Source organism: Sciurus carolinensis, chromosome 5, assembly GCF_902686445.1.
Source record: "Sciurus carolinensis chromosome 5, mSciCar1.2, whole genome shotgun sequence".
NCBI classification, from domain to species: Eukaryota; Metazoa; Chordata; class Mammalia; order Rodentia; family Sciuridae; genus Sciurus; species Sciurus carolinensis.
The window spans coordinates 90,164,694-90,305,491 of record NC_062217.1 but is presented as its reverse complement, the minus strand read 5'-3'; the positions used below and the strand labels follow the sequence as shown (position 1 = coordinate 90,305,491).

Genomic DNA, 140,798 nt, shown 5'->3' with positions numbered 1-140,798 from the left:
AGTATAGTGAACATAATGATGGGATTTGTTACATTTTTGTACATGCACACAATGTAACAATATAATTAGGCTAATATCACTCCCCAGCACTTTCCTCCTCCCTCCCTGTATCCTTTTCCTTGATCCCTTTCAAGGGATCTGTAGATCTCCCTTTCATTTTCATGCAGTTCGCCCCTACCTTTCTTTTCCTTTTTGTCCTCTAGCTTCCACATGAAAGAAAACATATAATCCTTGCCCTTCTGAGTTTGACTTATTTTGCCTAATATAATGGTCTCTAGTTCCATTCATTTTCCTGAAAATGACATAATTTCATTTTTCTTTTTGATGGAATAAAATTCCATTGTTAACTATATAGTACATTTTCTTTATCTTAATCTATTAATAGACACCTAAAGTAGTTTGACTATTGTGAATTGTGCTGCTGTAAACATTGGTATGCATGTATCACTGTAGTATGAGGACTTTAATTCTTCAGGATAAATACTGAGGAGTGGTATAACTGGGTCATATGGTGGATCCATGTGTAGTCTTTTCAGGAACCTCCTTACTGATTTCCATAGTGGTTGTACTAAATTAACCTTTCCACCAACACTATAAAAATGTTCCTTTTCTCCACATTCTCTCCAGCTTTTATTATTATTTGTATTCTTTTTCCATATTTTATTGGTGCTTTATCATTTTACATACTGATAGAGTTTGTTGTTACATGTTTGTACATGCACATCATACATAATATAACAATATAATTTGACCAATATCACTCTTCTTGAAGACTGCCATTCTGACTGGTGTGAGATGATATCTCAGTGTAGTTTTTATTTGCATTTCCCTAATTGCTAATGATGTTGAACATTTTTTTCATATATTTTTTAGCCATTTGTATTTCTTCTTTTGAGAAGTATCTATTTAATTCATTTCCCCATTTATTAATTGGGTTATTTGATTTTTCAGTGTAAAGCTTTTTGAATTCTTTATATATTTTAGATATTAATCCTTTGTCAGAAGAGTAGTTAACAAGGAATTTTTCCCATTCTGTAGGTTCTGTCTTCACATTCCTAATTGTTGCCATTGCTGTGCAGAAGCTTTTTAATTTGATGTCATCCCATTTATTAACTCTTGGCATTATTTCCTGAGCTTTAGGAGTCTGATTGAGAAAGTCTTTGCCTGTGCTTATAAGCTTGAGTGTTGACCCTAAGTTTTCTTCTAGGAGTCGCATGATTTCTGGTCTAATTCTGATGTCTTTGATCTATTTTGAGTTGATTTTTGTGCAGGGTGAACATCTCTCATCCAAATAAGGGCCTAGTTTTATTCTTCTCCATATGGATAACCAGTTGTCCCAGCATCATTTGTTAAAAAGACTGTCTTCTCTTCGATATATGTTTTTGGCACTTTGTCAAGGATCAGATAACTGTGGTTTATCTCTGTGTCTTCTATTCTGTACCATTGATTTATGTGTCTGTTTTTATTGCCAATACCATGCAGTTTTTGTTACTTGGTAGTATAATTTGAAATCAGGTATTGTAATGCCTCCAGCATTGAAATTTTTTGACTTAGAATTGTTTCGGATTTTCTGGGTCTTTTATTCTTCCAAATGAATTTTAAGGTTGTTTCCTCCTAGTTCTGTGAAGAATGTCATTGATATTTTGACGAGGATTGCATGAATCTGTATATTGCTTTTGGCAGTATGACCATTTTAACAATATTAATTCTAAAATTCCATAAACATGGAATATCTTTCCATCTTCTGATGTCTTTTTCAACTTCTTTCCTTAGTATTCTGTAGTTTTCACTGTAGAGGGATTTCACCTCTACAGATTTATTTCTAGGTATTTTGTTTTGAGGTATAGTGAATGAAATTGTTTTCCTCATTTCTTTCTCAACAGATTCACTGTTGGTATATAGGAAAGCTATTGATTTTTGTATGTTTATTTTCTAACCTGACACTTTACCAAATTTGTTTATTTGCACCAGCAGACTTTTGGTGGAGTGTTTTTGATCATCTTGGTGTAGGATCATAACATCTTCAGTGATAATTTGATTTCTTCCTTTCCTAGTTTTTTGATAAATCCAATTCTATTCCATGCTACATCAATGCAATGAAACATGACTGATGAGAAACAAAACCATGCCTGCCATCCTCATTTTAATAATTCTGTTATTACATGGTCTATTCAATCTCCCATCCTTTCAAATGAATATTTAACACCTCCTCCTCTCTCTTCACTTCTTCCTTCCACCTCTACCTTCCTTGCTTCTTGCTTTGATAAGAAAACAAAAGTGATCAAAAGAGGGCACCAGATTTCCTCCACCACATTCACTCACTTGCCTCTGCTGCCCACCTCTTACTGTCACTGAACCACTGCTATGAAGAAATCTTGCGATGAAATGCTGGATCCCATTATCTCTTAATGCTCCAGAGTGTCACTCCAGTCAGTCTGTTATTCTCTCTCCAACATCATCAATTTTTCCATTCCTGCTTGACTATTCCATCATCATATACCATGCAGCATTTCTCTTATCTTCAAACCAAACTCCTCTTGACCATGTTCCCTTTCCTAATGACTATATATTTTCTTTGCTCCCAATTGCACCAAAATTTCACAAAAGAATTTCCAGTATATTCTCTGGTTCTACTGATGAATTTTTAAGGAGATGTAACTGTTCTGTATTGTACTAACCCACACAGTATACATCAGGAAGAATGAAGTTTAACATATGCAAAATTTAAAAATCAACCAGGATATCTGAGTATCTCAGGATGGAATACAGACTGACACATTTGACACATTTGTCTACTCAAATTCTAAATGTATGGCATAATTCCATAGAAGGGGTCAAGGAAAAAGGAATTTTGTAACTTCAAAAAATATTTTGGCTAAAAACTGAAAGGCAAAAGGAACTTTACAAAAACACCATATTCTCATTGATACATATGTTTATCAAAAGAGTGCATCCTAACATGCACTTCATGCATTTCAAAAATGACTACTTTTATACCAAGGTTAAGTAAATGGATAGTGTTTGATGAGAGCCAGAACTCTCACTGTTGAAGAAAGAAGTCATAAGTAATTAAGAAGGCAAGACTGGAATGTAGGAATGAACACCATGCTGATGGCTTAAGTTGAGGTGTGGGGTGTGTTATGGCCTAGCTTTGTTCACCTAGAGGACCTGGAAGCAATAATACCTCACAGTAATGAGTTCATCCAGCTCCTAGATCTTGATTTCTAATACCATTCTCCAAAAAAGGGAAACAGGGCTCCTTAGAAAAATGACTGACTCTAGGACTGGGGCAGGAAATATATGAGAAACCTGGAGCATCTTGTAGTGCCAAAAAATAAGAAAGTGATAAAAAATAAAGGCTAGTATGATGGTTAATTTTGGGTGTCAACTTGATTGGAGAATTCCTAGAGAAATAGTAAAGCATTCAGGATGTGTCTATATGGGTGTTTCCAGAAAACATTGGCATGTAAGGCAGTGATCCCAGTGAGGAAGACTCAACCTGAATATGAGCAGCACCATCCAATCAACTGAGGTCCTAGATGGAACAGGAAAGCAGAAGAAAGGGGAACACTTCTCTCTGTTACTCTTTCTGGATTGGGCATGTTTTGTTATCCTGCTGCCTTTGAACATCAGATTCCAGGTTCTTTGGCTGTTGAACTCTGGGACTTGCACCAGTGGCCCTCAAGATGGTCTTACTGATGTCAACCAGAAATGTTTCAAAGATTGCTAGGGTATCCTTAGAGAAAGTGGTCTTAACTTAGAGTTACAAATTTGCAGAATTTTATGCATGTTCATAAAAATGTACTTTTATGCCCTTACACAAAATCAACTCAATTCCACACATTTTTGGACACATAAAAACCTACCCTGACCTATATTATGTACTTTTTTTTCTAGAGTATTCTGAAACCTTCAGGAAATTCCTGTAGGGAGAGGAGACAGTGTCCAAAAAGGCAGAGCTTTCTCCACATTTCTTGTTTTCCAGGCAAGGGCTGGTGTTCCTGGTTTATAGGAGCAGCCATTGGAAAATGTGGGGGAGGTTTAACAGTGGCATCAGTGAACCTATTGTCATATGTCAACTTCAAGTAAGGTTGTTCAACTGCAACAGAAGCCACAGAGTAGGCAGCAACTTTTCTAAGATGATATCCGAACCAGTTTTGATCAGTATAATCACCGTGAGGCAAGTTTATTGTGATGATCAGGGGTGCCTGGGACGGTATACCAGATTGTGTGACCAACAACTCAACTTTTACAGGTGCATATACTGTGCATGAAGAGTAGGAGTGCCCCCACAACCTGGGTCTTCAATGTGCAGGAAAAGGACTTGTGCTACTCACCTGGGGTGGTAAGAAGACAGGGTAGGACAAACCACAACATAAATTCAGGACAAGTCTCCTATGAACAGGCTGGAGGGATATATAGAGAAGTGGGAATAGAGGGACTAATGGGCCCAGTGAGTCAGAGGATGGTGTTTCTCAAACTCTGATGAGAGTTAATGAACTGAAGGTTCATGACAACATAGATTGTCAGCTCCACCCACATTTCCCATTCAGCAGTGCTTGGGTCAGTGCTGGGAATACTCATTTGAACATGTTACTGGTAAGACTCATGTTACAGATTCTGGGACCTCACATCAATAGTCAATATGGCATGTATGCAGTTTCGGGTTTCCAGAGTTTCAATCCTTTTGAACATGGTACCCATCTGGTTCTTCTTGGAGACTAAGGTCTTGCCAATAATTGCAGTTTGACAAATCCTTCTGTCTGGCACAAATCATGACCCGGAGTCAGTAAAGTCTATTCTTTGGACATATCAGAAAGCAGCAATGTTGCTTGCAGGAGAGTTCCCTGGGTGACCTTGGACAAACCCAGTTCTCCCCATCTTTTCACTTGTAGTTCCCAAGAATAGCTATAGAATGTCCCAAGAATAGCTATAGAATGCAACATCCTGAAATAAAAAGGAACTGGCCAGAATAACCCTGTTCTCTCTAGAAACAGGATGTCCTTTAGTGCCTTAACCCAGTGAGTGAATCACTTTTACCTGGGCTACAAAATCAAGGACCAACCACTTTCGAGGGTGTCTCAGTTGTGGTGCAAGTGGGTCACACACAGATGAGACTCCATCTATTCTGGGCAGTTTTTCTGAGTCTTGGGGAACTGGCTGGTTCTGAATCCCTGTCTTCTACTGTTTCTTGCTGCCTACCTTTAAATAATAAACTCACTTTATATAACTTTATATACTATGTTAAAGACAGGATACATTCAGAGAAATGCATTGGTAGGAGATTTTGTCCCTGTGTGAATATTACAGCATACTTACACAGACTTAGATGTCATTATCTACTATACACCTAGGTTATATGTTACGTCTGTATGGTACAGTCTCTTGCTCCTGGGTCCATGATGAGCTAAAACAACAACAACAACAAAACAAACCCTGAGATTAAATGAAGCACAGGGGAAAGGGATGCAATCAAGAATTAAGAATTAACACTGGATGTAATTCTTGTAATGCTGCCAGTGTAACACAGCAATCCTGATTTACAGTATAAATTTTTTTTATAAATCAAAAGCAGTACACCTTTAAAATAATGATGTATAGTATAGTAAACCCACAAAATAGTAATATGGCCATTTATTATTACTACCAAGTGTTATGTACTGTTCATAATTGTATGTGCTATGCTTTTATACCACTGGTAGTACAGTAGGTTTATTTACACCAGCATCAACACAAACAAGTGAGTACAACATTTTACTATTAAAGGGAATTTTTCAGCTAAAATGGTCTTATGGGACCACTATCTTATATGCAGTCTATCATTAACTAAAACATTGTTAGGTGGTACATTCCAATAGGAAATGGACTAAAGTGATAATCTGAACAACATTTTTCACACTGCTACCTATACAGTCTGTCTTTCAGTGGCCTCCTCTCTTTTGAAGGTACCAATGATGGAATTTAGATTTGGTCTTGTTCTTCAGGGTCAGACTTGTCATGCCATACACAACCCTGACAAAATAAATTCTGAAGATGGAAAGATCACCCATGCTCATGCATAGGCAGAATTAATATTGTAAAAATGGCCATACTATCAAAAGCATTATACAGATTTAATGCAATTCCTATTAAAATGGTGCAATGTGGACTCAGAGTGACTGCTCCTGAACACCAGGGGGCTGCCTGGAGGAGGAGGAGGAGCGCCACGGGTCGCTTGGGCTTGGAGTGACTACACCAGGGCTACAGGCGGCTGTCAGGAGGAGGAGGTGCGCAGTGAGTTGCTTGGACTCGCGGTGACCATACCGGAACTCTGCCTGGAGGAGGAGGAGGAGCGCCACGGGTCGCTTGGGCTTGGAGTGACTACACCAGGGCTACAGGCGGCTGTCAGGAGGAGGAGGTGCGCGGCAGGTCACTTGGACTTGGAGCGACCGCACGGAACACCAGACGCTGCCCGGAGGAAGAGGCATGCAGTGGGTCGCTGGGACTCAGAGCGACTGTATGGGGCTCCAGGTGGCTGCTCAGAGGAGGGGCTGCATAGCTAGGCGATTAGGTGCAGAGTAGGGTCCCAGGACCTAGGTGGCTTCTTGGTGGAAGAGCCACACAGAGACAAGTTGAGGGGTGGAGAGAAGGTTCCAGAACTGCAGGCAGCTTCTCTGAGGAGGGGCAGCCTAAGGAGACTTGTCTGCGAAGGGCGAGGCGACCAGGCCAAGGAGGTAGGTCCGGGCCCCTGGGAACGTTGCCTGGGAAGGTTGCCTTGCCCAGGCAGTAGTTGTGGATTGAGGGGAACCTCTAGGAGGGGAACTGACCAGCAAGACGTCCCCACTGGGTGAGTCTTCTCCGCCGGGTGAGGTTTTCCCACAAGGACGGTAAAACAAGAGACACAGGCCCAAATGGGCCTTGCCTCAGCCTGCAGCCTAGTTCCCCTTTGGATGACCATTGGTCAACAAGTGGAGGCACCTCTGCCCACTAGCAGGGAATATACCCCACCTGAAGGCCACCACCCCTAGAGAGGAAGCTTCCTTGGGGAGCACCGCATTATCAACTTCCTCCAAGACTTCAGGGTACTGAAGGATAAGAGGGGATATACTAGAAATCCTCAGGGACATTTTAAGTCAATAGAGGAAATCTGCAATATCTCAGTGGTCCACTGATACCTGAACAATATGAGAAAACAAGGGAAGAAAATGCCCCTAACAAATCTAGATGTTACATTAATAAAATCCAATGAGAGCATGGCAGAAGAAATGACAGAAAGGGAGTTCAGAATGTACATAATTAAAATGATCAGGGAATCAAACAATGAGATGAAAGAGTAAATGCAGGCATTGAATGATGAGATGAAAGAGCAAATGCAGGCATTGAATGATTGCACCAATCGACAGTTAAAAGAGCAAATACAGGAAGCAAAAGATCATTTCAATAGAGTTAGAGATATTGAAAAAAAAATGAAACAGAAATCCTTGAAATGAAGGAAACAATAAACCAAATTAAGAACTCCATAGAAAGCATAACCAATATGATAGAACACCTGGAAGACAGAACCTCAGACAAAGGAGACAAAATTTTTAACCTTGAAAACAAAGTTGAACAAACAGAGAAGATGGTAAGAAATCATGAACAGAATCTCCAAGAACTATGGGATATCATGAAAAGGCCAAATTTAAGAATTATTGGGATTGAGGAAGGCTTAGAGAAACAAACCAAAGGAATGAACAATCTATTCAATGAAATAATATCAGAAAATTTCCCAAATCTGAAGAATGAAATGGAAAATCAAGTACAAGAGGCTTATAGGACTCCAAATACACAAAATTACATCAGACCCACACCAAGGCACATTATAATGAAAATACCTAACATACAAAATAAAGACAGAATTTTAAAGGCTGTGAGAGAAAAGAACCAAATTACATTCAGGGGGAAGCCAATATGGATATCAGCAGATTTTTCAATCCAGACCCTAAAAGCTAGAAGGGCCTGGAACAACATTTTTCAAGCCCTGAAAGAAAATGGATGCCAACCAAGAATCTTATACTTAGCAAAACTTACCTTCAAATTTGACGATGAAATAAAATCTTTCCATGATAAACAAAAGCTAAAAGAATTTACAAAAAGAAAGCCAGCATTACAGAACATTCTCAACAAAATATTCCATGAGGAAGAGATGAAAAACAAAGAAGCAAATCAGCAAAGAGAGGAACTATCCTAAAGGAATTGTCAAATAAAGGAGAAACCAAGTCGTGTCAAAAAAAATAAATAATAATAAAAAAAATGAGTCACATGACCAGGAATACAAATCATAATAATAATAATAATAATAACCCTGAATATTAATGGCCTGAACTCATCAATCAAAAGACACAGACTAGCAGATTGGATTAAAAAGAAAGATCCAACAATATGTTGCCTGCAAGAGACTCACCTCATAGAAAGAGATACCCATATGCTAAAGGTGAAAGGATGGGGAAAAACATACCATGCACATGGTCTCAGCAAAAAAGCTGGGGTATCCATCCTCATTTCAGATAATGTGGACTTCAAGCCAAAGTTAGTCAGAAGGGATAAAGAAGAACATTTCATACTGCTTAAGGGAAGCATAAATCAGCAAGACATAACAATCATAAACATCTATACCCCAAACAGTGGCTTGTCCATGTATGTCAAACAAATCCTTCTCAATTTCAGAAATCAAATAGACCATAACACAATAATACTAGGTGATTTTAACACGCCTCTGTCACCACTGAACAGATCTTCCAAACAAAAATTGGACAAAGAAACCATAGATCTCAATAACACAATCAATAATTTAGACTTAATGGACATTTATAGAATATACCATCCAACCAAGAGCGAATACACTTTCTTCTCAGCAGCACATGGATCCTTCTCTAAAACAGACCATATATTATGCCACAAAGCTAATGTCAGCAAATACAAGAAGATAGAGACACTACCTTGTATTCTATCAGATCATAATGGATTGAAGTTACAAATTAATGAAAGAGTAAAAAACAGAAACTACTCCAACACCTGGAGATTAAACAATATGCTACTATATGATGAATGGATAACAGAAGATATTAGGAAGGAAATTAAAAAATTCTTAGAGGTAAATGAGAACAAAGAAACATCATATCAAAATCTCTGGAATACTATGAAAGCAGTACTTAGAGGAAAATTTATTTCATGGAGCGCATTCAATAAAAGAAGTAGAAATCAACAAATAAACGACTTAACACTACAGCTCAAAGCCCTAGAAAAAGAACAGACCAACACCAAAAGTAGTAGAAGACAGGAAATAGTTAAACTCAGAGCTGAAATCAACGAAGTTGAAACAAAAGAAACAACAATTCAAAAAATTGACAAAATAAATAGTTGGTTCTTTGAAAAAATAAACAAAATTGATAAACCCTTGGCCACACTAACAAAGAGAAGACGAGAGAAAATCCAAATCACTAAAATTCGGAATGAACAAGGAAACATCACAACAGACACGAGTGAAATACAAAACATAATTAGAAGCTATTTTGAAAATATATACTCCAACAAAATAGAAAATTTCAAAGACATCAACAGGTTTCTAGAGACATATGAATTGCCTAAACCGAACGAGGAGGACATACACAATTTAAATAGACCAATTTCAAGTAATGAAATAGAAGAAGTCATCAAAAGCCTACCAACAAAGAAAAGTCCAGGACCAATGGATTCTCAGCCGAGTTCTACAAAACCTTTAAAGAAGAGCTCATTCCAATACTTCTCAAAGTATTCCATGAAATAGAAGAGGAGGGAACCCTCCCAAACTCATTCTATGAAGCCAATATTACCCTAATACCTAAACCAGACAGAGACACATCGAGGAAAGAAAATTTCAGACCAATATCCTTAATGAACATCAACGTAAAAATTCTCAACAAAATTTTAGCAAATCGCATACAAAAACATATTAAAAAGATAGTGCACCATGATCAAGTGGGTTTCATCCCAGGGATGCAAGGTTGGTTCAACATCAGGAAATCAATAAATGTAATTCACCATATCAATAGACTTAAAGTCAAGAATCATATGATTATTTCAATAGATGCAGAAAAAACATTTGATAAAACACAGCACCCCTTCATGCTCAAAATACTAGAAAAAATAGGGATAGTGGGAACACTCCTTAACATTTTAAAGGCCATCTATGCTAAGCCCATGGCTAATATCATTCTAAATGGTGAAAAACTGAAAGCATTCCCCCTAAAATCTGGAACAAGGCAGGGATGCCCCCTTTCACCACTTCTATTCAATCTCGTCCTTGATACTCTAGTCAGAGCAATTAGACAGACCAAAGAAATTAAAGGGATACAAATAGGAAAAGAAGAACTCAAACTATCCCTATTTGCTGATGACATGATTATATACTTAGAGGAACCAGGAAATTCCACCAGAAAACTTTTAGAACTCATAAGTGAATTCAGTAAAGTAGCAGGATATAAGATCAATGCTCATAAATCTAATGCATTTATATACATAAGTGATGAATCTTCAGAAAGAGAAGTTAGGAAAACTACCCCATTCACAATAGCTTTGAAAAAAATAAAATACTTGGGAATCAATCTCACAAAAGAGGTGAAAGTCCTCTACAATGAGAACTACAGAACACTAAAGAAAGAAATTAAAGAAAATCTTAGAAGATGGAAAGATCTCCCATGTTCTTGGATAGGCAGAATTAATATTGTCAAAATGGCTATACTACCTAAAGTGCTATACAGATTCAATGCAATTCCAATTAAAATCCCAATGATGTACCTTACAGAAATAGAGCAAGCAATCATGAAATTCATCTGGAAGAATAAGAAACCCAGAATAGCTAAAGCAATACTTCACAGGAAAAATGAAGCTGGGAGTATTGCAATACCAGAACTTCAACTATACTACAAAGCAATAGTAACAAAAATGGCATGGTATTGGCACCAAAATAGATAGGTAGATCAATGGTACATAATAGAGGACACAGATACAAACCCAAATAAATACAATTTTCTCATACTCGACAAAGGGGACAAAAATATGCAATGGAGAAAAGATAGCCTCTTCAACAAATGGTGCTGGGAAAACTGGAAATCCTTATGCAACAGAATGAAACTAAACCCATATCTCTCACCGTGCATGAAACTAAACTCAAAATGGATTAAGGACCTCGGAATCAGACCAGAGACCCTGCATCTTATAGAAGAAAAAGTAGGTCCAGATCTTCAACATGTCGGCTTAGGACCAGACTTCCTCAACAGGACTCCCATAGCACAAGAAATAAAAGCAAGAATCAATAACTGGGATAGATTCAAACTAAAAAGCTTTCTCTCAGCAAAGGAAACTATCAGCAATGGGAAGAAACAGCCTACAGAGTGGAAGAAAATCTTTGCCAATCATACTTCAGATAGAGCACTAATCTCTAGAATCTATAAAGAACTCAAAAAACTCTACACAAAGAATACAAATAACCCAATTGACAAATGGGTTAAGGAAATGAATAGACACTTCACAGAAGAAGATCTACAAGCAATCAACAAACATATGAAAAAATGCTCAACACTCTAATAATAAGAGAAATGCAAATCAAAACCACCCTAAGATTCCATCTCACCCCAATTAGAATGGCGATTATCAAGAATACAAGGAACAACAGGTGTTGGTGAGGATGTGGGGAGAAAGGTACACTCATACATTGCTGGTGGGGCTGCAAATTAGTGCAGCCACTCTGGAAAGCAGTGTGGAGATTCCTTAGAAAACTTGGAATGGACCCACCATTTGACCCAGCTATCCCACTCCTTGGTCTATACCCAAAGGACTTAAAATCAGCATACTACAAAGATACAGCCACATCAATGTTCATAGCTGCTCAATTCACAATAGCCAGGTGGTGGAACCAACCTAGATGCCCTTCAATTGATGAATGGATAAAGAAACTGTGGTATATATATACAATGGAATATTACTCAGCCATAAAGAATGATAAATTTATGGCATTTGCAGGCAAATGGATGAAATTGGAGAATATCATGCTAAGTGAGATAAGCCAATCTCAAAAAACCAAAGGACGAATGATCTCACTGATAAGTGAATGATGACGCATAATTGGGGGTGAGGGGTTAGTGTTAGGGTTAGAGTTAGGGTTAGGGAGGGGGGCAAGAATGGAGGAAAGAAGGACTGTATAGAGGGAAAAGAGGGGTGGGAGGGGTGGGGGAAGGGAAAAAATAAGAGAATGAATCAAACAACATTACCCTATGTAAATTTAAGATTACACAAATGGTATGCCTTTACTCCATGTACAAACAGAGAAACAACATGTATCCCATTTGTTTACAGTAAAAAAATACCGCAAAAAAATGGTGCAATGCTACTTTGTGTACAACCAGAGAAACAACAGTTGTATCCCATTTATGCACAATTAATCAAAATTTTAAAAATCCCAATGACATTCTTCATAGCATTAGAAAAAGTAATCACAAAATTCATTTGGGAAAATAAGAGACCCAGAATAACCAAAGCAATCTTTAGCAAGAGTGAAACAGGAGGCATCACAATACCAGACCCTAAACTATACTACAGAGCCATAGTAACAAAAATGGCATGGTATTGTCCCCCAAAAGGCAGGTAGATCAATGGTACAGAATAGAAGACACAGAGACAAACACATGTAAATACAGTCATCTCATACTAGACAAAGGTGCCCAAAACATACAATGGAGAAGAGATAGCATCCTCAACAAATGGTGCTGGGAAAATTGGAAGTACATATGTAGCAAAGTGAAAGTAAATCCCTATCTCTCACAAAATACTCAACTCAGTGTGGATCAAAGATTTAGGCACTAGAACAGAGACCCTGTCCCTAGCAGAAGAAAAACTAAGCCCAAATCTTTACCATGTTGGCATAGGAACTGACTTTGTTAACCAGACTACTAAAGCACAAGAAGTAAAATCAAGAATCAATAAATGATGTCTGTCTCATTCCACCATTTTTCATAACCCAATCCCTCTCATTTCCTTCTATGTAATCTAAAATTCCTCCATTCTTCTCTCACTCCCCACCCCATACCCCTATTATATATCGTTATCCACTTATCAGGAAAAAATTCCATCTGTGGTTTTTTGGGATTGGTTTATTTCACTTAGCATGATATTCTACAATTCCATCCATTTATTTGCAAATGCCATAATATTATTATTCTTTATGGCTGAATAATATTCCATTATTTATACATACCACAGTTTCTTCATATTATTATAGAGAAATATTTGTGCATGATACAAAATTGCTAAATATAAAGAAAAAATACTGATAAACTGGACTATGCTCTAATTAAAAGTTCTCTACAAAAAGACTCATAAGAGAGCAAAAAGGCTATCAGAAGTTAGAATAAGTTCTTTGCAATTTATATATGTACAAAAATTAAGATTCACAATATATAAAGAAATTTAAAAATCAAAGATGGGCAAATGTCATAAATAAGAATCTTACAAAATACCTAAAATCTTCTGAATGTAAGAAATTACTTCAAACTTATTAATTAAAGAAATGTAAATTAAAAACAATGAGATTATTTAATACCTATTTGAGAGCAAATATTAAATTGGTAAAATTTAAACATAAAAAAATCAATAAATGGGATGTATTCAAACTAAAAAGCTTCTTTGTAGCAAAGGAAAAAATAATGTGAAGAGAGAGTCTACAGAATGGGAGAAAATCTTTACCACATGCACCTCAGACAGAGCATTAATCTCCAGGATGTATAAAGAAAATCAAAAGAGTTAACACCAAAATTACAAATAACCCAATCAATAAATGGGCTAAGAAAATGAGCAGACACTTCAAAGAACAAGATGTATAGTCGATCAACAAATACTTAAAAAAGTGTTCAACATCTCTACCAATTATAACAGTGCAAATCAAAACTAAGATTTCATCTCACTCCAGTCAAAATGGCAATTATCAAGTATATAATGAACAATATATATTGGCAAGGATGTAGGAAAACGTATACTCAAACATTGCTGGTGGGACTGCAATTCCCACCACTCTGGAAAGCAGTATGGAGATTCTTCAGAAAACTTGGATTGGAACCACCATTTGACCCAGCTATTCCACTCCTCAGTTTATACCCAAAGGACTTAAAATCAGCATACTACAGTGATGCAGTCACATCACAATAGCAAGATTGTGGAACCAACCTAGATGCCCTTCAACAGATGAATGGATAAATAAAATGTGGTATATACACCTAATTAAATTTTACTTGGCCATAAAGAAGAATGAAATTATGGCATTTGCTGGTAAATGAATGGAGCTAGAGAATATCATGCAAAATAAGTTAATCCCAAAGGACCATAGGCCAAATGTTTTATCTGATATGTGGATGCTAATTCACAATAAGGGAGTCGGGGCTAGGGAAGAATAGATTCCCTAGCACTTTGGATTAAGCAGAGGGGGGTGAAGGGAGGGGAGGAGTTATGGGGGTAGGAAGGATAGTAGAATAAATCAGATATTAATACCCTATGTACATACATGATTACATGACCAGTGTGATTCTACATCATGTACAGCCAGAAGAGTGAGAAATTATGTTACATTTATGAATGATGTGTCAGAATGCTTTCTACTGTCATGTATAACTAATCGGAACTTAAATTAAAAAAAAATTCTGAAGTATTACTGAATGGACTAGTGATGCAATAATAATGAAAATGATGATAAAAATGGTACCTGCCATATGAATTTTTGTGTCCTTTTTTTTTCTTTTTTACTATTTGTTTTAAGGGTTGAGGGCATAACTTAGTAATAGAATACTTGCCTAGCATATGCAAATCCCTGAATTCAATACCTAGTACCAACAAAACAAAACAAACAAAAAACCCAACTCTGTTTTAACAGGGTCACTGGATTTTTGATGAAACTAGCATTATTAAATCTGTAGTCACTTTAGATAGTATGAAACTTTAACCAATATTAAGCTTATAATCCATGAAGTTGAGTTTTCTATCTGCTTGCTCGTGACTTTTTAAATTTATTTCATCGGTGTTTTGTAATTTTGAGTGTATAAGTCTTTCAACAACTCAGTAAAGTTTATTTGTAACTATTTCATTCTTTTTATTCCATTGTAAACGGAATTATTTTCTTAATTTGCTCTTATTCCTGCTCTTAAAGGAAATGCTTTCACTTTTTTTTTACTGATGAGGAAGCTGTTAGTAGTGTGCTTGTCATAAATTACCTTTTTTATGTTGAGTTACATTTTTCCTAAACCTAGTTTGGTGATGGTATTTATTGTGAACCAGTGTTGAATTTTGTCAAATGACTTTTCTTCATCTATGAAGGTGATCCTGTGATTGTTAACCTTCATTCTGTTAGTGTGGTGCAATATACTTATTGATTTGCATATGTTGAACCAAACTTGCATTTCAGGGATGAACCTCACTTGATCATGACACAATAACCAAAGTAATCTTGAGAAAGAACAAACCTGGGGGAGGCATTACACTTCCTGATTTTAATATATTTTATAAAATTGTAGCAATCAAAACAAAATGATAGTACCACAAAGACAGACATATTGAACAATGAAACAGAGTATATATCCCAGAAATAAAACCATGCATATATATTCAACTGGTCTTTGACAAGGATGCCAAGAATACACAGAGGGAAAACAGCAGTTTCCTGAACAAATGGTGTTGTGAAACCTGGATATACACATGCAAAAGAATGAAGTCAGGGCTGGGGATATAGCTCAGTTGGTAGAGTGCTTGCCTTGCAAGCACAAGGCCCTGGGTTCAAATCCCTGGCACCACAAAAAAAAAAAAAAAAAAATGAAGTTGGAAGCCCTGCACAGATCTCCAGTGTCAGCCCAGACCTGCACCATGGGGCAGACAACTGCACCCTAGGTGGACACAGCTGCTGGGGTTTCCCCATCTACCAACGCATTGAGATGCCTCTGCCACCATCTTGGATTATTCCTGATGCTGCTGCCACCATCTTTAGTTGGGACAGCTTCCATCCTGGGACACTTGCCAGAGAATAGAAGCTCATAATAACGGTACCTACAGGTTAGCCACTGCTGCTGTCACCAACTTGGGACAAGGTCACTTACATCCAGGGATAATAGCCAGGACCTGAAAGATCATCACCAAGGGCCCTGTAGGCTTGGTTGCATCTAAGGTATCCCTGCTACATGTGCTAATAGCCACCATATTGCTGTAGAGGGAGGAGAAAGCCTTGCAAGGAGTTGGTAGGTGAGAAAAGGGTGTGAGGGCATCTTGATCCCAGCTCATCCAGCCAACCAGCTTGGCACCCACCTGGATCTCAAAGACAACTCAGGAGCACTTGTTGGGACCTGACATTAGCCTGGTCCTTGACTCCAGTGAGCACCTGGTCCCACTGATTTGGCAACCAACAGGGCCTTCTAGCTCCTCAATCCCCATCTCCCAACCATCCCCTGGCCACCATCAGCCCAGTGCATGCAGATATGTGACTGTCACACAGCTTTCAAGGCCTGGTCGTGATTTTCCCAACTTAGAACAACTTTCCCAGATAGTAGCACAGGTCCTGGTGCTCCACCCTCAGGACCTCCAGGGAGAGAGGCTCCTGATTGGAAAGTTGAAAGGGCAGGGATAGGACAGATACAATTAAGAGACTAAATTAGAGACCAGGAATTTTAGGGTCCAAAAGTGAGGGAAGGGACTAAGATCAGGCTCGTGTGTCACACAAGTGGACCCCAAAGGAGAGTCTAGGGTGCAGTCTTCCAGACAGGTTGGCAATTGGTATACCCTGCCTCCAGGAGTCCCACCTCCAAGTCTAAGCCTCCACCTTAGTAACTGTCATCATCCTGAGGGCGGAGTTACCAGCAAACTCCAGTCAACCCCACCTATCAGAAGAGAAGGGAGGCAGAGAAGATATTGAACTCCAACAGAAAAAAAATTGTTCAGTTTTCCTTCAAGACTCTTTTTTTTTTCTTTTCTCCATTTTTTAATTTTTCCCTTTTTCATTTCCTGCTCTCACGTCCCCATCATCTTTGAAATCAAGTACCTTTCATACATCAAGCTATTGAAGACTGGGAGGGTTTGAATAGCATATTATAGCTTTGTTGTAAATTTTTTTATTTAATTTTAATTCTAATTATTTATCTTTTTAATTTTTCTCACTCTCTTTTCCTCTTATTTATCTGCTTCCTTGGAGCCTCTTTCTCCCTTTTCTCATGCTAACAACCAACTTCTTTTGAGTCCACTTTCATTCTTCCTATGATCTAGTAACTCTCTATTCTCACTTCTTACCTCATTAACATTACATCCTAAACCCCTCCCTGATCCTCTTTGTCCACCATTAGAAAATGTAGACCTTATTGCAAACCTATTGTTTATGCTGTAGATAATAATTGAACTCATCATCTCTGTTTGTTATGATAATACAGTTGACATTTTAATAGGGACTATTTGGTGTAAGGTTGCAAATTGTATTGGGACTATTAATATTGATATCCTCCTTAAATGTGAGGTATTGGAAACCTACAGGGACACTATAAATCTATAAGGAGGAAGAAATACCTTGGATCCGTGCTGCTAGAGGGGAAGATACACAAATGACATTTAAAAAAAGGGGAAGAAAGTGTTCCCCCCAAACCAAGATGGTATATTAATAGAATCCATTCATAGCACAGTAGAATAAATATCACAGAAAGAGTTCAGAATGTACATAATTAAAATTATCCATGAAGTAAAGGATGATATAAGAAAGCAAGGCAGGCAATGAATGATCACTTCAATAAATAGTTAAAAGAGCAAATGCAGGAAGCAAAAGATTATCTCAATAAAGAGATAAAAATTCTGAAAAAATACAAACAAATCAAAAACTCAATGGAAAGCATCACCAACAGACTAGATCACGTGGAAGACAGAACCTCAGACAATGAAGACAAATCCTTAATCTTGAAAATTAAGTTGACCACACAGAGAAGATGGTAACAAATCATGAACAGAACCTCCAGGAATTATGGGATAACATGAAAGATCAAATTTAAGAATTATTGGGACAGAGAAAGGCACAGCAATACAGACCAAAGGAATGAACAATCTGTTCAGTGAAATAATATCAGAAAATTTCTCAAACTTGAAGAATGAAATGGAAAATCAAATGTAAGAGGCTTACAGGACATCAAATGTACAAAATTATAAGAGAGCCACACCAAGTCATATTGTAATGAGAATGACTAACATACAAAACAAAGATAGAATTTTAATGGCCATGAGAGAAAAGTATCAGGTTACATTTAAGGGAAAACCAATATGGATATCAGCAGATTTCTCAGCCCAAACCTTAAAAGCTAGGAAGGCCTGGAACAACATGTTTCAAGTTCTGAAAGAAAAGGATGACAACCAAGAATCTTGTTGTACCCAGTAAAACTAACCTTCAGATTTGATGACAAAATAAAATCCTTCCATGATAAACAAAAGTTAAAAGAATTTACAAATAGAAAGCCTACACTACAGAACATTCTCAGCAAAATATTCTATGAAGAGGAAATGAAAAACAACAACAAAAGTCAGCAAAGGAAGGAAATACACTAAAGGAAAAGTCAATCGAAGGAGAAACCAAGTCAAGTTATAAATCTAAAATAAGCCAAAGGACCAGGAATACAAATCATATCTCAATAATAACCTTGAGTGTTAATGGTCTAAACTCATTAATCAAAAGACATAGACTGGCAGTTTGGATTTAAAAATAAGCCCCAACAATATGCTGCCTTCAAGAGACTTACCTAATAGGAAAAGACATCCCCAGACCAAAGGTGAAAGGATGGGAAAAAACATACCATACACATGGACTCAGTAAGAAAGCAGGGGTTTCCATCCTTATATCAGGTAAAGTGGACCTCAAGTTAAAGTTAGTCAGAAGGGATAAGGAAGGACATTTCATACTGCTTAAGGGAACCATAAATCAACAAGACTTAACAATCATATATATTTATGCTCCAAACAATGGAGCATCCATGTATGTAAAACAAATCCTTCTTGATTTCAGGAATCAAATAGACCACAACACAATAATACTGTATGACTTTAACACACCTCTCTAACCATTGGACAGATCTTCCAAACAAAATTGAATACAGAAATCATAAAACTCAATAACACCATCAATAATTTAGACTTAACAGACATATATAGAATATTCCATCCATCAACGAATGAATACACATTGTTCTCAGCAGCACATGGATCCTTCTCTAAAACAGACCACATGCTATGCCACAAAGGTACTCTTAGCAAATACAAAAAAACAGAGATACTACCTTGTATTCTATCAGATCTTAATGGAATGAAATTAGAAATCAATGATAAAATTAAAAATAGAAACTACTCCAACACCTGGATACTAAACAATGCGTTATTGAATAATGCATGGATAACAGAAGACATTAGGGAGTAGATAAAAAAATTCTTAGAGGAAAAGGAGAACAATGATACAACATATTAAAATCTCTGGGATGCTACAGAAGCAAAAACTAAGAGGAAAATTCATTGCATGGAGCACATTCAATAAAAGAAGAAAAAGTCAACAAATACATGACCTAACATTATAGCTCAAAGACCTAGAAAAAGAAGAACAGATCAACACCAAAAGTAGTAGAAGACAGGAAATAACTAAAATCAGATATGAAATTGAAACAAAAGAAACAATTTAAAAAATTGACAAAACAAAAAGTTGGTTCTTTGAAAAAAATAAACAAAATTGATAAACCCTTAGGCACACTAATGAAGAGAAAAATAGAGAAAACTCAAATTACTAAAATTTGTGATGAAAAAGGAAATATCACAACAGACACTATTGAAATACAGAACATAATTAGAAGCTATTTTGAAAATCTATATGCCAACAAAATAGAAAATCCTGAAGACATTGACAAATTTCTAGAGACTTATGGCCTACCCAAACTGATGCAGGAGGATGTACACAATATAAACACATCAATTTTGTGCAGTGAAATAGAAGTCATTCAAAACTTACCAACAAAGAAAATCCCAGGACCAGATGAAGTCTCAGTTAAGTTCTACAATACCTTTAAAGAAGAACTAATTACAACACTTCTCAAATTATTCCATGAAATAGAAAATGAGGGAACCCTTCCAAACTAATTCAATGAAGTTAGTATCACCATGAATCCAAAACCAGACAAAGACACATCGAGGAAAGCAAACTCAGACCAATATCTCTGATGAACATAGATGCAAAAATTCTGGCAAATCACATACAAAAACATTAAAAAGATAGCGCACCATGATCAAGTGGGATTCATCCCAGGGATGCAAGTTTGGTTCAATATCTGGAAATCAATAAATGTAATTCATCACATCAAGAATCATTTGATCATTTCAATAGATGCAGAAAAAGCATTTGATAAAATATAGCACCCCTTCATGCTCAAAACATATGAAAAAATAGGGATAGTAGGAACATACCTCAACATTGTAAAAGCTATCTGTGCTAAACACAAGGTCAACATTTTTCTAAATGGAGAAAAACTGAAAGCATTCCCTCTAAAAACTGGAACAAGACAGGGATGCCCTCTTTCACCACTTCTATCAACATTGTTCTTAAATCTCTAGTGAGAGTAATTAGACAGACCAAAGAAATTAAAGGAATATGAATAAGAAAAGAAGAACTCAAACTATCAGTATTTGCCACAAACATGATTCTATATTTAGAGGATCAAAAATTCCACCAGAAAACTTCTAGAACTAATAAATGAATTCCACAAATTAGCAGGATATAAAATCAACACTCATAAATCTAATGCATTTCTATTCATAAGTGATGAATCCTCTGAAAGAGAAATTAGGAAAACTACCCCATTCACAATAAATTCAATAAAAAATAAAATACTTGAGAATCAATCTAAAAAAAAGAGATAATAGGCCTCTAAAATGAGAACTACAGAACACTAAAGAGAAAGAAATTAAAGAAAACTTTAGAAGATGGAAAGATCTCCCATGTTCTTGGATAGGCAGAATTAATATTGTCAAAATGGCCATACTACCAAAAGCACTATTCAGATTCAGTGCAATTCCAATTAAAACCCCAATGACATTCCTCATAGAAATAGAGAAAACAATCATAAAATTCATTTGGAAGAATAAGAAATGCAGAATAACTAAGGTGATCCTTAGCAGGAAGAGTGAAGCTGGTGGCATCACAATACTAGACCTTCAACTATACTACAGAGCAATAGTAGCATGGTATTAGCATCAAAATAGACAGGTAGATCAATGGTGCAGAATAGAGGACACAGAGACAAACCCACATAAATACAATTTTCTCATACTATACAAAGGTGCCAAAAACATACAATGTAGAAAAGATAACCTCTTCAACAAATGGTGCTGGGAAAACTGGAAATCCATATGCAGCAAAATGAAAATAAACCCCTATCTCTCACCCTGCACAAAACTCAACTCAAAATGGATCAAGGACATAGGAATTAGACCAGAGACTGCACTAAATAGAAGAAAAAGTAGGCCCAAGTCTTCATCATGTTGGCTTAGGACTAGACTTCCTTAACAAGACCTCCATAGTGCCAAAAATAAAAGCAAGAATCAATAAATGGGATGAATTCAAACTAAAAAGATTTTTCTCAGCAAAGAAAACAATCACCAGTGTGAAGAGAGAGCCTACAGAGTGGAAGAAAATCTTTACCACACACACACTTCAGATAGAGCACTAATCTCCGGAATTTATAAAGAACTCAAAAAACTAAACACCAAAAATACAAATAACCCAATCAATAAATGGGCTAAGGAACTGTGTGACACTTCACAGAAGATATATAATTGAGTAACAAATAAATGAAAAAATGTTCAAAATCTCTAGTAATAAGAGAAATGCAAATCAAAACTGCCCTAAGACTTCATCTCGCTCCCATTAGAATGACTATAATCCAGAATACAAGCAACGATAGTTGTTGGCAAGGATGTGGGGAAAGAGGTACGCTTGAACATTGGTGGGGGGAGGGTGCTGCAAATTGGTGCAGCCACTCTGGAAAGCAGTGTGGAGACTCCTTAGAAAACTTGGAATGGAACCACCATTTGACCCAGCTATTCCACTCCTTGGTCTATACCCAAAGGACTTAAAATCAGCATACTACAGTGATGCAGCCACATCAATGTTTATAGCAGTTCAATTCAGAATAGCTAGATTGTGGAACCCATCTAGATGCCCTTTGATAGATGAATGGATAAAGAAACTGGAGTACATGTATACAATGGAATATTACTCAGCCATAAAGAAGAATATAATTATGGCATTTGCAGGTAGATGGAAGGAGTTGAAAAATATGCTGAGTGAAGTAAGTCAATCCAAAATCCAAAGGCCAAATGTTCTCTCTTATAAGTGGATACTGATACATAAGTGGGGTGGGAGAAGGAGGTAAAGAATGGAACAATGTTGGATTGTGTACAGGGAAATGAGGGGAGGGGAGGGTGTGGGGGAAGGAAAGATGGTAGAATGAGACAAACATCATTACCCTATGTACATGTATGATTACATGAATGGTGCGACTCTCCATCGTGTACAACCAAAGAAATCAAAAGTTTTACTCCATTTGTGTACAACGAATCAAAAAAAGAGAGAGAGAATGAATTCAGACCCTTGAATTATGTAAAACCCAAAAATCAACTCTAAATGGATCAAAGACTTAAATGTAAGACATAAAACTACTAAAAGAGGCCAGAGTTGGTGCACATACCTATAATCCCAGCCACTCAGGAGGCTGAGGCAGGAGGATGGTAGCCTCAGCAAACTCAGTGAGATCCTGTCTCAAAACAAAAAGGACTGGGGACATAACTCAGTGGTAAAGCACCCCTGGAATTAATCCACAGTACCAAAACCAAAACACACAACCAACCAAACAAACAAAAAAAACTACTAGACAAAAACATGGAGGAAAGTGCCTTGACATTGATGATCTTTTGAAAATTTTATTTACTTATTTAATTTGTTCTTTTTAGTTACATGTAAGAGTAGAGTCTATTTTGACATATTTATACAAACATGGAGTATATATCATTCTAGTTAGGATCCCAGTCTTGTGGATGTAAACAATGGTGAGTTTCATTGTGGTGTATTCACATATGTACGTAAGAAAATTATGTCAGATTCATTACATTGCATTTCCTATTCCTATCTTCTCTTCCTTGCCTTCATTCCCCTTTGTCTAATCCACTGAACTTCCCCTCCCCATGTTGTGTGTTAGCTTCCACATATCAGAGAAACCATTTGACCTTTGGTTTTTTGGGATTGTCTTATTTCACTTAGCATGATAGTCTCCAAATTCTTCCATTTGTTGGAAAATTGACATTGATCTTGGCAGTGATTTTCTGAATTGGGTAACAAAATCACAGACAGCAAAATTCAAAAGACAAGTGGGACAACAACAAATTATAAATATTTTGCACAGCAAAGGAAACCATCAATAGTATTAAAAAGTAAATCCATAAATGAGAAAATATTTGTAATTTGTATATCTGATAAGTGCATAATATCCAAAAAGTTTAAAAAGTTCATATAATTCAATAGCATGAAACAGGAAACAAATAACTCAATTTAAAACATGGACAAAGGACTTGAAAAACATTTCTTTAAGGAAGACATGCAAATATACATATATTAAAAAATGTTCAGCATCACTGATCATCAGGGAAATGCAAATCAAAATCCCAAAGGGATATCAACTTACACTTGATAGAAAGACTAATATCAAAAAAATTAAAGATAATAGATGTTGTCAAGTTTGTGGAGTAAAGGGAACCCTTCTATATTGATGGTGGGAGTATAAATTAGTTCAGTCATTATGAAAAATAGTGTGGAAATTCTTGACAAAATTAAAAATATAAACTACATATGATCCAATAATCCTACTTCTGGATACATATCCAGAGGAATTAAATTCAGGGTCTCAAATAGATATCTGCACTCATGTGTTTATTGCAGAATTATTTACAATTGCCAAGAAATGAAAACAACCAACAAAGTGTCCACTATTGAATGGCTGAATAAAGAAAATGTAGTATACATATACAGGGGAATATTATTCAGTTTTTTAAACAATATTTTTATTAGTGCATTATAGTTATACATAATATTGGGTTTCATTTTGTCCTAATCATATATACATGGAATATAATTTGCTTCATTGCAGTCCCTAGTACTTCCTCTTTTCCTCCTGTTCTTCCTCCTCCTCCATTCCCCTTTCTGTACTCTACTCCTATTTACTTCTTATTTTTAATCAGTGCTTTATAGATACACATAATGTGAAATTTATATTCATATATGTACATGGCATAATTTGGTTTATTTTGTTCTGCAGTTGCTCCATTTTTCCAATCCTTTCCCCTCTCCTCCTATCCCCTTACTCTACTCCACTGATCCCCCTTCTATTTTCATAGGACTCATTTTTTCCCTCTTTATTTTGCTCTAACTTCTACATATGAGAGAAAACATTTGACTCTTGACTATTTAAGTCTGACTTATTTTACTTAGCATGATGTTCCTTAGTTCCATTCATTTCATTCTTCTTTATGACTGAATAAAACTCCATTGTGTATAGATACCACATTTTTTTAATCCACTCATCTACTGATGGGCACCTGGGCTGGTTCCATAACTTGACTATTGTGAGTTGTGCTGCTTTAACATTGGTATCCCTATGTCACTATAGTATGTTGATTTTAGTTCTTCTGGATAAATACCAAGGAGTGGGATAGCTGAGTCATATGGTGGTTCCATTCCTAGTTTTTTGAGGAATCTTCAGACAGCTTTCCAAAGTGGTTGTACTAATTTGCAGTCCCACCAACTATGTACATCGCCTCCCATATCCTCACCAAAATTTATTATTATTTGTATAAATATTCTTGATTTCTGGCATTATAACTAGAGTGAGATAAAATCTCAGTATAGTTTTGATTTGCATTTCCTGATTGCTAGCGATGCTGAACATTTTTTTTCATGTATTTGTTGGCCATTTGTATTTCTTCTTTTGAGATGTGTCTGTTCAGTTCATTTGCCCATTTATTAACTGAGTTATTTGGGTTTTTATTGGGGTTTTGTTTTTTGAGTTCTTTATATAGTCTGGATATTAATCCCCTGTGAGAATAGTGGCTAGCAAGTACTTTCTCCCATTCTGCAGGTTCTTTCTTCACACTCGTTTCCCTTGCTGTGCAGCTTTTTAATTTGATGCCATACCATTTATTAATACTTGGCATTATTTCTTGAACTTTTGGGGTTTTTATTGAGTCATTGCCTGTGTCTATATGTTGGAGTGTTGACTCTAGGTCCTGCACAGTGTAGTCAAAGAAGTAGTCAGTTCCATTTAACTCACTGAGTCTTTTCCATAGGATTTTTTATATGCAGGCCAGACAAAGAAGGCACAGTGTTAACAGATTACATATGTGGGTGCATGCTCATAAGCACATGTTTATAACCTTGAGTACATACACTGAATCGGAATGTTTCTGATCTTAACTACACACTAACAATAACCTAGCCAATTCATGGCCTTGGCTACATACTAAAACCGTACCATAGCCTGCCAGAAGTTCCACTGAGGGAGCCCAACTACAGCTATTGTGGGCCTGCCCCAACCCATAGTTTCTGATCTGATTCCTAGGTCTTCAATCCATTTTGTAAGTCAAAATATTTTAAAGTTTTTATTCTTTGATGCATGGTTATTTAAAAGTATGTTGTTTAATCTCCAAGTGCTTGAGGGACTTTCTATTTGTCTTTCCACTGCTGATTACTAGTTTAGTTTCATTCTGGTCTGAGAACATGCTTTGTATGACTTGTATTCTTTTTAATTTACTAAAGTTCATTTTATTGCTTGAATAGAATCTATCTAAGTAAATGCTCCATGTGAGCGTGAAAAGAATGTATATCCTGTTGTTAGAAGAGGTATTCTATAAATGTCAATTATATACAATTGAGTGATGGTACTGTTCAGTTCCACTACACCCTCACTGATTCTGTCTCTGGGTTGATCAATTACCATGGAAGAGTGTTGGAGTCCCATTTTTAATAATGGGTTTGTTTATTTCCTCTTGTAGTCTATCAGTTTCTGCCTTGTATATTTTGACATTCTGCTGTTATGTGAACAAAGATGAAGGATTGCTATGCCCTTTTGGAGAATTGACTCATTTGTCATTATATAATGTTCCTCTTTGTCACTGATTCTTTTCCTTGCTTTAAAGTCAGGTTTGCCTAAACTTAACATAGATACTCTAGAATTTTTAAAATTTTAGCAAGGTATGTAATTCTTCCTCTGTACTTTTTAAATGTGGAAAAACATACAAAGCATAAAATTTACCATTTTAAGTCTATGCTTAAGCACCTTAAGTACATTTACATTATTGTACAATCATCACCTCCACCTATATTCAGAACTTTATCTTCCAGAACTGAAATTCCAAATCTATTAAACAATTACTCTCCATTCTCTTCTCCACTCAGACCTTATGTAACCACTAGTCTATTTTATCTGTACTAATTTGACTATCTTAGTACCACATGTAAGTAGAACCATAATATATTTGCCTCTTTGTATCTGGATTATTTCACTGAGCATAATGACTTCAAAATATATATCCATGTTGTAGTATGTGTCAGAATTTTACTCTTTTAAAAGGCTGAATGTTGTTACATTGTGTACATATACACCATAATGTGTTTACCCTTAGTATGCAATAGGTTGTTTTCACCTTTTGGATAATGTGAATAATGCTTCCATGAACATTGTTGTAAAAATATCTTGAGTCTCCATTTTCAATTCTTTTGGGTATATACACAGAAGTGGAACTGCTTTTTCATATAGTAATTTTATGTGTAGGCTTTGCTGTTGCTGTTGTTTGAGGAACTGCCATACTGTTTTTAATAGCAATGCACCATTTTATATTTCCACCAGCAATGTACAGAGATCCAATTTTTCCATATCTTTGCCAAGATTTTTTTTTGAGTTTTTAAAAAGGGCAACCGCCATCCTAATGCATATGTAGAGTGGTATCTCATTGTTATTTTGAATGAATTTCCCTGATTAGTGATGATGAGTTCCTTTATATGTCCTCATTAGCCATTTGTATTTCTTCCTTGAAGAAATGTCTACTCATTCCTACATTTTTAGTTGTGTTGTTTGCCTTTTAATTGGTGAATTGTAGTTCTTTATGTATTTTGGACATTAACCCTTATCAGTCTGTGGGTTTTATTGTGCCTTTAGTGTTCTTTGGTGCACATTTTTTAAAAAAAATTATGAAATCATTTGGGGAGTATTGACAATTTAACCATATTGATTCTTACAGCCTATCATTTTACATATAATCTTCTTTTCTTTAGGTCTTGAATTTTTCTCACCAATATTTTACAGTTTATAGTGTCAATACTTTTTCTAAGATTCATCCCTAAGTATTTCCCATGCTTTGGTACTTAATGATATTGTATTTTCATATTAAAATTTTGATTATTCATGGCACTACATAAAAAAGGTGCTCTACATTATGGAAAAGCAAGTGAAAACCAGTGTAACATCACTTCACATCATAGGAATGGCTATAATTTCAAAAATGGAAAATAAATATTCATACATATATGAAGAAATTTTGATTTTTAAAATTTTTGTACATTGATCTTATAGCCTGCAACCGGGTACAATGTACATTAGTTATAGCAGAACTTTTTGCTGGATTTTATTAGAAATCATCAGAACAATGATGATCCTGTTTCTATGAATGAAGATAATTTTATTTCTTTCTATGAATGAAGATAATTTTATTTCTTTCTTTTCAATGTGAATGCTTTCTGTTTTAGTCTATGGTGCTACAATAAAATATTTGGGATGAGGTATTTTATAAAGAATAAAGACTATTTCATAGTTTTGGAGGCTGGCAAGTCTAAGATCAAGGTGCCAGAAGGTTCAGTTGTCTGTTGAGTTCTATTCTTTGCTTTCAAAATGGTATCTTATTAACTGAATTCTCCAGAGGACAGAGACACTGTGTCCTCAAATAGCAGAAGGTAGAAGGGCAAGCAAGCCAATACTGTATGAAGCCTCTTTTATAAAGGCCTTAATCTTATTTCTGTTTGAATACATCTCCTCCAAAATTTAGGAATTGCCAATGTGATAGTATTAAGAGATGGGGACTTTAACAGGGCTGCTCTATCATTAATGGGGGTAAGGCCCTTTTAAAGGTGGTTTCACACAGCATTAACTAGCTTACAGTTCCACTGTGTTCATGCTCTTTGCCCTTCTGCCTTCCACCATGTGAGGATGCAGGTAGAAATCCCTCACCAGGTGCCAGTGCCTTGATGGTGGCCTTCTCAGTCTTTGGAACTGTGGAAAATAAATTTATTTTCTTTATAAGTTACCCAGTCTCAGTTATTACTTTAAGGAAGCATAAAATGAACTAAGACAACAAGAAAACAGCCCCCATGGGCTAATCACCTTTTAAGTTTCATTTGTTATTACTATCATATTGTCAATACCTAAATTTCAGAAGGAACACACCAAAAAACATAGCACTTTCAGTTCTTTTCCTTGTATTATTGAATTAACTAAAACCTCCAGTACAATGTTGAATGAAAGTGGTGAGAGTGAACTTCTTTGTCTATAATAACCTGTGGAGGAATGCATTCAGTCTGTCACAATTTGATAACTGTATGTCTTTCATAGGTGCTTTTTTTTTTTTAAGCACTGGGCATTGAATTTGGGGTGCTTAACCACTAAGCCACATCCCCAGCCCTTTTTATATTTTATTTGGTGACAAAATCTTGCTAAGTTGCTTAGGGCTTCACTAACTTGCTGGGGCTGATTTTGAATTTGCAATCCTCCTGCCTCAGCCTCCCAAGCCACTGGGATTACAGGCATGCACCACTGTGTCTAGCACATAGGTGCCATTTACCAGGTTGGAGAAGTTCTTCTCCTTAATCTTCTTGGTACTGGGAATTGAACTCAGGGGCATTCTATCACTGAGCTAAATCCCCATCACTTTTTATTTTTTGTTTTGAGACAGGGTCTTGCTAAGTTTTCCAGGCTGGCCTTAAACTTGTGATCCTCTTGCCTCAGCCTGCCAAGTTCATAGGATCACAGGTATGCACTACCATTCCCAGAAGAAGAAGCTGCCTTCTATTTAGTCTTTGGGACCTTTTGTCAGTCTATATCCCTTGTCTCACCCCTTTCTATACCTTAAAAAGTAGCAGTATTATGTTACTTTAATCATTCTTCTAGAGTTACATTTCCCTCAGACTCAGACTCTGATTTTTCTTTTCTGCTTTCCTCTTCTACTTGCAAAGAATTTTGTGATTATATTGGGCCCACCCAGATAATTCAGGATAATATATTGTAATGTCATCTGATTATCAACCTGCATTCCATCTGCAGTTTAATTCTCTGTAGCCATGAAACCCAGTATATTCAAATATTCCAGGGACTGGACATGAATATCCTTGGAAGATCTTTATTTTGCTTACCACACATGTTACTGTCACATTTTGTGCAGCTATAATGAACACCACAGACTAGGCAAAAAAAAAAAAAAATGCATTTCTCAAAGTTCTGGAGACAGAGAAGTTCAAGATCAAGACACTGGTATATTTAGTGTCTAGTGAGGGTCCAGGCTATGCTCTAAGGTGGCACTTTGAATGCTGCTTCCTCCAGAAGGGAGAAAGTTTTTCTTCACATAGAAGAGCCAAGAGTGAGTAAAGTTCTGAAAGTCCTTTTATTAAGACATTAATAGAATGACCTAACCACTTCTTAAAGGTCCATCTCATCATATCATTACATTGACAATTAAAATTCAACATGACTTTTGGAGAAGATAGTCAAACTATAGCACGTGTGTTTTTTAAAGTGCATTGTTTAGTTTCCAAAGATATTGACATCCTTTACTAATACCATTGTGGTCAGAGCATGTACTTTTCATGACTTCACTTTTTAAAAATTCATTGAAGCTAATCTTATGACAAAGAATCTTATGACCTAAACATAGGTGTCCCCAGAAGCTCATGTGTGAGACAATGCAAGAAGGTTTAGAGGTGAAAAGATTGGGTTATGAGAGCCTTAATCCAATCAGTGGATTAATCCCCTGATAGGAATTAACTGAGTGTTAACTATAGGCAGATAGGGTGAGCTGAAGGAGGGGTCCTGGGGAGGGGGACGTGCCTTTGGGGTGTATATTTTGTCCTTATTGAGCAGAGCTGTCTCTCTGCTTCCTGGTGCCATGTTTCCAGCTGCTTTCCTCTACCACACCCTTCACTATGTTGTTCTGCCTCATCTCAGGCTCCAAGGAATGGGTTGACCATAAGCCCCAGAATAAACTTTTCCTCCTCTAAAGTTGTTCCATCAGGCCTTTAGGTCGCAGTAGTGAAAAAAACTAATAAAACATAACCTATTTCAATAAATGCTTCATGAATATTTTAACAAAATATGTATTAAGCTGTTGTTGGGTGGAGTGTTCTACTAATGTCATTAGGACAATTTGATAGATATCATTGTTCAAATCTTCTATTTTCTTACTGATTGACTAATTGTCCTATGAATTGGAAATGGGTATTAAAATCTCTGAGTGGACTCAGTTATTTCTTCAAACAATTTTATCAGTTGTTGCTTAATGTACTCTGAAGTTCTGTTATTTCATGCATAATTGTTTCAGACTTATTTCCTTTTGATGAGATTCATAATGATTTGAAATGCCCTTACCTATCCCTAGTAATAGTCTTTCTCCTTAAATTTACTGTTCAATACTTTAGCTACTTCAGGCTGTATATCTTTTATAAAATTCTTTAAATTTTAACCTATTTGTGTCCTTAATGTTTATTTGTTTTAGGCAGCATGGAATTGCATCCTACTTTTTTAAATATCCAATTTGACATTTTATGAGTTTTAATTCGAGGTTTAGTATCATGTATTTATTAATTCACTCATTTATTTTTGAGATGAGGGTAGTCATTGCTTAGGCTAGTCTCAAATTCCTGGACTGAAGTAATCTTCCACTCAGCCTCCTGAGTAGCTGAAATTTTTAGACAATTCACATTTAATGTGATTGTTGATGTGATCATAATTGCCTATCATCATTTTGGTTTCTTTCTCTTATTTATTTTTTTCCCTTTTTTCTGCCTCTTTGGATTCTTTATGATTCCATTGTATCTCACATCTTAGTTTATTATCTGGAACTCTTATGTTAATTGGAGTTTATAGTATACCCCTATAATTCATCTGCTGCTTACTGAAGGAAGAAAGTCTTTGGATCTCTTGTGTTGTCTCTGTGTAAGTCCTACAGTACACTTCACTGTGAACTTTCACTATCTTCATCTCCCTGTACTCTCAGCTCAATTTTCTCAAGTCAGGGATCTTTCACTGTTCTGTGATCTGGAAACTCTCAAGGCAGAAAGTTGCAATAATATTAGGACTTATTTAGTGTCCATGTCTCAGGGATCACTGCCCTCCATTGCCTAGTGTCCAGTGTCATGAAAACAATTGATTCACATATTTTATCTTTCTGTTGCTATTTCAGGTGGGACAGTAAATCTGATCCATATTATTCCATCTTTCAGATAATTTGTTTTCAAATAATATTTTTTTTAGTTCTAGAATTTCTATCTGGTTCTTCTATAATTCATATTTTTATGCTGGGATTTCTCATTTGCTCATTCTTTATGAACAAATTTCCTTTTATATCCTTGAGCAGAGTTTTAGAAATGACTTTAATTTACCTGTAAAAATCTTGGTCATCTCAGAATTGGCCTCTACTCTCTTTTCTTGTGAAAGTGGTTTCTGTTCTTCTTCACGTGCTTAGTGATTTGGGACATTGTGAATATACACTAGAGACCTCGAGCTCTATTTTGTTCCTCTGAACCTTACTCATTTTTGTCTTAGTAGTTCATTCACTTACCTGGATTCAAATTCAAAACTCTGCCTTCTAGGTTGTGGGCAGCATTTGAAACCCTTGTTTAACCTAAGTGACCTGGTTGGAATGTATAATTCAAGTGTCATTTAGATGTATCAGCTGATTTTTATGTGCAGAGTTTGGAGCTCCCTCTCTGTGAATCTGTTTTCTTGGATTTACTCTCTTGTTTTATAGTTGCTGTGGAAACCTAAACATTTGTCCTCTGGTTCAGCCAGAAAGATTGTTACTACCTGAGCTGCAGGTGCCCCACGTGGTGGTAACTGAGATCTACAGGTGAAAAAGTTGTAAAAGTAGGAAATTCACACATTGCTGTTCATTTCTTCTATTTGTTCACTCTTCTTCAGTCTTTACTTGCTTCAGTTCCCTATGTATTGGTTTTAGTTTTGTAATACTTTCCCCAGAGTTTATAGATTGGTGCAATAGGTTCTACTTCACCGTTAGAAGTATAACATTGTCTTAGACCACTTGGATGCTATAACAAAATTCTACAAACTAACTTGTAAAAAGAAAATTCTCAGTTATGGATGCTGAGAAATTCAAGATCAAAGCACTGAAAGATTTAATGTCTGGGTCATAGGTGACACCTTCTTGCTATATCCTCACATAGGAGGGACTACCAGCTTTCTGAGGGTTTACTGCATATTGCTAGCCCAGGAGAAGAGGAAAATTCAAATTTGAGCTGGGAATTATAGCACATGCCTGCAATCCCAGCTATTCAGGAGACTGAGGCTGGAATATTGAAAATTCAAGGCCAGTCTTGACAACTTAGTGGTATCCTGTCTCAAAATAAAATAAAAAGGGCTGGAGATGTAATTCCATGGTAGAGAACTTGTCTAAGTCCTGGGTTCAGTCACTGGTAACACACACAACACACACACACACACACACACACACACACACACACACACACAGAAATTCAGATGAAGTATGGTTTCGACTAAATGTATATAACTTTCACACCATCAGAAATTCAAAGCAAGAGTCAAACCACTGTAAGTCAGAGACCATCTGTATTGTCGAGGGGCATTGGTAAGTCTCTAGAGATATCACATAAAGCATATAATACTTGAAATATTTATATTAGTATTTTATTTATTTATTTTTGGTACTAGGGATTGAACCCAGTAGCACTTAACAACTGAGTCACATTCCCAGCCCTTCCTTTTTATTTTTTATTTTAAGACAGGGTCTCGCTAAGTTGCTTAGAGCCTCACTAAATTGCTGAGACTGGCCTTGAAGTTGTGATCCTACTGTCTCAGCCTCCTGGGTCTTTGGGATTACAGGCCTGTGCCACCCATGCCTGGATTATATTGGTATTTTATCTACACAAACTTAACCCGGGTCAGATGATCTCTTCTGATTTGGCAATTCTTCTCTTGAAACTCTTAACAATAGTAACACAATAAACAGCCAAATTCTTTCTAGCATTTCTCCTTTTACAATTTAAAAGAACAAATCTTTGTGACCCTTTTCTGTTGGAAAATCTCAAAGATAGTTTGGGTGTAAAAGCTATCTTGCCCACACAAAGATACATTGTTCTTACTTATCTTTAAGCAGAAAGAAACCTGGTATCTTGTCCTTTGCCTCTCAGTTCACAAGAAAGGGCCTGGTGCACACCATGGAGAGAATATTCCATTATTCTGTGTCCAGAGAGATCACCAGGCAAGGAAGGATCCTTGGAAGCCATCTACAGAAGCTTCTCATAGATGCTGAGTATTTACCATAGCAACTGCTGTGTCCACATTTGATCATGGAATCTGAAATGAAGCTCTGATCCTCAATTGTAACTCTCAAAGCTGACTCTCAGGGCAAATTGGAGAAGCAGTGAAATGGTATTCTGGTGTAGCTCAGAACACCTGAGAATTTCCTTGGAGTCTTCTGAGCTATGGTTCTTGGATTATTGGTTAGTATGACCCTTGAAAAAGGAGAAGAGTCATCAAAACACCATGTCCCTGAGATGCTCCTTTTCATTTCCAAGACTCTAGACAAGTCCTGGGAACAATGAAAGTGGGACTGAGCTCAGAATATCCAGATAAGTATTATCTGAAGGCACACTGACTTTCTCACGTACATGGAAACTGGCAAGCAAGTGTTATCTGTAAGAAGTATTCTTTTCTGCATGTATGTCAAAGGCAGCTGTTCCTTGGAATACTTAATACATATAAAGCAAACTGACCATGTTAGTGTTTCCATAGCTTGAGCTATATAGCATTCCCTACATAGTGACAGGGTATGGAACGCTACTCATTCGGCTGGCTATCACTGGACTCTCTCCGTTAGTAAGTTTAATAAACCCTATGTCTCTCATGCCATTTCTGGGTATTTTCTTCAGTCTCTTGACAACCTATCCCACTTCCTTAGTACAGGTAGGCTGTGGACAGGACAACTATTCTGAAAATATGGTGAAAGGTACTGGCATACTCTCCAGAAAGATGCAGTTCATGTATAAACAAGAAGTTTATTTAGAAGTGTTTATAGAGTGCTAGGTGCTTAGTTAATAAAGAATGTGTTTCTTCTCCATTTTTTGTTATGAAACTCTTGAATGTGTTTCAGAAGGGAAAAGGGGGTGGGGGCTCCAGAATCCTAAAGGATGGGGAGAGAAATTATAAGCTCATTATTCATCCTGGTAAAATTGCTTACATCCACTCATCTATATTAGATACCTGGTTAGATAAATAGCAGCTAAAAAGCTATTGGCTAGTTAATGAGGCAGTAAGGATCTAATTCATAAATATTAGTAAGGTGAGAAGGTATACGTTGCAGTGGTTAGAATGATGCTCAGATAGGCAAATAGCAAGTTAATGTTAGAACCCAAAGAGAAAGCTCGTTGTTGCCTCCACATTCAGAGTACAAACATCTGATCTACATAGGATTTTACATACCCTCAAATTGTGGCAGCCCAAGGACATTTCTAAGCAAGCAGAAAGAAAATCTGGAGATACCTTAGCCTCTTCATGAGGCATCTATTTGCTAGAAATAGAGACTTGTTGTAAAAACACACACACACACACACACACACACACACACACACAACAAAAAAACAACAAAACAAAACAACAACAACAAAAAAACACCAGGCAGAGAGGAGGCAAAACCAGGGCTCAAGGAGCTATCCCCATGAGGATGGTGGGGCAGTACCAAAGGCCAGTCCAGAAGAGGGAAAAAACAGTTGAAGACTTAGCTGACCTGATCTAGGAAAGGTTCAGGTCACTAGAGAAAAATGCTTTACCTTGGGGGTACCTGAGACTTAAAGCAAATCCAATCAGAATGAGAAACTGTTTTATGTGAGGGGGCGGGGGAACAAACAAGTAGAATGTAAATTATATATTTAACAACAAAAACACACAGAGGGAAAAATTTCGATAAATATAACATGATTGCTGTATATTAAAAGCATAAAGTCACAGTAATAACTAATATTCCCTTTGGCATGAGGATAAACAAAGACCCAGTGAAACAAAAGCCAGACAGATTATTAAAATGAAAACACATAAACACAATGGTGCAGGTCCTTTGGGATATCTAACAAAGGTATCAATATTACCTGTTCTTGTACAACACTGAGACCCCATCTATCTCTCAAATGTTTCCATGTGGTATCTTTGTTTTTTTTTGTTTTTTTTTTTTTTTTTTTTTTTTTTTAATGCAGTCACATTTTCTCAATAGGGTTACTGGCAATTCTACAGTCATGAACCCACAGAACATGATAATTTTCTATTACAAAAACCCCAAATAGGGCTTTTATTGGCCCATCTTGGATTTAACGTCCTTCCCTGGAATCAATGTGGAGACAACAAGATATGGAATCTCTGGGGTACTCACCAGCCCTTATGTTATGAGGGCACAGTTGGTTACTAAGAGAATAAAGGGATGGAGTGCTGAGCTGAAATCGTCACTACAAATGATAGTTTAGCATCTGATAAAGATGGTACTTCAAATGGGTGGAAAAGGAGTGAATTGATCAGATGGCATAGAAAGAACTGGCTTTTCATTTAGGAAAACAAAGTTAGATCCTTACCTCTCTGCAACTCAGAAACAGATCAACGAACAATTAAGTTTAACTTAATATTTCACATTTTAAATGTAGGACATATATAAAGTAATTGTAATTTTCAAGTGATTTTCTTATGCTGATACAATGAAGTCTCAATGAAGTAGACATCTGTTTCATACAATGGAAGAATGGATAACCTTATAATGTCAGGTTTGCTATATGGAGATTTGCAGAGTTGAAATACAGCAACCCCTGAATCAACTTCTCATATAAACATATCCTCTCCTGAGACTGTTGAATGTTAAGATTTCTGAACTAATAATTTAAGAAGGTATACCTGAGTTGCTTAAGCCATTGTCAGTTCTAAGAAATAGGAAATTTCACCTCAGTTGATGGATGCTACAGTTTTGACTTGGTCTGACCCCCAAGGATCCATGTGTTAGAGGCTTGGTCCTGAGGGTGGCAGTATTGGACTCCCAAGGTGGTAGAGCTTTTAGAGGTGGGGTCTAGTGGGAAGTCTTGGGACTTGAGGGTGTTGGGGGGGGGCGTGGAGAGCTGCCTTCAAAAAGGTTTAAAGCAACTCTCCCAGAGAGTTGTTATAAAAGCCTTAGCCTAGTCTTACCCAGCTCTCTGCCTCCTAGTTCAAGATGTGATGCTTTCTCCCACACGTATTCATCCATTCATCCATTGTGAGGTTCCTAGTCAGAGCCTGCACTGTTTTTGGACTTTTAGACTCCAAAACTCTGAGCTAAATAAAGCTCTTTATAAGTAAGCCTGTCTCAGGTATTTTGTCATAACTAAAAGTTTATCAACACAATTGGTAAAATGAAGGGAAAAAACTCATATAAAGAAGCTCCAACAAAATGTGATGGTGACCAGTGACTTGGGAGACAGAGGCAGGAGAATCACAAGTTTGAAGACAACCTGGGCAACTTAGTGAGACCCTGTCTCAAAATAAAAAATAAAAAGGGCTGGGGATGTAATTCAGTGATAAAGCACACCAGGGTTCAATCTCTAGAAACAAAAAAGAAAAGACACTTCAGGGTTGGCTAATTCACCTGATTAAAATCCATCGCTCACTTTTTCCAGCTTTATTCTATTATCCTCAGATACTGCCTCAAGACTGAAAGATACAATCAGGTGCCACATTCAGATATAAGAATATTCATCAAAATTAACCATCTGTTACCATTGGGGAATCTTTCCCCAGCTAATATCACTGTATATTCTTCAGTTTTTCATTGGTCAGAGCTGGGTTACATACTTATTTCAAATCACTGACCAGGAAAAAATTTTAAAAATTAAGTTAGACCAATTATTGTTAGTTGACTTTTCATTGTTTGTGAAATGCCTGAGAAAAACAATTTAAAGGAGGAAATATTTATACTGGTTCAGAGTTTCAAAACATGGCAGGAAGGCTGTATTGCTTTGGACATGACGTAAGGCTGAACAACATGGCAGAAGATACATGGCAGAGGGAAGCTGTTTGCTTCATGGCAGTCAGAGAGGAGGGAGAAGCCTGGGACAAAAATATATCTTTCCAGGGCACATCCCAGTGACCTATTTTCTCCAACTAGATTTCCATCACCTCCCAATAATCCACTCATATTATTAATCCATAAAGTGGATTAATCCAGTGATATTAGAACCTTCATGATCTAATCGTTTCCTAAAAGCCCCTTGTCAGAACATTGCTGCATTCAGAAACAAGCCTTCAATACTTGTGTCTTTCAGGGACACTTCACATCCAAACCATAATTACTTACCCCTGAATCATATGGAAGAAATGTGGATGATTAAAAAACAAGGTTCTGCTGACATGGGATAAGTGGAGAAGAGGTACTGAATAGCAAACCAAAAGCTGGTATATATTCCTAAAAATCTGTTGCAAGGAAGTAATGCTTCCTGTAGAAGGACTAACATTTGTAACCTTCTATACATCAGTCTAAGTACTTTACATTTACTAACTTGCCTACTTCTTATTAGAAGACCATGAGGTAGGTCTTACTATAATTTTCATTGTGAAAAAACTGAAGAATTGATGTTAAGGGATTTGTCACTGGTGACACAGTTAATATGTAAAAGAACCAGAATTTGGGCCCAGGAAGTGTGGTTCACAGGTCTCTGATCTTAACTTCTATATTAGGTCTGCAAACTAAAGCCCTCAGGTCAAAGACAGTCAATACTTCAGTTTTCAATGGTCCTTGAGGGATGGGGATATGGCTCAATGGTTGAGTGCTTGCCAAGCATATGCTGTGCCCTGGATTCAATCCTCAATTCTGCAGTCCTTGTGCTGAGGACAATTTTTATGTGTTTAGAGGATTGTTTTATTTTTTAAAAAATAAAGAGATGACAGAAACTATTATGTGTACTGGAAGGTTAAAATATTTACTACATGGCCTTCTATTGAAAATGTTTGCCAATTCCTGTACTATATCATGGTTTCCAGAACTAGGAAATCAAAGCAAGAACAATATAAGGTATGCCATATTCAAATAGTTTCTGGGTTATGTGCGAGTTAGCACATTCACACCTACTTGGGTTCATTTAGACATTTCAGGATATTGAAAGATGGGGCTGTTTTCTTACTAAGTACATTTTATGGCAAAGAACAATGAACATTACTGTTCCCAGCTGCTTTCTTAAATTAATTCAGGTTCATGCTAAATGAAAAGTTGGGACTTTGACCATGGCATTTTTATGTAAATAATTGTTTTACAGAAACATGTGAGTGATAATACACTGTTTGGCTCCTTAATTGAAAAAGTACCTTGGTAACAATGACCATACTCATTATTATATACTGAGAAATGATAAAGGAAAAAGTATGTAGTATATTCTTTAAATGTGTCAAATATTATTTCACATAAAATATATATTGTATTAAAATATAAAAATATTACAGGACTTTGATTTTCAAGTTCAATGAAAAGTTAAACATGAAAATTACCTATGTAATAGACTCCCATAAAAAATTCCCCCACAACTCAAGGACTCGTCACAACTATGTTTAATTCTGTGTACCTGATGTATTTGGAATATGTGGGGTATTTTATTACAATACATGTTCTACAGTGGCTACATCCATAGGAAATAGCTTACAGTTAATACTTTGTTACCACAAAGTAAACATTTTTTCTAAAGGAAAAACATTTTCTATATTTTCTAAATTCAGCCTCCCTCAATATGAACTTTGAGATATAACAAAGTATATTTTGCTAAAAACTTTCAGAAAATCAAACATTTGTATGATTCTGCTTTTACTTACCTGAGTTTCAATTACAAAGCACCTTGAGGTAAAGGCTTTTCCACATTTGTTCTAATCTCTGTATTTCTTAACTTTGATCTCTTCAGTTACAATGAGTTTGATTTATAGATGAGGCTTCTAGACACTTAAGGTATTAACATCCTACCGGCCAAATCTCATTCACATGGTCCTGTCTGCATTTAACAGAGGCTGAAAAATATAGACTAGCTATGTACCCCTAGAAAAAAGCACACAAGAAATAAACACAGTGATAAAATTTCTCCCCATGTGAGTTCTTTGATGTAAAGAGATAGTTGACTTCTCATAGAGGGGCTAACAACATTTATTATATCCACGGTATTTCTTCCCTGAGTATATTTTCTGTCACATCAGAGGATCTTATGTTATGGCAGGAAGGTTTCTCTTTGTGTGTGCTTGTGGATGTTTGGCAAGAGTTGGTTTGTAACTATACATCTTCCCACATTTGTTACATTTATGGGATTTCTCCCCTGAGTAAATTCTCTTATGTTTAACAAGGGTTGAACTATCATAGAAAGATGTCCACCTTCATCTCATTGATAAAACTTCTCTCCTGTGTGTGTTCTCTGACGCACAACGAGGGACACCTTCTAGAAAAGTGTTATTTCATGTTCTTTATATTCGTAGGTTTTCTCCCCTGTGTGAAGACTCTGATGTTGACTGAGCTGGGACTTTTAGCAGAAAGCTTTCCTACAAAAGTTTTCTCCTGTGTGAACCCTCTGATGTCTACTGAAGGTGGACTTATTAGACAAGTGTTTTCTACATTCAACACATGCATAAGGTTTCTCTCCTATATGCATTTACTGATATACAGGGAGAACTGACTTCTTACAAAGAAGGTCTTCCTACTTTCACTGCATTTGGATTCTTTTTCCCTGTGTGAAGTCTTTGATGTTTACTGAACATTGTCTTTTCACCATATTATTTACATTCAGAGGGCTTCTCCCCTGAGTGCATTCTTTGGTATACAGTGAGTTTTGATGTTATATCAAAGAATTTCTTGCTCATTACATTTATATGGTTTTTCTTCTGTGTGAGATCTCTGATGCAGCGTTTGGTCTGACTTTCAGGGAAAGATTTCCCACATTTACTACATTTGTAAGGCTTCTCATCTACATGCGTTTTTGGATGTTGGTGGAAGGATGAGTTCTGGTAGGATGTTTTCTCACACTTCACACATGTACAGTGAGGGCTGGCTTATGGTAAAAAGATTTCACAGGGGTTCTCTCCTGTGCATGTTCTCTGATGTATGTAAGGCTGGACTTCCGGAAGAAGGTTTTCCCACATGTATCACACACATCGTACTTATTGCCCCTGTGAATTCTATGGCACTTCTTCCAGAGGATTGACTTATCACAAGTTTACCTACATTCATTAAATGCATAGTGATTCTACCTTGGATAAACTGTCCTATGGAGCATGAGGTTTGACTCATCCCTGAAGATTTTCTTACATTCATTATAATCACAATTTCTTTCTTGTGTGAGTTTCCATGTGTGTAATAAAAAAGCATTCTTGTGCAAGATTTTACTGCATTCATTACATTGTTGCTCCACAGTGGGAATCTCCTGTTGCTGAATTAAACCCTCATCATGATAGAATATATTCTCATTTTTATTATATGCATTAAGTTTCTCTTTAGTGTGAGTTTTCTCACGATTATTATCAGAAAGGAATTTCTCACACTGAATGACAACATCAGATTTCTTTCCCAAATGGTCTCTATTAGTGACTAACTTTGAAATACTTTTGAAACTACTTCCATCAACATTATATTTCTTGGGTATTTTTTCTTGAAGTTATAGAGTCTACGCAGTGATTAAATGTTATTCCTAATACATTTTCTTGATCTGTAATAATTTTTCTGTTATTGACAAATACAGCTTGCTATAAGTGTTTGTCTTGGTTTTCTTAGCCATCATGCCACCCACTTTCAATTATTTTATAAATAAGAAAAATTAAACATATCTGTGAATCTGAAACTACTACTTATAATAAAATTGGGCTATTAAATTTTAATATATCTGACTCTTTGATTTCAGGCCATATGGGATAAAAGTAATACTAAATAAATATTTTCCATTCTCTCTACTTTTCTGAAAGGCTGTGGAATGACAATGAACTAACCAAACAAAGCTACTGTGGTAGCAAGGGGGAAAATAAAATTGGTAAGTGAATACACACATATTTATTTGAGCTTTAATGAATATACCTTTCAAAATGGATGGAAAGTGCAAAATAAATGTCAGAAATAGAGAATACAGGATAAAGAATTCCATAAGCAATAAAGTACAATGAGTGGAATTTGCAGTGTGATATAGTCAATCAGAAATATATATTAAATGTGACATGGAGAACAAGTAGACAGGGGTATTGTTCCATGAAATTATCAGAGGAATGTCAACATTTAGAAGAGAATTAGAGCCTAGGATACCTTTGTTAATCCTACCATAACCATATATACAGAATCCAATCACTTTGTATACTCTGCCACCTTGCATCTTGCTGGTGGCATTATCATTCTTCCTATTTCCTTTGCCTCTACTTCTACCACCCCTTTAGAGGATTTTCTGTCATGGAAATCAACTTCCTGTCTCTCTCTCTCTCCCACTAATATGTAAGTTTGAAGAGATTTTATCCACTGCTATAGTCCTTTTACTTAAAACATGATTTGCATAGAGCAAATGCTCAATCAATAATGAATGATTAAATGAATAAATAAGTGAATTATTTACTTCCTGGAAACAAAAGAAGTTCTTGACAGTGAAGGTAATGTGGACAATGAAGAATGCTAAAGTAAAGGAGACTAACCAAGATAAAATATTTATTATGAAATGGGCAGGGGAGGGGTACAAGTAACAGGAAAGTCTTAAAAAGTCATGCTAAAAAGAGACATTTGAGTGTGAATGACTTCTGGTGGTGATTAGTTATCTGAGTCATGGAGGCCAACAAACCTTACTTACTTTCAAATAGATAGGGCCTTTAATTCTCTACAAGATTCTCAAAAACATTTTAGAGATGTCCTATACCTAAATCAATAGACAACCTAGAAACTAATTCCTTTTGGATTACCTGGTAACCTGACTTGCAAATTCTACTTCTAATATCCACAGTGCTTCCTGCTCCTACTTGAAGATCCCCTCTGATTTGCTAATGTGAAGCTCTGATAATGGAAAATGACAGAGGACATAAGAAAAGTTGCCTAGCTTAAGGAAAACAGAAGAAAAAGTATGGTCCAGCTTTAGTTGCGGCCCAAAGAAGGGGCTCCCTGAAATCTCTCCACAGGGAGGTGAAGACAAATAATATTCCTAAATATCATTAAATTCTACAAAAAAATCCACATGCATTGGTAAATAAGAAAGGACATGCCTGATGCTGTTACTAAGAGATCTGCTTACCCAAGGAGACAAAGATGCTATAATTCTTTAGGATTACACTCCTGTACAAGGTCCACTGAGTAGGGTCCTGTTATCCTCATTCCTCTTGGGTGAAATTCACAGTCACAACCTCAAATGAATTTTATCTCTGTAATAGCACATATATAATCAATCAGAAGTGTTAAAAACTAGATAGTATAGAAAAGATATTTTGGAAAAAATTCTCTGCCATTTCCACTATTGAGTTTATCAGAAAAAGTTTATATGAGATATTTACTATATTCCCTGTTTTCCATTTATATTTTGTGGAAGAAAGAGAAACATAATAAAAATACTCAATGAACTTATTAATTTATACATAATGCAGATACACATACAATCATGCATAAAACATCAGATGTATGAAACTGATCTGTTCACGGAATGAATTATGTGATAATTTTGGGATCATTCCTTTAGACAAGTAACTTCCAAAGTATCTGATGACTCAACTTTGCCAGAAAAAACTTTAAGCATCCACAAATTTGTGGCAGCAGATAGGTATATATAAATGTGTATGTATATAAGGTAATTTGTTATAGCAGCTGTAGGAAACTAATATGCCAACTTCTTGCAAAAATCCTACAGAAAATCAAGTTTTTTTTGCTCAATGATGGTGTATCTGACTGGCAATACCTTTCACTCAGGCAGTGAGGACTTTAGATTTTGAATGGTTATCTCATCCTTTGTAATAGTTCAAAATCCAGTAGCTGGGGTGTGACTTGGTGGTAGAGTGCTTCCTAGCATGCTTGATGCCATGGATTTGATTCCATGCAACAATGCGGGGGAATTCAGAATATGTAAGCAGTCAAGAAAAACAGTAGGGTAAGAATTAAAATGAACCAAGCATGAAAACCTGAAGATAAGCTATGCTAAAAAGCAGGATGATCCTATGAAGCAAACAGAAGAAAGTTTGTTTTGACTTTTTGTCTTCTGTGCTCACTAAAGAAAAATTACAATGAAAACCATAGGCAGCATTCATTTCAGACTGTCAACTGAGGTTGTCAATTATGTCAATTTCATAAAAACAATAATAGACATTTTTCAGACTTTAGGTCAGGAAATCTTTATGTCCCAAGAATTATTTTTGTTTATTCTAAGGCCAAAGCAAAGCATTTTCTTTTTTGCAGTGTATCACAGATAAATTTGAACATTATTATCAAAATAGTTATGTAATGTGTATTATAAATATACACTAAAATAAAACTATGATTATGATTATGTTTAACCTGATTAACATGTTGTCTTTGTCCTGATTTAGATCAGGACACTTTACTCTCTTATTTTAATCTTTTATTGTTTCTATGCAATGAGAAACAATGTGAGAATTAAATAAGCAACTTGCCTGAGATCTGCTTTTTTTCTGTTGGTCTTCAGAAAGTTCAGGAAAGGTTGATTTGATAAACTAGGAGAGAAAAACATAGACGCAAGTCATGCAAGACCTGGACGACTACCACAGACCTTTGAGATATAGTGTCTTAAAAATTTCTGCCCACCAGGTGGCTAAATGACCTCATGTGGTCAAAAGTTTCTTTGATCCTTAAGAAGGGACAGCAAGAAATATGTTGAATGATAATTCATACATATGATCCTGGCCTTGAAGAACTTGGCTGTGCGCTTTTTTATAGGGTTCACTTCCTAATGGCCAATTTCATTTTTTTCTTGAACACAGAATCAATACAGTACTAATTCAATAAACAACGTTACATAAGAACATAAATTGTTATCTTACATTATCAATGTTGTAGGAAAAATACTCAGGACATTTGTTGACTTACTTTCCTACTGGGTTGCTTACTCTTAGAAAAATTACTCTGCAGAAAAGGATGGGAGTGCTTTGGGGAAATACTTTTAAAACTGTTTGCTTCCAAGTCAACTGCAATAGAACCTGGCAGGTGACTTACCTGCTATAAGGTGGAAAGGGGTTTTCTACTCTTGACCTGCCACCAACAAACAAGATGATTCTGGACAGGTTACTTATACATTCATAATTAAGTTTACTCAACTTTGTAATGAAGTGGTCACAGATGACCATACTTTGATTCTGTAAGGTTAGGGTAGAACAAACAGTAGTATAACTCTAGAAAACACAAGCTATAATGAATACGTATGAGGACAGCTCAAAATCTGAAAACAGTGAATGCAAGTTGAAAGTAGGGCTTGTTTATTAAAGATTGGAGGTAGAATTCCTTTAGCTGTGCCCAGGCAGACTATGCCCAGGCCAACCCTCCAAAAGAGTTACTATTTACTTGCCTTCTCCCCCTTGCCCACTTTTCAGTCCCCACTCACCCATCTTTCTGAACCATGGTCCAGACCTTTGGCCATCCAAGGAAGTCTTCTATATGTGATGACATTAGCAGAGAATTGTTCAGTTAAGAGCAGGGTGAAAAATTACTTCTGGCTGTGCAAATCCTCAGGTTCTACCCTTTCTGACAGCTTTCTGTCAGTGCTCTATTGTGCTGAGGCATTTCAGATCAGAGGAGTGATCTTTAAGCAGCAATTCCTGTTGCAGGTGCCCCCTCAGAAGAACTGCTTTCTTCCAAAAAGGCTGTAATCAGAGGACATTTTACTTTAGATGCTTCATTCAGGACTTCGAATTCTAGAGAATTTACTTGTCTAAACTTTTAAGGTCACTAAGGGTGTGGAAGGCTGGACAGTGTGGAAGAAGACCAGGCAACAGAGTTACTCAGTCTGACCCATCGTACTGTGAAGGTGCTGAGAAATTTCAGAACACATGAGCACAAGTGAGATTGAGTTCATACACTCACTTCAGTGATTTTCCTGGGTCCTGAGGGAAAGGCAGTGAGGAATGCAATGCTGGGATGTGTCTGCCCTGGCTCTAGGACTTTGGGCATCACTTGAGCCCTCTAACCCTCGTTTACTTGTTAAAATGCAAAGATTACATAAAAGTCATCATGAGAATTAAGTGAAATAATAAATGTAAAGAACAAGGTATTTCCCAAATACCTTAAGAACAAATGTTAACAACTAAGCTCAGTGCCAAATCTTTTTTTTTTTTTTTTTTTTACATATGTCAGAAGTTTAAGTCTCAGATCCATGCTTTGATGTACATATTAATATCCTCCTTGTCCTGATGAAGACCGAAGTCAATCAACTTGCTGGGCATAACACTTTCTCCGCCCATATGCAGAGCTCGTGCCCCGCTTCCTGGATGCCCTTAATGGCTCGGTCAAGCGTTTCAGGGATTGAACGCTGCTGGCGACAGTCTCCAGGCACCCCGTGCCCTCCCGCCAGCGAGAGCTCCTCCCCACCAGCCAGGCCATTCTTCCGAGGCTTGGCCACCATTCCCCCTGGCTCCAGAACCGCAGTCTGAAAGACTCCAGGACTTCTCCGCTGGGGACCGAAAGGCAGGAAAAACCTGGTAGAAAAGGGAAGTGACCTTTTGCAGGGAGAGCCAGGAGCCTGGCTCCCAGTGCAAGCACAATGTGAGCCTGCGTAGAACTGCTTTTCTCACAGGCCTTATCGAGGCGCGCGGATCCTCCTCCCAAACCCCCGCCTTTTTGTTTAAGGGTTGAGGAGTGCGTTCCACTTTTACCCTCAGGCGCTTTTCCGACCCCGGGATATTGCAAAGTACCTGCAGAGCAATGCTCCTTTGTCAGTTGAGTATGTTTAAACGATAAAGGAAATTTTGGGATTGTTAAAGACAAGAGAAGTGCATGGAATAGAAGAGAGTTATTTTGTCCCGTGTAATTGTGTTGGGTTCAATAGTGGCCTCCTAAACTTTATGTCTACTGGGAACCATAGAATGTGACTTTATTTTCAAATAAGATTCCAGAATACAGAGGAGCTACCATATCATGTCCTGTGTGATTAGCAAGACCTCAAAGATCCGGGAGCAAAACCATGAAATCTGCAGGAAAGAACTTATTGTTTCAAAAGGAACTCTCAATGTCATCCATTTTATAAATGCAGACTACTGACCTCTTGGGTTACATTCCATTGTCTAACTGCTACCTAACACTGTAGTAGGTAACTGACCCAGACCTGCATACAAAATAAACTAAGGACACTGAGAAAATTAGTGCCTGGGAAAGGGAGAGTTCACCTCTCCTTTCCCTCCAGCTGGTTTTCAGGTAACCTAATTAGTATTCCTTCCTTTTGGATTGCAAAGGACTTTCCCTAGGAGCTAACTACTTCCCAGTGAAGTGTTAAAGCCCCTGTGAAGGCTCTGGGCCCAAGGCTAGAGATTTACCAAAGACCTTGTAAGAGGAGCCAGTCCCCTTCTCCTACTCTGCTTTTGTAAACGAGCTTCCCACTTGAAAACTCTTACACACAATCATATACCGTTTTTTTAAACTTTGTGCAAACCATGTATCGTTTTAGACTAGAAAATTTATGATACTAGATAGCCTATAAATGTGAAAAACTGGAAAGGGGCACTTGGAATCAAGTGCTGATCGCTTCTGGGCCTGCTGTCCTAAAATAATTTGGTTTCTCCCACTCTTCAAGTGCATTTGTCCCTTCATGCTTGATTCCCACAACACCACCACCACTGTTGATTGTGTGATTTTGATACCACCGGTTATCAGTTATGAGTTGTTTCCTCAAATTTTGAAGTTTGAACATGAGAGATGCATGCAGAAGCAAGTGTAGAAAGAGGGTTTTATTTAAAAAATAGTAACACAGACTTCCCCTGGGTGGGAGAAGGGGGCCATAACTGGTGTCTTGGTATCCCAAGAAGTGAGAGGGTCCTGCCTCTTTTATACAATTTAGGTTTTCTTTGTTCCCCTACCCTCTTCCTTTGATCGCTCTCCTTCCTGCCTATAGTGACAAGGCCCAGGAGAGGATGGAGGGATGGCCAAATGGTGAGAAGCTGCTGGGCTGGAAGGGCCAAGGTGGAGTGATTGGGGCAGAAAGGAGTGGCAGCCCTAGGGGACATTAATTAGAAGCTCCCAGTCTGCTCAGAGGGTACTTCAGTTCCTAAACTGAAGATTTTTAGGAATATTTTTCATCCCTATAACTAGCATTACTACTTAATAACTGAACAGAAAACACTATTATATGTTATAAAAAGGAGTTTGAATTATAACAAATATCTTAAAATAAAATGGCAGGTCATAAATTATTTACATTTCCAAATCTATAAATAAAATGTGTGTGGTTTATTCACAAGCAACAAAATAATAGTTAATTCTCCCTTAATAGCTATCTTTTATAATAATACATAAATATTACTTATTTATGTTTTATATATCAATTTATCAATTAATTCAATACAATTATATTTTAATTTCGGCATATCATTTCAAATTCCGTGTACCACTCCCAAAAGAAGGTAATAAGTTCCAGTAGAGGTGCTGTCTCTTCGACACCTAGAAAAAAAAACTAGATAAATTATAACAGTTTTGTATCCAAAGACAATGTAGATGGATAAGAGCAGTGAGGATTAAGTGAACTCAGTCCCAGAGAGGAGGGATTCCACCTGACCACACTGAAGATCTCTGGCTTTTTCTTCTTTTGAGTCATTTGCCATTTCTACACATGGGCTGAACCAAGCAGAGAGTACACTACAGGAAAGGGATGATTTTGTGCTGGAGAAATTGGTTTTCTTAATGGAAAAAAGATACCTTATAACCTTTGAATCATAAACAAATAAAAATGTGCTCAAGATGAATCATAGACATAAAAATGAAAGTAAAACAATAGAGCCTCTGGAAGAAAATGGGTGAAAATCCTCATGACTTGAGGGTTGGCAAATACTCCCTAACAAAACAAAAAGGCACTGATCTGAAAAGAAAAGTTTGATAACTGGACTTCATTAAAAGTAAGTTATCAAAAGACAAAATTGATAGTGAAAATTAAAAACAAAATTAGAGGAATATATTTGCAAAACTTATTTGATAAAGAATTGAGTTCAGAGTATATAAAGAATTCCTATAAGTCAATGAAAACCCAGACCCAATCAAAACAGGGACTGGGGATATAACTCAGTGATACAATGCTTGCCTAGCATGTGCAAGGCCCTGGGTTTGATCCCTAGCATTATAACAATAAATAAACAAACAAATAAATAAATTTTAAATCATAAAACAAAACGGAAGAAAGATGTAGCTTAGTCAGTAGAATGTTTGCCTAGCATGTACAAATCCTTGGGGATTCTATCCCCAGCACTACAAAATAAACAAATATAATAAAAAACAGGAAAGGACTTGACAAAAGATATTACCCAAATATAAACAAACACATGAAAGATACTCAACATTGTTATCCATTAAAGAAGTATAAATTGAATTACAATAAATTTTAGCAATATATATTTATCTGCTAATAGGTGAATAGTGGTATCTCATTGTTTTAATTTGCATTTTCCTGATGACATATGATGTCCATCATCTTTTATATTTATACTTGGCATCTATATATATATATATATATATTCTTTGATGAGTTGTATGTCTAGGTCTTTGGCCCATTTTTTAGGTTAGGTTGCTTTCTTTCTTACAATTGAGTTTCCTTTCTTTGTATAGTTTTGATAAGAGTATTTTATCAGATATTTTTGGTAAATATTTCTCCCAGTTAGTAGTTTGTTTTTTCATTCTCTTCATAGTTTCTTTCACATAGCAGAAATTTTTAATTTTAATGAAGTCCAGCTGATCAATTCTTTCATGATAATCAGGAACACTAACAAAATCAAATGCTGGCAATGATGTGGAACAATGTGAAATCTCATTGCTGTTGGGAATTCAAAATGATACAGCCATGTAGGAAGACAGTTTTGGGACTTCTTGCAAAATGAAATGTACTGTACCATTTGACCCAGCAATCACAATCCTTGATATTTAAATAAAGGAGTTGAAAAGAAATGCCCACACAAAAATGTGCACACAGATATTTATAGAAGTTCAATTTTACAATTCCCAGAACTTTGAAGCAACCGAAAGGTATTCCAGTAGATAAATGGATCTGGTTTATCTAGACAATGAAATATTATTCTACATTAACAAAATGAGCTATTAGGAACTGATCATGTCAAATTCTGTGTTGGCAGATGACATGATTTTACATGTAGAAAAATCTAAAGACTACACCAAAAAAAATCAGAACAAATAAACAATTCCAGTAAAAGTTAGAAGATATAACATTAACATAAAAATAAGCAGTATTTTATACATTGATAATGAAATTGTTGAGAAAGTAATCCCATTCACAACAGTATAAAAAATAGGCTGGGGATATAGCTCAGTTGGTAGTGTGCTTGCCTTGCAAACACAAAGCCCTGGGTTCAATCCCCAGCACCACCAAAAAAAAAAAAAAAAAAAAAAAAAAAAAAATCTAAAAAATAGCTTGCAGATAAATTTAAGGAAGTGAATAAACTCTGAAATGAAAATTACCAAACCCTAATGAAAGAACTTGAGGACACATACAAAATGGAAAGATTCCATGTTCTTAGATTAAAAAATCAATATTGTTAAAATATTCTTTTTATCCAAAGTAATCTATAGATTCAATTCAATCCACATCAGAATATCAATGATATTCTTTACAGAAATTAAAAAATATCATCAAACAGTGTTCAAGGTTATAATTCAACCATTCTTGGAGTATGTGGGGAGGGGGAGATTACTGTTTCATTTAAAAGGCAAGATATACATTTTAATGTTGCTTCCTTTTACTCCATTTCTTTTCCAAAATGTACCCTTGAATAACTTTACAAGCTCATTTTATCAGATTTAAAATTTGCTTATGTGTAAGTGAAAAGTGCCTTTTCCACTATGGATTTGAGAACAATACCTAGAAAGTTTATGCGGGAGGTGAAGTTTCAGGTTTACCCATAAAATGAATTAAAAAAAAAAAACAGTGATAACCTCTTACTCATGGATGGAGAGCAGTCACTGTGAAGCAGACTTGTTTTGAGTAAATGGAAAAAGCACTATTTTTTTTTTTTAAAGTAAGAAGATGAAGGTAGATTTGGAAATGGCCAACTCAGTCTGCAGAGGAGGCAACAAGCAACCCTGAGACCCCAAATGAAACTCTCCATCTTCTGTCCTCCCTGGAGAAACTGTACATACTATGTATATAGTTTACTGTAGACTGTATACACTCCAGGGAATGACCAGCCCCTTTCCCCAGTCTTCTCAAAGTCCCTACCTGACTGGGTCCTCAGTGCTTATAATCTCAAAGATGGGTGCAAGGAGACCATGTAAACTTCAGGACCTCCATAGGATTTACTCCTGAAAAGGAGTTTGTTTACTAAAGGAAATTTTAAAGTGGAGACTAGGCCTGAAAATTCCCTCAGAAAAGTGGAAATCCTTGAAAATAACCTTGCTTCAGTTGCAAACATAAGGGAAACTTAACTTGGTCCTCTTCTTTTAAATGTTTACAGTAGATAAAAATAAAACTAAAACTCAAACAATCAGAAGCAACCTTCTAATTAATGTAACTAAGGACTTTCCACTGAGTTGGGCAAAATAGTGCAGTTTTGTAAAGTAACCAATCAATTATTTTCTTTGTTTTACTTCTGCATTCATTCTATAAGAGCCAGTCCCTTGCCAGGCACAGAGGTGTATACCTGTAACACCAGCACTTGTTAGGCTGAGGCAAGAGGATTGAATTCATGGCCAGCCTTGGCAATTTAGCAGGACCAGGTCTCAAACAAACAAATAACACCCTCCCCACCACACACACAATTCTAAGTAACACACACAAACACAAAGCCAGTCCCTTATGCTTCTTCGATGGAGCCCCAAACCTCTTTCCATTGGGCGCTTCCCAATTCCTTAATAACTGCTCAAGCTCTAAAAGTTTTGAGTCTGATTTTCCTTGTACTAGAAGTATATAAAGAGTAGTTGGGTCAATGTGCATGATGAAACCATTCTCTAGAATAGAAATATTGTAATGTTCTACATATGTGTTGTTTATATTTGTATTGTGTCATTATGAAAAAAAAGTAGGTGATCAACTACACAATGTTAAGAATACTAATAGCGCATATACATATGTTTCAGAAAGACCCAGAAAATGCTATTTCAGTCAAAGAAAAGTTTCACTGAAGAAAAATCACCCAACATTCAGACATTTGTATTCACATAATGAATTTGAATACACTCAGTACAAGCATGGACATACAAGCCTTTGTGTACAAATATTTGAGTGTTTGCTTTCATTTCTCTTGTGTATATTCCTACAAGCAGAATTGTTGAGTAACACAGTAACACTATGTTTAATATTTTGGGGCTGAATAATTATTGTAAGTATATACCATATTTCTTTAACTATTCATCCATTATGGACACTTCGGTTTCTTCCACCTTTTGACTTTTTGAGAATAATGCCGCTATGAACATGGGCTTCCCTCATTTAATTTCTTTTAAGTATATACTCAGAAGTGGAATTAATGGGTAATATGGTAATTCTATTTTAAACTTTTTGAGTAACCACTATAACAGATGCAACATTTCACATAACTGTAGCAGCATTTTACATTCCCATATCAATTGTGCCCAAGTGTTTCAGCTTCTCCACATACTCTGTAACACTTGGTATTTTCTTTTGCAAATGTGATTTGCAGGTATTTTCTCACATTTTGTGAGTTGCCTTATTACTTTGTTGATAGAGTTTTTTGATGCACCAAATTTTAAATTTTTATCAAACCAAATTTGTCTATATTTTCTTTTGTTGCCTGTATCAAGAAATCATTCCTAAATTCAATGTCATCAAACTTTTCCCTTAGTTTTATTCTAGGAGTTTTAAAGTTTCAACTCTTTCATTTAGGTCTTTTATCCATTGTTTTTTAGTTAATTGGAGAATACTAATTAACTGAAGTGTAGGGTAAATGTACAGCTTTGTTCTTTTGCATGTTGATATAGTTTTGAAAACATCCTTTAAGACTGTCCTTTGTCATTAAATGGCCTTGGTACTGTATTAGTCAGCAGTTTGTTACTACAATAAGATACCTGAGATTATCTACTAAAGAAAAGAGGCTTATTTAGCTCAGAGTTTTGGAGTTTCAAAGGCATGGAAATGTCACTGGCTCAGTTACAGTGAAGGCCTTCTTGATTGTACCACATTGCAGCAAGTGGCAATAGTGGGATGTGGGCAGGGTCAAGGAATCACATCTTAAACCAGGAAATAGAGGGAGAGGGAGCAGGTTGCTCTCTTTTATAACCATCCTCTTAGGAGAACTACCATGGGGTTACATAAGAACTATATCAATCCTTTTCAAGAGTACAATCCCAATGACCCAAGGGTCCCCCATTATGTACCAACACTTAAAAATATTTCCACTACCTCCCAATGGTACCACAGTAGACCAATATTTTAACACATGTGCCTCTGGGTGAGGGGGTATACTCATACCATACCCAAAGTATAGCAGTACCCTCATCTAAAATCATTTACCCATATGTGTGAGGAATTATTTCTTGTTTCCCTATTTTATTCCATTGTTCTATATGTCTGTCTTTTTGGCAACATCACATTGTTTTGATTATCAGGAAGTATAAGACTTCCAATATTGCTCTTTTTAAAAGATTATTTTTACTAATGAACTGTTGCTTTTTTTTTTTCTTTTTTGTGGTTCTGGGAATAATGTTAGCTAGTATGATGCTAGCTATAGATTCTTCATATATGGCTTTAATTATATTGAGACAGTTTTCTTCTACTTCTGTTGATTTTTCATTTGTGATTTATCATTTTTTGTTATGAAAGAATATTAAAGTTTTGGCAAATGCTTTCTCTTCATCCATTAAATGATTTGTGTTTTTAACTTTTAATCTACTAATGTGGTGTATTATATATTAATTGATTATCATAAGTTGAGGCATCCTTGTATTCCAGAATAAATACTGCTTGGCCATGGCACATATATCCTTTTGATATGCTGTTGAATTCAGTTTGGTAGTATTTTGTTGAAGATATTTGCATTAATGTTCATAAGGGATGTTGGCATATAGTTTTCTTGTAGAAACTTTGTCCTTGATAATAAGGTAATGCTAACATACAGAATGACTTTGGAATTGTTCCTGTGTTCAATTTTTTGGACTACTGTTACATTTAGCATTCTAAGTCATGGCATTCTAATTTTAAATTATTCTAGTTTAATTTCAATAATAATAACCCTGTCCCTATACCCTTTATAGTTATGTCACAAATTACTTTTCTATTCACTGTGTCCAAAAACATAGACTAAAATTGCTTTTATGCATTCATCTCTTAAATCAACAACAAAAAAAGTGGGATGACAAACCAATGTTAAGATATTTGTTTTTATAGTTGTTTCATGCATTTACCTTTACCAGAAATCTTTATTTCTTTCATAGCAGCAAGTTTCTCTCCATTGTCCTTTCATTTCAACCTAAAGGACCCTCTTAAGCATTTCTTGTAGAGTAGCTCCAGTGGTAACACTAGCCCAGTTTTTGTTTATCCATGAATGTCTTAATTTCTTAATGTTTTAATTTCTTCATTATAGTTATCAATTCTTGTTTTTTTTTTCCCCCCTTAGCACTTTGAATATATCGACCTACTGCCTCCAGCCTCCAAGTTCTCTGAGTAGACACTGACTGATAACCTGATTGGAGATCCCTTCTATGCGATAAGTTGCCCCTCTCTTGCTGTTTTGTTTGAGGTGCTTGGGATCAAATCCAGGACCTTCAAGCATAGTAAGCAAGCGCTCTACCACTGAGTTATACCACCAGCCCTATTGCAGCATTTAAGATTGTCGTTCTGGTTTTGGTCTTTGACAGTTTGATTATGATGTGTCTCAATGGGATTGCCTTTGATTTTATTATAATTGAAGTTTATTGAGCTTCTTTCATGTTTAGATTCATATATTTTATCAAACTTAGAAATTTTTCAGCCATTCTTTGTGTTCTGGATCCTTTCTCAGGCATTGTTTGTTCACTTAAAGGTGTCCAATGGGTCTCTTAGGTCTTGTTCACTTTTCCTTGATTTTTTTTTTCTTTCCCTTCCTCAGATTTGATGACAATGGTCCTATCTTCAAGTTCACTGATTTTTCTGCCTGCTCAAATATGCTTCTGAATTCCTTTATCAAATATATTTATTACTGTACTTTTCTGCTTCAGAATTTTTTCTACATCCTTGATATTTTTGTATCAATACATCGTTTTCTTGACTTTGACAAATCAACTTTCAGTTCTTTGAGCATCTTTAAAACAGCATTTTGGAGTCTTAGTCTAATAAGTCCACCTCTGGTCTTTTTCAGATACATTTCTTCTGATTTATGCATTTTTCTCTTTGGGCCAAACTTCCCTGTGTTTTTTTTTTTTTTTTTGTATACCTTGTGATTTTTGTTGTTGCTAAAAACTGGACTTCGAAATTTTTACTGTGGTATCTCCAGATATCAGATTCTCCTTCCATGGGGGCTTACTTAGTTTGTGTTCTTTTCTTTCATTATATTTATACAATTATGTTAGTGGAATAAGTTGAACACAAATACCATAAGTTTTCACTCATATGTGGAAGCTAAATATGTTGATCACAAAGAAGAAGACTGATTATTAGAGAGTAGGAAGGGAAGGAGAGTTGAGGGAGTTTAGATAATGCATACCCAAAAACAGTTAGATAGGAGGAGTAAGTTTTAATGTTCTACAGCTCATCTGGGTGACTAAAGTTAAGAACAACAAATTATGTATTCTATGAAGAACTAGAAGAGATGGGTTTAAGAAATGAGAGGGAAATGCTAATTATCCTGATTTGATAATTATATACTATATATGTATATTATCATATTGTAGCCCCAAAATATGTACAATTATTATATGTCAATAAAAAGAAAAAAGTGTCATATCTATAGCAGGATTTCCCAGGTTATAAAATATTAACTTGGAAAAATTATATAAGTATTAAGCTAAAACAGAAAAAAAAATCAAAACACTGTCCACTGTGCACTCGGTAGGCTGAGGCAGGAGTATTACAAATTCAAAGCCATCCTCAGCAACTTTCTGAAACTCTAAGTAACTCAGTGAGACCATGCCTTAAAACAAAAAATAAAAAGGGCTGGGGATGGAGCTCAGTGGTTAAGTGCCCCTGTTTAAAAACAAAATAAAACAAAAGAACACTATCCAAAAGTAATGAAATATATCAAACCCATTCTCTCAATGAATTTTAAGTACAACCTCTTACATTTTACAATTACCAAATTCCACAGAACTCTTATAACAAAACCAAACCCAAAGTGCACACACTCCAAATTCTTGGCATAGAACCAGGTCTCCAAAGGAGATAGTTTGATTATGATGTGTCTAGAGTTCTTTAACAATCTTCACTGAATAGCACAGAGTGAAGATCTTCTTTGGAAAATGTATTTTAATACAAAATGCCTCTATTATATTTATAATATTGTCAAGACACATACGAGCTCAAAGAAAAAATATCTAGAAATAAATGGGCAGAGTCTATGTGAAAGAAACTATAAAAATTTACAGAATGGTAGTTTATAAGATGTAAATGTTAAGAGATACATATCATGTATCATGAAAAAGATGAAGCATATTATGGCACAACAACCAAATTCTCAACACAGTTTTATATTTTCAAAGATTCGGTTCTGTTGCTAGAGCAGGTATAAATTTCATGTTCAATAATGAGAAAAATCCAAGCATTTTGTACAAATTTAGACTACAGTTTATCCAAAGATGTGTTATATGGCAATACTAAGCTAAATATTTTAGTTCTGAATCTGAAAAACATGTAAGTCAAAGACCAAGAATTTAGTATGTAATAATAGTGACTATGTTAGTCAAGGTTCTCTGAAGAATAAAATGCAATGCATGCATATATGTATCTGTGGTGTATAACAGTATATGTGTATTTATGTATATGTATGTATATATGTGCATATATATAATTTATACATAATAAATTTATGCATATAAATTAGATTATACATTTATATAAATTATATATTATATTTATACACAAATATGTATTATAGTCACATATGCAAATGTTCATAATATATTTGTATAAATGTATTTGTAATATATATTTATAATATAAAATTTATGTTCATATTTATATTTAAATGTTTATATATCAATACACATAATGTTTATACATTTATATATTTGTATATTATAAATATGTTATAAATTTTTATATATTTATAAATTCATTATAAGGAGAATGATTATGGAGATTGACACGTTCTGATATCTACAGGTCGAGTTGTCAAACTACAGACCCAGGAACCCAGGTGTTGTTCCACTTTGTGCAGCAGGCTCAAGATACAGGAAGAGCCAATGTTTCATTTTGAGTTCAAAGGCAGGAAAAAGTTTATGTTCCAGTTTGAAAGTCATTAGTAAGAAGAATTTGTTTTTCAGAGAGTTGGCCTTTTTGTCTTATTTCAGAACTTCAACAAATTGGATGAGGTCCCCCCACCTTCACTTGCTTCACTTAGTCTATGCACCTAAATGTTAGTTTTATAACCGAACTTCCTCATAGAAACAACTAGAATGTTTAAACAAATATCTGTACATGCAAAAACCCAGCCAAGTTAATACATGGTTAACCATCGTAGTGGCATTTTAAAGAAGTGAAAAGAAATAAATGGTGTTGGGTTAACTGGTTGTCTTTCTACATAGTGAGGATGTTTACCTCACACATTTTATTTATTTTTTTTATTTTGATTCATTTTACACAAATGGAGTACAACTATTGTTTCTTTGTTTGTACATGAAGTAAATTTATACCATTTCTGTAGTCATACATGTACATAAGGTAATGATGTTTGTCTCATTCTATTATCTTTCCTTCCCCCACCCCCTCCCCACCCCTCATTTCTGTCTACACAATTCATCCTTCTTCCATTCTTCCCTTACCCACTCCCATAATGTATCATCAACCGCTTAATCAGAGAAATCATTCAGCCTTTGTTTTTTTTTGGATTGACTTATTTCATTTAGCCTGATATTCTCCAACTCTGTCCATTTACCTGCAAATGCCATAATTTTATTCTTCTTTATGGATGAGTAATATTCCATGGGTATATATACCACAGTTTCTTTATCCATTCATCTACTGAAGGGCATCTAGGTTGGTTCCACAATCTAGCTATTGTGAATTGAGCTGCTATAACCATTGATGTGACTGTGTCACTGTAGTATGCTGATTTTAAGTTCTTTGGGTATAGGCCAAGGAGTGAGATAGCTGGGTTAAATGGTGGTTCCATTCCAAGTTCTCTAAGGAATTCCCATACTGCTTTCCAGAGTGGCTGCACCAATTTGCAACCTCACCAACAATGTATGAGTATACATTTTCCCTCACATCCTTGCAAATACCTCTTGTTGATTGTATTCTTAATAACAGACATTCTAATTGGGGTGAGATGAAATCTTGGGGCAGTTTTGATTTGCATTACTCTTATTATGAGAGATGTTGAACATTTTTTCATATAGCTGTTGATTGCTTGTAGATCCTCTTCTGTGAAGTGTCCACACAGTTCCTTAGCCCATTTATTGATTGGGTTATTTGTATTCTTGGTGTAAAGATTTTTGAGTTCTTTATCGATTCTGGAGATTAGTGCTCTATCTGAAGTGTGTGTGGCAAAGATTTTCTTCCACTCTGTAGGCTCTTTTTTCACATTGCTGATTGTTTCCTTTGCTGAGAAAAAGCTTTTTAGTTTGACTCTATCCCAATTATTGATTCCTGCTTTTATTTCTCATGCCTTGGGAGTCATGTTAAGGAAGTCTGGTCCTAAGCCAATACAATGAAGATTTGGACCTACTTTTTCTTCTATTAGGTGCAGGGTCTCTGGTCTAATTCCTACGTCCTTGATCCATTGTGAGTTGATTTTTGTGCAGGGTGAGAGATAGAGGTTTAGTTTCATTTTGCTGCATATGGATTTCCAGTTTTCCCAGCACCATTTGTTGAAGAGGCTATCTTTTCTACATTGTATGTTTTTGGCACCTTTGTATAGTATGAGAAAATTGTATTTATGTGGGTTTGTCTCTGTGTCCTCTATTCTGTACCATTGGTTTACCTGCCTGTTTTGATGCTAATACCATCCTACTATTGCTCTGTAGTATAGTTGAAGGTCTAGTATTGTGATGCCACCAGCTTCACTCTTCCTGCTAAGGATCACCTTAGCTATTCTGCGTTTCTTATTCTTCCAAATGAATTTTGTGATTGTTTTCTCTATTTCTATGAGGAATGTCATTGGGGTTTTAATTGGAATTGCACTGAATCTGAATAGTGCTTTTGGTAGTATGGCCATTTTGACAATATTAATTCTGCCTATCCAAGAACATGGGAGATCTTTCCATCTTCTAAAGTTTTCTTTAATTTCTTTCTCTTTAGTGTTCTGTAGTTCTCATTTTAGAGGTCTATTACCTCTTTTTTTTTTTTAGATTGATTCCCAAGTATTTTATTTTTTTATTGAATTTATTGTGAATGGGGTAGTTTTCCTAATTTCTCTTTCAGAGGGTTCATTGCTTAAAAAAAATGCATTAGATTTATGAGTGTTGATTTTATATCCTGCAACTTTACTGAATTCATTTATGAGTTATAGAAGTTTTCTGGTGGAATTTTTCAGCTCCTCTAAATGTAGAATCATGTCATTGGCATATAGTGATAGTTTGAGTTCTTCTTTTCCTATTCCTAACCCTTTAATTTCTTTGGTCTGTCTAATTGTTCTGGCTAGAGTTTCAAGGATGATGTTGAATAGAAGTGGTCAAAGAGGCATCCCTGCCTTTTTCCAGTTTTTAGGGGGAATGCTTTCAGTTTTTCTCCAGTTACAATGATGTTGGCCATGGGCTTAGCATAGATAGCCTCTACAATGTCGAGGTATGTTCCTACTATCCCTAGTTTTTCTAGTGTGTTGAGCATGAAGTGGTGCTGTATTTTATCAAATGTTTTTTCTGCATCTATTTAAATAATCATGTAAATTTTAATTTTAAGCCTGCTGATGTGGTGAATTAAATTTATAGATTTCCAGATATTGAACCAACCTTGTATCCCTGGGATGAAAACCACTTGATCATGGTGCACTATCTTTTTAATATGTTTTTGTATGCAATTTGCTAAAACTTTGTTAAGAATTTTTGCATCTATGTTCATTAGGGATATTGGTCTGAAGTTTTCTTTCCTTGGTGTGTCTTTGTCTAGTTTTGGTATCAGGGTGATATAGCTGGTAGAATGAATTTGGAAGGGTTCCCTTCTCTTCTATTTCATAGAATACTTTGAGGAGTATTGGAATGAGTTTTTCTTTGAAGGTCTTGTAGAACTTGGCTGAGAATTCTTCTGGGCCTAGGCTTTTCTTGGTTGGTAGGCTTTTGATGGTTTCTTCTATTTCATTGCTTGAAATTGATCTATTTAAATGGTCCTCCAGATTCAGTTTGGGTGGACTGTATGTCTCTGGAAACCTGTCGATGTCTTTGAGATTTTCTATTTTGTTGGAATATAGATTTTCAAAGTAGCTTCTAATTATGTTTCATATTTCAATATTGTCTGTCATGATACTTCCTTTTTCATCACAAATTTTAGTAAATTGAGTTTCTCTCTTTGTTAGTGTGGCTAAGGGTTTATCAATTTTGTTTATTTTTTCAAAGAACCAACTTCTTGTGTTGTCAAGTTTTTGTATTGTTTCTTTTGTTTCAATTTCATTGGTTTTAATTATTTCCTTTTGGTGTTGATCTGTTCTTCTTTTTCTAGGGCTTTGAGCTGTAATGTTGGGTCCTTTATTTGTTGACTTTTTCCTTGTTTTATTGAATGTGCTCCATGCAATGAATTTTCCTCTTAGTATTGCTTTCATAACATCCCAGAGATTTTGATATGTTGTATCGCTATTCTCGTTTACCTCTAAGAATTTTTTTATCTCCCCCACTGATATCTTCTGTTATCCTTGCATCATTCAATAGTTATCATTTAGTATCCAGGTGTTGGAATAGTTTGTTTTTTATTTTATCACTTATTTCTTATTTCATTCCATTATACAAGGTAGAATACAAGGTAGTATCTCTATTTTTTTTTTGTATTTGCTAAGAGTAGCTTTGTGGCATAACATATGGTTTGTTTTAGAGAAGGATCCATGTGCTGCTGAGAAGAAAGTGTATTTGCTTGTTGATGGGTGGAATATTCAATATATGTCTGTTAAGTCTAAATTATTGATTGTGTATTTGAGTTTTATGGTTTCTGTGTTCAATTTTTGTTTGGAATATCTGTCCAATGGCGAGAGAGATGTGTTAAAGTCACCTAGTATTATTGTGGTCTGGTCTATTTGGTTCCTGGAATTGAGAAGGATTTGTTTAACATACATGGATGCACTATTGTTTGGGGAATAAATATTTATGATGATTTATGCTTCTCTTAAGCAGTATGAAATGCCCTTCTTTATCCCTTCTGACTAACTTTGATTTGAAGTTAACTTTATCTGAAATGAGGATGAAAACCCCCACATTTTTTTTACTGAGTCCGTGTGTGTCGTTATGTTTTTTCCCATTCTTTTGGGTTTAGTCTGTCAGTATCTTTTTCCGAGAGTCTTGAAGGCAGCATATTGCTGGGTATATTTTTAATCCAACCTACCAGTCTGTGTCTTTTGATTGATGCATGTAGGCCATTAACATTCAGGCTTATGATTTTGATATGACTTGTATTTTCGGTCATTTTGACTTATTTTTGGCTTAACTTGACTAGGTTTCTCCTTTAATTGGCTAGTCCCTTAGGGTAGTTCCTCCCTTTGCTGATTTACATTGTTGTTTTTCATTTCTTCCTCATAGAATATTTGCTGAGAATGTTCTGTAGTGCTGGCTTTCTGTTTGTAAATTCTTTTAGCTTTTGTTTATCATGGAAGGATTTCATTTGTCATCAAATCTAAAGGTAAGTTTTGCTGGGTATAAGGTTCTTGGTTGGCATCCTATTCTTTCAGAGCTTAAAATATGTTGTTCCAGGTCCTTCTTGCTTTTAGGATCTGGGCTGAAAAATCTGCTGATATCTGTCTTGGTTTCCCCCTGAATGTAATCTGATGCTTTCCTCTTGCAACCTTTAAAATTCTATCTTTATTTTTTGTGTTAGTCATTCTCATTACAATGTGCCTTGGTGTGGATCAGTTGTAGTTTTGTACATTTGGTGTCCTGTAAGCCTCTTGTATTTGATTTTCCATTTCATTCATGAGATTTGGAAAATTTTCTGATATTATTTCATTGAATAGATTATTCATTCCTTTGGTTTATATCTCTATGCCTTCCTCAGTCCCCAAAATTATTAAATTTGGTCTTTTCATGATAACCCATAATTCTTTGAGTTTCCATTCATGATTTCTTACTATCTTCTCTGGTCAACTTTGTTTTCAAGATTATATATTTTGTCTTCATTTTCTGAGGTTGTCTTCTAAGTAATCTAGCCTGTTGGTTATACTTTCTATTGAGTTTTTAATTTGGTTTATTATTTCCTTCATTTCAAGGATTTCTGTCTGTTTTTTTTTCTTCAGAATCTCTATCTCTTTATTGAAATGATCTTTTGCTTCCTGCATTTGCTCTTTTAACTGTTTATTGGTGCAATCATTTGTTGCCTGCATTTTCTTGCATCTCATTGTTTGCTTCTCATATCATTTTAATTATGCACATTCTGAACTCCTTTTCTCACATTGCTTCTGCCATGCTCTCATTTGGTTCTATTGATATAGCATCTATGTTTGTTTGAGACACTTTCTTCCCTTGTTTTCTCATGTTGTTTGTGTATCTTCCCCTCTAAAAGTGCAAATCCAAAGTATTGCAGTTTCCTCCATAGACTTATAACAACCCTGCAGATTTCTAATACCTCACCTTGTAATGAGAGATCAATATTAGCAGCACACCATACAAACAATATGCATCCTTAAGCCAAATAGTCTCTATTAAGATATTAACCGTGTTGTCTTAATAAACAGAGATGATAAGTTCAATTATTATCTAGAGCATAACCGATAGGTTTGCAATAAGGACCACAATTTCTAATGGTTGATAAAGAGGATGGGGAGGGGTGTAGGACATAACGTTAATGAGATAAGTAGTGAGTCTATACAGGTACTATGTTGTAGGAATAGTGAAAGCAGAATTAAAAGACATAAGTTGTTAGCATGAGAAAAGGGAGAAAGAGTCTCTAAGGAATCTGGTAGGTAAGGGCAAAATAGAGTGAGAAAAATATTAATAAAAGAAAAAAGTAGGAATAATAGTAGGTAAAATAGGAATAATCATAATACAACTACTAATAAAAATAATTCTACAATAAAGCTCTATGGTACTGTTCAAACCTCCTAATCTTCAGTAGCCTGATGCCTGAAAGGAACTTGACAATGCAGTGTCCCAAGACGGGTGCTGTCCCACTATGGATGGTGGCCTCCAGGTCAGGAATAATCAATGCTAGTGGGCAAAGGTGACCCCATGTGTTGATAGATGGTCAGCTGCAGTGCGGGCGCTAGACCATGTGGTGCGTGAGCCCTGGAGACTGCGGTGGGCTGGGGCACAGGCCTCTGTTCAGCAGGGGAGATTCGCTCCATTGGCAGACCTGGTATCTGGGCCTCTGCTTGGTTCCTACCAGTCACACGTTTTAATGAAGATACTTTATGTAATTCTTGATATACAAAATTTAAACTGTCAAAGTATTTAAAAATATAAAAAGCATTTTATATTTTTAATGTAGAGAATGCATAACAATTGAGGAGACACCACGAGGGCACAGTGACACATGCCTGTAACCTCAGCTACTCAGGGCAGAAGGATTAGAAGTTTAAGACCACCTTTTAGTCAAAATGAAAAATTAAAAGGGCATGAGGTATAGCTCAGTTATAGAGCAAACCAATAGAGAGACACAGAGAGAGAGAGAGAAAGAGAGAGAGGGGAAGAGAAAAAGAAGACACCACACCAAAAATCAAAGAATGACCATCACATATTGTTATGGAATAAAATAAAGTGAAAAAATAATTACGTACTGTCCCCACTGCTATTGTATAAAGGTAAAATATGTTCTTAGATCCTTATTAAAAAGAGTACATAAACAATGAAAACATCTTAATGCTCTTTATGACTATTATAAAATGATTAGTATATCATTAAAATAAATCAGTCACAGCAGTCAACATTAAGAAAATGGAGACAGTTTCCAAGATGGTGGGATAGAGGATGTCACATTCCTGGATGCTCTGCAAGTGAAACCATGAATGAAGACAGGCAACTTCTCAGCAAGGTGGGTGAACAACAACAAAAAAGCAGAGGGCTTTACTGGAATTTAAAACTGGATCTTCAAAGAAGATTGGGGACACAGGATGTTGGATATCATAAAATTAGGAAGAAATCTCTAGCAGCACAGCCCCTACCACGACCAGGCTACAAGCTCGGCCAGAAGCTCCAGCCAGAGCAGTCTGTCCATGAGCACAGTGTAGGGATAAGGGAATTAAAGGAACCCCCAGTTTTAGGAGGCCCGAAACATGTCTGGGAATAGAGCATTTAGAGATCAAGGACATTGCCTGGCAAACCTGAAGATGTGCTGCACAATATCTTGGCAGTGGGAAAGAAGCTGCTATTTCTCTAGGCAGCAGAGGACAAAGGAAGGAACCATTTTGCAGCTACTGTGTGGGGGCCAGAAGCTGAGGGTGCTGATTCCTGGCAAATCCAGGTTTGCCCAAAATACAGGCCCAGTAAACAAACACTGTACAACATAGTGTGCTTAAATGTCAAGGAGTAAATCAAATGTGGAGAGAGGTTTATACAGGGCACAACTGATCATGGAAAACCACCCAGCTCTACCCCTACCCCTCCAATCTGATTGCTTCCAGGACCAGCTCAGAAAGACACCTTTGGCCAGGAACTCAGAAGTGTTGGGGAGGGAGAAATTGTTTGGAGACTTAAACTGAGACCAGGAAGCACGAGGCCTGAAGGTGACATAGGGGACTAAAAATTGGGTCCGCACCACATAAATGGAACCCAGGGGATATTCCTAGGATACCGTCTTCCAGCATGCACCAGCAAGTACTGGACCCATAAGTAGGTGCTTGAAATTACCTGTCTCACTCCAGCAATCCAGAGGGTGGAGAATCGTGCTAGATGAGCCCACCTAAAACTGCTGAGAAACAGAATCTTTTGAACTCCAGTGGAATGAATTCTTTAACTTTTCATCAAGACCTTTTTTAAAAATTCTTTTTCTCTGTTTGTGACCTTGATGATACATGGACATTTATACATATTCATATATTTTTTTTCTCATTTCTAGCATTTTTTTGGGGGGATACTAGGGATTGAACTGAAGGGCACTCAACCGCTGAGTCACATTCCCAGACCTATTTTGTATTTTATTTAGAGATAGGGTCTCACTGAGTTGCTTAGTACCTTGTCATTGCTGAGGCTGGCTTTGAACCCTTAATCTTCCTGCCTCAGCCTCCTGAGCTGCTAGGATTACTGGCATGCACCACTGCACCTGGCTCATTTATAGTATTTTTGAAGCCAGTTATTTTTCATGCATTAGTTTTTTGTGAACTAGGATGTTTGATTAGTATATTTAAGTTTTGTTTTGTGTTCTTTTTATTTTTAATGTTTTTAAAATTTGTATATATAAATTTTTCTATTTCCTTTCTTTTTTCTGCTAACAGCCAATCTCTATTGCTCTCTTTCACTCTTCATTTGATTTTTTACTTCTTTTCTCATAATCATCACATTATTTCTGTTCTCTCCCTGTCCACATTTGAAATTACAAACCCTTTAGCAAACTTGCTGTTTTTATTGTAGGCAATAATTGATATCATTTCTGTTTATTGTGATAATTAACACTGCAGATGTCATTGTAGGAACTATTTGGTTTAATGATGTATATTGTTAGCATCGGTTGTTATTATTTGTCTCTCCCTAAAGAGTGAGGTACTGGCAAGGACATGATAAATCCAAAGGGTAGAAACTCTGCTGCCTCAGATACATACTGTTAGATAGGTATACACACAAACAACATGAAAAACAAGTGAACAAAACACCCCAAACAAAGATACTCCAATAATGGAATCCATTGACACCACAGTGGAAGAAATGTCAAAGAAGGCATTTAGGATGTACATACTTAAACTGATCTATGAAGTAAAGGACAGGATAAGAAATGAAATCAGAAAATACAGGAAGTGAAAGATCACTTTAATAAAGAGGCAGAGATTCCGAGGGGGTTGGGGGGGGGGCGGAAACCAGCAGAAATCCTAAAAATGAACAAAACAATAAATCAAATTAAAAAGTCAATAGAAAGTATCACCAACAGACTAGACCACTTGGAAGAAAGAACCTCAGACAATGAAGACAAAAAATATATAATCTTCAAAATAGAGTGGAACATGAAAATAAGATGTTAAGAAACCATGAACAGAACTTCCAAGAATTATGGGATAACCTGAAAAGATAAATATAAATATTTATGTATCAAACAATGTTTGATGCATTTACATACATCAGACAAACCCTTCTCAACTTTAAGAATCAAATAGACCACAATCCAATAATACTGGGTAACTTTAATATGACTCTGTCACTACTGTGTTGTGCCCAAAGGCTCGAGACCCCGCAAAGACCACCAGAGACCACGATCAATGCAAGCAACAAAGAGTCATTTATTAGCAAGCTCGAGCCTGGTCCTCTGCGTCCTTAACCAGTGACGCTAAGAGAGGCCCCGAGCCCTCGTTAGCAGGGTTTTTATAATGAAAGGCAAGCAGTTTTACAGTGTTCTTTTAATTGGTTAACATTTGAACAGCTAAACATTAGTCCTCCTCTGGTTGGGTCCTGACAATTTATTTGATTCTCATTGGGTCCTGCCAGAACTGAACGGTCCTAGTGGAAGAAGGGAGGAGGGAAGGGGTGAACTATGCAGGAGATGAGTCGGGGCTAAGCCCCGCTCCCGTCCTTGACAGATAAGGTCTCCAGGCAACCGCACATTCCTTGGACAAATATCTCTTAACAACCTTGGTAAGCACAAGGGCCCAGCAGTCCTATTTGTTCTTGAGACAGTTAGCAGCACAGATACCACCCTGCTCTCAACAACTGAATAGATCCTCCAAACAAAAACTAAAAAAAAAAACTATAGAAATAAAAAATACAATTGATAATTTAGACTTAACAGACATGTAGAATATTTCATCCATTAATGACTGAATACACTTTCTGCTCAGCAGCACACAGATCCTTCTCTAATATAGACCATGTTATGTAATATTACGATGTTGTATGTTGGCATACAATTATATTACCTTAATATATTTTTAGCATCTGTAGGTTTATTTTCATACTTCCTTTCCATTGATATTAATTTTTGAATTTATTAGACTTTCTTTTTATTAAATTTCAGCTATATTATTTCTTATCTATTTCATATATTTCTGACCCTACTTATATTTTCCTTCCTACTAATTTGAAAATAGTTATTCTAGTTTCTTTCTGATACAAGTACTTAAAGTTATAAATGTTCATCTGAGTACTGTTTTATCCCAGAGATCCTGATATTTTAAGCTTTTATTATTACTAAGTTCAAAGCACTTTTTATTTACTTTTCTTGTGCTTTCTTCCTTAACCTCAGAGATATTTTTAAGTGTGCCATTTAATTTTGAAATAGTTGACATGTGGGGGCACAGTTCTATATATCTTAAGGTGATGGATTTCTAATGTAATAAATCATATAGGAAAATGGTGCTGAGAAGGGGCAGAATGGCAGCAAACAAGTTCCAGGGCCTAGACGTGGAAGCCTGTGGGCCTGCCTCTAGGGCCACAAAGCCCCCAGGAGTAGAATCCAGCAATCTTTTTGGAAGACTGGAAGAAACTGCTCCTTCAAGCAGGACTAATAGGATGGCACTGAGTATTTTTGGACCAACTTAAGAACCTCAGAATGTACCCAAGAGGACAAATCCCCCAGGGGGGAAAGGAAGTGGTAACTTTGATGAATTGACTCCTGTGCAGACCCAACAACGTCTGAACCCACCTGGTGGGAAGATCAGTAACATTTCTGGGTTCCCAGTCACTGCCACTTCACCCCTGGCACACCCAAACAAACCCAAGGATCATGTGTTTTTGTGTGAAGACCCAAAGCTGAATCTGAAAGCTGTAGTGAGCATCTCAATCCAAGAAGAGTTGGGAGAGAAGTGCAGCTCGAGAGGAGCAGACCAGTCCAAGGCTCCTGAGCCCGCACTCATGGCTGGCTGACAACTACAAGCCCTGGCAGGGGCTGAGACCTTACTCTCACAAGGTCCTGAACCCACCAGGAGGCAAATCCAGCATCTCCTTCTACTAAGAGATGACTGCTGTGCCGGTAACCAGACCAGAAATTCAAGATACAGAGTATTGAAAGTTTATCATTTTCTTTAGCCCAAATGAAAGGGGGTGGGAGAGGTTTGCCCTGTGTGTGAAGCTGGCTGCTCAGAAGACCGGGGTCTGCTTTTCTCTCAGGGACTGGCCTTGGCTGGATTTGCTTGTAGATTGTTCCTTCTTTTCCCCTCATCAGCCTTGAGTCTGGGCCTTTGTTCTTCACTGATGGTGTGAAGCTCACTTCCACGGTCACACTTCTCCTGCAGGTGAGGCCCATTGGTCTTAAAACCTGTTCACACATATCCCTGAACCTAAGTACAGAGCTTATTCAGATCCTTCCTGTGTCTTTGTTCCTGTAGTTGGTGGGAATGCTTGAGAATCTTGGGTTCTTAGATTGGTTTCTTTACTAATATTTAAAAAGCTGTTTTCAAGTCCCAGCTTCACATAAATGCCTATGAATTTGGTTTCTGAGATCTTCCAGAAAGATGTCCACTACTTTGGCCACCTTTAGAAACTTAGCAGAACCTCTGGCCCATACTATAAATAATAAATAGGTCAGGGTGACAAGTAGTCTGTCAGTCAAGTCACAACTCTCAACCACCATCAGATGCTGGGTTGGCTTGCGTTGTGTTGCTTCATCTGCCAGGCAGAGATCCCTCCTTGTCCACTCACTACTTCCCTTGTGGTGGGCACGTTAACAGGAAAGGGCCTGGTTGGCATGGCCATTGCTTTAAATGCCTATGGGGCTAATGCCAGGTGCTAGGAACATCCTTCATGTCCTTCAGCTTTGGATAAATGGCAGGTCTTATGTGGTCTCACTGACTTAGCTGCTTGAGTGCCTGCAGGAAATGTCCCCCCAAGCTCTGACTCCTGGCACATGGAGGAGGTCTGCATGTGACTTGCCAACCAAAGAATCTTAAACTCTTCAGCTGCCCTGTGAACCATGGAGCCAAAAAACACACATTTTGTGTAACTCCCAAGAACTTGGACAGGTTTCTGTTCAAAATCATTCATTTATATTTATTTTTGGGTGCTGGGGATTGAACCCAGGGTCTTAGTGCTTACAAAGCAAGCACTCTACCGACTGAGCTATCTCCCCAGCCCCTCAAAATCATTTATGAGGACATGTTTGGAATTTGGGAGTGGGGAAAGCTCCCATAAAAAGAATATAAATGTAGCTTGACTTTTTAAGCCAAAACCCACTAAATTGTTTAAGTTACATGAAATAGTGTTAATAATAGAGATGAACTACCATCTGTAATGATGTTTTCTTATAGAAAATGTGAATTCTAAATCAGATTGCCAAGAGAAAATCTGACATTACTGTGCTGGTCCCTGCTATTGTCCCAGTGAGAAGGAAGCTCCTTGTTCTACCCACTGGCAGGGATTTCTGTGTAAGACTGGGGAAATTCAACCTACTGCAGTATCCCTGGGCAACAGTGCCCTGCCTTACTCCTGTCCTGGCCTCCTCTTTCTTGTCCTCTGAGTCTGTGCTGGGCAGTGTGCTCATTTTAAGAACAGAGGAGACACTGCCCAGGTGAGCCTAGCAGTGTGTGTGTGGTGGGCACCTGCATTAGGAAGATGCTGTCTGTATGTGGATACATCCTATGCTCAACCTTCAACCTGCATTGAGAAATTACTAGTCTATATTTTTAGTAAGCCTTAACTTTTTTTTTTTTTTAAATAGCATCTGGTGCCAACAGATGCTAGAATTGTATCAAAACAAAACTGTCTTCACATCACAATGCAATTTTGATAGGAACATTTTGTTATTTTTACAAGGCAGAATTAGGAATAATGGTTGAATTAAACTCAGTAACCATGTTAAAAAAAATCATGCAGGAAACACAGTCTTCAGGATTTCAAACTAAGAAAAAGTAATGGATATGATTTTTATATTGATTGTATTGGTTACATACATGTCAAAACTGATCAAATTGCATATTTCAAATCTGTGCCTTTTATTGTACTTCAATTTTATCTCACTAGATCTATGTGAAAAAAGAAAAGATAGTCAAATATTTTTAAATTTTTGAACATTTCTAGAAAATTAGGAAATTAAAAGGTTTAAGAGATATTATGTCACATGAATGTCAGAAAACAATTTTTTTTAACCAAATAGTATCCATTATAGCAATGAGTTTCAAGATCCTACATTTCCAACCTTTGGATTGGAATGAAATTTCATACAGGATTCCTGGAATCAATTTCATCAGAACTGAAAATAAACTAGGCTTATAATTCAAAGATTACATTTTTAGAAATAAACTTTAAAAAGAAAATTTGGTTTAGCACAGAAAGATGCAAGCTCAAAGGTATTTTACAAATAGTAAAAATATGGGAAGGCAGCTAAACGAGCATTGACAGAATACAGGTAAATGAATGGTACAGATCCAGAAGATGGAATCCTAAGCAATCATGGAAAGCCTTCAGGTTAGGGCAGAAAAACTGACATGGGAAAACATTAGTCACATACTTCAAAATGAACAAAGGAGTTCACAAAATCCACCTTATCTTACCATTGTGTACATTTGTGTGTACATCCTAAAAAAATATTGAAATAAAAGGTGACAAACCAACACAAAATCTCCAAATATACCACAACTCACTACAAATAACAAAAAGATTTTTTCCTACTAATTTTCTCACATAAAGAGTACCAAACTAATGCTGCACAGTATTTCAAAGTTCTCAGAGCCTTCCATATAATCTCACTGCTCTTCTAAAGTTATCTGATGTTCAGATAAAAGTATTTTTATCACTACCACTAACACTGCCAGTTTGAATACTCTTGGATAACATTTTTATAGGAATCTTGAAATGTCTTCAGTAGTAATATAGAATATCTGCATGAATCACCAAATCACCTGAAAAAAAACTTCTAAGAACCATAAATAATAGTAATAGCAATTATAAATACAGCTCAAAAATCCCCAGTCATATCTGCATTAAATGATCTAATTCTAGGCAAAAAAAAGAAAAAAAAATTGGGAAATGGCATCATCCATGATTTTTCATGTTCTACAAGACTTTATCAAATGCCCATAAGAGACTTCAGTAGATTATAAATTCCCATAGGTAACATGTCTGTGGGTTACCATGCATGAAAAAAAGGCCCAGGTTGAACTAAAAATCAAGTTGTTAGGTGAGTAAACCGATTGGTGGGCTGGTTGAATGCTTGATTGTCAAGTTTCAAAGAATATTTATTCTCTCAGTATGGTCAGCTGATACGGTCATTGGCACTGGAACACCAACTCCTGCAAGGACAGGGAAGTACCATGACATCACTGGCACCTTGTCTAGAATGAAGTGATTTGTTTAGAGATCCACAAGAGTTGAGTGTACCTTCATTAGGGGTTTGTGTACAGGGAACTCTGAATTTACTCTCTAAGGACTTGGGCTTCCTTAGATGGGTGGGTAAAAAGCATTTTAGCTTGGAAGCAAGCTTAGGTGATAAAGTCCTCTCCTGCAGACAGGATAACTACTTCTTCCTCATTATGTAGTTGAGGAAACCAAGCCCTGAGGGAACTGATCATCCCAAACACTGGGTTCCAAACATGGGAGAAAGATTAAACATCAGTTCTCATCTCTTTAATTACTTTAAAAAGTGGTGTCTGATGGCTGGGGATATAGGTCAGTGGTAGATCACTTGCCTAGCATGAGCAAGACCCTAGGGATACAAGGTCTCAGGGTAGAGCAGGCTGGAAAAAGGAGGTGGAGGTGGTATTCACAGATAAGGAATGAGGCTGGGATATACAATGCCCAGGTACTGAGTGGTAGATGAAGAGTCAGAGGAAACACAAGAATTGGAGGTGCAGGGCAGTCATACCTGTAGTCTTCAATTGGGAGCAGCAAGTAGGGGTAGTAGCTGAGGGCACCAAGGACACCCATGGGCTGAACCCTCCTAGAGGTGATGGCTCTAAATGTCAAGGCCAAGTTGGGTGTGAAGTGCTACAGAACACCACACAAAGGGAGGACAAGTCAAGACAGAAAATAGGCCCACTTCAAAAAATAGACTCTTGTGAGTTTCTAAGCAGAGAGAGTGATTTACTTAATCATCCTAGAAAACACAAATCAATGACACAGCAATTCACATCTTGGTTTCACACACTAGTGCACTGGGTTGTGAAATCAGTGCACTAGTGTGGTTGTTAGTTGTGAAATCAGTTTAGTGTATGGACACAAATATTTCTTTTAACAAAATGTACTACAACCCTAAACAAAGTATCAAAAGTACATTATAGGTAATTAGGGCATGTGTTTCATGAAATAGAAAATTATGTAAAATTGTTGATGACACATGCTTCTTTCTCTCACACACACATGCATACACACACACACACACACACACATCTACAAATAACACATCCTTCCTCCAATGTAGCCTTCTCAGTGAGGTCTTTTAATTACCTATCTAAAATCACATCATCCCTCTGACAACTTTTCTTCTTCTAATTTTTCTTAATAGTATTTAATACCACCATCTCCTTTACAATATATTTTCTTTGTGTGTTAAGGCTGACTTTGAATAGATTGCAGTACAAATGCATTTTCTTGATATGATTGCTAGCAGCAACAAGTATACAAATTGCCTGACCCATGGTGACCTCCCAATAACAGTACTCTAGGATGGGCTCTCACTGGCTTATTTTGGAACAAATGATCATTTGGGGATCAATACAAATGCAGGTCAGGAAGACAGAGTACCATCTAGAGTAAATACTTACTGTGTGACCACAATGACAGGTTCTACTACTAAAAAAATGTTTAAAAGTTACATTGAGCAGACAAAAGTAATAGAGATAAAACATCATATATCTAAGTAAACAGTAATAATACCCTATCAAATCCATAAAAGAGGTGAACAGTACAGTGATACCTGGTTGTTTATTTGGAAGACTATGGAACTATTTCCCTCACCACATTTAACACCACAGAGAGATATATGAACAATGCAATTTAATGTAACATCTGCTTCATACATGTCAAAAGGCAGATGTGCATGCTACAGGACTCAGTTCCAAAGGAAATTTACTCATGCTGATATGAAAGCACAAAAACTTACCTTTCAACTAATAACTTTATTTCTAATACTGAGCCTATTACATAGGAATTTACAGAAATTAAAAACAAACAACAGACAACTGTGCTGCTTATTCCACATTTCCTCCACCCAATCTCTCTCTCCATCATTCTCTGTGCCCACCCGGGCTCACCAGCAAATGCATCTGAGTGAGTTCTTCAAAGGAAGGTACTAACAATTTGGTGCCACAATTCTGGTAGTGAAAATATATCCTCCATGATAGCAGGTCTCATTGGGCTCCAACCTTGTCCCCTGAAGACTCAAAATAGGAATGATTTCATGCAGATGATGGTCTCTAGGTGATTGTTTAAACATCACTTTTTTCATATTGTAATAAATCTGCCACTAAAATGTTTTTAGTTGAAAAATTCTATATTCCATCAGAAAAAACCATGGCTTATATAAACATCCATCCTAATATCAGAAATAATTCTTCCCCAAAATCAAGGTACAGAACTTGTAACACTTAGAAAAGTGTTCCTTTGTATTAGCTAAAATGCCTTTACCTCTAAATATCAGACAGTCCTAATAAACAAGAAAATGTTCTACTTCATATAATATGAAGTTCCAGAAGAGAGCAGTTGCAGAGAGAATTAAGTAGCTCAGTGATGTCAGTTTTGGGCCAGATATTTCCCACACATGCACTGTTATCTTCAGGCTACTGCCCTTCAGGGCCACAAACTATAAGCCAGTATCATGTACAGACATGAAAAAGTCCAGCAGAAGAGGGACGATCTCTTCTCATGTCCCTCATATCTTCACATCACATCAATACCTTTATCACTAAGAACTTTTCCAGAAATTCTATAGACTGTTCCCCATACATCTCCTTGCTCACCTGTTCATCCAACAAAATTACCTGAATGGAATTTCCATGATTAGTTTAAACTAATTTGGATTTACCCCCTAAGTCACCTAGGTGATAAAAGCTCAGCTCAACAAGGAAGAAATCAGTAGTCACAGAATTGTTAATCAATGTGGTCCTAAGAAGCATAGCGAACAAAGAAACAAAGAAGGCAGAGATACTATATGACATTAACATTAAATACAAGTATATAGTTTTTGGGTTACATAGAACTAGGGTTACATATATCATGCCTAAAGAGATCCACAATAAAATACCAAGAGTATGGAAAGGGCATTTCATTACATACCACCATTTTTTATTTGTAGAGTACACTGAGTATTACCATTTACAACTGATGTTAACCTTTAGTTTGTGTAAATATTATTCTTATTAACATAATTTACATGACTGAGAGGTAGCTCAAAAACCTCAGAAAAATATTGTTTTAATTTCTTCATTGAAGGTATATCTTGATAATAATGACCACACTCATTTATATATGCCAGGACTCAGTCAAAAGTAGGTAGAATGCTTCTTTGTGAAAAAATATTTCACTTAAAACATACACTGGCCAAGCTATAGAGTGTCTCTAGTAGTATTTAGAATCAGATTGGTTCAGAGGTAGTTTAAAACCTCATAAAACATCTTTTGGCTTTTTTACTGAAGGGGCAGTTCAGTAATAATGGCCATGGCCATTTATTTGTTTCAGGAAATAGGAAAAGGGGTATGTGGTTTGTACTTTAAATCTGCCAAATATGTTTCCATATATACACAGAGGTGTGCTGGTAAACATTTGACAACAGGTTCTCTGAGAAAATAAATACCCTGCTATGTAGAGTTTGCCAGTTTCCATGGTATAAATATTTTGACTAAGGTCAAGTTGCCAATATGATAGCACTGAATGTGGAATTGAGAAGAGATGTATAGCAGTGAAACATTACATAGTATTCTCACCATATGGATTCAATAATGTAAGTAATCTAAACAACAAAGAGAACACTGAAATGCAGCAAAATTATTAGGACGTTATGAGTGATGAGTATTTGTGTTACCTTTGCTTTTAATATAATTTAATTGTAAGTTTACAATAATTCTAAGTAATGACTTTTTAACAATTGGCTCACGAAATTCCTGAAAATTTAATCAGCAGTACTTTTAAATTAGTACATGGTGATGCTAACACATCACTGTATATGTGGAGTAGGTGTGTATGTACAAATGTATTTACATATGTATACATATATATATATACATATAGACATACAAACACATGTTCACATCTAAGTACATACACACATAAAATCACATTAACCTATAAAGCCACTGTGGCATTTAGTATGGAAAATGTTTATGCCTTAAAAGTTACTAATCTAGGGGTTCATATTTTATCCTCACAATCATGTTGGGCTCCAATATACAAATTAAGCATACTCTAAGTTTGTTAATTACCATACTCATGAAAAGTCTACAAATAGGAGGAACTCTTAACACATGTTTAATGTTACTGCCATTTGATTGTTTTAAGCTTCAAATTCCACTGTGAATATGAGTAAAATGAATATTACCCATTCTATTTACAAATTTGGTATCACATCTGGAAGACAATATTAAACAAAAATTCTAAAGAGTTTTATCACATGGATTAAATGAATAGATTTTCCCTCATGACAAATTTTTTAGTGAAAAGTTTCAATTTTTCTTGGAAGTGTTCACATATTTAAATGAGATGTCATTTTCGAGTACTCTGCGGCATTCTTTGGCTTTATCTAATTTCATTTTGAAAAATTTACAACAAATCTGATAGGTGTCTGAAAGCTCCTGAAAATTCAAGATGTTGAAAGAGCTTTCACCCTTGTGTGAATCCTCTGATGTTTAGTGAGTACTGATCTTTGACTAAAGGTCTTCCCACATGCAGTACATTCATAGGGCTTCTCCCCTGTGTGAGTTCTCTGATGTTTAGTGAGAGCTGATTTTTCACAGAAGGTTTTCCCACATTCATTACATTTATAGGGTTTCTCCCCAGTGTGAGTTCTTTGATGTACAATGAGGTTTGACTTCACACAGAAGGACTTTCCACATTCATTACATATAAAAGGTTTCTCCCCTGTATGTGTTCTCTGATGGACAGTTAGGGCTGACCTGTGGCAGAAGGATTTTCCACATGCACTACATTCATAGGGCTTTTCCCCCGTGTGTGTTCTCTGATGTTCAGTAAGGTTTGACTTCACACAGAATGTTTTCCCACATTGCTTACATTCATAGGGTTTTTCTCCAGTATGTGTTCGCTGATGGTTGGTAAGATGTGGTTTCTGGCAAAAAGCTTTTCCACACTCAGTACATTCATAGGGCTTCTCTCCTGTGTGGGTTCTCTGATGCTGAGTGAGGTTTGACTTCTCCCAGAAAGTTTTGCCACATTCACCACATTCGAAGGTTTTTTCTCCAGAATGAGTTCTCCGAGACTGGGTGATATGTGACTTCTTGCTGAAATTATTCCCATTTTCATGGTACTCATAGGATTTTTCTCCCATGTGTACTATCTGATGTTTAAAGAGGGTTGACTTTTCCCAAGTTTTGTTACTGACTTTGTATTCTTGGGGAATCTTTCGTGTGTATCCCTGATGGATAATGAATGCTGAATTGTCACAGAAGACTTCCCCATATTCATTATATTCATATGGAATGTTCCCTGTAAGAACTCTCTGATGTCCAAATCGTAAATCCATATAAAAGGACTTCCCACAGATACTGCATTCATGTGGCTCCATCTCCAAGTGAGTTCTCTGAGATACATTGAGCTTTAAACCATCAATGAAGGTTCTACATTCAGTGTATTTACAGAGTGTCTCCCCTATCTGAGACCTCTGATTTGTAAAAAAGGTTGCTTCCTCATTAAAGCCTTGTTCATTTTCATTGTACTCAAAAGGCTGATCAAAAATTGGCTGAGTAAGATCCTGGCGATGACTGAGAACATTCCTTTTTTGATCACATTTATAAGATTTCTCTCCAATAGGAATTTTCTCATGCCTATCAAGGAGTAATTTTTCACATACATTAAACTCATCAGGCTTCTTTCTAGAATAGCTTTTTTTACTAGTAATTAAACCTGAAATATTTTTCAAACTCATTTCACATGAGTCACATATTTTGAAATGAAAATTTCTTGAAGAAATGGGGTCTGTATCCACATTGAAAGTTTTTCTAACTTTACTGCCACTTTCTGCACTTTGTGTTTTGTTGTTGGTGAACACAAACTGCCAAAAATGTTCATCTTGATTTTCCTGGCTGTTCTCTAACAGTTCATCAACTTTCCATTTTCTTTCTAGAAATGAAAAAAAAAAAAAAAAAAAAAAAAAAAGTCTTTAAAATCTTAATATATTTCTGTTGGACTCAGACATTTACACAAATACTCTATCCTATAATCAATTCTTTAGTTTTAGACTCATATTCCTGGTTTGAACTAAATAAGATATTTCCTTTGCTCTCTTTGAGTAGAAAATACAAATGTGTTGCCAGGGAATCGAAGAGAGAAACTGGCAAACACACTTAACACTTTATAAACACAAACTTCAAAACTGGACATAGATAGAGACAGGGGATGTGGCTCAGTGGTAGAGTGCTTGCCTGGTATACCTGAGGCCCTGTCTTCAATTCCCAGCACCACAATCAAAAAATGAAAAACAAGGAATAAGCAAACAACCTAGATATAAAAGGATAAAATTCATAGGACAGGGAATTAGAGTGGCTACTTGAGAAACAAGGAAATTTGAAAACAATCAGGTAAGCCTGAAAGAGACAATGAACCCTGAATAAAATGACACTGAAGATTACTAGCCAAGAGTTTCAGAGGATGAACTACATTGGTTGGAGACAGAATAATTAGTTCTCCTCCCTCACACAATCACTGGGACAGACTTATTTCCACTAGAGTCCATTCTTTTCTATTCCATTCATCGCACTAAATTAAAGTCCTATAAACACAAACTTGCCCATGTTCAAAAGAATGGTCTGATAGCACAACAACTAGCATTTTCCTTTAATTTTATTGAGAAGAAATTTTTTTTTTCTAAAATGCTGTGGAAAAGCATGTTAGAAGAAGTAAAATAAATGAGATATGATAGAGAAATGGAGATTATCTGAGATTGTTCATTTAAAGAACAGGAAATTTACACAATAAACAGAATGTTTGAGAAACACAATATAGGAAGAATTAGGTTTGGCAGAGGCAAGGAAAGTATACACCCTATTTGCTCACAGTTTATTACTGTAGTGAGAATCTCACTAACATGCATGTCTGCTTCTATATCTAGGTGGTGAGTCTGCCTTTTTTCTAGGATTGCCTTTTATATCTAGGTTTACTGGTTAACCTTTAACCTCATCTGTGTGGCTTTTATTTGCATGTGGGGGCTATTACAATTGTATTTCTGTATATGGTACTGAAACCTTCAGTACACTTTCTCATAAAAATTCTTGGCTATATACTTCATTGTTAATCACATGTTATAAAAATATCTATGAAGTCCACTGTCCCAAAGACAAACAGAGACAAATTATTATCCTGGCAAAAACAAAGTAAGCTAACAAAAATTTACATGAGCTGATTCACATTAAATATTCAAACCAACATTCCATAAGTTCACAAAAAATATCTGTGCATTCTACCTAGTTATCAGACTCTTATAAACTGCTCATTCCCAAAACCACATCTTTCTTACAATTAGAGGCAATCCAGCCTTGGCACTTCTTGGAACCTAGATATCCTTCAATGAAATGTTATTTTTTTTTCATTAAAATAACAACAACAGTAATAATAAAAGAATGAAGCAAAAAATATCTATAACAGCCCTACCATGTTAAGACTATACCTGCTTTATTCTTAGAAGAAGCTATTGTTCATATAATTCACTGTGACATAAAATACCCTGCAAAATGCTAAGCCACTGTTGTGACTGGGGTCTAATTCTTGGCAGGTATTACAAGTCTTGTTTCTGCTGAAATGATTCTTAAAAAAACAACGTGCATGTGAATTATTTCCAAACTCTACTTAATGAGTTATACACTGAACGAAATAAGAGAATATGCACTTAGAAAGAGTACTATAGAGTGCTTTATGAATGGATGGGAAAAAAAAAAAAAGGTTTCTCCTAAATCAACAAAAATTTCCAAAATATCAGAATTAGGAAAAGTAGAAAAGCCCTTGTTTTGGGGAGAACAAAATCTCAGTAGGGAAAGAAACCCTAAGCAATAGTCTGAGTTTTAATACTACAACCACTGATGGGGTAGTGTCACAAAATATGGTCTATTAACAGCAAAAATTGTTCTAACTTAAAACAAGTGAAATAATAACAATGACTTAAGACATTACCATGTACTACGCAGTGTCTAAACATTTTACACATATGGTATTAATTATCTGAAAAAAGGAAAAGTAAATAAGAAAAAGTATTTAGATAAATGAGAGAACATTTATTAAACACAATTTCAGACACAGGATAGTATGAGGTTTAGTATAGAAAGAAAGAAATGTAAGCTAGGTAAAATATAACCACATTATAACAGTCAAGGAAAAGAGGCTATAATTTCATTTATTTCTATAGACTACTTTGTCAGGCTAGTGAAAGATAAATTGAATACTTTAGAGGAAGAAAGAAAGAAAGAAAGAAAGGGAAAAGAGAAGAGAAGAGAAGAGAGAATTAGGAATTGGACCAAGTCAGGAATGAGAACACTCAGAGACACTGAGAGACACTGTTCTGCTTTCAACTGTTATCAGTGAAAAATGAGAATGTGAAGAGATATAGGTAGTTTTGAAAGAAAAATGAGTATGAAAGACCAGTAAGAGATGACGAGGTATAGTATAGGGATCCCATGTTTGCCACTTAAGGCAGTAGTAGAAGGTAGAATGTACTGTATTTAACTCCTGGGAAACAGGCTCTGTGGTTTTTGTGAAGCTCAAGTTGTTCCTTCTCAATCTCTTCAAATTAATGGATTTAATGCCTTCAAAAAATAGTATTGTATCAGGATTCTCACCTACATGCAACTATGCTCAAGAAAAGGGGCTGACAAACAATGACCACAAGGAAATAGTCTTTAGAGGTTTTTAAAGGGCAAAAGGTAGAAGAAGCTGCAGAGACGTGGGACAAGGAAGGAATGAGAGAGGAAGGAAGAGAGACAACAGAGGAACATACAGAAGAAAAAGAATAGCAGCAACCAGGACATGTGGCTTTTTAGGCTTAACACTTTTATTATCTGGTCTTTTACAAAAAGTGATTCTGTAAATCTCTGTTCTAGATTTAATCTTTGCTTTAACAGCATCTAAAATTGATGCCTTTCAAATGGGTACCTCAACCAGGTGTTCCACACTTAGCACCATATCCAACCTCAGATTCTAATAGTTATCTCCAACTTCTCCTTTCCAAAATTAAATCTGTAATAACTTCCTCATCATGTCTCCTCAATAATTTTCTCTATCTCAGTAAATGACTCCCTAAATTATATAGTTGCTTGAAACAAATCATTGGAGTCAAGCTGGACTCCTCCCTCTCTCTCTTACTCTGAGAGCTAATACTATGACCCCCTCTTCAAGATACCTACCAAGTCTCAGTATGACTAGCATAGTCTTAGCCATTACCCACTCCCCTCTAGAGTATAAGATAGCCTCCTAACTAGTATTTCTTCTCTTGCTCATGCCCACCTACTAACACCCCACTCAGTACAGTCACCACACAGAAGTCAGAGATCCTTTTAAACTGTAAATCAGATCTGATGATTTAATCTGATTGACATTTACTCAAGATAAACAGGGTTTTTCACATCCCTCAAAAATCAAATTATTATATCTACCATGGCACATGCTACTACTCACCTCCTACTAGCCTCCTCCACACCCACCAGCTTCCACACACACACTGTTATTATTACCCAAAGAGTCCAAGAACACACTTGTCTGAGAGATATGGCACTGTGATGTTCTCTCTGCCTGGAATACCATCAATCTATAGAGCTGGTACTCTTACTTAATATTAAATCTCCTGTTTAATATGAACCTCATCAAAAAGTTTTCTCTGATCTCCTTGCTAAATAACGTATACCACCATGATCTAGTCTGACCCTGGGTGAACTCTCTTCACAGTCCTTACCACCACCCAACATATTGTTTGTCCCTCACGTAATATAAGCTCTATGATACCAGGACATCATTCTTTTATTACCTAAAACATAACTGGATCAGAGGGAGTGTTCATCATTATGTTTTTGTCAAATGAGTATATGAAAGTAGTTCATGAATATACACCAGCTAACAAAAGATGTCCAAAGAAAACAGAGATGAATGATTATAAAAGATAAACTAACAACAAAACAACAAAAAACTAAGATGAAGCCAACTATTGATTATGAGTATAATAAAGCATTCTAAAATGTTGAAGAAAAAAAAAAGCATTTATGAGTACGAGAGACACACAGAAGAGTGATTAAGATAATAGGATGTGGTCCTTGGTCATTTTCAAAGGTCTGGGACTAAAAATAGAAATTTCTGAAAAATATTTCAATATTCCAAATCCTAAACCAATAACCTAAGATTAACTTCCTCTGACTTTTATCTGCCTATAAATTCACTAACTCACCTGGGTGGCACTGGCTTGGGAATCCCTTCTCTAATATCCAGGGCTCTTCTCCTTGCTCTATTTTGAAGATCACTTCTGGCTTAGTAATGCAATACCCTGTTAAGACAAAATAACACAGGGCTGGGACTAAATAGCTTAGCTCTGGGGACTCTGCAAAAAGGAAGGAAAAGAAAGACACAGCTTCAGGAGTGATCAGATGAACCAACCACCAAAGGATAAGAATACAATCTTTACATAAAAGCCTAAAAAGATCAGTCATCTCATAGTATTGAATCTCAAGCTTTAAAACAGAAAACTATAGGGCTTTCACTGTTCACTGTCAGCAACAAAGAAGTGCATGCAATTGGTAACCACATTAAAACAAAAAATTCTTACCAACTGAAACAAGGTTACTATAATTTTCTAGGATCACATCTCTGTATAGTATCTTCTGAGAAGGGTCCAGCAGACTCCATTCTTCCTTGGTAAAGTCCACACACACATCCTTGAATGATACTTGCTCCTGTAAGAGAATATTCCCTTTATATATGAAGTGGTCAGAATGAAAAGGTATAGAAAAAATTCACATAAAAAGGATAGAATGCTTCCTTTTATGCTTTGCTACATAGAATAATATAAAATATTTTGCAAAAATTGAGGTTCCACTAAGAGCTTAGAACTGTCCTAGTTGCTATAAATATTACTGATGCTAAAATAAGACATGATTCCTGTTCTCAAAGTGCTTATGACCTCATTAAGACACGTACATGTGAATACTTAAAAAGATGGGTATTGCAGGAACTGGCAGTGTAAACAAAGTCAACAGAGAACATGTTTTTCCTTTACATTACCATATTAATTTTAATCAGGAAGTAACATCTGAAGTTGTTAAAATAAACAGTGAGATTACAATGAATATGGCATAGGCCCTGAGCAAGAGAAGTTCATGATTAGTTGGAAAGACTGCCCTACAGTCTAACTGCCCACCAGAGAAAAGGATGAATCTTCTCTGCTTGAAAAGATCATCTTCTGGAGTCTCCAAGAATTTTTGTTCTTAAGCACTGTGTCTGACAGTCAGTAAAAAAATTTAGTTGTATGTGAAATAACAGGGACCAAGAGAAAAAGAGAATAAAAACAGACACCCCAGTCAGATGTGATGGCATATACCTATAATCCCAGTCACTTAGGGGAGGCTCACAGGGGGACTGGCAAGTTTGAGGCCAGCCTAGACAACTTATTAACAAGATCCTGTCTCGAAACAAAATTTTTAAAAGGACTACAGCTGTAGTTGAGAGGAAAAGCTCTTGCCTAACATGCACAATACCCTGGGTTCAATCTGAAAAACAAACAAAACAAAACAAGAAAAGCAGATTCATGGGTGACCCAGATACTGGAATTAAGAAACAAGACTTTCAATATAAATTATGATGGATATGTCCAATAAAAAGAGGAAAATATTTTAAAAAATATGAGAATGGTAAAAGTTCAACAGAAAAATGAATTATGTTGTGTAGAAAAAGGGTTAAGAATGTAGATACTAATGTCCTTTGAAAGATCTGCTACAGGGATCACCCTTTGATGTATCTGGGAATTTAAATTTCAGGAGAGTTTTCATTATCATTTCCTGAAAAGATCAACCCACTGAGCTTGAACTGCTTATGCAAACAATATAGTTTATTCTACACATGTGCTTTCCTTCTGAGAGTCTAGAATTTTGGAACATACTGTAACAGTGGTTCACTTTGTGCTTTGAATATAACCCTTGCTGCTGTGCTACTGCAACTTATTTTTTAAAAAGACATGTTTCTTTCTCTTCCCCTCTCCCTGCTCCCGCTAATCTCAGGGGAAACAGGATTACCTTTCTTCCCCATCCTGGGCAGAGTTATCTGTCCCTGGGTACACACCCACCATAGGAAAAAAATAATCCAGACTTTGGGAATGGTACCAGAAGATCTCAGAAATGACTATCTCCCAAATTAACAAGTAAATTACAACTGAAGACAACATGGAATGTGGAACGTAGCCTATGAATCACCTCTTTAAAACTCCCTGTTCCTGCTGATTGGCAGAATCACAGCCTTTGGGACACAAGTCCCCTATGTTTCTCTTTTGCTAGCAAAGCAACAGATCTTCTTTGTCTTTCTTCTCAAAATCGTGTCCTTGTTATTAGATTGGCATCAAGGACAAAGACCAAGCTTTTGACAACAATACTAAACAGACATTACCTATGTGACCAGTCCCCAACAAAAACTCTGGGTCCCAAGTGTCTTCGGGTTTCCCTGGTATGCATTTCATGTGTCACTGCTAGAGAACTTAAGTGTGTTCTTTAAGAGTTCACTCTAGGTAGAAAGCTCTTAAAATCTTACTCATTGTGCTTTATATCCTTTTTATATGTACTAAATCCCAGCCATTAAGAATGACTATATGCTGAGTCATTCTAGGGACTCACTGCACATAGGATGATCCTGGGGACTTCTTACACATACACACACACACACACACACACACACACACACAATGGGCACACCAGAGATAAAAAACATAGTGTCTGAAATTAAGAACTCATTAGATGGATTCAAAGTCATAAGAAAATGCAATCTAAAAGAGTATGCATCTAATAAGACTGTTGAAATGCATTAGGAAAACACAGAAAGAAATGAAAGGAGAAATTGATCAATCTACATCACAGTTGAAGACTTCAACCCACCTATCTGTGAGTACTGATAGATCAAGTAAGCAGAAAATCAGTAAGCAGATAAAAGACATGAATAGTGTATCAACTGATCTAACTGACATTCATACAGTACTCCATTCAAAACAGTACAGGACACATTCTATCATTCTCAAGCTCACATGGAACATTCCACCAACCTAGACCATATTCTGAGCCATAGAACACACTTTAAAAAACGTAAAGCATTAGCTATCACACAAAATGTATTCTCATTCTACAATGGAATTAAATAGAAATCAATAGGCAAGAGATAACTTAAAACACCCCCCAATGCTTGAAAACCTAACAACACACTTATAAATAACCTGGAGATTACAGAAGACTCAAAAGAAATCTTAAAGTATTAAAGTATTAAAATGAAATTAAAATGGAATAAAAATGAAACTATCTCTTATCAAAATTAATGAGGTATGGAAAAAGCAGTGCATTAAGGGAAATTTATAGCACCAAATGCAAAATTTACTCTGCAAAATACACTTAAAAAATGAAAAGACAAGTCACACTTTGGAAGAACATATTTGAAAAGCACATCTAATAAATATGTTTCATCCAAATATAGCCAAAACCTCTTAAAACTCAATAAGAAAACAAATGACTTACTTGAAAAATGGGCAAAAGATCTGAACAGACATGTCACCAAAGATGCAGAGACAGCAAATAAACATGAATAGTTGTTGGACATCGTTTGTCATTAAAAAATAAAAGTTATTAGAATGGTTAAATCCAAAATGATGCAATATCAATTTCAAGTTCAGATGCAGAACAACAGGAATTCTTATTTACAGTTGGTAAGAGTGCAAAATGATACAGCACCTCTTGAAGACAGTTCAGTAGTATCTTACAAAGTTAAACAGTCTTACCATATAACTCTTACCAGTGTAAAACTCATTTCAAAACTTCGGTCTACCAAAAAAACTGCACATAAATGTTTCTATCTCCTTAATTTATAATCAAAAATTAATGGAAAGAATGAAGAGTTTGAGGGTTAACAACTAATGTGCTTACACATTTATGTTAGAAATGAACAAATGAGTAAATGAAAGATGCATGGCAGTAGCCAGATTTCTCATTATTGCAGTGGGAGGTTATAGACAAGCAAGGGAAAAAAGCTAGAATGCTCCAAATGGTTACAGTAGAAGACACCAGTGTGAACTAATACTCAGCTATATACCAAATATTCACATTCCATTTGAGCTACTTAAAATATAGCTTCTTCCTTAAAAGTTTGCAATTCAACAATATTCAGTAAAAAATATAGAACAGTTATAAAAAGTTGCTGAATAAATGACTAGATTGAAGTAAGATTATAAGTAATGCAAATTAAGGGAAAGAAAGATATTTGCTAACAAAAACAGATGAGGGACGGGGCGATCCAAGATGGCGGCCTAGAGGGAGACTGCACCCCCAGTCGCTCCAGAACCCAGGAGTTAAGAAGGGGAGGCATTGAGAGACTCGGACTGAAGTGGAGCCACGGGTGAGTCTGCCCACTGGGTAAAGCTCGGCCCGGGTGGCAGGCCCAGATAGAGGTGGCTTATCGGAGCCGGGCAGGGCAGCTAGAGTCATCCACAGGCAGTCCTGCGCACTCCGGCGGTGGGCCCCGCCCACACAGCCAGCTTCTCCAGGTTCTCGGAACAGAACTGGCCCGCTAGTGAGAGCCTGTCTGAACAGAGCAGGCTCCGAGTCCCGGAGCCGCTGCAGTGCAGTGTACTCCTGCAAAGAACCAGCGGAGAGCCTCGATCTGCAATCAGCCTCAGGGATAAGGGCAGGGCAGCCGGAGACCTCTTCAGGCGGCTCTGCCCACTCCGGCTGCGGGCTCTCTTCACGGGGCAATCCAAGATGGCGGCCTAGAGGGAGACTGCACCCCCGGTCGCTCCACAACCCAGGAGTTAAGAAGGGGAGGCATTGAGAGACTCGGACTGAAGTGGAGCCACGGGTGAGTCTGCCCACTGGGTAAAGCTCGGCCCGGGTGGCAGGCCCAGATAGAGGTGGCTTAGCAGAGCCGGGCAGGGCAGCTTGAGTCTTCCCAAGGTAGTCTTCCACACTCCGGCAGTGGGCTCTTCCCACACGGCCAGCTGCACGGTGCAGGCCCACAGTGAGAGCATTTCCGCACAGAGCCAGTTCCAAAACGTGGAACCAGTAGGGGGCTAGGGGCAGTATTCTTCGAATGAGCTGCTTTATCAGATTCCTCCAAGACATCAGGCTACTGAAGGCTGGGAGGTGATACACTGGAAATCTACTGGGACACTATAAGCCAATAGTGGAAAACTGCAATATCTCAGGGTCCCACTGACAACTGACCATTATGAGAAAACAAGGGAAGAAAATGTCCCAAACAAACCTAGATACTACATCAATAAAACCCAATGACAGCACAGCAGAAGAAATGTCAGAAAGGGAGTTCAGAATGTACGTAATTAAAACGATCAGGGAAGCTAATGAGGAGATGAAAGAGCAAATGCAGGCATTGAAGGAGGAGATGAAAGAGCAAATGCAGGCATTAAATGATCGCACCAATCAACAGTTAAAAGACCAAATACGGGAAGCAAGAGATCATTTCAATAAAGAGTTAGAGATACTGAAAAAAACCAAACTGAAATCCTTGAAATGAAGGAAACAATAAACCAAGTTAAAAACTCCATAGAAAGCATAACCAATAGGATAGAACACCTGGAAGACAGAACCTCAGACATTGAAGACAAAATATTTAACCTTGAAAACAAAGTTGAACAAACAGAGAAGATGGTAAGAAATCATGAACAGAATCTCCAAGAACTATGGGATATCATGAAAAGGCCAAATTTGAGAATTATTGGGATTGAGGAAGGCTTAGAGAAACAAACCAAAGGAATGAACAATCTATTCAATGAAATAATAACAGAAAATTTCCCAAATCTGAAGAACGAAATGGAAAACCAAGTACAAGAGGCTTATAGAACTCCAAACATACAAATTACAACAGACCCACACCAAGGCACATTATTATGAAAATACCTAACATACAAAATAAAGACAGAATTTTAAAGGCCGCGAGAGAAAAGAATCAAATTACATTCAGAGGGAAAACAATAAGAATATCAGCAGATTTTTCAATCCAGACCCTAAAAGCTAGAAGGGCCTGGAACAACATATACCAAGCCCTGAAAGAAAATGGATGCCAACCAAGAATCTTATACCCAGCAAAACTTACCTTCAAATTTGACGATGAAATAAGATCCTTCCATGATAAACAAAAGCTAAAGGAATTTACAAAAAGAAAGCCAGCATTACAGAACATTCTCAGCAAAATATTCCATGAGGAAGAGATGAAAAACAACGATGCAAATCAGCAACAGGAGGCGCTAGCCTAAAGGAATAGCCAAATAAAGGAGAAACCAAATCATGTCAAAAACAAATATGAGTCAATTGACTAGGAATACAAATCATATCACAATAATAACCCTGAATGTTAATGGCCTGAATTCATCAATCAAAAGACACAGACTGGCAGATTGGATTAAAAAGAAAGATCCAACAATATGCTGCCTGCAAGAGACTCATCTCATAGAAAGAGACACCCATAGACTAAAGGTGAAAGGATGGGGAAAAACATACCATGCACACGGACACAGCAAAAAAGCTGGAGTATCCATCCTCATCTCAGATAATGTGGACTTCAAACCAAAACTAGTCAGAAGGGATAAAGAAGGACATTACATGCTGCTTAAGGGAAGCATAAATCAGCAAGACATAACAATCATAAATATCTATGCCCCGAACATTGGCTCATCCACGTACGTCAAACAAATCCTTCTCAATTCCAGAAATCAAATAGACCACAACACAATAATACTAGGCGATTTTAACACACCTCTCTCACCACTGGATAGATCGTCCAAACAAAAATTGAATAAAGAAACTATAGATCTCAACAACACAATCAGCAATTTAGACTTAACGGACATATATAGAATATACCATCCAACAAAGAATGAATACACTTTCTTCTCAGCAGCACATGGATCCTTCTCTAAAATAGACCATATTTTATGCCACAAAGCTACTGTTAGTAAATACAAGAAGATAGAGAAACTACCTTGTACTCTATCAGATCATAATGGATTGAAATTAGAAATAAATGACAGAATAAAAAACAGAAACTTCTCCAATAACTGGAGACTATATGATGAATGGATAACAGAAGACATCAGGAGGGAAATAAAAAATTCTTAGAAGTAAACGAGAACAAAGACACATCATATCAAAATCTCTGGGACACTATGAAAGCAGTACTTAGAGGAAGATTTATTTCATGGGGTGCATTCAAAAAAAGAAGTAGAAATCAACAAATAAACGAGTTAACACTACAGCTCAAGCACTAGAAAAAGAAGAGCAGACCAATACCAAAAGTAGTAGAAGACAGGAAATAGTTAAAATCAGACCCGAAATCAACGAAATCGAAACAAAAGAAACAATCGGAAAAATTAATAAAATAAATAGTTGGTTCTTTGAAAAAATAAATAAAATTGATAAACCCTTAGCCACACTAACAAAGAGAAAGAGGGAGAAAACTCAAATTACTAAAATTCGGAATGAACAAGGAAACATCACAACAGACACGAGTGAAATACAAAACATAATTAGAAGCTATTTCGAAAATCTATACTCCAACAAAACAGAAAACCTTGAAGACATCAACAAATTTCTAGAGACATATGAACTACCTAAACTGAACGAGGAGGACATACACAACTTAAATAAACCAATTTCAAGCAATGAAATAGAAGAGGTCATCAAAAGCCTACCAACAAAGAAAAGTCCAGGACCAGATGGGTTCTCAGCCGAGTTCTACAAAACCTTTAAAGAAGAGCTCATTCCAATACTCCTCAAACTATTCCATGAAATAGAAGAGGAGGGAACCCTACCAAACTCGTTCTATGAAGCCAATATCACCCTGATACCTAAACCAGACAGAGACACATCAAGGAAAGAAAATTTCAGACCAATATCCTTAATGAACATCGATGCAAAAATTCTCAACAAAATTTTAGCAAATCGCATACAAATATATATTAAAAGATAGTGCACCACGATCAAGTGGGTTTTATCCCAGGGATGCAAGGTTGGTTCAACATTCGGAAATCAATAAATGTCATTCACCATATCAACAGACTTAAAGTTAAGAATCACATGATTATTTCAATAGATGCAGAAAAAGCATTTGATAAAATACAGCATCCCTTCATGCTCAAAACACTAGAAAAAATTGGGGTAATGGGAACATTCCTAAACATTATAAAGGCCATCTACGCTAAGCCCATGGCTAATATCATTCTAAATGGTGAAAAACTGAAAGCGTTCCCCCTAAAAACTGGAACAAGGCAGGGATGCCCTCTTTCACCGCTTCTATTCAACATCGTCCTTGAGACTCTAGCCAGAGCAATCAGACAAACCAAAGAAATTAAAGGGATACGAATAGGAAAAGAAGAACTCAAACTATCCCTGTTCGCTGATGACATGATTATATATTTAGAGGAACCTGGAAATTCCACCAGTAAACTTTTAGAACTCATAAGTGAATTCAGTAAAGTAGCAGGTTACAAGATCAATGCTCATAAATCCAATGCATTTTTATACATAAGTGATGAATCTTCAGAAAGAGAAATTAGGAAAACTACCCCATTCACAATAGCATCGAAAAAAATAAAATACTTGGGAATCAATCTCACAAAAGAGGTGAAAGACCTCTACAATGAGAACTACAGAACACTAAAGAAAGAAATTCAAGAAAACCTTAGAAGATGGAAAAATCTCCCATGTTCCTGGATAGGCAGAATTAATATCGTCAAAATGGCTATACTACCTAAAGTTCTATACAGATTCAATGCAATTCCAATTAAAATCCCAATGATGTACCTCGCAGAAATAGAGCAAGCAATTATGAAATTCATCTGGAAGAATAAAAAACCTAGAATAGCTAAAGCAATCCTCAGTAGCAAGAGCGAAGCAGGGGGTATTGCAATACCAGATCTTCAACTCTACTACAAAGCAATAGTAACAAAAACGGCATGGTATTGGTACCAAAATAGACAGGTAGATCAATGGTACAGAATAGAGGACATGGACAAAAACCCAAATAAATACAATTTTCTCATACTAGACAAAGGTTCCAACAATATGCAATGGAGAAAAGATAGCCTCTTCAACAAATGGTGCTGGGAAAACTGGAAAACTATATGCAATAGAATGAAACTAAACCCCTATCTCTCACCCTACACAAAACTCAACTCAAAATGGATCAAGGACCTCGGAATCAGACCAGAGACCCTGCATCTTATAGAAGAAAAAGTAGGTCCAAATCTTCAACTTGTTGGCTCAGGATCAGATTTCCTTAACAGGACTCCCATAGCACAAGAAATAAAAGCAAGAATAAACAACTGGGATAGATTCAAACTAAAAAGCTTTCTCTCAGCAAAGGAAATTATCAGAAATGTGAAGAGAGAGCCTACAGAGTGGGAGAATATCTTTGCCAACCATACCTCAGATAGAGCGCTAATTTCCAGAATCTATAAAGAACTCAAAAAACTCTACACCAAGAATACAAATAATCCAATAAACAAATGGGCTAAGGAAATGAACAGACACTTCACAGAAGAAGATGTACAAGTAATCACCAGATATATGAAAAAATGTTCAACATCCCTAGTAATAAGGGAAATGCAAATCAAAACTACCCTAAGATTTCATCTCACCCCAATTAGAATGGCGATTATCAAGAATACAAGCAACAATAGGTGTTGGCGAGGATGTGGTGAAAAAGGAACACTCATACATTGCTGGTGGGGTTGCAAATTAGTGCAACCACTCTGGAAAGCAGTGTGGAGATTCCTCAGAAAGCTTGGAATGGAAACACCATTTGACCCAGCTATCCCACTCCTTGGCCTATACCCAAAGGACTTAAAATCAGCATACTACAGAGATACAGCCACATCAATGTTCATTGCTGCTCAATTCACCATAGCCAGATTGTGGAACCAACCTAGATGCCCTTCAGTTGATGAATGGATAAAGAAACTGTGGCATATTTATACAATGGAATATTACTCCGCAATGAAGAATGATAAAATTATGGCATTTGTAGGCAAATGGTCGAAATTGGAGAATATCATGCTAAGTGAGATAAGCCAATCTCAAAAAACTAAAGGACGAATGATGTCGCTGATAAGCGGATGAGGACATATAATGGGGGGTGGGACGGGCTAGCATTAGGTTTAGGGTTAGGTTTCGAGTTAGGCTAAGGAGAGCAGTAAGAATGAAGGAAAGAAGGACTGTGTAGAGGGAAAAGAGGGGTGGGAGGGGTGGGAGGGGTGGGAGGGGTGGGGAAAAATATAATAAACATCATTACCCTATGTAAACGTAAAAAAAAAAAAAAAAAAAAAAGATGAGGTCATTAAGTAAATATTTTAAATATCCTTAAAACAAGTATCTTGATGCTATTCTTGTAAAAACAGACATATAGAAGACACAGCAATTTTGAAAAAAAGACTAAAGTAAAAGGATTGTTTTATGTAATATTAAGACTTACAGAAATCACCACTGTGCATTCATGGTAGAGGGATAGACACAGATCAACGGAAGACAGAAAATAACCCAGAAACAGACCACACAAAATATGCCCAAGTGAGTTATGATGAAGGTACAAAAGTAGTTCAATGTTTTTACTCTAAATTTCAATAGGAAAATTCGATGGAATTTTCATTACTTTGTTGAAAAAAAATTTTGGCAAATGATGCTATAGCAATGATACATCCATAGGTAAAAACTGAACCTCAATCCAAACCTCATATTTTATATAAAAGTTAACTTAAAATGGATAAAGTACTTTGAGTATAAAATTTTTTAGCAAAAAAAAAAACCTAGAAAATCTTGGGAAAACACTGATAGGTAAAAGTTAAAGACTCAATAACAAAAGTAAGAAATATTGATAAATTGGACCTCATCAAAACTAAACACTTCCTACCATGCACAAGATCCTGGGTTTGATCCCTAACACTGCCAAAACAAGCAAATACAAAATGAAACAACATCAGAAACAGATTCTGACTTAGTTGGACACAGTGGCATCTACCTACAATTCCAGCAACTCAGCAGGCTGAGGAAGCAGAAGGATCACAAGTTTGAGGCTAGCTTGGGTAACTTAGCAAGACCCTTATTTCTGCCTCAAAATAAAAAAACTAAAAGGGGTAGGGCTAGAGTATAGCTCAGTAATGAAGTGCCTCTGAATTCAAAACAACAAACTACAAAAAAACTATAATGCAAAAAAACCTAAAAACTATACACCAGAAGGAAATATTTGTAAATCACATATCTGACAAAAGATTATTATCTAAAATATACAAAGAACTCTTAAAATTAATCAATTTAGGGTCCCCTCTTGCCCTGTGGGAGTACTGTCTCTTTTCTTCTCACTTGAATAAATCCTACTTTTAAACTAAAACAATAAGCTCAACGAGCAAAATCCAATTCGAAAATGGTAATGTGAGAGATCAGAAATATGTTACCCTCAAATAAAGAAGATTGTTAAATTCAAGGCAGTTAAGAATCAGATACTAGAAAGCTCTCTGCCTTCCATTTGCTTAAAAGCAGGACACAGATTTCCCAAAGACATCCTATCTCCCCTTCTTTCAGAGAAAATAAAGATTAACTACTGATACAATTTTAGAACATTATCAACTGAGAGATGGTGCTAAAAGCATCAAAATTACCAAGTTTTAATAACTAGTCAGTTATTTGCCTTCCCACAAGTTGCTGCCCCTGTAGATTCAAAGCCCTTTTCCTTTGTCTTCTCACTTTTCTAAGAAATTACTGTTCTCTGTTGAAGATACTGTAAAAGTTGGAATTCAAAACCACCTCGACTCTTTATGAGATACAACTTGGGTAGCTCCATGTGTTATCGGGTGTGCCCAAAAGCTCATGTGTGAGACAATACAAAAAAGTTTAGGGGTGAAATGACTGGGTTATGAAAGCCTTATCCTAATCAGTGCATTAATTCACTGATATGGATTAACTGGATGGTAACTGTAGGCAGGCAGTATGTGACTGGATGAAATAGGTCACAGATTTTATATGCCTTTGGATTTTATATTTTGTCCCTAGTGGGCAGAGTTCTTTCTGTTTTCTGGTGGTCATGTCCTGAGTTGCCTTCTCCCACCATGCCCTTCTGCCACAATGTTCTACCTCACATAGGCCCAGAGCTATCAAGTCATCTATGGACTCTGAAACTACAAGCCAAAATACTTTCCTCCTCTATTGTTCTTGTCAGGTCTTTTGGTCAGACGATGAAAATGCTGACTAAAACATCATGAATATATAAAATATACATGTTAATAAATTTTTGCTTTTCTTTGGTTAATCTGTGTCTAGTTAGAGGGACCCATTTCCAATTAAGAATATATGGGGGTTGAAGGAAAATTTATTCTTCCTCTACAGTTCAAAGACAGAACTACCTCATTGAAGAGAATATGCAAACAGCAAATACATTCATGAAAAGATTTTCATGCAAACTGAAACCACAAATGATGTATTGCTACACACCTATTGAATGGCTAAGACAAAAATGGTGGTAACCCCATGAAATAGAAAGAAAGAAGAAAAAGTAGATTATACATGAACTGGCTAGTGGAAATGTAAAGTGGTATGTTTACAGCAGCTTTATCTTTAACAGCCAAAAACCGGAAATAAACCAGAGGCCCTTCAGTAGAGGAATGGTTTAAATGTGGCACATCCATAATATGGAATACTATTTAACATAAAGGAATAAACTACTGATACAGAAACAACCTGGATGAATCCCCAGAGAATTATGGTGAGGGTGGGGGACATGGGGGAGGTCCAAAAATGAATCTCAAAAGATTAAATATTATATGAGTCCTTTTTTATAGTAACCTTGAAAGAAGATAAATAGACTAATCTTTGCCAGGATTAAGGAGGTGGTTGCAAGTGTTGGGTGGGGGAAATGACAGGATCAGAATGGAGGCGATTATAGCTATAAATAGCTAACAGGGGTTCTGGAGATATGGTTCAGTGATGTAGCACTTGCCTAGTATGAGGCCATGAGTTAGAGCCCCTACCAAAAAAAAAAAAAAAAAAAAAAAAAAAAGGCCAACAGCAAGGGTCCTTGAGGTGATGGAACTGACTGTTACATATCTTAAGCGTGGTGGTAGAATACATGAATTTACACAATGTGATAAAAACCACACATGTCCAAATGATAGACAAATGAAAACATTTAAAACTGGTGAAATGTGAGTAACATTGGTGGATTTTCTATCCTTTGCTTACTCTTCAACTTTCTTTTTTATGGATTTTTTATTTGTAGGTTTTTTAATATTGAAAATATTAAAAATTGTTTTACATAATTCTTCTAATATTTCATCTATATCTTACATTTGTATCAAGGAATTTTGCATTAATCATGTATACACACATATGTATACATAAATGTGAAGTAAAATTAAAAGTTCTTGCTATTAAGAAAAATCAGTACTATATATGTAAGAAAATTAAGGCAAGAAGCATGAAGAAGACTTTTAATTTCCCTGTGTCAAAACCAGTTATTTAACCCTGACTTTCTGGTTTGTATCTTACTAAATTTCATTCTGATTTGTTGGATTTGTTTAAGTTCCTTCTGTCAATGGGGCTTTCTTGCTTGTTTGCTTTTTGGTTTTTATTTTTGCAATACTGGGGATTGAACCCCAGGGTGCTCTGCTACTGAACTACATTCCCAGTCTTTTATACTTTTTATTTTGAGGCAGGGTCTCACTTAATTGCCCAGGTTGGCCTGAAACGTGATTCTCCCCATTCAGCCTCCTGAGTCACTGGGATTACAGGCATATATCACCATTCCTGGAAGGTCAGTGCTTTCTTTGTAATTCTGCCCTTAGTGGTAGGGGGAAAGCCATTCATTCTGAAGAGAAAATTATATATTTTATAATAAGAGAATTGAATACAAAATGTGGGCAGTATTTCTGCTTGGAGTTTACATTTCTGGATGTTTTCAAATCATTTAAAAAAATCTGTTGGTAGTAAAGTACCCTGTCTACACTGCAGGCTAGAGATGGATGACCCAGAGGCAATGCTGGGAAAACAGACATAAGGATGACTAGATTGAGAGAAAGAAAGATATAATACTGTGAAATTGGAATAACTTACATAAATTTGACTCAGGTATACTTTGCCATTTGGATTGATCTTTTCCAATATAGGATATAAGACAAATCTGAAGAAATGTCATCTCAGGGCATGGCCACCTTGGTCTGGGGACTCAGGCCCGGGTCTGGAGATATACTAGGGTACATGCGGGTCTGTTTGCACCTGAGATCTTTCTGCTTGGTGTGGTAGTGGGTGCCTGGCTGCCTCTTTGCAGGGTCACTCTTTTGAGTAAGTGTATGCCTGGTGGTCTCCCTACAAATTGAAAGGACACTGAGATCTTGTAACTGCAGCAAGACAGGGCCTAAGGAAGCTGAAGCCCAGGTCCATCACAATACAGCTGGGTTTGCATGGGCCAGTCTGGGTCTGGCAAGCTTGTGTAAAGCTGGAGGCTAGGGGCAGTTACCCAGGGGCAGCACAGGATGAAGAAATGGGAGAAAACTGGGCTTTCGCCAGTTTAGTGAGTTCTGAAGTATGACCAGATAGAAGGGACCAGCTACAACAGGTGGGAAGACTGTAAGATGGTGTGAGGTCATCTTGCTATCAGCTTACCCACTAAACTGCTCCAGCACCCACTGCACTGGAGCTAACATCAAACTTCAGACAACCCCACCTATTGGTGGAGAAGGGAAGCTGAGAAAATTTCTGAAAGCCAATGGAAGCAATCATTTTAATTTTCCATTTGAGACTTTCCTCCTTTTCTTCACCCTCTGCCTTTCAATTAAGGTGGTATGTAATTTGCATTGGGTGCTGTTAATATTGGTCTCCCCTTTAGAGGTGAGATACTGGAAACCTTCAGGGACACTAAAATTCTACAGGGTAGAATCCATACTGACTCATCGCCGTACCACTAGATGAGAAGACACACAAACAACATGAAACAAGGGAACAAAGTGCCTCAAACAAACCAAGATGTTCCAACAATAGAAACCATAGAAAACATAGTAGAAGAAATGTCACAGACGGGAGTTTAGAAAATACATAGATTGATCTTCGAAATAAAGGATGGTATTGGAGAGAAAATACAGGAAGTGAAAGATGACTTCAATAAAGAGGTAGAGATTATAAAAAGGAATCAAGCAGAAATCCTTGAAATGAAGGAAACAATAAACCAGATTAAAAATTCAATGGGAAGTATCACCAACAGACTAGACCACTTGGAAGACAGAACCTCAGTCAATGAAGACAAAATATATACTATTGAAAATAAAATTGGTTGCACAGAGAAGATGGTAAGAAACCATGAACAGAACTTCCAAGAAATATGGGATAACATGAAAAGACCAAATTTAAGATTTGTCAGAACAGACGAAGGCATGGAGATACAAACCTAAGAAATACACAATCTTTTCTATGACACATATCAGAAAACGTCCCGATATAAAGAATGAAATGAAAAATCAACTACAAAAGGTTTACAGGACTCCAAATGTACAAAATTACAGCAGACCCTCATCAAGACACATTATAATGAGAATGACTAATATACAGAAAAAGGATAGAATTTTAAAGGCTGCGAGAGAAAAAAAAAATCAAATTGTATATGGGGAGTAACCATAGTGGCTCTCAGCTGATTTCTCAACCCAGACCCTCAATGCCAGGAGGTCCTGGAATAACATGTATCAAGCTCTGAAAGAAAATGGGTGCCAACTGAGAATTTTATATCCAGAGGAAATTTTATATGAAGAGGAAATGAAAAAAATAATAATGAAAACCAGTAAAGGAAGGAACTACACTAAAGGAAAGGTCAATCAAAGGAGAAACCAAGTCAAGTTAAAAACCAAAAATAATCCAAAATGACCAGGAATACAAATCATATCTCAATAATAACCATGAATGTTAATGACCTAAACTCATCAATCAAAAGATATAGACTGGCAGATTGTATTTAAAAAAAAAAAAAAAAAAAAGACCCAACAATATGCTGTCTTCAAGAAACTCACCTCCTAGGAAAACACATCCACAGACTGAAGGTAAAAGGTTGAGGAAAAAACCTATCATTCATATGGACTGCAGAAGCAAGCAGGGGTTTCCATCCTCATATAAGACAAAGTATACTTCAAACCAAAGTTAGTCAGAAGGTATAAAGGAGGAAATTTCATACTGCTTAAGGGAATCATACACCTACATGAAATAACAATCTTAAATATATATACCCCAAACAATGGAGCATCTACATACATCGAACAAACCCTTCTCAATTTCAAGAATCAAATAGATCACAACACAGTAATACTGGGCGACTTTTAACACTCTCTCACCACTGGATAGATATTCCAAACAAAACTAAAGAAAGAATCTATAGAATTAAATAATACAATCAATGATTTAGACTTTATATATATAATATATATATATATATATATATATATATATATAGTATTTCATCCATCATGGAGTAAATACACTTTCTTCTCAGCAGCACATGGATCCTTCTCTAAAACAGACCAAATGTTATGCTGCAAAGGGGGCAATCTAAAGAATTTTCTATACAAAAAGATAGAAATATTAACCCTGCATTCTATGAGATCATAACAGAATGAAACTAGAATACAACAACATAATAAAAAATATAAGCTACTCAAACACCTGGAGACTAAGCAGTATGCTACTGAATGATGAATGAATAAATGAAGGAATCAAGGATGAAATAAAAAATATTTAGAGGTAAATTAGAACACTGACACCACATATCAAAATCTCTGGGACCCTATGAAGGCAGTGCTAAGAGGAAAGTTCATTGCATTGAGCTCATTCATTAAAAGAATAAAAAGTCAACAAATAAATGATAGAATATTAATCCCATGGCCTAGAAAAAAAAGAACAAATCAACACCAAAAGCAGTCAAAGACAGGAATTAATTAAAATTAGAGTAGAAATCAATGAAATTGAAGCAAAAGAAACAATTGAAAAAATTGACAAAACAAAAGTTGGTTCTTTGAAAAAAATAAAATCTTAGTTACACTACAAGAAGAAAGAGAGAAAAAACAATTTACTAAAATTCATGATGAAAAAGGAAATATCAGGATGGATAAAAATGAAATACAGAAGATAAAAACTAGTTTGAAAATTTACACTCAAATAAAATAGGAAAACTTGAAGACACTGACAAATTTCTAGAGACAAATGATGTACTCAAACTGATACAGGAGGACATATACAATTTAAACAGACCAATTTTAAGTTATAAATAGAAGATGCCATCAAAAGCCTACCAACCCAGGACCAGACAGATTCTCAGTCCAGTTCTATGTATCAAAAGAATTAACACCGATACTCCTCAAATTATTCCATGAAATAGAAAAGGAGAAAACCCTTCCAAACTCATTCTATGAGGCTAATATCACCCTGATACCAAAACCAGGTAAAGACATATTAAGGAAAGAAAACTTCAGACCAATATCCCTCATGAACATAAGATGCAAAAATCCTCAATACATTTCTGGCAAATTGCATGCAAAAATATATTAAAAAGATAGTGCACATGATCAAGTGGGGTTCATCCCTGAAATGCAAGGTTTGTTCAACATATGGAAATCAATATATGTAATACATCACATCAGTAGCCTTAAAGACAAGAATCATATGATTATCTCAAGAGACAAAGAGAAAGCATTTTACAAAATACAGCACCTCTTCATGTTCAAAACACTAGAAAAAATAGGGATGGTAGGAACATACCTCAACATTGTAAAAGTTATCTATGCTAAGCCCATGGCCAACATCATTCTAACTGGAGAAAAACTGAAAGCATTCCCCCTAAAACCTGGAACAAGTCAGGGATGCCCTCTTTCACCACTTCTATTCAATATCATCCTTGAAACTGTAGCCAGAGTAATCAGACAGATGAAAGAAATTAAAGGGATACAAATAGGAAAAGAAGAACTCAAACTATCACCATTTGCTGACAACATGATTCTATATTTAGAAGATACAAAAAATTCCACCAGAAGACTTCTAGAACTCATAAATGAATTCAGCAAAGTAACAGGATATAAATCAATACCCATAAATCAAATGCATTTATATACATAAGCAATGAACCACTGCAAGAGATATTAAGAAAACTACCCCATTCACCATACCCTCAAAAAACAAACAAACAAACAAACAAAACCTTTGGACACAATCTTCAGAAGAGGTGAAAGAATTCCACAATGAAAACTACAGCACATTAAAAACTTGAAGACCACCTTAGAAAATGGAAAAATCTCCCATGGTCTTGGATAGGCAGAATTAATATTGTCAAAATGGTCATACTACCAAAAGTGCTATACAGATTCAAAGCAATTCCTATTAAAATCACAATGATATTCTTCATAGAAATAGAAAAATCAATCATGAAATTCATTTGGAAAAATAAGAGACCCAGGAAAAGTCGAGGCAATCCTTAGCAAGAAGAGTGAAGCAGGAGGCATCATACTACCAGACCTTAAACTGGTCAATAGTAACAAAAATGGCATGGTATTGGCACCAAAATAGACATGTAAACCAATGGTACAAAATAGAAGATGCAGAGACAAACCCACATAAATATGGTAATCTCATACTAGACAAAGGTGCCAAAAATATACATTGGAGAAAATGTGTGTTGGGAAAACACCATATGTAACAAAATGAAATTAAACCTCTATCTCTCACCCTGCACAAAACTCAACTCAAAGTGAATCAAAGACTTAAGGCACTAGAATTGAGATCCTGCAACTAACAGAAGAAAAAGTAAGCCCAAATCGTTATTATGTTAGTTTAGGACCTGACTTCCTTAACAAGTCTCCTAAAGCACAAGAAGTAAAATTAAGAATCAATAAATAGGATGGATTCAAACTAAAAAGCTTATTCTCAAAACAATCAATAATTTGAAGAGAGAGCCTATAGAATGGGAAAAAATCTTTACTATACCCACCTCAGAGCACTAATCTCCTAAGATATATAAAGAACTTAAAAAACTTAACACCAAAAAAAAAAAATTACCCAATCAATAAATGGGCTAAGGAACTGAACAGACACTTCACAAAAGAAATACAGTTGATCAACAAATATATCAAAAAATGTTCATGTCTTGCAATTAGAGAAATGCACATTAAAACAACTCTAAGATTTCATCTCACTCTAGTCAGAATGGCAATTATCAATAATACAAGGAGCAATAAATGTTGGCAAAGATGTGGGGGAAAAGGTACACTCATAGATTGCTGGTAGGACTGCAAATTGGTGCAACCATTTTGGAAAGCAGTATGGAGATTCCTAAGAAAACTTAGAATGGAACCACCATTTGACCAAGCTGTCTCACTCCTCGGTTTATAATCAAAGGACTTAAAATCAGCATACTACAGTGATGCAGTCACATCAATGTTTTCAGCAGCTCAATTCACGATAGCAAAACTATGGAACCAACCTAGAAGTTCTTTGACAGATGAATGGATAAAGAAAATGTGGTACATATACACAATGGAATTTTACTCAGCCTTAAAAATAAGAATGAAATTATGGCATTTGCAGACAAATGGATGCAGTTGGAGAGTATCATGCTAAGCAAAAAAGCCAATTCCCAGAAACCAAAGGCTGAATATTTTTTCTGCTAAGTGGATGCTGATCCATAGTGGGGAGTGCGTAGGGAAAAAGGAAGGAACTTTGAATTGTACAGAAGGGAGTGAGGGGATGGGTGGGGTGAGAAGGATGAGAAGGATGTTAGAATGAGACAGATGTTATTACCCTACACACATGTATGAAAAAAATTTTTTTAAATATTTATCACTGTCAAAAAAAAGATAATGATAAAATAAATAAAAGTTAAAAAAAAAGAACAGTCAAGAAAACCTTAGAAAATAAGACAAATGGGGAATTTCATGGAAATAAACAAATAGATAAGTTATACAAAAGGATGTAACTCAGAGATGCATCTAAGTATATATAATACATTGATATGTGGTAAAAATACAACTTCAATTTAATGAAAAAAGATGCTTCATAGTAATAAGTGGTTTGAATAGATCATTGGTTTCTGAAAGGAAACCCATCTAGAACATTATAAGGCAGTGAAAATGTATTTGAGAGTTCTGCTTCTAATAATGAGAAGCTGAGCATGGTGATGCTTGCCTGTAATCCCAGCTATTCAGGAGGTCAAGGCAGAAGAATCGTTAAGTTTGAGGTCAGCTGTGGCAACTTGGTGAGACTCTGTCTCAAAATAAAAATAAAAAGGGCTGAGGATATAGCTCAGTGACAGAGCACTCCTGAGTTCATCCCCCAAACTGCAAAATGGAACAAAACAAAACAAAAAACGAGAAATTTGGTCATTAAATTCAACTCTCCCCTGGCCAGTTCACCACCTAAACATACCCTGAGAATAACCAGATGAAAATATTAAAATTAAAAAATTTAAAAAATTTTTTAAATTTTTTAATTTTTATTTTTTAAGTTGTTTGAAGGCATCAATGTCTAATAAAACAATAAGAATTATAGTAACCAGATTTGGAAGACCTACAGAGGCAATTCTAACATTTGGGGCATCCTGATTTGAGAAGTGCTAAGAGGTTGAGAAGCTGAGAATGAGGTAGGACAGAAGAAATAAGGACAGAAAGAAGAAGTACACAAACAGGAAAGAAAGAGGAACTGTACCTTTAAATCCATGAACACCCTCACCTTCACTCCCCAGGTGTGTTTTTCTCCAGGCCTGAATTCTTAAAAGGTCCAAAACATCTTAATCCAGCTAATGAGTGCCTATTTAGTTTATTAATGTATTTTTAGACAAATTAAAAGAAGCCTAGAGAGAGAGTGTGTTAAAAACACATGATATGGATATAGTCCAAGTACCATCTAATAACTAGATAACATCGCCCTAAAGATTCTGAAGAAAACCAGATCCCCGTGACCCACTCTGGGCTCCTTGATCAAAAGAACTGAGCTCATTAAGCTAATGCCACCACACTTATTCTTATGCTCACCATTCACAAAGGTTCCTTTAAAAAATAAACCTGAGAGCCCAAAAGTGTGTCTCACTCTCAGTCAACTGTACTTCTGCTCCCTGTGAGTGTGCATCCTGCTCTATTGCTTGCTTTACTAAATAAATCTTGCTTTCCTGAGTAATATTTTTTCTTGTGCCTCTTCTGATATATCCTGAAATACCTTTCTCTGGCTTACACCTCTGACAGGGCTGAGCTGAGGTCCCCTTTTCCTTTCTGGGAACCTCACTGTACCCTATCCAGTGATGGTAAGAACTATTGATAAATTCATATCATTAAGGAAACAAATACTGGAATTTAAAGTCTAATGAATTTAGTTTGAAACCCAAAAGTTGAATGTGACCGAGATATATTCCAGCCCTAGGCATTTATCATACAGAAACTACTGACGATAACTACTTAAGATAAGTCACCTTAGGGGGTTGCAAGAAAAATATATAAATCCTCTCTTAAAGAAGAAACCCACATCCTGAGCCTCAAAGGCCTGACCTGAATCAAAACTAACAAAGCATCAAGTGAACAAGATGATATTGTTGAAAATAAGGAGGAATCACATACAATAAAAAGAGACCACAAGGGAGTTCATTAATGGAGCTATATAATATTAAATACAAAGAATTAAGAAAGACACATATTTGAGGACTGATTATTCAAAAACAAAGATTAAAAACTCAATGGGGAGGTTCAAGATGATGACAAATTACAGGAAGGGTGCACTTCCCAGCAGTTCCTTAGCTCAAGACTTAAAAAGCAGGAAGACCGCTCCTCAGCAAGGTGGGTGACTAACAGAATTCACTGAAATTCAACACTGGAGAGCAAAATAATCATAAACAAAATTGGAAGTTTTGAACATAAAAAAATAATACTTTAGAGATGTGCCAGTTTGGCTGTTGATGGTGCTACCAGTCCACTGCAGAGGGCAGGGGAACATGGGCAGAGAGACAGAGAGGAAAAAGCAGCAAAGAAAACTGCGTTGGGAGAAGCTGTGGAATAGAGAGGTAGGTTGGTCTTAACTAACCCAGAGACAGTGGGGGAAGTTGATGAGTGAAAAGCAATTAAATCATCCACCAAGGGGTGGACAGTCCAACCAGAATCCGTGCTTTGGTGGTGGGAAACATTTTTTAGTGTCCTCAGGCTAGAAAGAAGAGGCGAGAGATTGGGAATTCATAAAGGAAGTTGCTGGCCTGACCCTAGCAGATGCCTACTGTGAGGTTCAGAGCATGGACCAACAATGATTAAACACGTGCAGAAAGAACTGTGCCTAGGATGATACAGGCTGGGGATACCAACTGGCAACCCATGTAAGCATCAGGGAAGATGCCAGTAAATGCCTCAAGACAGGTACATCTGTACTCCAGGTCTGATCCTGGGTAATTCACAATTATGGAGATGGAATATTTGAAATCTATCAAGGTGTAGACTCCTTACCCTAAAAGTGGAAATTTCAGAAGGCCCCTGGGATCCAGACATTCAGCAGAGATCAGCATCTCCCCAGCAACAGAGGGATATAGACAAAATCTCAAATATCCAACCAGAGTTTCAAGGTTCAGTCAAGATCAAACTCTAGTTACTGGAACCTCCAATTTATAACTCTGCACCAGGTTCCACTACAGGAATACCCCAGCTCTCATCCTATACTGGAAGCTGAGAACCTGAGATTTACTACACTCTCATTCTATACTGGAAGCTGAGAACCTGAGATTTACTACACTCTCATCCTATACTGGAAGCTGAGAAGCTGAGAGTTACTACAGTCAGTTTTGGCTTCTGGACACAAAAGGCTGACAGCTAAGGGAGAAACACAAAAATATGAGACTTAACAACCCCAGCCCTTGACCCCCAAAATATACAAAGAATAGCACACATCAGCATAAGTGATGAACATCCATTCTTACCAACAGTTTTGATCACCTCACCAGAAATAAGCTCTTTTTTTCCTATTCCCTTTTTCCTTTTTTTAGTTATTATTATTTTAATTTTATTTCAAACACACATACATACACACACTTTTTTTACATTCTGCATTATTGTGTGTGTGTGTGTGTGTGTGTGTGTGTGTGTGTGTATGGGTATGTGAGTGTGTGTGTGAGGGGGGTGTTAGTGTTCTATGTGGACAGGTTCAAAATTTCTGATAGTAAACGTTCATATAATTTTTCATTCAATTTAATTGCTCTCTTTTTCACTGTTTTTTTTTTTTCCCCCCATTTTTTAGTATTAGGGATTGAACCCAGGGGCACTTAACCAATGAACCACATCTCCAGTCCTTTTTTTATATTTTATTTAGAGATGGGGTTTTGCTAAAGTTGTTGGGGGTGGCTTTGAACTTGAAATCCTCCTGTCTCAGACTCCCAGGCCACTGGGATTACAAACCTGTGCTGCCATACCCAGCTGGTGGGGTAAAATATTACATGGGTTTGTTCTCTTGATCTTTTATTTGTTCATTTTTCAGTTTTTGTTCCTCTTATTATCCCTTCTTCTTTCTCTTCTACCACTAATAACCAACTTTTCCTGTACCCTCTTTCTTCCCCTTTATGTTTAGTTATTTTTTATTCCCCTGTCTTTATAGCCATCATCTGATTCCTCTCTCCTGCTTCTTCATTGTTCACTTTAAAAATATTTTGAACTTTCTCTTGCCCTCCGACCATATTTTCTCTTCATTTAAGGAACTGTAATTCCATTATCTGGTAGCATTTTATAGTTTATGTAATTAGCACCTCATACATGGTGTGACTATTAATACAGCTGACAACACAGTAGACACTTGCTGGTTAATGTCTGGTCTAGGTCATAGTTGTTGACTACTAGCACTGATGTTAAAGACTGACCCCTATTTCTCTACAGGTAGTAGAGATGTCCAAGTAGACACTGGACATTTATTTTAAGGATGTACATCGGTTGTTGTTATTGCTAGTCCTTGCCACATTTCTCTAAGAGGAGCTGTGAAATGATCAGGATACTTCAAGCTCACAGAGGAGGTGAGTTACTCAAAATTCAGTAATACTGATTCTAACTCCACACACAAACTAACCCTACTTGAGCCTCAACAATACTTCAACATATAAAAGAGAAGGGAGAAAAAACTCAAAACCAACATCTGTGCCTGAAGTTAGAACAACTAGAAGGGGACCTCAGGTCCACTTCTAGACATCTACTCATATAGCAAAAACAGAGAAGTCACTAGAACAAAAAAGATAACTATATACTGATGGACACATATAAAAAGAGGAAGGGGAATCCAAATGCAACTGATGCACAAGTAAAGATCTCTGAAAACATGAGGAAACAGGCAAACAAATCTCCCCACAAAATTCACAGTCCAACAAAGGAACCCATATATATGGAAGTGGATGAAATTTCAGAAGAACCCAAAACAATGAGTGAACTAAAAGAATATCTAAGGAATGAATTAAAGAGCAAATGAAGGAGGAGAAAGGCCATTTCAAAAAAGAAATACAGATACTGAAAAGCAACCAATCAGAGCTCCCAAAAATGAAAGGTACAATGAATCAAATTTGAAATTCAATTGGAAGTATCACCAACAGTAGAGATTATAAAAAAAAAGAACTCCAAACCTCAAAGACAGAACTCAGGCCTTGAAGGCAGGGTATATGAACCCAAATACACAGTATGCAATAAAGGAAAAAAAAAAAAAAAAAAAGACCATGATCAGAATATACAAGGACAACAGCAAGAGATCAAACCTGAGAGTCACTGGGAAAGAAGAAAACATGGATATAGGGCTAAAAGCATTATGAACCTCTTCAGTGCAAGAGAAGCAGAAAAATTTCACCACCTTAGAAACAAGATAGGCAGTCACATATAGGAGGTACACAAGACACCAAAAAGACAAGATCAAAACAGAACTTCTCCAAGATACATCATAATCAAAATGCCTAACATATAGAAAATAAGGAAAGAATATTAAAAGTTGGAAAAGAAAATCATCAGGTCACATTTAGAGGCAAACCAGTAAAGCTTACTTCTAAGTCTCAAATGAAACCCTAAAATTGAGAAGAGTCTAGAATGAGCTCTAAAAACTCTGAAAGAAAACAATTGCTAGTTAAGATTGCTATATCCAGCAAAGTTATCTTTCAGAATCAATGGACAAAAACTTTCTAGATAAAAATAAACAAAGTGCTGACCACTAAACCAACACACTACATAGAGCTCTTAAAGATAAACTGTACACAGAGGAACCCCAAAATAAATCCCACAGATCCCAAACAGACGAAGCTCACTGGAAGAACAATTAACTAAATGAAAATCAAGACAATTAAATACAGCAAATTAACCAAAATGGCAGGAAATAACGATGATCTATCCATAATAATATTCAACATAAATGTTCTCAACTCCCCAATTAAAAGGCACAGATTGTCAGAATGGATTAAAAACAAGATCCAATGATACACTGTTTGAAGAGACACATCTCAAAGGTAAAGACATTCACAGGCTAAAAATAAAGAATGGAAAAAATATTCCATTCAAATGGAGTCCAAAACCAAGGAGTAGCTATTCTCATATCTGATAAAGCCAATTTCAATCAAAAATTAATCAGAGGAGACAAAGAAAGCCATTATATATTGGTGAAGGGAACAATTCAACAAGAAGACAGAACAATACAAATAATTATGCCATAAATCTAAGTGAACCTAATTATATAAAACACCACTTCTTCACATTAAATCTTACTACAATAATACTGGGTGATTTCAAATACCCCTATCACCAACAGCCTGGTCATCTAAACATAAAATCAATAAAGGTACTATAAATTAAATGGATCCACAAGATATATATATATGTATATGTATATCAGCAGTTCAATGAACTTTTAAAAAAGCAGACTATATTCTAGGTCAAAATCCAAGTCTTAGAAAATACCATAAAAATTGATATATTCATCCATCCTATCAGCTCATAACAAAATGAAACTACAAATCAACAGCAAGAAACATTACAGAAACCACATAAACACATGAAGATTGAACAACAAACACTCTCAAACAAGGAATGGATCACAGAAGAAATGAGAGAATAAAAAAACTTCTAGAAACAAATGAGAACAAATATACAACATATCAAATCTCCAGGACAGCATGAAGGAAGTTCTAAAAGGCTACTTTACAGCATTGAAAGTTTACATTAAAAAATTAGAAAGAGTCCACAAAAGCTAATGTTACACCTCAAGGCCTTAGAAAAGGAAGAACAAATGTCAAATTTGGTAGAAGACAGTAATAATTAAGATCAGAGCTGAAATTAATGAAATTGAGAATAATAAAAACAATATACAGAATCAATACAACAAAGAGTAGTAGTTCTTTCAAAAGATAAACAAGATTGATAAACCCCAAGCCAAACTAACCAAAAAAACAAAAAACAAACCAAAAAATGCATTAAAAAACTCTTCAGGAAAATAGTTGAAAATAATACTCCATGTTCAAATGTGACTGATCCCTGGGATTCAAGTTTGGTTCAACCTACACAAATCAATAAATAGAAGTAAGGACAAGCAAGAGTCATGATTATTTCAATAGATATAGACAAGGCCTTTGATAAAATCCAGCATTCATTCATGTTAAAAATGCTGGAGAAACTAGGAATAGAAGGAACTTACCTTAACATTACAAGGCTGTATACAACGAACTCAAAGCCAAAATCATACTGAATGAAGAAAAATTGAAAGTATTTCCTCTAAAATCATTAACAAGACAAGGACATTCTTTCTTACCACTTTCATTCAGTCCTTGAAACTCTAACCACAGCAAACAGGCAAGAAAAGGAATTTAAAGGAATACCATGTTTGCTGATGACATGATCCAATGTCTGCAAGACCCAAAACATTCCACCAGAAGACTTCTAGAGTTGGTAAATAAATTCAGCAAGGTAATAGGATACAAGATCACTATTCACAAATCAAGAGCTTTCCTATACTTCAGTAGAGATTCTGCTGGGAAAGATACCAGGAAAACTACCCCAATCAGAATAACCTCAAAAAATAAAATAATAATTTAGACTAATTCCCAAGTATTTTATTTTATTTTGTAGAGGAGGTGAAAGCCCTCTACAATGAAAACTAAATGAATACTGAAGAAAGAAATTGAAGAATATCTTAGGAGACAGAAAAACCTCCCAAGTTCTTGAGTAGGCAGAAATTATATTGTCAAAATGGCCTAACTAAAAACACATAATACAGATTCAATGCAATCCCTGTCAAAATATCAATGACGTTCTTCAGAGAACTGGAAAAAACAGTCCTAAAATTCATTTTGAAGAATAAAAGACCCAGAATAGCCAAAGCAATCCTGAACAAGAAAAGTGATGCTAGAGGCATCAAAATACTGGACCTCAATTTATAAAACAGAGCTACAATAACAAAACCAGCATGATACTGGCACCAAAACAGACATGAAGACCAAAGGAAAAGATTAGAAGACACAGAGACAAACCCACAGTTACAGTCATCTGATACTTGACAAAAGTACCAAAAACATATGTCAGAGAAAAGACAGGCTTTTTAATAAATTGGGCCGGAAAAACTAGATACCCTATCTATAAAAATGAAACAAAATCCTTATCTCTCACCCTACACAAGTCCACTCAAAGTGGATCAAAGACGGAGAACTAGACCAGAAACTTTGCAACTGCTAGAAGAAAACATAGGGCTAACACTCCAACATATTGGCACAGGCACTGATTTCCTTAACAAGATCCCTGAAGCTCAAGAAATAAAACTAAGAATTAAGAAGTGGGTCAGCATCAAACAAAGTTTTGGCACAGTGAATAAACTATAAAAAGTGTGAAAAGAAAGCCTACAGAATGGAAGAAAATCTTTGTCAGTTATTCCTGAAAGGGTTTAACAGCCAGAACTTATAAAGAACACTGAAACAAACCAAGAAACCAAATAACCAATTAATAAATGGGCAAAAGAACTAAACAGACGTTTCTCAAAAGAAGTACAAATGGTCAATAAAATAAGAAAAAAAAAGTTCAACATCCCTACCAATTAGAGAAACACGAACCAAAACTATATTGAGATTTCATCTCACCCCAGTCATAATGGCAATTATCAGGAATACAAATAATACTGTAAGACTTGCAGGAAATAATAAAAGTACTTTGGGCTAAAGGCAAATGATCATAGATGAAGCAAAAACTGCTACTGAAAGGAAGAAAACACAGGAAAGGTCAAGCATTTAAGTAAATAGAAAGCCCACCGACTAAAGCCATATAGAAAGCCCACCGACTAAAGCCATAATGCTAAAGATGTCTTATGGATTGAGAGGACAGGGAGAAGAAAACAAGATAACAATAGCACTCAGAGCAGGAAGTGGTAAATGGCATGATATTGTTATAACTGTCAAGTTCTTGCATACTACAATAAACTTCAAATGAATTAGCGATTTAAACATAAAATGCACAATGTGCTAAATTTCAGGAGCAGATTCTTTACAATCACGAAGTGAGAAGAATTTTTTAATTATTCCCTTAAGAGCTACAAAGTTTAAACCTATAAAAGATTGATATAGCAGAACATAGTAGTTTGCGACTCATAAAAAAACAAAGCATTATTATCTCTAATATATAAAGAACTAACTAGACATGGGGTGGGAGCAAAATGTGCATAATAAATTAACAGATAGCTCACAGAAAAATACAAGGCACTCAAACATGTGAAAAGGTAATCAACTTCATCCAGAGTGAAGAAAACCACAGATGCAAACTACATAAAATAGCACTTTTTAACTATCTGGTGCCCAAAATCCAAAAGTTGAACCACACCTTTATGAGAGAAGCTGTGAAGAAACAAGCCCTCTCATAAACTGCCAACAAGGCTATAAATGATAATACCTCTATGACGAGGCACTCTCACAGTCTTACTAAGCTGATAAAGTTCTGGGACAAATTGACAAATCTATCCAATACATTTGTACTGTGTGTGTGTGTATGTGTGTGTGTGTGTGTGTGTATACATACACATGTTTGCATACAAGGTTGCTCATTCTAACATGGTTGCAATAACAAAAGGTTGGAAGTAGTTTAATAAACTTGAATATTTACATTTAAATTACCATGAAACTGTGACAAAGAAAGAAGAAGCAATTCATGTTCTGTCACAGAAATCTCTGGTCCATGTTGTTAAGTGAAAAAAGAATGGAAAATAAGTGTACAGTCTTGCTACTCAAAGGGTGTGCCCCTGAGCAGAACTCGCTTCAGCTGGAAGTTTATTAGAAATTCAGAATCCAAGATGCCATCTATATCTACTAAATAAGAATCTGTACATAAACATGACATTAGAGATGCACAGGTCCATCTAAGTTGGAGAAGCCCTAAAGGACAATGGATTTCTTCTTATATAAAGGAAGGAGGGGGAGAATATGCACGCATATTTTCTTTTAACCAGAGAAAGAAACACTGGAAGGATAGAAAAGAAATTATTTTTAAAAATAGGGATCTATAGTAGTGTGACGATACACTCCAGTTTGGGGCTGTCTCAATATACACCAGTTATCCCAGCACACTAATTGTACAGAATTTCTTTCAGTGAAATTGTCTCTGGAGGATAAATATCACCCTACCTAGAGGGAGCAGCAGAAGCGGAGAGAAAGGGAATGCAAAATTTACATTATCTTTTTTCTGGTTTGAAGTTTTAATATTTTATTAGTACAGTCACTTAGTTTTTAAAACATATTAGTATATTACCAATTCAAAAGCATTTTATTAACAAAAAAATCAAACACATGAAACCAGTCAATAAAACTCAAAGAAGAAGTGGGTCAAGGATGGAAATTTGGGTATAAAAATAACTTGGGGCAAAAGGAAAAGATGCCTTCCTGAGGGCTAGAGAGGAAAACGAGAATTAGAAACAGGGAGAGCTTAAAGGATGGTGTCACAGACACCAACAGAGGAGACATTCAAAATAGAGACTGAAGTCAATACAATATTATCAAATGCTGTAGATGCTTACAGTCTAGTAAGGCAAAGACAAAAATATCCACTGGTTTTGACTATGATTTGGTGACTTTTTCTAGAACTAATTCAGGTGAGTGGTAGTGATGGGACAAGGCTGTATTTATCAGGTTGAAATGGAAATGAAAAATGCAAAACATAAGCCAGAACTACTTGTGACTCTGCAGAGAATTAAACAAGCCAACACATTAAGGAATGTTGTTTTGTAGCCCCTCCATTCCTCCACATCTTTCAAGTTTTATTCTTGGGTCAAGTAGGATCATCAGAGAGCAGTCTGCTCAAACTTCTCAGTCTGGTCTTCAGAAAGTATGTGCACTGGGTTTTCCTCCTGCACTGCTTTGCTTCTAGCCATGAAATGATTATAGACAATATATCACATTTATTTCAGGGATGTTATTAGGAAGATCACAGAGAATTTTACAATAACTTGGATAATCTTATGAAATTAAAAGTTCAACTAATTTTGCTAATTGCCCTACATTGAATTTGCTATTCTACATTTCCCTTAATTAAACTTTTTACTTTTTCTCCTTAAAAAAATGAATCCTTATAAACTTAAAACAAAGTGGGAGTAAATAAACAAAACACTCACCTTGGATTTGTTCATTTTCTGCTCTTATTGGAGGAGGGAAAGCTAAGAGAGAAGGAAGGAGGATGTCAGGAGAGACTTTGCCCGCCTTGCAGTTCCTAAATTCACTTTCCTATACAGCTTCACAAACAAGATACTTACCTGTCCATATGTGGTTCCCATGTATGTTGAGTTTAGATATGATACTTTTCATTGAGTGTATGTAAACATGTTTCTTATTAATTTATTACCAATTTAGGTTCTGTTACACAGAGAAATTAAAAACATGAAAAGATGAGTTTAACAAATAACAGTAATCTAAAGAAGGAAATAGTATGGGTACCAATGTTGTAATGGGAGAAAAAACTACACCTCAGACCATATTATTTATTTACTTGTTACCACCATAAATCCCTTGAGGTTAGATAACCCAAGAAATCTCTAACCCTCACCCAGTAAGGGATGGGAGTGTTTAAGGCAAGATAAGATTTTTAAGAATGTTTGTTCTAACTGGCTTCCAGTTTTCCCAAAAGAATTCTTTTTTTTTTTTTTTTTTTGGTACTGGGGCAATTTACCAGTAAGACACGTCTCCCCAGCCCTCCTTGTTTTTAAATTTTGAGACAGGGTCTCACTAAGTTGCTCAGGATGTTGCTAAGTTGCTGAGGTTGGCCTTGAAATTGTGATTTTCCCACCTCAGTTCCTGGAGCCACCAAGCCCAGCTCAAAAGGATCTTTTAATAAGAAAATAACTTTGACCTAATAATGACAAAATGGACAGCAATGGCCCAGGAATCTGAAGATCTTATGTTCTTGGTTCTGCCAATGACAAACTGCATAATCTGAATCACTTTCTCACCAACTATTTTTAATATTTCAAATGAAATGAAACAAAGAGGACCTGCCTGTACTACCATACTGTGAATCTATAAGGCCAGGAGAGCAGGAACCTCAGCATTTCTCTAAATTCCACCCTTAGATGGGACACTGAGAGCTGCTAGCCTCAGTAAAGAGTAAACAGAATAGGAAAGGTGAGGGAGGAATTTAGGGAGACAGATGACAACATTTTCTTAGTTGTGGCTGCTGAGCCTTTCATTCCAGCCCATGCTCCAAAGAGATGACATTTCCTGTACAGCCTGGGTTGCACCCTCTCAGCTCCAGCTCACCTCTCTCTTCTTAAACTTGTCCCACACCTTCCACCAGCACACAGACTCCGATGGCTTCAGAATACTGTTATGATTATACATAACAAATAATAAACAAGGAACAAATAAGGGATAACTTGGAATCCAGGTGTTAGGGCCAGCAAAGGGCCTTGGTGGATAGATAGATCAGTCCTTTCCCTTTTCCACTTCACTAATACAAAAGCCTTAGGGACCAGTCCAAGCTCCAGCAGCAAGGGAGGTCTTTTGGGACCCTCCCAGAGGACTACATTATACATAAATCTATACAATAGCGATTGAAAAACTGAAGGTACCCAAAACAACCCAAATGGCAAATATTCTTAACATCCATAGTCAACAGAGAAGGAAGAGTTTTGCGTGGATTATTCTGTCAGAGTATTCACACCTGACTGGCCCTCGCAGCCCCGCCCCTTCCCCGTGGATCCTGCGAAAGGTACACGTCACAACGTCAAGCGCGCGCCGCGCACACGTCACACATGCTACGCACGCGCGGTCCCTTCCCTATAGCCCCGCCCGCCGCAGCCCCACTCCCTCCCCGCGGGCCCAGAGCACACGACACGCACACGCACTCCCCACCTGTGGCCACATGACGGCGCCGCCGGCTCAGCGCTGGGGCTGGACCGGAGCGGACCCCGCGAGCCCAAACACTGGCGTTCCCACGCCACACCCGAGCCCCTTCCCCCGACAGGGATGCACCCGCCTGGATGCCCTTCTTAAAGTCTGCAGACGCCCGAGGTCTCACCGCGAGGTCCGCGGAGCTCCTCCTCTCCGCCTAGCATCGGCCGCCTCCTTCCGGTCTGCGGAGCCTCCCCGGCCCCCTAGGCCTTTGCCCAACCCTCCCGGGCTCACCCGCTGCTCCCTCGCCGTGTGGACCCGGAGGCCGGCAATTGTTTCCCACGAGGGACTGGAGGCCGGGGACGACGAACCGGGAGGGGTTGGGGGGAAAAGGCGGGGGTGCGCATGCGCAAAGGGAGAGGCGGTGCGGCGCGGTGGCTGGAAGCTAGAATTGGGGGTCCTGGCTGCTGGGGTCGGAAAAGTAGCTGTGCTGTGGAAAGGGATGCTGTTCGGAGTTACCGGCCCTCCAGTGCGTCGTCTTCTAGTGTAGAATGAAGCTATCAACAGTGTCTAGCTAGTAGAATTTCTAAGAAAATCAAAGGCGGTTTGCATTGTAAAAGCAGTTAAAACGGTATCTGGCTCATGAATTGTTCAGTACTTTTCTCAAGTTTGTGCTTCCCGGTGTATACCATCCCCATGTCTCTAGAGATCATTTTAAGTTTTTGCCTAGTTTAATGGGAGATTACTATTAGTCACTTCTGCATGAAGCCAGCATACTGTCAGTGCACCCTAGATTGTGGACCAAACCAGCGTCTTTTATTCTCAAAGGAAAGGGTATGCTTAAGTTTGGTTTATGAACATACATTTATTGGAAACAGAAAATAGGTTCATATACACATCTGCGGCCAGCATGACTATCCTGTGGGATAAAGAAAAAAGAAACTACCAATTTCGTGCTAGGAAAAACCCGCTGGATGGCTCAGGCATGTAATTCCACCTCTTCAGGATGCTAAGGTAGGAGGATCCTGAAAGAGTCCAGGCGGGGCTACATAGGAAGACCCTCACCCCCACCCCATCTCAAAAATTAAAGGAAAGTTGTTTATATGTAAGAAACTATTCACATCAAACTTAAGAAAAAGCCTTCTGATATCGGGGAAACCAAACATACTTTACAAACTAGAATAAAGTATTCCTTTAGTACACATCCTATTTTTTATTTTTAGTATGCTATTGTGTCAGCAGCAATGACAATCATTTGTTTTATACCTCTCTTTTAAAAATTAGCTTTATTTTGCAAAGTCTCCCCTTGTAAAATCTTTTTTTTTCTTTGTCCATGATTGTAAATTTTAAAATGACTGAGATAGTGTAGAGTCAACTATTCCGGATTTGGAATTGGGTTTGTTGTTATAATTCTTTTTTTAAATGCCCTTGGGATATTGATATATGCTTCGAGTGAGTTGACTCATCTTTAGGCAATATCATTTTTGGGGGGTCTCTTTTGGCAGTTTTTTTACTTAAAATCTATTTTTTCTGCTGTTAGAATAGCTTCCCTTTCTCTTTTGGTTACCATTTCATGAAATATCATTTTCCATCCCTTCACTTTTGTCCCATATGTCTCCTTAGATTTCATGTACGTCCCACAATATATCATTGGATCTTTTTTCAAAAATCTATTCAGGACTTTAAAATTCTGCAGCAGTCTTAGCCTGGGAGTACATTGATCTTCTGTGTCCCGACAAAATTCCAATTAACAGTATTTTATACTCCTTCCTACATTATTATACTGGTGAGAAGGAAAACTGAGCTATTTCAACTAGCTGCAGCTGTAGGCCATTCCAGCTGACAGCTCAGTGAGCAAGGCAAAAAGAGGAAAGGTTTAAAACCTTCAGATCATGCTCTGTCTAAAAGGTACTATGAGAAAAAGAAAGCTGAATTGTCTGTCTTCAGAATATCATATTTAACTTTAGTTGGTAATGTCCAATTGTAATCCTTCCCTTTGTCCTGATAGGAGTAGTTCTGGGTAACAATCAGGACAGGCAAAGTGGCGAGTGCTGTGTTAGGGATAAAAGCAGGTGAACTATCCACCGATGCACATATTGCTAACCAGGTTCTGTAGCATGCCCTTCTGGCATAAGTAGTGTTACTTGCCTGCCCACTTCCAAGCACATGTTTGATTTCTTGCAGCACCTCAATATTTCTAACAGTACATGGCACTAGGAGGAGGAGAAAGAAGGGCAGTCTGGTATAGCAATGGACGTTCATCCTCGTTGGCTGTTTCAACCACCTCAGCAGAGACAACTCTAATTTTTCATTAAGAATTTTTTGTTTTAGTGTTCTTGCTGTGTTGATCAGTTCATGAATATACAAAACACACACACAGACACACACACACATTTGTTTTATTTTCCCTCATTTTAATCATTTTTTTGAAATTTTTGAATTTTTGAGTTATTTTTATTAGAGCTTTATAGTTGTACACGGTAATTTGATTCATCCCAACAAACTCATACATGTATGGAATTTGACTTCAGTAAAATTCCCCCCTTTCTCTCCCCCCTTCTCTTCTGTCCTCCCTTCCCTCCCCCACTCTCCTTCCTCTACTAGACTTCCTTTTGCTCATCTATGTATATTTTATTGGTTCTTATATATGCACAAATTATGACTTTAAAGAATTCATTCTACATTGCCTCCCTTTTCCCATCCCTCTACTCTGCCTCTCCATCTCTTTCTACATTACTCATCACTTTATCTTTATCATATCCTATCCTTTCCTCACCCTTTCCTTTATTTTACTGTAGCTTCTATATATGACAGAAAATGTTTGACCTTTGAATTTCTGAGTTTGGCTTATTTCACATAGCATGATATTCTCCATTTTCATCCATTTATCAGCAAATGGCAAAATGTCTTTTTATGGCTGAGTAGAACTCCATTTATGTGTGTGTGTGTGTGTGTGTGTGTGTGTGTGTATCACAATTTCTTAATCTGTTTATCTACTGTTGGGCACCTGGGTTGATTCCATAATTTAGCTATTGTGAATTGTGCTGCTATGTGCATTTGTCTCTGTGTCTTCTAGTATATTCCATTGGTCTTCATGTCTATTTTGATGCCAATACCATGCTGTTTATGTTCCTATAGTATAATTTCAGATCAGGTATTGTGATGCCTCCTGCTTTACTTTTCTTGATTAGATTGCTTTGGTTATTCTGGGTCTCTTATTCTTCCAAGTGAATTAAAGAATTATTCTGTCTAATTCTTTCAAGAATGTCATTGGTATTTTGATGGGCATTGCATTGAATCTGTATTTTGCTATGTTTTATGACCATTTTGACAATATTAATTCTGCCCATCCAAGAACATGGCATGTCTTTCTTCTTCTAAGGTCTTCAGTTTCTTTCTTCAGTGTTCTATAATTTTAATTGTAGAACTCTTTTAACTCCTTGGTTAGATTAATTTTCAAGTATTTTTTTGAGGTTATTGTAAATGAGATGGTTTTCCTCATTTTAATCATTTTTTTTAAAGTTTGGATTTTTCTTGGTTTTATCTTTTGAAAGCTAGGTTTTCTTATTTTTGTTTTTGGTTCTCTTTCTCTCGTTTCTTCTCATTCTCTTTCCCTATTAAATTATTTTGTTTCTTTTATTTATTTTTCTCCTTGTTTATATCCATAGTTTTACATCTCTTCTGCTCATATGTTGAACATCCTAAACTTTCTTTTACCTTCTTATCACAGTTTGTTTTCTCTTAATGAACTGTAGTTTTACCTTCTTTTAGAACTATTTGGTTTCTACTGGTCCAACCATTGATGTTGTTGTGTTTATTAGTACTGTGGATGACATAATTAACACCTGCTGTTTACTTTCTTGCCAGATCTAATTCACAGCTATTTATTGTTATTGCCATTGGCAATTGCTGATCCTGCCACTCCAGTTTTTGTGTTAACTAATGTTGTAGGTGTCATAGTAGATGTTTATTGTTCACTGCTGTTGTTGCTGTTGTTTGTTTCCCCATTTCTGTGAGGTGTTGGGAATCTACTGGCAATAGTAGTAGTAGTAAGTTCACAGGATAGAGAATCCTCCGCTGAGCTGTACCCAAAACCCAGCCAATAGACAGCACACCTTGCTCAAACTAGCCAGGCTCAAACTTCAATAATATTTTAATATATGGAATACAAAAGACAAAAAATTCCAACCAATAACCAGAATCCAAATATGAATAGCTGTGGGAGGCCTTCAGGTCCCACTCATGAGCATCCACTCCTACAGCGAAAACAAGAGAATTAGCGGGTAGACATGAACACCATATCCACGAGGGATCTCAATCTAGATTGCTCCTATATCTCTTAAAATACATAGAATTGTTAAGTGAAGAAGCTCAATCACAGAGGGTGCACTGCAAAACCTACTGTATAGAACACAATTGTAAGATCTACAAGAAAAACCTACAGGGAAAGTGGGATCCTCTACCTCTGACAATAATACAAACTATCAAAACACATTAATTGCCACCAAAGCACTAGCAGGGAAACCATACTACAAAACTCACTTGAAAATATATTGAAAAATTCACAACAACCTGAAATTCCAGAATTCTTTGCTAACAGAAGACTTGCCATGAAAAATTTCATACACATACACAATAGTGGAAGGGAAATTCATCCCATCAGATGCACAAAACCCAACAGAGGACTATAAGAAATATGAAAAACCAAGGCAACAAGACACCTCCTAAGTTTCATAATTCACTAGCAACTAACTTCAAAGATATTGAATTAGATGAAATACCAGATAAAGAATTCAAAAGAATGATTATTTTAAATGACCTATTAATTCAAAGAGAACATAGAAAAACAGGACATGAGTGAAAAATTGAACGAGATAGAGATATTGAAAAAGAACCAAACAGAAATCTTGTAAATGAAAGGCATACTAAATCAAATAAAATGTTTAGTGGAATGTCTCTCAAATCAAATAAAATGTTTAGTGGAATGTCTCTCTTATAGAGGAGACTATGCTGAAAACAGAATGTCAGAGCTGGAAGACAAATGAGGAAGGTATTAAAGAAAACAAAATAAATAACCATAAGAATATGCAAGATCTCTGGAACAATATTAAGAGTTCAAATTTAACAATCATTGAGATTGGAGAGAGCAGTGAGATGCAGGTGAATGACATGGATAACTTCTCCATAATAACAGATGTTTTTTTCAAAACTTGGGAATAAGGTGGATATCCAGATACAAAAGGAATTCAGAGCCCCAATAAGACAAGATAAAAAAAGAAACAACTCCATGACACATTAAAATGAAAATACCTAGCATACAGAACAAGAACAGCATTTTAAAAGCCTCTAGAGATAAATATTATGTTACTCGTTAGAGGCTAACCATTCAGAATTACTTCTGATATCTCAGCATACACACTAAAATCTAAAGGCCTTGGGATGATTTTTTTCTAAACCCTAAGTGAAAATAGATGTCAACCCAGATAGCAAAGCTACCCTACAGATTTGAAGAAAAAAATTTATAAAAACCTTCCAAGGGAAGCAGAATCTAATAGATCAGTAAACTGGCACTACAGAAAATACTCTTAAAATACTTGAAAGACACAAATACTGAAATAGAACAAACTCCAAACTGACAAATGGACAAATCTCATTTGAAGAGTGGCTAAACAAATGAGAAGAGTGACTAAACAAATTTAAACAAATTAAACATCAGAAATCAATCAAAATGGTAGGAATTAGTAAATTTCTCTTTATCATAACACTGAGTGTAAGCGGTCCCAACTCTGCAATTAAAAGGCATAGACTGGCATAATGGACTGAGGGTGTACTGAAAGACTGGGTTTATAGGCAAAGATATCAACAGACTGAAAGTGAAAGGATGAAAAATAATATACCATACAAATGGACCCTGAAAACAAGCAGGAGTAGCTACTCTCACATCAACAAAGCAGACTTCAAGTCAAAATTAATCCGAAGAAACAAAAAAGATAACTTTATTCTGGTAAGGGAAACAATTCAACAGTAAGATATATAACAATAGCAAATATTTATGCCCCAAATGTCAGTGTATATAATTACATAAAACAAATACTACTCAACAGAAAGACTCAGCTAGACCTTAGAACAATAATACTGGGTTGTTTCAACATACTTCTCTCACCAATGATATGTCACCCAGACTTAAACTGAGTCAAGACTCTTTTTTTTCTATTTGTTTTTATTGTAAACTAATGGGATACATCTTGTTTCTCTGTACATGAAGTAGAGGCATACCATTTGTGTAATCATACATTTACCTAGGGTAATAGTTTTTGATTCATTCTGTTATTTCTTTGAGTCAAGATTCTTTATACCTAAAAATACATTAATCAAATTAACATAACATCTATAGAATATTTCATCCAACAACAGCTGGATTCACTTTCTTCTCAGATGCTACTGGAAACTTCCTCAAAATAGACCATATTTTAGGTCTCAAAGCAATTCTTATAATCACAAAAAATTGATATGATTCCTTGCATTTTAGGTCATAGTGGAAAGGCATTGGAAATCAATACACACACACATATACATACGCCAAATATAGGAAAACATGGAGATTGAACAATGCATTTTTAAATGACTAATGTGTGATAGATAAATCAGGGGAGAAAAATTCTTAAATCAAATGAGAATAGTAGCAGAACATACCAGAACCTCTGAGACACTCTGAAGGCTGTTCTAAGAGGAAAATTTATAGCCGTGAATTTCTATATAAGAAAATCAGAAAATCCCAAACAACCTAATGATTCATCTCAAACTCCTTTAATAAAGAAAAAAACAAACCAATTACAAAACTAGTAGAAGTAAATAATTAAGATCATGAGCAGAACCAATGAAATACATAATTAAAAAACAATACAAGAATCAATGAAGTGAAGAGTTGATTAAAAAATATTGACAAACTTTTTGCCTAAACAACCAAATTATTAAAATTAGAGAGAAAAAGAGAAATTACTACAGACATTGCAGAAATCCAGAGGATCATTTGGGATTATTTGAAAATTTATACTCCAATAAATTGGAAAGCCTAGAAGAAACGAATACATTTCTAGACATAGATGATCTGCCAAAATTGAATCAAGAAGTCATAGAAAACCTAAACCATTGAATAATAAGAAAAGACATAGAAGAATAAATGAAAAGTCTTCTAACAAAGAAAGACCCAGGATCAGATGTATTCTCAGATGAATTATAAAAGACATTTAAAGAAAAACATAGTAATGCAATCACATCAATGTTTATAGCAGCTCAATTCACAATAGCTAGATTGTGAAACCAACATAGATGCCCTTCAATAGATGAATGGATAAAGAAACTGTGGTATATATACACAGTGGAATATTATTTAGCCATAAACAGGAATAAAATTATGGCATTTGCACGTAAATGGATGGAGTTGGAGAATATCATGCTAAGTAAAATAAGCCAAGCCAAGCCCAAAAAACTAAAGGCCAAATGTTTTCTCTGATAAGTGGATGATGATACATAATGGGAAGGGTGGGGGAAGAGAAGAATGGAGGAACTTTGGATTATTTAGAGGGAAATGGGGGTGGGAGTAGGGGAAGGAAAGATAGTGGAATGTGACAGACATCATTACCCTATGGACCTGTATGATTAAACGAATGGTGTAAATATACATTGTGTACAACCATAGAAACAAAAAGTTGTACCCCATTTGCATACAATGAATCAAAATGCAGTCTGTAAAAATAAAAATAAATAAAATTTTAAAAAAAGAAAACAAATGTCATTGCTCCTCAAATTATTCCAAGAAATAGAAAGTGACAGAATACTTCCAAATTCATTTTATGAAGCCAGTGTCACTCTGATGCCAAAACCAGATAAGGACATGTAAAGGGGGAATAAAAAAACAACTACAGACCAATATCAAAATACCCAAATCAACATTATACTACAAAAATGTGTGGTACTGGCATAAAAACAGACACATAAACCATGGAATAGAAGAGAGGACACAGAGACAAATTCACACAGATACAGTCATCTGACCTTTGACACAGGACCCAAAAACACACTTTGGAGAAAAGACAGCTTTTAAAACAAATAGTGCTGGGAAAACTGATTATCTATATGTAGAAGAATAAGCCTAGATCCTGATCTCTCACCCTGTACTAATGTCAACTCAAAATGGATTGGAGGCATAAGAAATGTACTAGAGACTTTGCAACGTCTAGAAGTAAATACAGGATTACCACTGCAAAGGCTTCCTCAATAGGACTCCTGAAACTCAGGTAATTATACAAACAATTGGGATGACCTCAAATCAAAAAACATACACACAAAAAAGAAAACAATTAAGAAGATGAAGTGAAAACCTACAAATGACATAAAATCTTTGCTAGGTACTCTTTAGACATAGAACTAACATCCAGAATATATAAAGAACTCAAAACAAAACATTTAACACTGCAAGAAAACAACCCAATAAATAAATGGGAAAATGAGCTAAACAGATACTTTTCAAAAGAAGAAATACAAATGGTCAACTAACATGAAAAAATGTTCATCTTTAGCATTTAAGGAACTGCAAATCAAAACTACAATGTGATTTCATCTCACTCTGATTAGAATCGCAGCCATCAAGAATACAAATAATAATAAATGCGGGAGAGGAAGTGGGGGTAAAGTAACTCTTACACTGTTGGTTGTTCTGTCCAGTGGAACCGGCACGGAGAAAGGAGACACCACTAATCTTTAGTTTGACGAGATTTATTGCGTCCTCCCTGCTTCTGTCTCCTGCCTTCTTCTCTCTCTTTCTCCCTCCTCTCCTCTCCTCTCCCCCGCTCCTAGCTTATCAGCCAATTATAGCAAAGTTTTTTCTCATGCAGGAGAGCATGCATGGGAATGCCAGCATAACACTACATAAATCATGAGCTGTCCACTTGCGGCATGATACTAGATAGCCAATTCCGAGCCTGGCGTTAACACATCATAAGTCTCCAAGGAACTAGCAACAGCAAACAACCTTTTTAGGTACTTCCTTATTTTGCAGTCAGCGCCTTTGGCTCACTGCCAGGCGCCATCTTGTCCAAGACGGCCCTCAACAGTTGGTGGGATTATAAATTAGTACAACCACTATGGAAATCAGTATGGAGTTTCATCAAAAGAGTAGGCATGGAAGCACCATATGGCCCAGCTATACCACTCCTTGTTATTTATCCTAAAGAATTAAAGTCAGCATACTATAGCAATACTTCATAACTATGTTTTTAGCAGCACAAGTCACAATGGCCAAATTATGGAACCAGCCCAGGTATCTGTCAATGGATGAATAGAAAAAGAAAATGTGATATATATATACACAATGGAGATTTATTCAGTGTTAAAGAAGAATTAAATCATGTCATTTGCCGGGAAATGGATAGAATTTGAAAGAATTATGTTAAGTGAAATAAGCCAAACTCAGGAAGTCAAGAGTTGTATATTTTCTCTCATATGCTGAAACTAGAAAGGAAAAAGATTCAAAAACAATGGGGGGATAGCAAGAAAATTGAAGGGAGACCAAGAAAGCAGATGAAAGGGACCAGGGGGAGTGAGGAAGAGAGGGAAAAGGCAAATAGTAGGGAACAATATTGACCAAATTATATTATTATATCATGTGCACGTATCAATATGTAACAATGAATCCCATCATTATGTACAATTATAATGTACCAATAAAAATATGGAAAAAATACATTCAACCAATCTATACTTTTGGTTAGGGACTTTAATTCTTGTACATTTAATGTAATTACAGATAGGAAAAGTCTTATCATTGGCATTTCATTAATTTTTTTCTGAATATCTGTAGCTTTTTTGTCCATCATTTCCTCCTTGCTGCTCTAATGAACTTACCTGTGTTTTTAGCAGTCTCCAATTTGATACACAAACTATGTTGCCATTCCATCAATGCCTGAGGACATGTGAGATAGAGATCAGTTCCTTGGGCAGTCTTCAGGATAGAATGGTGAATAAAATTTCTATGTTTCTTTCCATTCTGAGAGAGGAGCCATGAATTGGGGGAAATTTTTCCCTGATTGTACTATACTACACTGTGAGGGGTGGAGTGAGACTAAGCAAAATATGCCACACTCTCCTACCATTCTTGATGCAGTCCTTTTTCTTGGTTGTGTGTTAACCTGGGTGCTGCACCATCTTAATTGGTTTCTAGAGATCTCACATATGTATTTTCATACCCACATTGCTGTCAACTCAGTTTCTCCTTGAGGGAATAAGGGCCTGAAGCTTCTTAGTTCATCACCTTGTTGACATCACTTCCCACAATCACCGCTTTTTTTGAAAGTGTCTTTAAGCATGAATTTTCCCATACTCTCTTGAAAATCAGTTTATTTGAGGAGAGACTTGGAGTTCTCTGTTCTATAACCCACTTCTTCCCCATGACAAATTCTCTGAACCATAATTTTGGAGGCATGACAACAGTGCCCTTCTCCCTGAATGGCAGCCCTGATCAGATAAATGAGTATTTGCTTTCTTAGCCTTCTTGGGCTTTCTTCTCTGTACATGAATCCATCCTCAGAGATTGGGACCAGAGTATTTTCAATGTCACCATGCCAATGTAGAGGCTCTCATTCACTAGTGGTAGCTGAAAAGAAATAGGTAGCTCCTTCTCAGCTGTACTCACCAGGACCTTAGACTTGGCAGCAGATAGCTTGGAGCAAGAGAGAAATGTCCACTTATTGCCTCTTCTGGGAAGATGGCCTTCTAAGTGAAAATTGAGGGAGTTCTGTATTCTTGACTGTGACAGTTCAAATGGGAATGAAGGTGAAGATTTTTGTTTAGGTACCATAGACTCTTGCTGTTCTTACTGAGTTTTAGTAGATTTTTCTTGAACAAGTGTTTCATTTACTGAGTGCACCTAGGATGATTTTTACAGACTTTCAAAGGTTGCTTTTGAAGTTTTATCGCTTTCCCTGGGGAGCAAGTCCTCAGAGTTTCTCACACTCTCAAGTTGGAGGTGGAATGCTTTATATACATTTTAGATGTCACTATTATTGTGTTTCTATTTGAATCCTTCCTTGCTTTCTGGCACTTCAAGATGCTCCTTACTCCTCTTGTACATTTCCTACCCCAGTCCTGGAATCAACCATTTCTCCAAAGAGCTCTGGTTTCTTTTATTAGATAATGGTATTAAAAAGTAAGAATGGAGTGCTAACTGTGCTTGTTGCTACTAATATGTTATTCCTTCAAGGCACTGTCAGTTGACAAAGCCAGGAGGTATGTGTATGTACACTAACCCTTGTAAAGGAATATATCTTTAAATATTTCTATACATAACAATCTTCTGTGATTTAATATGAAGCTAGGCATGAGTTAATATTGATGCCTTCTGCTATAATCAGTTATGCCATTGATCATTTTAGCCTATTCCTCTTGCATGTGTGTAAACTCCCACCGTAACTGTGAGAAATCTGGTTCTTCCTATCCACCACCCTTTTAGTTTGTTCAATTCCAATATGCATGTATAGTGGTTTCAGAACTGTTAACTAGAACTCCCTTGGTAAACCACTTTATCAACTACAGTACAGGGGCTGGGAATGTAGGTCAGTGGTAGAGCCCTGGCTTATCTAGTGTGAGACCCTGAATTCAATCCCCAATACCATAAAAAAATCATTGTCTCTATAGTGACTGAAGTCAGCACTTCTACCACTTCATCTAGTTATGTTGTTTCATACATTTACAATGTACTAAGATTATTTTAGTTCTGAATTCTATTCTTGGATCCCTGACTAACCAAATGATTTTTTTAATGCTTACATTAAAGTTCACTCTGTGCTGTAAAGTTTTATGCCTTTTCACAAATGCAGTGTGTCCCAAATTCACCATTACTGTATCATAAAGAATAGCTGTGCTAAAAAATTATGCTATGCTTCATATATTCAGTGTTTCCCCAGGATATCAGCAAACACTAATATGCTTACTGATTCTGAAATTAAGCATTGAGACAAATCTTGTGCCCAACTACCTACTTAACCTCTTCTGACTCTTATCTTCCACAATAATAAAGTGAAGTATGTTTTATTTCATTACCATGAGTTTGGTGATAGCAAGAAGGCCTCAGGGTAGTTACCCTCTCTAACCTGTCCATTGTATAATATGTCAGAATCTGTATGTGGGCAAACTGACAAAAATAGCCTGAGGAAATATGATCTTTGTTCTTGATATTGCTGAACTGAAAAGCATCTAATGACTAGGCAATTAAGATCAGATATGCATCATTTGACCCACTCTCTGTGATAAGGCACCCACCAGACTGTGATCACGTATCACAACTGTGAGAAAGTGCCCACAGTCTGGGAGTAGCCATCAACTGCCTATGTACACAACTGCTAAATCAGCATCCTGGCAAGATGGATTTCAGACAGGAATACTCCACATTCTTGACCAACTGGTTTTTCAAATAAAATTTCTTTCCCTGCCTCAGTACTTTGTCTCTTGATGTACATGGCCTACTGTATGATGAACAGTCAGACTTGTGTCTGGAAACATTTGCATACTTTTGCTTTCTTCAAGAGTGTTAGATAAATGGAATCTTAGCTGTTCATATTGGCTACTTACACTTAACTATGCATTTAAGATTCATTTTTGTCTTTGCCTGACTTGATGCTTATTATTTTTTTAAAGTCATGGAATAGTGTTCCTGAGTTGCTGTTACTCACAACACTTCTGACACTGAGTAAGATAATTTTTTCTTCATTTTGAAAACTAAACACATAGACCTTTTCCATCCCCAGTTCTTCAATTCTCTGACATCAACTGAGGCCCCAACAATTTTGAAAGATCCCATGTTAACAAGATTTCCTTCACTTTATACAGCAATCACAAGTCCCACGCCACTCATATTTCAGGTGTTCTCATGATACCCGCTTCTCAGGTTTGATCTTTAGCTAAAAATCCTTGTGAAAGTATTTTGTGTCATATTTTTTTTAAATTGTGGAATTGCTAAGTCAGATGTTTAAGTATATTAGAAATTACCCAATAATTTTTCTAAAGATGTCATACAACTAGTAATTTATGAGAGTTCTCTAACTGTGCCATATCTTCAACACTTGGTCTTTTCATTTAAGTCATTCTAGTGGGTATATAGCAGTATCTTACTGTGTTTTAAATTTGCATTTCCTTGATGAATAGTAATGTTGAGTACCTCTTAATGTGATTATTTACTGTCTGTCCACATTGTTTTGTAAAATAAGCACTCAAATTCTGTCCATTTTTAATTGGGTCTTTTAATTATTTATTTGTAGAACTTCTTTACAAATTATTGATGCCAATTTTTCATTGGATATATGTTTCTATAGACTGAATATTTGTGTGTCTCCAAAATTTAGATGTTGAAATCCTAATACCCCAAGGTGTTGTGTGGTTGGAGATATTATCTTTGAGAAGTGATTAGGTCATGAGAGCAGAATCCTCATAAGTGAGATTAGTGTTATTATGAAAGAGGTTCAAGAGGTATCCCTGCCCCTTCTTCCATGTGAGGCTGAAATGAAAAAAATGGCCATCTATGAACCAGGAAGAGAGATTTCATTAGATACTGAATCTGCCCACTCCTTGTTCTCAGATTGCCCATCTGTCAGAACTGTAAAAAACAAATTTCAGTTGTTTATAAGTTACCCCGTCTATGACATTTTGTTATAGTAGTCTAAATGGAGTAAGACAGATAGCAAATATTTTCTTCCAGACCATTTGAGTTTTTACTTTCTTATTGATGTCTTTTGACATTGTTTTTATTGTTTGCATTTATTTTGTTTTTTTAAATTTTCTCATCAGTTCCTTCTGTGTCGCCTTTAAAAAATATTTGCTCACTCCAGTATCATAAAGTAATTCTCCCATCTTTTCTTCTAAAAACCCCATAGATTTAGTTTTTATGTTTAAGTCTTATGATCCAACTTGAATTTTGTGTGTGGTATGATATATGAATAGATTATTTTTTTCTAAGGTATCTAGTTTTTCCAGCATCAAAATGTTGATAGAACTTTTCTTTGTCCTTTGAATTTTATAGGTATCACAATTGAAAATCAATTGATCCTGCATGTGTGTTCTATAAATCTATTAGTCTGTTTTTTTTTTCTTACTGGTCTATAGTCAATTTTTGTGCCAATACCATGATGTCTCAAATAAGGTGGTTTTAGAGTAAATGCAGTAATGTAAGTATAAGGGTAGTGTAAGTTTAACAATTTGAGAGTGTCTTCATTGTTCTTAGTTTCTCTGAACCTATAAATGTTCTTTAAATGTGTAAAGGTTCACTTATAGAACTTCATCAGTCTTTGGTTTTAAATTACATTTTTTGACACTTTAGAAGTCTATATGAATTATTTTTTATCATGTATTCTTTTCTAGTACATGCAATTATAACTACAAATTTTCCTCTAAGTACTGCTTTAGCAACAACCCACACGCTTTGATGTGTTGTAGTTTTTAAAAATTTTTCGGTTTAAAACATTTTTTTAAAAATATACTGTGATTTCTTCTTTGCCTATGTATTGACTAGATGGGATTGCTTAATTTCCAAATATTGGGAAATATATTTATCTTTTTCTTATTAATTTATAATTTAATTCTATTGTGGTCAATAACATATTCTATATAATTTCAATCCTGACATTCATTAAAAAAACTAATGACCCAGAATATATGTTTTAGTAAATATTTCATGTGTACTTGAGAAGAATGTGTATTCTGCTTTGTTTAGTATAGTGTACTTCAAATGTCAATTAGGGTATGCTGATTAGTGGTATAATACAAAGCTCTATACAGAAAAAGATTTTTAAAAATCCTGTTCTATAAATTACTGAAAACGAAGTGTTAATATCTCCCACTATGATTTTGCATTAATCTATTTATCCCTTTACTTGTATAACATTTTGTTTCATGTATTTTGCATCCCTGTTATTTGGTATATACGCTTTCAGAATTGCTGCATCTTCCTGGTAGTTGATTTTTCAAATAATTTTGAAATGTTCTTATTAATATAATGTTCTCTGGTAATATACCTTTTCTTGAGGTCTACCTTGTTTCATATTGATATGGCCACATCTGATTTCTTTTGATTACTGTTAATGTGGTATTTTCAGTCCTTTTAGTTTAAACCTTTTTGTGTCCTTTAATCAATGCCATTATTTATTTTAAATAGTTATCTACTTGGTTCTTGATTTTTATACCATCTAACAATCTCTATCTTTTTTGTGGAGCATTAATTCTCTTTACAATTGGAGTAAATATGAATGGATTAGGTTTTTTTCTATTGTATTTCTAAGTGTTTGCTCTGTTCTTTACTATTTTCTTAATTTATTATACAGGAACTGTTTTTTTAGAATTCTATTTTTTCTCCTTGGTTGTCTTTTAGTTTCTCCTTTAGTTTTTAAGCATTGCTGTAGAGATTACAATATTTATCCTTAATTTATCACAACCCATGTTGGGTTAATATTTTTCCACTTTACATTTGCTGAAAGAATTTTACAACAGCATAATCAACCTATCCTTTCTCTTGCTTCATTAGCTATTTATTGTACATAGCAAATTACTCAGCGAATTTAGTGGCTTTAAACATTTATTATTTTCAATTTTCTGTGGGTCAAAAATTCAGGCAGGGTTAGCATATCCTCTGTTTTAGGATCTTTTACAAGGCTAATCAGGCTGTCACATGAGGCCATCTTGTCAAAGGATTTGCTTCCAAGCTCTTCATAAGTGTTGTTGATAGGACTCTCTTCTTGCAGGATTTTGAGCCCAGAACCTCATGTCCTTATTGGCCCATGGCTGGAGTATGCCCTCAGTTCCTTGACATGTTTGCCTCTTTATGGGATAGCTCACAGCATGAGAACCAGTTCCATAGAAGTGAGCAATTGAGAGAGGGCAGGAGAGTTCCAGCAAGAAGGAGGTGACAGACTTTTTTAGCCTATTCACAGAAGGAACATGCCAGTACTTTTGTCATATTTTATTAGAGTTTATGAAAGGGGGAGGGGATTACACAGGGCATAAATATTGGAGTCATCTTAAAGGGCTGCCTATTACATGTGCCCACTGTAATATTGTATTTATTAATATTTTGATGCATATACTGTGATATATTTTTGAATATAATAATATGTATGTATATTTTTATATATTCTGTTATAACTTGATTTTGAATTAATTATAGCACTTATTTCCAGGTCAATAAATGTGTATCTGTATAAGTATTTTTAACTGATAAGCAACAACCCTTATTTACGCATATAACTTTTTAAAAAGTGTTACCCTAATATTTGTATTAACAATCTTTTATTCCCCAGTTAAGCCTATGCATCTCAGATTTCTGATTATTTAGAGAATTTTCCTATGATGAAAGTTTCTAGGTTAAATGGTACTTAACGATTTTAAAGCTTTTGAGAATATTCAGTGGGATTTTTTCTCATTTTAAGGTTTAATTCTTTCATTTCTCCAGGCTTCTTCATTAATTTTAGGTTGAACTCAAATTGTTTTGAAAAATGCACATACTCATGTAACCCACACTTCTATCAAGACACATTTCCACTGCCCAAGAAAATTTCTGTGTGCTCTTCCCATCAATCTCTCTCACTTCAGAAACAGCTATTGGTAGAGAGAAGAGATGGAACAGAATTGTGGGCTGTAATGGCATCACATCACTAAGTGACTTGAATCAACTTAAGTTGTCCAGTGCCTAGATTTGGATTTCTGTGGTGAAGGATAGGAAGTTTGTATTGGTTATTTTTTTTTTTTTTGGTGGTTGTTGTTATTTTGTTTTTTGTCACTTGCAGTTAAAGTCACCCTACTCTAGTAGGTTTCTTTTTTTTATTATTATTTTTTATTCTTGAGCAGGAGTCTCACTATGTTGGTCAGGCTGGACTCAAACTTAACAATACTCCTGTCTTAGCTCTTAAGTACACCCAGTGCCCAACTTAGTAGTTGTATTTTAATTACCAACAGCATAATTGCCTATATATTTGGTTTATAATAAAGTAAAATCTCCAATTCATATGCATGAACAAATACATTTTTGGAATTAAATATATAAATATATAAATATTAAAATTAAATCTATAAAATTATCAAAAACAATATTGAAGAATATGGGTATATTCTGACTAGAGTTAGTTACTAAGTGAAAGAATGAACAGATATCACATGATAAATCATAGTATTGAATACAGAAAATATAGAAAATCAATACAATTGCAAAAAAAATCAATATATCAATCAATATATCTTTAAGAAATAAATGACAAACATAACCATGCATCAAAACCCTATAAAAGGAATCTGTTCATTATATGCATAAAGATCCACTACTAACACACACATATGCATTACCAAACAGAAAAATGCTCAAAGTACAACATACAGTTAATGGAATAGGAAGTCAAAATCCAAGAAGCATATGAGAAGATTCTTAACATTGGTAATGGTTAGGATAAGTATAGGTTAAACTACAGCATGATACAATTCTTTTTTCATTAGTTTGATAGTGATTAAAAATGTTTAAAAGGTTTGGGTGACTGAGGCACTCAGGCTTCTCAGTGATAGAGGAAATGGAGTCACCTGACCACCAGTCACAAATTTGGTGTGCAGAAGTAGCTCCTGTATCAGAAACAGTCTTTTCCTTCCGCTTCATCTAAGAAAGCAAACGTGTTGCTCTGTCCAGTTGGGTGTTGAATCCATGCTGCAAATGGAGAAACTTGGGTAGTGCTCACTGATTCCAAATGGGCTTTAATTATGGGCATATCCATGAGGGATCTGGACAATTCAATCATCACTCACAATTTGTTTCCCCAATTTGTGGCCCCAAAGAGGGATTTTATTAATCTGCATAGTTAGAAAGAAGTCTGAGTTTTGTTCATGGAGTGAACTTCCATGTGTGCTTTCAATGGAGGAAGGAAAGCTGCCACTTTCTTGCATACAGCTGTATGCTACTGAATTTTACAGTAGGTTATGTCTATTGGACAAGTGAGGCCATTGGGGCCTTTCTATTTCAACAATCATGCAGTTCAATGATCTCATTTTCAAAATGGTCATACTAGGTTGGAGACTTGCCAGGTTTCCATGAGTTAGGCATTCAATTTTGATGACAGCTCAAAAGCAACTAATAGCTCTTTTCCCAAATAGTTACATGTAAAATCTGTGGCAATATCCCAGGTCCCAAATCCTAAAGGGAACTTTCATTAGAGTCTCCAACAGGCAAAACTATCAGTTCCAGAAATTTGTTTTATCTCCAATTTCCAATGAAGTCAATAAGTGAGAAAGTTATGCTAAATATAAGCCAATAACGGGTGGCTATGGCAAGGAAGTTGGTCCTACTAACATTTTTCTCTATCTGCAACTCTTTACCTACCAATGGGATAATGCCTTTTGGTAAGTATGAGGCAGATAATTCCAAGCTTAAGACATCCTACAAAAACAATAGAAGAGCACATTGAAATGACCCAAAGGGCCTCACCCACATTACCACTTTAACACTTTTTTTCTTCACTATGATGACTGTTGAAACTAGGATAGTTGAATTTAGGCAGTTTCCCCCATCACCAGGAATTTAACAGGTACTTGTTTGGAGTTACAACCCTTTCTAGAAGATCTTGCTACTTCCTGTTTGGAGATTTGACTCAGGAAAGAAGGATTAGAGTGTGCTGGATGCTAGATTTAGGAGATGCTTAATTAAGCACATGGGAAAGATTATTTTTTTTCTCTTTGCTGCCTCATCCTGGAGCCTATCACCCCTCACCTGTATACCTCCCAGCATCTGGGGAGTACTGTATTTAGGGACTTTTTATTTATGCCTGCCACATGAGACTGCAGCTCTCCCCTGAATTGCTTGGCACCTGTGTCTAACAACTCTTGCTCACAAGGAACCAGGAAAGACAGTGATTTAGGTGGCTGCATCCATTGGAGCTATAAAAGTTTAAGACCCTTTCTTGCCCTAAATTCTCACAGCATATTCACGCATGTGTAGGACCTTTGATTCCTTTGAGGATGAGGATAACTTTTATGGTTTAGATATGAGGTGCCCCCCCCAAAACTCATGTGGGAGACAATACAAAAATTCTCAGAGGTGAAATGATTATTAGCTTATGAGAGCTGTAACCTAATCAGTGAATTAATCCCTGATTTTATTTAGTCCCTGATAAGTGGACCTCTCTCTCTCTCTGTGCTTCCTGATTGTCTGTCCTGAGCTTTCCTTTACCACACCCTTCCATCATGATGTGCTGCCTCATCTTGGGTTCAGAGCTATGAAGTCAGCCAACAATGGACTGAACCTATGAAACCACGAGGCAAAAACCTTTTCCTCCTATAAGTTGTTCTTGTCAGGTCTTTTGGTCAAAGTGACAAAAAGCTGATTAAAATAATGCCTAAATTCTAGCTGAAAGCCGTTTATGTTGGGGTTGATGGAGAGTGAAGGATTGGTAAAGTGTGGAGGGAATGACTCTGTACCAGTGAGACACACTCACTTTCAGTTTGAACGGTGTAACAAATGGCTCGGTCCAACCTAAAGCCCTATACCAATGTTAGGGATTCCTTAACTCTTCTTTCCTGTCAAGATGAAGTAGTTTCATTACTACTTCTCTATATTCAGTCGGTACCCACCTTCCCTATGTTGAGGCTTCCAGTCTATGAATATAATATGCCTTTCTTTTTATTTAGGCTTTGAAAATTTGATTTTCCTCAGCATTTTATAATATTCAGGATAAGATGATGGGTTTATTATGTTTACACTTAAATATTCCATTTCCTATGGAATAGTTATAAATGTATTATGTTTTAAATTTGTGTCCATGTGTTTCTTGTTAGTATATAGAAATAAAATGAATTTTGTATCCTGATCTTTTTGTATTTGCTTATTAAGTCTCAACAATTTATGTAGAGTTTTGGGATTTTCAACATAGATTATCTACAAGATACAATGTCATCTGCAAAGAGGAACAGTTTTATTTCTTCCTTTCCAATTTGTTTGCCTTTCATTACTTTTTTGGGATGCCTTCTTGCCTGGTCACAATTTTCCATGTTACATTGAATAAGAGTGGTAAATAATCATGTCTTGTTCCTAGTGTCAGAGGAAAGCATTTTATTTTTCAACATTGTGTATGATGTTAACTGTAAGATTTTTTGTAGAAAATTTAGTTAAGGAAGTTCACCTATATTCCTAGTTTGCTTATAGTTTTTTCTTTTTAAATCATGAATGGGTATTAGATTTGATCAAATTGTTTTTCTGCATCAACAGAGGTGATCACATGATTTTTCTTCTCTAGCCTGTTGATATGGTGGATTACACTGAGAGATTTTGAATGTTCAATCAACCTTGCATTCCTTACTCATTTTATGGAATAAATGATCTGTAGTTCTGTTTTCTGTTTCTTTTATTGTATTGATGATTCATACTCTCTTCATTTTTATCTGTCTAGAGATTTGCCAGTTTTATTAGAAGCCAGATCTTCTTTCAATGAATGATTTTCTCTATTTCCAAATAACATTGATTTTCTGTTCTGATCTTGTCTGAGATAGTTTCCTGTTCCTATAACAAAACACCTGTGACTGAGTAATTTATAAAGGAAAGAGGTTTATTCTGGCTTACAATTACATATGAATATCTTCTCAGCTTCTGTTGAGGACCACATTCTGGTTCATGAACAGAAAAGCAGAAGAGGAAGTGGGCATGTGCAGAAGAGAGAAAAATGGGACAAAGGAGCTGACCCAATTTGTAACAACCCACTCTCTCAAGAGCAAATCTATTCTTGCAAGAACTACATTAAATCACTCATAAGGTAGATCTATCATGAACCCCCAAACCTGTGAAAGTCCCCAGTACTTCTCAACATTACATTGGGTACCATCGCCCAAATTGAGTATTGGTGGAGAAATATCATATTTGAACCATACAAATCTTTAGTATTTTCTTTGTGTAGTTGCTTTGAGTCTATTTTGTACTTATTTTGCTAGTGTTTCTTGGGGTAGTAAGTTAGATAATAGATTTGACAACTTTCTCTATTTCTGATGTAAGAATTTAGAGCTACACAATTTCTTCTCTCAAAACTGTTTTACCTGCATCTCACATATTTTGATATGCTATATTTTCAATTTCATTCAGCTCTATATATTTTTAAAATTTCATCCGATACCTTATACACCCACAGATTATTTAGCCATGTATTGTTAACTTTCCAAGTGTTTGGAGATTTCCTGTTGTTTTTCCATTATTAATTTCAAGTTTTATGGTCAAAAAAGATAATTGAAATGACTTCAATCATTTTAAATTTGATGAGGCTTATTTTATGATCTAACATGATCACTTGTAGTGTACATTTATTTAGTCTCTTAAAAATGTATATTTCATTGATTTGAGGTGGACTGTTCACATGTTAACAAGATCCTCTTGGCTGATTATATGTCCAATTCTATATCCTTATGATTTATTGTTTCGTGGTCTTATCTATTGCTGAAATTAGGGTATGGAAGTCCCTAACTATAATTTTGAATTTACCTACTTCTCCTTTTATCAGTGTTCATTTCATTTGTTTTGAGGAACTGCTGTTTGGTGTGTACACATTTAGGATTATTATTTTTTCTTGGTGGTAAAGGACCCTTTTATCATTATGTAATGTCTCTCTTTGTCTATTCTCTAGTTGTCTTCCTAGCTCAGAAAAATTCTGTTTTATCTGCTATTAGACTACTCCTGATTTTGTTTAATATTTTTATAATAATTAATATTTTGTTTAATATTAATATATTTTTCCTCTTTTAACTTTCAGTCTATCTGTGATTTATTTTAGGAGACAGAATCTCGTTGTGTTGCCTAAACTGACCTCAAACTCCTGGCCTCAAGCAATCCTGCCTGTTTCCCAAGTAGCTGGGACTGCAGGTTTGTATCACTGGACCTGGTTGTGGTATTGATCTGAAGTTAACTTCCTTTCTTTTCTTTTCTTTTTGTACTGGGGATTGAAGCCAGGGGCACTTAACCATTGAGTCACATTCTCAGCTCTTTTTTTTATATTTTTTATTTAGAGTCTGGGCCTTGGTAAGTTACTGAAGCTGGCTTTGAACTTGCTATCCTCCTGCCTGAGCCTCCCTGAGTAACTGGGATTATAGGTGTGTGCCACCATGCCCAGCAGAAGTTTCTCATAAATAGTATATGGTTGGACCATTTTTAAAAATTGGCTCTTCCAATATCTTTTAATTGTTGCATTTAGACTATTTACATTTTTAAAATTATTAACATGTTAGGCATAAATATGCCATTTTTATAAACTTGTTTTATTTTTAAAGAAATTCATTAGTAGGATAGTCACTTATTTATCTTTTAACCCTGATGTTCTTCTGTCTTTTCTGTTTCAAAATTTTTGTCAGCATTTCTTTAAGTTTTTATTTATGATTAACTTTCTTCTAATTTGTCTTTCAGAATAAATTTGCTAGTGACAAATTATTTTGGTTATTCTTCATCTGTCTATGTTTCAATTGTTTCCCCCTTATAAAATGTGTGCACTTCTTTCTGGCCTCCATTGTTTTAGATGAGAAATTCACTGCTATTCAAACTGACATTCCCCTTAAGTCATGTGTCTTTTCTCTGCTCCCTTTCAAGATTTTTTTCTTTATCTTTAACTCCCACAAGTTTGTGGTGTGTCTTAGTGTGAAAGTCTTTGGGTTTATTTCCTCAGTTTCTTGAATCTGTATGCTTTGGGGCCTTTGTTTTCTGGTTCCCCCGCCCCCAAATTTGGGGAGTTTTTTTAGTTACTATTACTTCAAATACTTTTCCAGTTCCACTTTCTTTTCTCCTTTGGGGACCACAATACTCTATTTTTTGTTGTCATCTCAACAGGTTCCTGAATCTCTGTTAACTTTATTTATTTATTTATTTTTATCTTGTTTATTTTTATTTATTTATTTTTTTTTTTATTGTAAACAAATGGGATACATGTTGTTTCTCTGTTTGTACATGGAGTAAAGGCATACAATTTGTGTAATCATAAATTTACATAGGGTAATGTTGTTTGATTCATTCTGTTATTTTTTCCCTTCCCCCCACCCCTCCCATCCCTCCCACCCCTCTTTTCCCTCTATACAGTCCTTCCTTCCTCTATTCTTGCCACCCTCTCTAACCCTCACCCTAAACCTAACCCAAATCCTAATACTAACCCCTCCCATCCCCCATTATGTGTCATCATCCGCTTATCAGTGAGACCATTCGTCCTTTGGTTCTGTTAACTTTATTTTCCCATGATTTTTCTCTCTGTTGTTTGGATTGTGCAAATTCCATTGATCTGCCTTCCAGTTCATGGGTTCTATCCTCTGTCATTTCCGTTTTACTACTGATCCTATCCAGTCATATTAGATTTTGGTCCTTATGAAAGGAAATGGTGAAAATTGGGTTTACAGTTTCAGAAGTTTCAGTGCATGGTAATTTGATCCTCTTGCCTTTGGATATGTGGCAAGGCAGTACATCATGGTGGGGAATGTGTGTTCACCTCACCTCAAAGAGAGAGAAGGGCCAGAATCCCAATATCCTCTTCAAGGACATGTTTCCTATGACCTAATTTCCTCTATTAGGCACCATCTTCTAATAGTTCTATAGTTCCAGGCCTTTAACACATGGCCTTTGTGGGTAGTTTAAGATATAAACTATAAGAAGCTGTTGTACTTTTCAGTACCAGAACTTTTTATGAATTTCTTATTCTTTTTTTTTATTTTATTTTTATTATTGTATACAAATGGGATACATGTTGTTTCTCTATTTGTACATAGAGTCAAGGCATACCATTTGTGTAATCATACGTTTACATAGGGCAATGATGTTTGATTATTTTTTTTCTTCCCCCCCACCCCTCCCACCCCTCTTTCCCCTCTATACAGTCCTTCTTTCCTTCATTCTTACCGCTCTCCTTATCCCTAACCCTAAACCTAACCCTAAACCTAATGCTAACCCCTCCCACCCCCCATTATATGTCCTCATCCGCTTATCAGCGAGATCATTCGTCCTTTAGTTTTTTGAGATTGGCTTATCTCACTTAGCATGATATTCTCCAATTTCATCCATTTGCCTGTAAATACCATAATTTTATCATTCTTCATTGCGGAGTAATATTCCATTGTATATATATATACCACAGTTTCTTTATCCATTCATCAACTGAAGGGCATCTAGGTTGGTTCCACAATCTGGCTATGGTGAATTGAGCAGCAATGAACATTGATGTGGCTGTATCTCTGTAGTATGCTGATTTTAAGTCCTTTGGGTATAGGCCAAGGAATGGGAAAGCTGGGTCAAATGGTGTTTCCATTCCCAGCTTTCTGAGGAATCTCCACACTGCTTTCCAGAGTGGCTGCATTAATTTGCAACCCCACCAGCAATGTATGAGGGTTCCTTTTTCACCACATCCTCGCCAACACCTATTGTTGCTTGTGTTCTTGATAATTGCCATTCTAATTGGGGTGAGATGAAATCTTAGGGTAGTTTTGATTTGCATTTCCCTTATTACTAGGAATGTTGAACATTTTTTCATATATCTGTTGATTGCTTGTACATCTTCTTCTGTGAAGTGTGTTCATTTCCTTAGCCCATTTGTTGATTGGATTATTTGTATTCTTCGTGTAGAGTTTTTTGAGTTCTTTATGGATTCTGGAAATTAGCGCTCTATCTGAAGTATAGTTGGGAAAGATATTCTCCCACTCTGTAGGCTCTCTCTTCACATTACTGATAGTTTCCTTTGCTGAGAGAAAGCTTTTTAGTTTGAATCTATCCCAGTTGTTCATTCTTGCTTTTATTTCTTGTGCTATTGGAGTCCTGTTAAGGAAGTCTGATCCTAAGCCAACAAGTTGAAGATTTGAACCTACTTTTTCTTCTGTAAGATGCAGGGTCTCTGGTCTGATTCCGAGGTCCTTGATCCATTTTGAGTTGAGCTTTGTGTAGGGTGAGAGATAGGGGTTTAATTTCATTCTATTGCATATGGTTTTCCAGTTTTCCCAGCACCATTTGTTGAAGAGGCTATCTTTTCTCCATTGCATATTTTTGGAACCTTTGTCTAGTATGAGAAAATTGTATTTATTTGGGTTTGTGTCCGTGTCCTCTATTCTGTACCATTGATCTACCTGTCTATTTTGGTACCAATACCATGCCGTTTTTGTTACTATTGCTTTGTAGTAGAGTTGAAGATCTGGTATTGCAATACCCCCTGCTTCACTCTTGCTACTGAGGATTGCTTTAGCTATTCTAGGTTTTTTATTCTTCCAGATGAATTTCATAATTGCTTGCTCTATTTCTGCAAGGTACATCATTGGGATTTTAATTGGAATTGCATTGAATCTGTATAGCACTTTAGGTAGTATAGCCATTTTGACAATATTAATTCTGCCTATCCAGGAACATGGGAGATCTTTCCATCTTCTAAGGCTTTCTTTAATTTCTTTCTTTAGTGTTCTGTAGTTCTCATTGGAGAGGTCTTTCACCTCTTTTGTGAGATTGATTCCCAAGTATTTTATTTTTTTCGATGCTATTGTGAATGGGGTAGTTTTCCTAATTTCTCTTTCTGAAGATTCATCACTTATGTATAAAAATGCATTGGATTTATGAGCATTGATCTTGTAACCTGCTACTTTACTGAATTCACTTATGAGTTCTAAAAGTTTTCTGGTGGAATTTCCAGGTTCCTCTAAATATATAATCATGTCATCAGCGAACAGGGATAGTTTGAGTTCTTCTTTTCCTATTCGTATCCCTTTAATTTCTTTGGTTTGTCTAATTGCTCTGGCTAGAGTCTCAAGGACGATGTTGAATAGAAGTGGTGAAAGAGGGCATCCCTGCCTTGTTCCAGATTTTAGGGGGAACGCTTTCAGTTTTTCACCATTTAGAATGATATTAGCCATGGGCTTAGCGTAGATGGCCTTTATAATGTTAAGGAATGTTCCCACTACCCCAATTTTTTCTAGTGTTTTGAGCATGAAGGGATGCTGTATTTTATCAAATGCTTTTTCTGCATCTATTGAAATAATCATGTGATTCTTAACTTTAAGTCTGTTGATATGGTGAATGACATTTATTGATTTCCGAATGTTGAACCAACCTTGCATCCCTGGGATAAAACCCACTTGATCGTGGTGCACTATCTTTTTAATATATATTTGTATACGATTTGCTAAAATTTTGTTGAGAATTTTTGCGTCGATGTTCATTAAGGATATTGGTCTGAAATTTTCTTTCCTTGATGTGTCTCTGTCTGGTTTAGGTATCAGGGTGATATTGGCTTCATAGAACGAGTTTGGGAGGGTTCCCTCCTCTTCTATTTCATGGAATAGTTTGAGGAGTATTGGAATGAGCTCTTCTTTAAAGGTTTTGTAGAACTCAGCTGAGAACCCATCTGGTCCTGGACTTTTCTTTGTTGGTAGGCTTTTGATGACCTCTTCTATTTCATTGCTTGAAATTGGTTTATTTAAGTTGTGTATGTCCTCCTCGTTCAGTTTAGGTAATTCATATGTCTCTAGAAATTTGTTGATGTCTTCGAGGTTTTCTGTTTTGTTGGAGTATAGATTTTCGAAATAGCTTCTAATTATGTTTTGTATTTCACTCGTGTCTGTTGTGATGTTTCCTTGTTCATTCCGAATTTTAGTAATTTGAGTTTTCTCCCTCTTTCTCTTTGTTAGTGTGGCTAAGGGTTTATCAATTTTATTTATTTTTTTCAAAGAACCAACTATTTATTTTGTTAATTTTTCCAATTGTTTCTTTTGTTTCGATTTCATTGATTTCGGCTCTGATTTTAACTATTTCCTGTCTTCTACTACTTTTGGTATTGGTCTGCTCTTCTTTTTCTAGCGCTTTGAGCTGCAGTGTTAAGTCATTTATTTGTTGATTTCTACTTCTTTTTTTGAAGGCGCCCCATGAAATAAATCTTCCTCTAAGTACTGCTTTCATAGTGTCCCAGAGATTTTGATATGATGTGTCTTTGTTCTCGTTTACTTCTAAGAATTTTTTTATTTCCCTCCTGATGTCTTCTGTTATCCATTCATCATATAATAGTGTATTATTTAATCTCCAGGTATTGGAGAAGTTTCTGTTTTTTATTCTGTCATTTATTTCTAATTTCAATCCATTATGATCTGATAGAGTACAAGGTAGTATCTCTATCTTCTTGTATTTGCTAACAGTAGCTTTGTGGCATAAAATATGGTCTATTTTAGAGAAGGATCCATGTGCTGCTGAGAAGAAAGTGTATTCG

At 36.2% G+C, this 140,798-nt stretch overlaps 1 protein-coding gene and 1 pseudogene across 1 annotated transcript; one reads left to right on the top strand and one right to left on the bottom strand.

Annotated features, from left to right (window-relative positions):
• Positions 1–67,275: 67,275 nt before the first annotated feature.
• Positions 67,276–67,855, top strand: LOC124985645 (jupiter microtubule associated homolog 2-like; annotated as a pseudogene).
• Positions 67,856–71,939: 4,084 nt separating this feature from the next.
• Znf248 (zinc finger protein 248) lies at positions 71,940–113,919 on the bottom strand. The gene is made up of 5 exons (XM_047552261.1): positions 113,735–113,919; positions 111,837–111,878; positions 81,794–81,920; positions 81,419–81,514; positions 71,940–77,118 (listed from the first exon to the last, which is right to left on the bottom strand). The coding sequence occupies exons 2-5, from the start codon at positions 111,849–111,851 to the stop codon at positions 75,626–75,628; spliced, it is 1,731 nt and encodes a 576-aa protein (XP_047408217.1). The 5' UTR covers positions 111,852–111,878; positions 113,735–113,919; the 3' UTR covers positions 71,940–75,625.
• Positions 113,920–140,798: the final 26,879 nt, after the last annotated feature.

Bases quoted from the DNA above. Each gene is read 5' to 3' on its own strand.
- Znf248 (XM_047552261.1), bottom strand. The intron at 81,515-81,793 runs GTAAGAATTTTT...TTGTCTTAACAG, and splicing joins TAGTAACCTTGTTTCAGTTG to GGTATTGCATTACTAAGCCA. The intron at 77,119-81,418 runs GTGAGTTAGTGA...TTTCATTTCTAG, and splicing joins CCCAAGCCAGTGCCACCCAG to AAAGAAAATGGAAAGTTGAT.